General features: G+C 37.4%; 2 protein-coding genes across 4 annotated transcripts; one reads left to right on the top strand and one right to left on the bottom strand.

Moving 5' to 3' along the window:
- Window positions 1-13,185: 13,185 nt before the first annotated feature.
- gabra6b (gamma-aminobutyric acid type A receptor subunit alpha6b) lies at window positions 13,186-31,796 on the bottom strand. Of its 2 annotated transcripts, XM_043222029.1 has the most exons (10): window positions 31,532-31,787; window positions 31,310-31,428; window positions 31,033-31,100; window positions 30,345-30,565; window positions 29,418-29,500; window positions 29,189-29,332; window positions 28,886-29,038; window positions 23,244-23,479; window positions 20,275-20,525; window positions 13,186-13,961 (listed from the first exon to the last, which is right to left on the bottom strand). In XM_043222029.1, exons 1-10 carry the CDS (start codon window positions 31,564-31,566, stop codon window positions 13,952-13,954), a joined length of 1,320 nt encoding a protein of 439 aa, XP_043077964.1. In that variant the 5' UTR covers window positions 31,567-31,787; the 3' UTR covers window positions 13,186-13,951. The 2 variants fall into 2 exon arrangements, with proteins under 2 accessions (XP_043077964.1, XP_043077965.1); XM_043222030.1 differs by lacking the exons at window positions 31,033-31,100; window positions 31,310-31,428 and having other exon boundaries at window positions 31,532-31,796.
- Window positions 31,797-45,353: 13,557 nt separating this feature from the next.
- Window positions 45,354-114,614, top strand: LOC122326768 (gamma-aminobutyric acid receptor subunit beta-2). Of its 2 annotated transcripts, XM_043221908.1 has the most exons (10): window positions 45,354-45,804; window positions 45,906-45,997; window positions 46,435-46,502; window positions 76,101-76,321; window positions 84,902-84,984; window positions 97,979-98,116; window positions 99,978-100,130; window positions 104,243-104,487; window positions 107,358-107,498; window positions 109,142-114,614. In XM_043221908.1, the coding sequence occupies exons 1-10, from the start codon at window positions 45,614-45,616 to the stop codon at window positions 109,487-109,489; spliced, it is 1,680 nt and encodes a 559-aa protein (XP_043077843.1). In that variant the 5' UTR covers window positions 45,354-45,613; the 3' UTR covers window positions 109,490-114,614. The 2 variants fall into 2 exon arrangements, with proteins under 2 accessions (XP_043077843.1, XP_043077844.1); XM_043221909.1 differs by lacking the exon at window positions 107,358-107,498 and having other exon boundaries at window positions 45,356-45,804.
- Window positions 114,615-141,427: the final 26,813 nt, after the last annotated feature.

The raw sequence follows: 141,427 nt of genomic DNA, 5'->3' as shown, positions 1-141,427 counted from the left end.
TATGTTACATAATCAATCATTGTTTGGATGCAATTAATTGTTTGACAGCACTAATATTTATATATGACATAATTTATATGAATATATAAATACATGTAAATATTTTCAAAATATATACACGCGTGTGCGTTTCTTTATATATACATAGTAAATATACACAGCACATGCACATATATTATGTAAACAAAATCGTTTATTTTGTACATGAATAATCGCAGTTAATCGTTTGGCAGCACTACAGATTAGATCCCATCTCAGGTAGCAAAAGATATACTGGATGCTGAATTCATCTCCACCGTTGTATTCGTCGCGCGTTCAGACACTGCACTCAAGTTAAGTCATCGTTGAGTTATTGAACTGTCACTAACCTGATCGTAGACTTGTGTTCGTACCATCTGGGCTTTTCATGGCTATTTGTAATTTTCAAGTAAAATTTGTTGAACTGAAATAAGTCCTCCATTGATTTTTCCTTTTGTGCAAATCGGATGAGTATGTAATAAATAAACTTTATGATAGACAGACAGTGGCTTCCCGCCTGGCTGCTTATCAGTCAACATCAAGCTTGACTGGACTCTCCTTGAACTTCGACCACTTGCCTCCATGCCTTTTTTTTCTGCCACACTGTGTCTGCCCGTGTATGTTATCTCTTTCTTATTCCCGCCTCTTTCCACTTTTTTCTTTAAAGCGAGAGCACTTGACATCGCTCATCCCAAATATAATCAGTTCAACATGGGAACGCAGAATAATTGCATTTTCTTCCGGTGAGGCAGTTCCTTTTCTAATTTTCTTGTTGTGTTTTCTTCACACTTAAATGGCACAGGGTGAAATGCCCCCTAGTGTGCATTAAGTACCAGCCTGTCAGAGATAAGAGCTCAGTTTGGCGCAAGCTATGGTCAGAACCATTTACATAGCCGGTCGTTTTTAACATTAAATCGTTTTGACAATATATGGAAAAAAAAGCAATATATTTAAAGCTAGACTTGAACTTGTTTAATTTACTGGATGTTTTAGCACAAGTCATTTTTAGATACATAATACTGATTTATAAATACAAAGAGACGCCATTGGTAAAGATAATACAAAACAGCATTAATATAAGAACAACACAATGAAGGAAGGGAAAAAGAAATCTATCTTCCTGCTTTCAAGTGGAAAAGATGCTTTAAAGACAGTAATTACTACCCTCTCACACAAGCACTGTAATCACGTTTAAGCCTCCTCTGCCGCGATGAGTGAGGAAACTGATGAAGGTCAAGAGTTTAGGGGGTTAGACAAAGACCGCGTTACTTGTGAGGAGCCCAAAGTCATCATCCAAAGAGACTGTTCGAGCGGTCGAGCATAATTCCCTAAACCTATAATCACTAATTGACCAAGCTCTGCTGCGAGATGATATTCACAGGGCCCTGAAAACTACTGTATGAGTGGTTCACCCAAAAATGAACACCCAGGTCATCCAAGTTCAAGATGAATTTGCTTCTTCATCAGGTCATTAGATGCTCTGCTGTGAATGGGTGCCGTCGGAATGAGATTCATACTCCAGTCCATCGGTGAAGACAAAAGCTGTGTTTGTAAGCATTCGTTATTAAGACATTTTAAACCGCAAAGCATTGCTTCAAACCAAAATACTAAATACTAAAAGTCTAAAGCACAAGACAAAACAGCTCTAAACAAATATGTGGGAAGATTTTAATATGAGAGGAAAACAGGAGATGGACTTTCTCACTGGAGGAAGCGTTATAGATTATCAGCTTCAGAAGTGACAAACACCGCCTTAATGATGGATTTGTTTCTTACAAGCATGCAGCATTTTAGTTCACAAGACATTAATTGATGGATTGGAGTGTATTTCCACAAATGAAAGAAAACATTTGTTTGCTCAGTCCTTTTTTTAACAGCTTAATGCTTGAATAATACAGTCAGCTCTTCAATCTGCGAGAAGATGGAACGGGAATATTTCATTATTCGTCCCGTCATGGCGTTGAAAATTGGTTACTTCTTGGGTGTCACAGAAATAAGAAACGTTTTTACTATTTTTGCACTATAGTAATGTATTCCGCCAATTGGCAATCATCTACGGGATTATTTATCTGGGTCATTAGCATCTTCAGCATTACAGCAAACGACTGGAGGCTGTGTCGAGACACGGATTTTGCGTAATAAGCATTCCACATTGCACGTTGTGTGCAATAATGCTTGAATTAATTAAACAAGAGCAATACACTAATAAACATTTGACCATACCTGGTTTTCCCTGTGGCTCATGGAAAGATAACAGCTGCTGACAGGCGCTAGAAGTTTTACAGAAAGTTAGCTGGAGCAGATGGAACCAGCTCGACACCACTGTGTTTCCATGGTAATGAGAAGTTAACCTTATTTTCGTGTAGCATTTCTCATTTCCTTCGCAACACAGACAAATTGCACTCGCGCTCACACACTTGAGCTAAATGTGTCCTTGTGTCACACTTACACAAATAACCCAAGGGTATTTTCATCTGCATTAGCATAGCTTCTGTCCAGCGTACTCAAGGTGCCTTCAATCATGGCTCAGAAATATGCAAGCGGTTGCGTCGGGGGGAAAATAAGGAACATCACAGGCACGGGCTGCCTTTGATCTATGGCTAGTCCTAGATAGATAAATATTGTAATGCTCATCCAGATTATAACAGCAAAGTGTTTGCTATCGGTGTTAAATCTTAAACACTTTGGCACAGTCAGAAAGTGCAATTCTTTATTACGTCCATTTCATCCATCACTTTAGACAGATATGCAGAGATAAGAGATAATTGAGATTTGCAATCGCTTACATCGAGATGTGAACTGTTGTGCTTGTGGTATAAGATCCATCTTTCCTTGCGGTTTTGGCACAGGAGGAAATCAAGGTATTATTCAAGGATTTATTCAATTTAATGCATATGACTTTTCTTGTTTAATCTAAAAGTATTGGTTGTATTTTATTTTGATAGCCCGTTCTCATTCATTAGAAGTCCCATGTCTACTAACTCTCACTGTAGACTGTTAGATAGGTTTAGGGTTAGTAGAATAAGTCGGTATAAGTTTCTGATAGATCCACTAATACTCTAATGACTGTGTGAGTATTAGTAGTAGAATAAAGCATTAGAAGTGGACTATCAGTATAAAGTGTTACAAAAGATTAAATATGAAAATGTGTGTCCACAAAGACCCCATTAACAAACACACACACTCTGATATTCAACATGATACAATGCCACAAATCACTCTGACTAATTAAATCTTACAAAAGCTGTTAATCAGAAGATAATAGCCATTCGTCAGATGTGCATTCAAATCATTAAAATAAATCCACTACATAAGTGTACATAAGTTAAATCCAAAAAGAATGTTCAATACTGTGGAAGTCAGTGGTGTTGTAACTGTTTTCACATTTGTTCTTTTTGTGTGTGTGTTCAGCAGAACAAAGAAATACATACAGATTTGGAACAACTGTTATATTTTTTTGTGATGAGCTGTCCCTTTAAAGTGCAAAGCCCCTACAAAAGTCAGAAACTATAAGTACAATGTTAAGTTGTTAAGGTTTTGTGATGCAATTCTTGCAAAAAGGTTTATGATGCAACGTTGGTTAGTTGAACAGCGCTGGCTGTTTTCAAACATCTGTCGGATAAAGGTCACATTCTTCTTCTTCTTCTTCTTCTTCTTCTTCTTCTTTAGGCTTCTGTAGAACACACGTGTACTGTGACCAACCAACCTCAAAACCATTTCATTTTAGTCTTGATACAAAACAACTAAGCGAATATTGTAGTTGTTTTGATTGAGCAGAATTTGCCTTGAATAAGACGGTTCTGGAAATTAAATTTGAATGAGTGCGGAAGCATTTCTATGGCAGCAACCTGTTATGACCCAAACATTAATCCAACAAAGAATGCTTTGTTTATTTCCACTTCAATTCCATGAATGCCTCTAAATAAACGATTTGTTTTTTTGCGAAGCTTTTGAGTTTAAAGAGTCTCTTTCAGGTCCTACACATTCAAGAGTAATACATGGCTTCCTGCCAATACAACCTTGTCTGAAGGTCAGAGAATTGAGGATTCTGATCCCAGAAGCCCATGTGCCAAACCCATTATCTTCCTCTTTAGCCCATTAGCAGTAACTACTCCAGCTGAATGAGTTGTGTTTGTCAGGATGGTAGGATACCCACACATTTCTCTGCCGGAAACCCAAGGATAGCCAGGCAGGAAGGACATTCAGCGCTCCCTCCCCAGTCGAGACCAGCAGAATAAGCAGGTAATCATTACTGTGCAGACATCCTGGCATGATTATTGGAAAGTTCTCCTACTGTGTATTTACAGTCACCTCCCACGCTCAGGCACGAGGTGTCGATGCTAACTGCTGTCACTCCAGCGATCAGCAGCTCGTCCAGACCGGCTCCAGTCTCTGTAGACACTGACCCAGCTGCTAAACAAGGCTCTTTCCTTCACACCCACAGATCATTAGAATGTCCTTGCTACTTTAATTGCTCAGTTATTAGGGAGTCCCTATACTGTCAGTGTTCCTGACAAAATGATAAATGCATAAATGCATGAAGAAATACATAAATGCATAAATAAATAAACATATATATGTGCTGTCAAACAATGAATAATTATGAATCACACACAAAATCAAAGTTTTGCATAAATAAAAGAATGCATAAATAAATATGTATATAAAAATGCGCACACATGCAGTATATATTTTGAAAATATTTACATCTATGTTATATTATGAAGAAATAGATTCTGTATATAAACATATTTTTTAAATATATACATGCATGTGTGTATTTATATATGCATAATAAATATATACAGCACACAACTTTAATCACAATTAATCATTTGACAGCACTACAATAAATACAATATGCTTGGCCTTTAGTTTCGAATGTATAAACACTAGTTGCTTGTTAGCATGAATATTACTAGGATATTAGCAATTTATTAATTATGCCTCAGTCTGCATCCCTATTTGTACACAATACCTAATCTTAACAACTAACTATTAATAAGCAGAAAATTTGTGAATAAGTGTTCCCTATTCTGAAGTGTTACCAGGTTGTCATATATATCAGTATCATATTATATCAATATATGATCAGCATTTGGCCACATATTGTTGTCCACATCATATCTGTCGTCTCTTTCTCTATAACCTTGCAGAGAAACACTTAGCACGCCTCATCCTCCTCTTTAGAAGAGATTCTCTGCGGCTGCCATCCACTGCATCCAGGAGGGACAATTGGTCAGTGATCAAACACTTTCCACCTTCAGACAGAACAGGATTCCTCAATGGGGCTAAGGATTGGGGAAAAACAAAAGAAAACTGTACAAGGGAGAGGAAATGAAGCTTTTACTGCAGCAATTCTGTCACTCATTGTTTTTCTACACTGTAAAAAATAAATCTGTAAAATGAAAGAAACTGGGCTTGCACACAACGTTATCCGTTCATTTTAAAGACATTTCTGTTAACTCTAAAACACAATGCAATGAAGTGTAAAATTTGAAATACTTGTAAAACACCTGTAAAAAATAAATATAGTATATCGTGCCCTCTTTTTACAGATTTATTTCGAGTCTCAAGAAACAAGATACAGCACACATAAGAAAATAAAAAATATATAAAATTGAGTAGTTTGTAGGCTGGTTTATAGTAAAGAAATAAACTAATCTTTGGGTGGTAAATAATGATGCAAATACAAGTGAATTGACAGCAAACCTTAATACATCTAGTAGTGCTGTTCAATTAAATACTCTTCAAATGCATATGCAATAAAGTCAGCTGCAAAAAAGATTGAGACAATGCCTTTCTACAGACAGCTGTTCACTGCATGTCTTCAACAAAGCCAAAATAAGGTTTGTGCAAAATGTTGGTAAACCCGGTCCTTAGGGTCTACTGAGAGGCCAGGCGACCAGAAGGGAGTCATCTAATCTACTATGATCAGTGCAATCCCCAGTGCTCATAATCGTGACCAGACTGACTAAATGGACAGCATCACTAAACGAAGGACTGGCGTAAGGATTTTGAAGGGTACAGTTGATGCACACTTCACTCCCATGAATCTTTCGCACCTACTTCCTAAGTTTGGCAAGATGATGCAGAAGTGCATTGCCAGGAAACTGTTTTCCAGGTAGCCACTAAGATCTCAGCAGGGAAGGACCTAAGACTGCAAACCATCTTTTGCTGCTGCTGCTTCTGTGAAGGCATCCAACAAACTAGGCTTGTCAGTCAACTCTGCTGAGACTGGACCGGTATATCAATGGAGGTCCATTCTCATTTCCAGCAGGAAATTCATCACTTGCATTAATTCTTTTTTATTAAAAACCGTCCTAAGACTGCAATATCGTTCATGAAATCCACGACCAGATAATACCTATGGCCTTTGAAGTCTCTGAAGTAAACTCCAAATAATGCTTTCATATAAGATGCCTGCAGTGAAATCCCTGGGATCACACGGTATGATCATGTACCCCATTCCCAAGTGCTCTCTAGGACAAACTGTAAGAGCATGGAGGCCGCATTTAATAAACGACAACTGTGGACGCTTGGGCTTGTTATCAGGATACCTCAAGATCACCTGCCTTTTCCAAGATTCTCCAGTAACATACACGGCAGCAGGTACTTCATTATTTATTTTTTGTCATTTTGCTTTATTCATCATGGGTTCCCTCTTACATCATACTCCTGATTTCCCTTTATGCATTTATGCACATGGGCACTAATGCTGTAAAAAATGGCATTTACTAAGGCCATGCTAAAATATATTGATTGAAATGGAAGCTATAGGATATACTGCTTGATTATTGTGCATAAAGGCATAGTTTACTGAAGACTTAACCACAGGTCAGGAGCTCCAGCTGCGTAGGTCTGTGATCCTGTTTGTTTAAAGTATGTTCTCAGGAAACATAATCATTAATAACTATGTTTGGAATTACCATAATCAATGACGCATCCATGTTTTCTTCCCTAAGTAGAAAGCATCTTATTCTCTCTCTCTTTTTCAGATGAGCATGCAAACAGCAGAATCAATGGATTTGGTGAAGAGTGACAGATCAAACAGACCTTTAACCATTAGACATCTCAGAGCTTCAGAAAAGCCTCAGCAAAGTCTGTTACAAGGCATTATTTATATAGGAAGGTATGTGTTATTCAGGTTTACAGATAAGACCTCTCCGATTGACGGACTTGAGCTCAGATCTATTCTTTTTTTGTCATCCTCAAAGCTTTAAAGGAAATAAAGACCCATACATTTGAGGATTTAAAGGCATAAGTGAGCTTCCAATATCTGACTGGTTTTGGGATTGAAAAACACCCTGGTGGAGGGAAATGTTTGGAGCATGGGCATGATGACGATCACGCCAATCTCACAGCCTGATCAATTCACTGGAGAAAGTGTGCACGTATAAACCAATCTTTTGTGAATGAACAGCCGTTCACAGCTGAATCTGAATGGATGATGCCATACTTTCACTCATATAGACCCGGCTGTGTCTCTCACACTGCATTGCATCATCCGCCTGCGAACTGACTTGATTTTGTGGGGAGTTCCCATCACATTATCTACTGATGCATTGAACTTCCTGAACTCAAAGGGATTCATTTGTTGGTAATGATCATACTTTTGTACACGCCTGACGTCTATGTGCCACAATTCTAATCAGAGGCCGATAGATTTCTCTACAGTTTAAAACAGCGAAGCTAAAATGAGAACACAAATCAAACAAGGTCATTTTTAAGTGATCTTAGTAATATTTTTAGCCGGAACTCAAGAGGATTTTAACTAGAACATGGCTTTCCATCTGGAATGAATCAAATGAGAATGTACAGACATAGAGGCGGGTTATTACGTTATATTAGAAAGTATAAAAATACAAAATAAATGCATTAAAAATACAGAAAAAGAAACCATAACCACAAACATTATTTGCAGTAAAATATTGCTAGCCTAGACTTTTAGGGTTTTTTTTACCTACAGGGGTATTCTGTCAATGTTTTTATGTTCCCTCAGTTTCATTTACAGATAATACAAGTTTTCTCCTTTAAGATTTATTAAAATGATTGAAATCAAACTAAACTGTAATAAAAAAACACATTTATGATGTATGGCCCTCCTGTCAAGGTATCTTCCGCCCGTGGCCGGGGACGCCAGATAGAGGGGTTTTTGAAAACGTGTGGATGGATGGTGCACGGCCATTGTGTGGACATTTATACGGTGCTGACTACGACAGCTCAGTCATGCGTCTTCAATATAGGTCAGCAGGACACATGAGGCTGCTCGCAGCTCGGGATCAGATCGAGCGTTTCTCCTTTGATGCCTAGGAATGGAAGACTGTCATAAGAAGCTTAAGGCCGATTGGAAAGAGTTTTATCCACGGCCATTCACATATCGAACTGATTCTGCATATCATCCTCAAAATCAATATGCAGAACGGCACGTCGGATGTAAACAGCTCAACGGGAAAATATTTTCTCAAGAGCGTCCTAGATTTGGCGAGTGCCACTTTAATCAACAATGTTCCTTTAACATCACATTATAATGTATATACATTATTGACGGGGCTATTATTACAGTGATGCATAGCTGATACTGTGGATGAAAAATAAATCTCTCTTTAATGAGACACCTGAGATTTTGCAGACTTGCGGTTTCAACAAACAATTGAAATACTTCCCTCTGGAATAGGACTAAATAGGGCTAAATACCCTCTTGAGGTGCATATAGCCCCAGTCCGGTTAATATTTCAATGCACTTGCTATAATTTCCCATAGACGCACATATGTCCACATGGATGCCCACACATGCTTGCACATTGAGATAGAACAGCGGCAGATTGTTGGAGGCTAATGGATGAGCACGTTTAGCTGTAGTCTAGCGCGGATCTGGACTGAGCTGGATCGCACTGACATGTTTATCGAATGACAGCTTGGCATTTGAGGCACAAGACTCTGCCGTGATTCTGCATGTGTGATTTTCTATTTATTCACCCCTCGCTCTCTCTCTTTTTCCCTCTGGTCTCTGCTTTTGCGACGTCAGAACGCAGAGTGAATCACATGGCATGTGACAGTCTGCTGTTGGAGCAGGGCTGAGCTAATTTTGGCATGGTTTTGAAAAAAGAAAAGGAAAAAAGAAAAAAATCCCGGTTGTCGTCCCACGAAGAAGAAAAAAGGCTACATCCCGAAATCATAAAACATATGCGAGGAGTCATCAATTGATGCGGTAGCTGACAGTTGATTAGGTTGATTACGAAAGCCTCAATAGGGGTTCTTGAAAAACAGAACACAATGTTCTGTTTTTATGGTAATGCAAGGTTTTATGCGCAGAAGCTTCTGAATCAAACCACGATGCAGCTCTTCAACCAAACACACTGATTGCCAGCCCAAAGCGAGCATGGGATAAAAGTTAGTTGTGTGCGTGATTGTGAGCATGTATTGGTGAACCTGGCCCTAGACAGGTGGAGGTGCAAGAGAGGACTAAGTGCACAGGGCAGGTTACTAACCGAGTACCAATAGGTGGCACTCTACCCTTTTTGACTAGAAAGGGCAACCTTGAGCATTTGGGCATCGGGAGGGTGCCGGGACTGGATGGATTCTGGCACACTTGTGCTGTTTATCCATACAGACAAGCCTTGAAAAAAATCCAGCGTGGGTTCTGTGTGGAGCTGTAATTGGACGGTTGATGTTTATGGACATAATCTCATGCCATTTGACTGTAAGAGAGACCCAGACTTACTCCATGACGCACCCTTTCTGGATTAAGAGCATAATTAAAGTTTTTTGATGATTTTTTTCATTTTGTTAAGTGGTCATTTGAAGCTTTCCATAGAAATATTTATCATGAGTTTCAGTTCGTTTTTGTAAAGCGCTCCTGTTCAAGACGAGAAGGCAGAAAGCGCATCATGTTTGTTTTCTTTATTTTATAAAATCACTCATTTTCGTTGATGTTGTCAGTGTAGAGCTGGAGCAGAGCGTGCTTTAAATTCTCTGCACTAATATACCATCATTATCATACATCCATTATTAATGTTTAAACATTGTCATATTATGCTTGAGCTGTTATAAGTATAATAAGTATAATTAGTGCTCTAGAAGTACGAAATGTAAGCAGGTCCAGAATGAATTCTCTCTGGATACATGCTTTGTATGAATACCAAAAAGGCTTTAATATAATTAACATTTGACAACATATTACATAGACATAATAATGTGTATTTTTTGTGATCCCATGAAAAAACAAAAAAAAATAAAACAATAATATATATATACACATATATATATATATATATATATATATATATATATATATATATATATATATATATATATATTATTGTGTTATTTATTAAATGACAAATGAGACACTGAGGTAAAAAAAAACTCTTGGCACAAAGGGGGATGAAAACAATAAATGACATAAAATTCAAACATTATATGGAAACATTAGTTTTATAGAGATATTAGTGTACATATGATATTGTGCTTTTAACATGTTATTTCATCTCTGTATTTGCTTTATGGTATTTGACTGCTTTAGCAATTCAATATCTCTCTCTCACAAGCGCACACACACACACACACACACACACACACACACACACACACACACACACAAAACCTCTGCTTAATGTCAAAGATGAGCAGGTCAGAGACCTTTCAATCAGTGTACAGTATGTGTACAGGTCATGTAATGCAAAAAACAAAACAGAAACAATCAAACGGTATGCTTACACAGATTATAAATAACTCATATTAACACGTGTGTGTACTGTACAGCACAAAAAAATTGCATGCATTTGGCCAGGGACAGTTTTCATGATTCGATCCCATCATCGCAGGACCCAGTAACCCCGGATGATTCGTATATCACTGACTTGACTGTGACTGTGAACAAAATTAATCGGCTGTTATTAAGAACTTTATTATTAAGTGAGTATTAAAATGCAAAGAAGGCAGTCATTATACCTGATAATTAGCTGAGAACTGAACATCACTTGAATCAAAATGACATGAACTTGTTTCCCAGCAGGTGGACTGTTGCCAGGAAGGTTTCTGCCAAAGGAGGCTTGGATGGCGAAATATTTAAATATAAATTTTATAATATGCTTTGATGGAGCCCAACAAATAAATCATCCAATTATAATAGCACCTTATATAAGAAGAGCAATTTATCAATGGCAAAAAGCACAGTAGCACTGAATCTGCTGATGCACTCTTGAAAAAGGGCAGATCTGTAGGAATGTGTCTGCGTGTAAATACGTCGATGCATACTGTACATACTCAAAGTTTTCCCCAGGAGGGATGCCTTTGTCCAAAACGGGAGAGAGTTCGAAAATAACTCTCTCCTGAAAGAACCCAACCAGTTCAATGAAGCGAAAAGAGCGGGACAAAATGATTCAAGAAAACAGCTACTGTCTGAAGATAGCACGCATTCTTTGCCCCGGGTGGACTCCAGTGTCTGGAAAGACTAGAACTGTTTGCAGTTGTGTAGAGGAAGTGGACCAAATAATGGAAACGCCACAATAAATAAAGCATCTTAAGTCTGAAAATAAATTGCAAATATAAATGTCTGCGTGCAAAGAGAAGTCACATCAGGTTGACTGTTAATTAGCAGGATTTGGAAACGTTTGAGATACCCGTAAAAAGGCTAAACAAACTGCAGGTGCAAAATTATTCAGTGTGCCAAGACGAAAATCCAGTCATGCATGTACACATACTATTATAAAAACAATAAATTATGCATAATTAAAACCATATAGTAAGCACATGTAGTTAATTAACATTACTCAGTACTTTAACATAAGATTAGACTATAACAAGAATACCTTAAACTAAGGTTTAACCCAGTTGTCCTAATAATTGCGGTAACTATGTAATACCTAGGTACTGTAAACTAACCTAAACTTGTTACCTTAGTTTATTCAGTACTTTGTTGTGTAAGTAAATTGCACACTACGTGCATGTACTTTAAAATATAGTGCAAAAGAAAATTCCCCTAGGCACAGATGGACAAAATGGACACCTGCTAATTTCCAAAAAGTACCAAACGTTACGCTTAATGATTGCCTGCGGAGTCACGAGGGCCAAAGAACATGAGTCATTTACAAAAGCAAGTGTAGTCTATGAAAAATGTAAATAATAGTAATTAAAAATAATGCATCAATTCAAACAACTGTCAGTGAGTTCTTAACCTTTTTTTTCTTGTAGAATGTTACAGTGTTCTTGTTACACACCTGTATGATAGTCTTCAAAAATCAGAAAGGAAAGACTGGCCTTGATTCAGTTTTGCATTGCTTGTTGCTTCATTTAGAGTAACACGAGGGGCTTTCGCACCACGTAATTCTGCGAATGATAGCATATTTCCTATTTTTTTTGCAGAGCGCGAACTTCGAAGAGGCAGACGCCGACGTCTTTTAATGCGTTGCCTTTACAAACATCGACAACTGTGAACAGAGGATGCCTGATCGGAGCCGTTTTTGTTGCGTGTCATGGCTTTCATTATAATGGAGATTTATGTGATTGAAAGACATTTAAAATCTTACTAAATCTAACTAAAAATGCCAGGTAGCCTGTGTTTTGTAAGCGTTTGGCCAATCAGTGTGCACTTAGGTCACCGATAGCAGTTACACTTTATTTTGATAGTTCACTTTAGACATTACTTGTAAACTACATGTCAGCTAATTCTCATTCATTAGTAACTACATATCTACTCACTCTCAGAGTAGACTGTTAGGTAGGTTTATGGTTAGTAGAATAAGTTAACTCATACAGTACTTGCAAATTTTCTGACAGTAGTATGTAGTAATACTTTCCAGTGATACCGCTGACTTGACTGCACAGACGATAAACTGAACCTAGCCGGACCATGACATCACTGAATTCAGTAATAAAATGCCTTTAACTGAACTTTGAGTGTTTAATCTTACTTAATCTTGCTTAATTTTACATTATTGACACACAATTTTCCTATTTAATACTGTAAAGTGCTTTGAAACAATGTATTGTTAAAAGAGCTATATAAATAAAGGTGACTTGACTATGTTGTGGACCCATCAAAATAAAGTGTTTAAAGTGAATATATTAAGCAGACAGTCTGTACTCTGTATTAGGGGCACCTTAAAATTAAGTGTTACCAAAAAAGTAGACTATTGAAATAAATTGTTACCCTGATAGCTCCTATAAAACTGTTGGAGCTAATTTAGCTCATTCAAATGGAATTTTATTCCTTCAAATGTGGTGCAAACATGCCAAAAAAAATCTGGTACTTGCTCCTAGTGTTGTCAAAAGTACTGACATTGGTACTATTCAGTACTTAAATTTTAGAATAGTCCAGATTCTTAAACAGCACTGATTGGTCACTGTGTTCAAGCACTCAACAGATATTACTGTGATTGGCTACAACAATTGTCACGTCGTTTATTAATATGCTCAACAGCTCTCAGATTTCAGCAGGAAATGGACGCTTCTAAAATATAAGTACCGGATGGTATCGTGGTAACAGTACTTCCACCAGGTTCCTCCAGTGCGAAAGCCCCTGTGGCTACTGTAATTCTTTTCCAGAAAGTCTTACCTGCACATTATTGTGAGTGTCTGCAGAGTTGTTTGTGTGAAGAGAGGATGTTGAGTGTTTAATTGCGTGACAGTGTTAAACAAGAGTGCCATTGCACCTCGACTGTCTTTAGGGAGGAGGAAAATCATTCTGCAGTCGGAGAGTTTCATGCCAGAGCGACGAGAGGTCAATACATGCTATCGGGCTGAAAGAGAGGAAGGGGGCAAAGGGGAAGGAGAGTCGACAGTGTCCCCTCTCAGAACAATCACAGTTACATCTTCAGCAGCAGACCCTGAATGTGTCTCTCATCCATCCATCCTTCCTTCCACCCGTCCATCTATGCATACGCCAGTTTATTAAAAGGCCATGTCTTCAGCCCTCTTTTTCTGACAGGGTTCACACTTCCCTGAAAGAGAGAGACAAAAAAAAGGAAATGAGCAAAAAAGTGGAAGAGGTAGGGACTTGGTGCACCAAGTGTATATAAAAAGATTCACATGCACGAAGCTATGGGTCGACAAATATGACTGTCTAACACATCACAGATACACAGATAACAGGTTAACAGTTTAAAACACGTTTGTAAACCACATTTAATGCTTAATTTGACTTGAAAACGACTTTGTTGACAACTATTAGCAAATATAACTGAATGTCAGCTTTTGGTATCCACATAACATTGATTTTCCATCACACTGTCTTATCAACAAAGCAAAAGGCCTATCCCGTGTATGGCTGAGAAGGTTTATGTTCTGAATACAGCCATAGATTTGCTTATTTGTGTTGATAGGCTTCGGATAAAGACTCTATTTGCAGCCTGTCTGGTTTTTGCAGTTATAGCAAAGTGACAATTGGAGAACCATCTAGATAGATAGATAGATAGACAGATCCTCTCCTGAAGAAAAAATATGATTTAGTTCTAGCATTGATCCTGCAAGACGGTCCTAGAGGATAAGAAAGCCGCTGAGAAATCTGATGAAACACTGGATTTCTATGAAAATGAAAATGTCTTCCACTGCTTATCTCTAGATATCTCTAGATACCATTTATACTATTGTAGTGCCAATGAAACACGAACAGAGCAATTAAACACTACAATTACTTAAGTTATATGTCTTTACCACACCCTATATCCACAGGGATGGTGATCTGTGAACTTCCACTGATAGGAGAACAACGGTGTAAGTGACAATGCTATTACATATTCTGCCCTCAAACAAATATTTATGGTAATTCTTTACAAGTCATACTCCTAGATCTCATTTTCAGTAGCTAATTATTATGTTTTCACATCTGTTTCTTGGTTATCCCGATTAAACAGCTGCACTTATAATTAAATATCTTATAGATCCTTGAGTTTAAATATAAAAAACAGACCCAAAATCAAACCCTGAGGGACACCAGCATGGACAGACTCAATATTTTTGTCTATTCAATACTTTTTAGCAAACTCCATTTGCCAGAAACGCAGCTCTTAAGTTTTTTTCCTGTAATGCCTGATGAGGTTGGAGCACACCTGTAAGGAGACAAAACCATTCCAGTTTATCCTAATTCTGAGGTACATGTTGGTGCTTCTCCACTTCAGTTCACTCATTTTCAAGGTTTCAGGCCAGGGGATGGACTGGAATTGAGACGACAGAACCTTCATTTTGTGCTCAGTGACCCATTTTTGTGTTGATTTTGATGTTTGTTTTGTATCATTGTCCTAATGGAAGATCCAGCCACGGTCCATTATACGTATTTTAACAGGCAGTCATGTTTAGATGTTTTTTAGTATATATGTTGGTATGTGAATCTATGAAGCTATGATTTCCAACACGATTTCCAGGACCTCCGACAGATAATTGGCCCACAACATCCAAGATCCAGCAGTATGTTGAATTGAGATCTTAGGGAACTCTTTGTCATATACATAAAATTTACCCTGACAATTTTATTTTGCAACGTTCATTATCCTGCTGAAAGAGACCACTGAAATATCATTGCCATGCGACAATCTTTAAGCATTTTCGATACGTCAAAATGACATCTCTATAAATCCCGTTGCCCAGAGTATAACCCTGCCTCCACCGACTTGCCTTCCTCCCTAAATGCATCTGCCGCGATCTGATCCCAAGGCAAATAACATGTTCCTGTCCATCCACTGGGTCACTCTTTTCACTTCCTCATTTCTCCTGTATCCAACACATGAGAAGAAGTCAAGAACTGTCTGCTCACTTGCTGCCAAATCTATCCCAGCCACTGACAGGTGCCATTGTAAGAATATAATGAATGTTATTCTCTTCAGCTGTCAGTGGTTTTTATCTTGTAGCCGATCAGTGTATATTTTTTGCCTTAGCAAATACAGCACATAGTTTTAATTTAATGCTTGTGTGTTTCTGATGTCTGTGGGCTCTTTACTAACATGTTTAACCTATAATCAAATGTTTGGTCCCACTTTATATTAGGTAGCCTTAACGACTATGTACTTACATTTAACACACAATGAAACTCTTTGACCATGTTTAATGAAAACCCTGGCCAGCTCAAGGATCTTAAATGTTTTTAAGCAACAAGTTCAGGCACCCAAAAGGCAAAAGAGAAAGGTGTTTTATATTTAATAAAGATGATGCAATCTGAGTCTGCTTACTGGATATGGCTTTAAGATTTTAGTTTTTGTATGTTCAGACAATGTTTACAGAAAGTTGATCTAAATAATGTTTATTAATGATGGTGTGATAAACTTTATTGTTTGTAATGCTAATGAATGCTGTCAGATTGCAAAAAGATTGAGATAACACCCCCAATAAATTTCTTATACATAGAATTGGCAGAGAGCCTACAAACATAGCACACCAATTAATTAATCAATTAAGATGGCTCATATTTTGCTCTAAGGTTCACAGTATTGCAAAATAAATTCTTCATTACAGAAATCATGTTAGTGTGATGCTCACAATGAATGAATGAATGAATGTCAGAAACACAAGCGTAAGTACCCTAAGCACTTAAAAGATACCAATACATCCAATCAATTAATCAATCAATTAATTGGAGGCCCTAGAAACATAGGCATCAATTGCATTCAGAAATACACACAAACATCTACCCCAGACTGTATTATGTGAGCGTGAAGCCATAAAGATATGATAAATCTGGTTCTCTGGTTCTCACATCCAACATTTCATGACATATCGTAGATGGGCAGTAATTGAATGATCATTACACCAAAGTTATGGCAGTGGCCTGCGTGAAGATGGGAAAATGGGGGATTTTGGGCTCCGCTGACATTTATTGCCTTTGATTTATGAGGAAAGCTCTTGCTCTCGCGTCAGGCACTCCAGTGGGCAATAAAGAGAAGAGCTTATCACCTGCAGGTAGCTTCTGTGAAGCGGCTGCATACAGGACGAGAGCGTACATCGCTCCTGAATGAACTATTCATTAAACAGCCACCGGCAGCCTGGCAGTGCCCACCACCACGTCTGTGACAGACCTACTGAGAGAGAGGAGATAGCTCATACTTTCCCTTTGTCCCGTGGCAGCGCTTTCACGGAGGCTTTGAGACCATTTCTTTCATTCCTTTTTTCCTCTGGATTCGAGAAGAGAAAGGTGACACGAGGACAGGGAAAATCTGACCCACGCTCGGTTGAATGTAGATGAACTTGTTGGAACAAAAGTCTTTCACATTTTAGACACGGCCAAATTAGACTATCATAATAATATGAACGAAATGACCCAGTTTTCATTTCAGCGCAGCAACTTTCAAACATTTCAATTCATTAGCTCGTTTGAAATATTCAAACGGTCACACTTTATTTGAAGTATTAATCACACTCCTAATCCGCTGCTCTTTAGTAGTTAGTAAGGTCGTTTTTACATTTTGGTATTGGGTAGGATTAGTATATAGTCAAGCAGAATATGCTTTAAAAGTAATAATAAACAGCCATTATGGTAATGATATACATGGCCATAAGCAACAGTTAGTTAGTAATAGTGATAACTGGTCCCTGTGCTAGTAGGTGTTGCCAATCTTTCATGTAGAATAATGAAGAAAGTACGGTATTCAAATCGTTATGATCTTTTGTAAAGCTGCTTTGAAACACACAGTATGAGTTTCCCTAAAAGTGTTTAATGGCGTCTAAATGCACTGTTTTCGTTTAAGTAAAAACTGCGTGGACCCATGCATACATCAGAGTTCCTCACGAGTGCTGGATCTAATTGCAGGCTTTATCAGAAGGAGGAGATAATCCAGCGGAATCAAAACAGAGGAAAACAAGCGAGGAAGGTTTAAGCCCGTGACACGCCAAACCCACATCAAAGAACCAGCAGCGTCGGAAGCGGATTGAGAAGTCGCCCGATGACGCCCGCATCCGGGCATAAAAGTTGACAAAGACTACAGCCAACGGCCAAGCAGCGCATACTGTACGTTATAACACCTGCGTGCACCAGCAGGGGCAGGCGTCTGTACGCATCAGTCAAGAATAGAAATCTGTAGATATACAAGCCGCTAACTAAGCCACTTTTGCTTGCGACATATTTCATGAATACATTTCAACTTCATAAACTCTTGATTTTCTGCCTCTTAATAGTGCAGTAGTTGTTAAGTTTAGGTATTGTGTTTATTGGTATATGTGCTTAATTGCTATTAATAAATGGCTAATATTGTAGTAATATGCATGCTATTAGGCAACTAGTTAAGAGACCCTAAAATAAAAAGTGTTACCAATATTTTCATAGCATTTTATAGTCAGCGCGCTTACTATGAACTGTCACATCTGCGTGTTTTATAGGAAAAATAACAACAAAGAGTTTTGGCCGATGGCTGAGTATTTAAATCTTGATTTTCCGATCTTGCTCAGAAACAGCACTCTTATTATCAGATGATAAGTGATCATGGCTTTAGGAGAAAATATGAGGGATAATAGAGAGTAGGGAGTGGAGAAGAAAATGAAAGGGAACAAATGCGCTCCGTGAAACCCTAAATTAGTCTCATCATTGGCTAGGAATTAAGTCTCTATTAAATATACACGAAAATTCACACATTTTCCATTTTAAAATTCTATTCAGTCATGGACACGCGTGATTCATACCGTCTGAGGATTTGTGAAGGACTGCCACAACTGTGCTGAAAAGCCAAGCATGTAGCAGTGGATTATTCTTCTGTCTCTTTATAGCAGTACAACAATATCATCACACAAAAATACTGTGCTTATACTGAGTTTAATTACACACTGCCCCGCTCTGACACTAAATCAAGGCTGGACTTCCTTCAGACGTTATGCAACAGCAAGAGCAAAAGATGGACTGTTTCCATCACCTCTTTCTGACCTTTAGAAATGAAAAGACGCATTTCATAGATTCATTTATTGCTGCTGTGATTCTGTGTAATTACTTTCTTTGCATGGGAAACGAGAGGTGACATTTGCAATGTATTTATTTATTAATCACATCTAATATATATGTATTTGTATCTATAACCAAGTATTTACATATAAACATAAACATATTTTTGTTTCATATACGATGCATGTGTTTATATTTAATATATACATAATAAATATACACAGCACACATAAATATACTATGTAAACACTGGAGGTCATGGCCTTTAGCCTCCTTGTTAGAGCTCTTGCCCCGAATACTGTCCGAAAAGTAGTTTAGTTACTCAGTAAGTAACGTAATTATTAATTATTATATTTGTGCGTAGACGACTGCATATAAGATAGGCCTAAGACAGCAGGCCTACTTCCCTTTAGTTTCATATGGATCACATAATCAGATAATATTCGCTTTTATTGAATTTGTTCATTTAAATGTTTTTCTGTTTTTATTTCTTCATTAAAAAGTAGACACTAAGCTTTCAGATACGTGTGCATCGCTTTCATACGGATTATACATAATCAGATAACGTTCGGCTGATCTTAGTCTCATCTGTATGGTTTCTCTGTGAATCAGGAAACACTGAGCACAGAGGGTTAAAGACGCTGCATTCACTTTTAACGTTGTAAAACTATATATTATAAGTTTAGATTGAAAATTTAATGTTGATTTTAGCACTACTGAAATTATGGACAGTATGTAACGCAAGTACTTTATATATGTATCTGTAAAGTCTAAAATGGGAAAAATGTAAAGAGATGGATTGCATTGAGTTTTAACTAGTTTTGTGTAATTTAAAGTCAATAAATTTATATATAAATATATATATATATATATATATATATATATATATATATATATATATATATATATATATATATATATTATTTTTAGCTATATGATAGAACTGTAGAGAAAAGTCATCACCAATAAGCTGAAAATGGACAGTCCTCCGTGAATGTGCTTTGAATGACTTTGAGTGAGTGAATGAGATTATTTGCAGCTTAGTTTTTACTGAATGCTTTTTTTAGACTTTGAGAAGCTCAATGTAACAATGTTTTCTCCAGTTCTTTTTCTGTCTGAGCCATTTCTGTTCAGTACATGCTTAGTGCTTTTCTCCAGTCAGTAGCAAACACTGGTAGAGACGACATTCACCTCCGCTACAGACACACACACACACACACACACACACACACACACACACACTAAACACAGCTGAATGAGTCTCCTGATACACACCAGCTGCAGCTTTACTTTGACTAACAAAGTTGCATAGGTAAATAAAAGCCATATTTGTGATCTGCATTGTCTTTTAAAAGAACAAAAAGACAAGCTCTCCCAAAAAAAAAAGAGCAGATTCCTACCTGGACTCCATGGTGTCTTTGGTGAGATAGACAATCCAGTAGACCAGGTTGAAGGCTCCAAAAGAGAGAGGGAAAAGGATGCGCGAGTACTTGTCAATAATACTAGTCCCTGTCAGCATGTTGTTGATGGAGACTGTGGAGCCTTGCTGGTGAAGATCAGGCTGTGCTGCTCTGGAGAACCGCTCAGGAGCTTCTCTCTGAGAGAGAGAGTTCAGCCTTTTCTTCAGCACACCTCCAGGGTCCAGAGGATTCTACACACACACACACACACACACACACACACGAGGACAAGCAAACAGTTATCAGTTGAGTGTTTGACTGGTGACACTTTTCACAGCTGATGTAGAACAGAGCACAGGAAATATTATTACAGTGATGCTTTTCACTCAGACAAACAAATACAACACGGAAAGAATATTCAAAATTCTCCCTCGTAGTGTTTCTACGCTTGTTTAGTGATGTTAGGAGTATCAGTCAGAGTTGAAGAGCTGGTACGTTACAGCTGACTTGATGAAAAGAGATCCATTAAATATACACACTTTGCAATTTTACGTACATTTATATTTAGTCATTTAGTAGATGCTTTTATCCAAAGCAAAGTTTTATGTACATTGTAAATTGATGCATTTTGCTTTTCTTTGGCCCTATATTTATTTGTTTCATGGATCCGATGTATCTTCTGAATCTAAAACCTATTTTATTAAGCTTTATTATTTAATTTTTTATTTTGTTTATCCTAATCCCGGATGCTATCTCAACATATTCAAACAGTTATTGTCTCTGTGCAGAATTTTCAGTCCAATTTATGGTCCAATTCTCACTATTAATAACTTTGCTGCTTATCATTACTTAGTAAGGCTGTTGTTAATTTTAGGTATGTAATAATCTCATGCAGAATAAGGCATAAATGTGTGCTTTATAAACACTGGTCAACAGCCATCATGTTAGACATATGCATGCCAACTAGCAACTCGTTAATAGTGAGAATCTGTCCCTAAACTAAAGTGTCGTATGAGGCTAGAACCGCTAGATATGATATTAAGAACAGGTGGGTAACAGTAACATCTGTAAAACGAACTTTACTGGAGCGAACAGGGTTATTTATGGCTGTTCTCCGCAGCGCCTCAGCTCTTTTCCGGCTGGGGAAAGTTTTGGCATGGAGCAGCAGCTTTGACTCGGATCCATCACTGAGCAGGTTTCCAAGCTGTGAGTGTCAGCTGCAGATCACTGTGTCGCTCGGGGAGCACCTGCTCACGCTGCCATCAGACCGCAGCTATTTTTGACACCGCGACAGGCAGCACCTAACTCAGGCTAAATACCCGAGGCGCTGGGACGTTCACACACTTGTGTCCCGTCTCTGGCTCGCACGTCCTTCATGGATGTGCACTGTTGCACTGCTCTCCAAAAGAGCCATCAAATATGCTTATTTCAGCTTTTTAGCTTCAGATTTGCTTGTTGCTGCCGCTGGTTGAGCAAGAAGAGGACATGTTGAATTGAGTGTTTCTACTCTTATTTTATGTATTAATTTTATTTCTTTTTATTTTATTTACTTTTGCTTCTATAACATCTAATTTCAAACCAGTGTATTTTTATTTTTATTACACTTTATTCTATATATTTCAATTATATCCAATTCATACTCTATATTTCTCTGTACCTCTGTATATCTCTATATTTCGATGACAATACAATATAGTTTTCTCAACAATCCAATAATCCAGAAATATCTACTTTAATCTCTGTATTTCTCTATAACGCTATCCACTTTAATAGCTTGAAATTTTTCTGGCTATTGCCATTATTTTAGATTTATGGATTGACAAAAAATATATATATATATTTCCACAGTCCTTAAAACCCTTAAATATGTAAACAAAATGAAACAAGAAATTTTTACTGGGTTTAAGTCAGCATTTAGATTTCTGTTCTGGAAATATTGTGCAAATCAGTGCATATTAAATTAAACCATGCCTCATTTCCATATTTAAACACTCCATTTCAGAAAACCTCTACAGAGAAACAATCTAAACGTACTGTGATTAATCCACTGGGTAAATGTTGATATTTACGAGTTATCCTAACCCTGTCCAAGAATTAGAAACTTGGATATTTAAATATCAAAATCAGGTGGAACCAATTCTATTAATATGCATTTTACTATGTCAGCTGTTTATTAGTACTTACAAAGCATGTACTTATATGTCTCAGTATGCATGATCATATTTTAGATCGCTTAACTACATATTAATAAGCAGTAAATTAGGAGCTTTTTAAAGCAAAAGCTGGGGTTAGCAGTTAGTTAATCTCGAGAATTGATACCCAAACTAACGGCAGACACCAAATGAATGTAAAATGCCATTTGTAGGTTAATTCAAACTGAAAACGATTAAGCATCCCAGCCAGGACAACATATAGACACTGGCTCAATGGGCCTATTGGCTTCTTCTATTAATAAGGGAGTATTCAGCAAATCTGCAAGAAAAGGCATCACCTGGCAATAGTGCAAAAAACACTACGCGACGATCGTGTCATGGGCCTGTTCTTTACGTAGAAGCCAATAGAAGTCTTAATGAAGTCAATGTAGAGCCGAGTAAACCTTTCAAACTCCTACAGTCCTCCAAAACAAACCCCGGCTACATTCTCTGTCATTACGCCTGCGACTTTACATGCAACGGAGCTCAGACTGTGACTTCACACATTAATTTACTGGCTCCGGGCAAGAGTACGATGGCATTGCGTCTAACGCCTCCAGCAATCATGCGAGACACAGAGGATAGATCCCCTCGCTTTGAGCCTGGCATGCTTTCGCTTGGATGTTTTGCTACATTGAACTGATTATATAATCTGCAGCGGTAAAGTAACTAGGGAGGCCACTGGCTGTCTCCTTTCGTCTACTGTGCCTTTTATCAGCTGAAACGAGAGCGAAGCATGAAAGGGTGAGGGAAGAGAATGGAGAAGCAAATAATTACCGTAACAACTTCTCCATCACTTCTGGCCGCCGCGCAGGTCATGTTGGCCCGCCGAAGCTCCTTATTGGCCTGCAAGGTGGAGAAATAGTTGACAGCGGCGAACTCGATGAGGGCGGAGAAGACGAAGGCGAAGCAGACGGCGATGAACCAGTCCATGGCCGTGGCGTAGGAGACCTTGGGTAACGAGTGACGAGCGCTAATGCTCAGCGTGGTCATGGTTAGTACTGTGGTGATGCCTGTCGGGAACACATTGACAATTAATCCATTTATCTGATACAAGACTTTAACATGATACCAGTAACAGTAAGGTCACCACTAAAGTATGCATTCATTTACTGGTTTTCCTAACCCACCCCAAACCTAGAATAAACACAATATAGAAACAATAGTTGGTTGCGCTTTATATTATGTGGCCTTAACTACTATGCACTTACATCAATAAATAAGTACAATGTGCTCGTAACACTTTATTTTAAGGTGTCATAATAAAGAGTGTCATAATACAAAGGAATTGCCTAATTAGGTACTTAGTAGTAGTTGTTGAACTTGCATGAAATAAAATGTACTCATGTACCTAAGTTATGGAACAGCCTGTAATTATGTAGATGTAACAGTCAGCTACTGTTACACATATGTTACAGATTGAGTCTGTTACACAGATACTTACAATTAAGTACAATCTTGATACACTTTGTGTAATATTATGCAATATTAATGTAATTAGAAAGGTATTTAAGTAAATATGTGACAATCTTTTGGTTACTTAAGTAGCGGTGTAACAGACTCAGTTTGTAACACGTGTAACAGTAGCTGACGGTAACATCTACATAATTACAAACTGTAATTACAGGCCAATCCAGAACTTACATGATACATAAGTTGCATGATACAAGTACATTTTATTTCACGTAAGTACAACGACTACTACTCAGTACTCTGTATTATGACACCTTAGAATAAAGTGTTACCAGCACATTTTAATAAAATACAAATAATTGAATAAATAGAAATATTTTCTGTACTCTTGGATGCAGTTGGATGTTTTTTCCCATGGTTCTGAGCACCAGCATAAAAGGGCTGATGGAAAAATGAAGGTTGGGGGGCAGCGTATAGTTATTTTATAATAGATGGTAAAGACCAATGGGGCGCTGGTGATTGTTGGCTCTACTGAATAGGTCTTTTACTCAAAGCTCTGCATGAACACCATGGAATAGCTCCAGGATAAATAATAGACATTAGTTCAGTAAGGGCTGAAAAGCCTATGAGGTTCAAACCGATTTGCCATAAAGATAACGGATAACATTATTTAATAAGGTTTGTTATATTTCATTTTACATCTAAAGCGGTGCATCTGTTTGACAAGTGTTGCTTCATTTAATAAAATATATTCATAGAATAATTTATTTCATTTATTTATTTCACAAGAAAAGAATGGCCTTTTTATATTTCATTCAGTTCAGTGTTTTCATAACAATATTGGGTTTTCCCAAATATTTTTTGTATTTTTTCCTCCCCCATGTAAATATTTTTAATATAAAGCAATTTCACATTTCATCCTCATAGCTGTCTACATTACTGAATGGCTCAGAGCCGCATTAAATTCATGACAATGTAAAACAATGCTGTGAGGAACTTAGTTGTTTTAAAAATACTGCATTCATGTGTTTTATAGTTCCTTGTAAACTTGACTCACAGAAACGGACTGTTTTATTAAGATTGGATTCGCCATAATTATTCAATACAACGTTGTAGCTGTAGTTCAAGATATTTATCTATTGTACAAATAAAGTGAGGCATTAAGAATTATGCAAGAATTTGCATGATGAACAAAAGTTGTTTACTTCAACATAGTAAGGTTACAAATGTACAGTATGTGCAAAATTGGATTATTGCACGAAGCCTTTGGGAATAAAGCATCGTGAGTTGAAGTGAGTCACTATCTGATTAACTTAAATATCATGAAGAAAAAATGTATTTGCTACAGTAGGAGAAGGCACTGTATACAATAAACTACATGCTTCAAAGCATGGTCCTGTTATCTTTTTTTCAGTTCTGTTTGGGAATGCAGTTCTATGATTTAATTATAACGAAGCACTTTGAAGAGACGCTTTAGAATGACAAAACTAGCATTTCAGATGCTGTGCATGAGATCGGTGCATTAGTGTGGTTTTGAATGCACTATAAGGAATTTCATAAGGAAATTCAGTAACAGTGTTTTCGCCATAATTTATGCACGTTTTCTTAGTTGAGCGTGTAGGTTTTTTCTGTGCCTTTAATGTGTTTCTATTCAGAGTTTTTAATGCAATATCGCAACATGCACATAAAACGCCTGTTCGTGCCTGTTCATTATACATGAGATAAAACATACATTCCCTAGAATATCCATTTTTCCATTTATGAATTAATTTATGAACTGAAAGCATTGCTGCCAGAAAAGCAATCCAATATCCAATCAATATCCAATGGGCAAAATAAGACTGCACTTCTGCTGTTTACTCCTGAAAACTACACGATATTAGGGTCAGATCTTTTCATAACAGACTGAGATAAATGGTAGAGGCCTGGGTTGCAACTTACATTTTTTCTTTTGAGAGCAAACTCTATGTCATACAAAGTCATATGCTGTCAGTTAACTTTATACACACACACACACACACACACACACATCTCACATAAGTAAAACGAATCTGGTCTTTCTGCGTTTTTTTTCACCTCACTATGCGTCACCTTCTCAAAACCTGTTACTTTAAGGGCAAAGGTGTTGCTGATCCAATCTGCAGATCTCTCTACATCAGGAATGGCCTGCTGTGTGTTTGTTGGCCTGCCGTGGGTGATCTATAGGGCAGCTCATGGTCAATGGGTCGAGCAGATAGATATTAGATATGTTTTTCACCCAAGGAGAGACTACATTCAAGAGAGGGAGTACCTGCTATGAGGAAAGTAATGATGAAACATAGCCAGGCCTTAATAGAGACATCCACATTTTATGGCAGGCACAAAGCTTGATTCTAGATGACTGAGCCCTACAGAGACAAAACTAAATGGACCTTATGTAAAGCTCAGGTTAGCTTGTAGCACCCAACGATAAAATCCCAATGGACAGAGCAGAATAAACCCTATATATAAACACAGAGGCCTTAAAATCCAAAACCCGTGTGATTGTCTGAATGGTAAACAAGCTCAATGACGAAAGGAATCATGAAAGAATAATAAAATTGTTGTTTTATATAATATGAATATGACCGTATCTACATTGCACGCAGGCCTAACGTCACCTAATGCATATCTAAAATATATATTTTTTAATTATTTGATTTATTTACTGAAAGTGGACCAGATACCCGTTTTCATACAAGATACCTATCATAGTATTACAAGCTAGCTTTTTCAAACAGCTCTTTTCTCAGGTGTTCAATAGAATTCGACAGATGTCCAATACACAGAGCAGCGTTTCCCAAAAGCATCATTAGCCTATAAGCAGATCGCAGACACCACGTGCACAATGATCTCCACAATCATGCAATGCTTTCGGGAAATGCAGGCAATGATAATTCCTTACAGATGGGACATGAACATATTTTAATGTCTCAAAGCGATGCTCTTGAACAGGTCAGTGGGCTAACTCAGATCTCATATATGATCCGCTTAGCTCATTCACTCTTTTCAACCTCTTTCACAGATAAATCTAACTTGAGCTCTAGTCTCCACAGTCTAATTAAACAAAGAGAAAAAGTCACTGAATATTCAACTCCTAGACAGATCCTGTTTACAAGGGAACACGTTTAATGGATCCTGAGCATGAATGGAAATGCATAAAGCAAAAGGCACAAACACAGCTCCTAGGGGCAAAAGCATGCTTTTAAGGGCGAAAAGTTGGTCCAAATTAACCTCAGTCAATTACATCTCTGAACCCGATGCTCTGGGTTATTTCAGCTTTTAGTGGAAGAAGATTGTGATGTAGAGCAACTACAATGGATATGGACAGAGAGTGCCTCTGCCTATTCATCTCTACTCTCTAAAGCGAGTCATTTGTTAGAACTCTCACTGCCTTTCTTTTTTACACCGTATTAAGTTTTCTTTCACATCTCTTTTCACGGGAATAACACTTTCACCTCAGAACCGAGACAGAACTGAGAAACACGCTGTAGGTTGCTCACCTCTTCACATGAGCGCTGTTTGCTCTCAGAAACAACTACTCTGACATGGTGTATCTCACACCTCGCTTACAGCGAAGCCATTTTTATACTAAAGTTGTGACTTCATCAGCAAAACACGAACGAATGCCAATTAACCCATTTAAAGAGACAGTTTGCCCAAAAAATTTAAAGTCTGACGTCATTTAATCAACTCAAGAATATCTTCTTCAGTGTTCAAAAAAGGAAATGGCAGCACGTTCACTTTTGGGCGTCTTTGCGTATAGTGCTCCAAACAAGACACACTTCCTCTGAAAATTCAAATATGTTTCCAAAAACGTTTTACCATCTTATACAAATTGCCTATGACAGCTTGCACGCGCTTTAATTGCTTCGTGCTAATGTGTTTTTCATAAAGAGAAAAACTTTAGCTGTAGGTTATAGACTGATACACTCCTAATTGCCCAATGAGCTCATTCTAATGGTCCCATTCAAACACAAGCGGGAGACCACAAAGACAGATGCTTTATTTGTGCATATAAATTAATCAGCTGAGGAAGCAATGAGGGCAGAGTAAAAGTTAAGAGCCTGAACAGTCTGGTTCATTCAAAGTTTTAGATATACATTTATATATATATATATGTATATTTGCATCCACTGAAACATGTATTGTTTTTCTCAGGTTTCTGTTTTGAATTGAGGGCAAACAGATGAAGGCGAGGAAGAGGATCTCAGTATGTTTGCTTTTATCCTACACCACCACAGAACAAGGGCCAAGGCACTTTAAGTGATTTAGGACCATTGCCAACAGCTGCCAAGAAGAGTGCATTAAGATAATGAAGCAATGGAGATCTACATAGAAAAAAGCAACAGAAAATGTGCATCATCTCATCAAGTTATAAAAGGCTGCTTAGCGAATTCATCTGGCTTCTATTCTGTTTATAAAGAAAGACATTGATGTATATTTACGACGGCACCATTTTTATGAGAACTTTCAGTATAGGCCACGCAATTCACAACTGCACTGTATACCATTCTTGTGTTTGAAATCTGGTGTGTTTAAAGTGCGAACACCTGCTTGCTGTGACTCAACTGCTTCACACTCTACAGCCTACATAGACAGCATCCTAACTTAAAAGGTACCTCATAAGGAACTGATTTGGGACATTCAGCTTCAGAGGCGTCTCACAGTGTTCCGCGTTCGTTCGTTGCCTGCATTGTTTTCACTGAGTTGGTTGCTGTGCATGCTAGGATCGCGTTCTGCGTGAGGAATACATTGGAACTTGGCCAAAAGAAGGTCATAATGATCTTAGAAGACATATTGTTGCCGCCCACATTTTAGAACAGCCTTAACGTCAGGAAACTATGATCTATTGCAGCTGACAAGGTCATTTGAAATCTGATTTTGTATGCACAAAACACCATGCACTTTATTATTAGCATATTGGTGCGTGCACAACGAGGCCCACAGATGAACAGTTAAAAAGGAAATAAAATACAGTGGCTTACCAAACACGGTTCTGGCCGGTACTGACTCCTTGTCGATCCAGAAGGAGACCTGTGCTAGGATCACAGTCATAATGCACGGGATGTACGTCTGGATCAAGAAGAAACCCATTTTCCTCTGCAAGTGGAAGTACACCGTCATCACTATGTATTCACCTGTGAGAGATGGATACGGGACGTTAGTGGAACAGGCGGTCCTAAACTAACCGTAGATTGAGTAGAAAATCCATTCTGCCCATATGGTCAAGATTTAAGAGGTTTGCATTAAGAATCGCAAAGCAGAATACATCTGTCACTAAATCATACCTGTGTTTGACTTCAGCCTCTCGCTAGACACCGTCTGTCCAATGAGATCGTACTGAAGCAGACTGGAACTCTCCTGAGGAACCTCCACTGAAAACAAGGGACCTTTCTTCCATGTGTAGACAATCTCACTCATTGGGTAGGCATCTAAATTAGGCACACATTCAAATGGAAGTCAGTCATACCAGTAAACCCGTTCAATGGGAACATATGCCATTTCAGACACACTTACAGCTGCCAAATTTCAAGGGACACGAATGTCCATCCATTGGAAAATTTATCAGCCGCATGGGACACTCAGCATTGATGGTTAACCTGAGGACCATAAAGGCATCACTTTTTTTATGTAAAACAACAGATGAAGCACAAAAGCAACCATCAGCAGCACACCTATATGTAGCAATAGTATGGGGTATTATTTTTATGGAGTATCATTAGGGTATTAAGAAAGACAAGACATTTTATGAATTTCTTAACGTAAATATATCAAAATGTAATATTGGATTAATAAGATGCATTGTTAAGAACCTCAATAAAGGAGATTTTCTCAATATTTAGATTTTCTTGCACTCTAAGATTCCAGATTTTCAAATAGATGTATCTCAGCCAAATATAATAATATCCTAACAAATCAATGGAAAGATTATTTATTCGGCTTTCAGGTGATTTATAAATCTCAATTTGGAAAAGACTGACCCTTAAGATGTTTTAGCATTAAAGAGAAAAATGCACTCTTGTGTCGTTCCTAACCTGTACGTGTTCTTTCTCCTGTTGAACACAATTAAAGATAACTGAAGAATGTTGGTAAAAAACCATTAACGTCCAAAGTATGGATTCAAAATACCACGGAAGTCAACGGCTACCAGACACCGCAAGATCCTTCAAAAGATCATCTTTTGTGTTTCACAGGATTCCCAAAACACAGGTTTGGAACAACATGAAAGTGAACAAACAATGCCAGGGTTTTTGTTTTTGGTCTTTTTAACGTTGCACTGCATTAAAAACGTTAAGCATGCATTGCATCTTTACAGTTAAGCAGCGCGTGGCATATAACAGAATCCATTGCTTTTTTCTGCGTGTTTCATTTCTAGGCGTTTTAGAGAGCAAGTGTGCAGCGCATCTTTGACTTGGAGAGCAAATGTTTTGGCACGCAGCGTACCTCATGGTGTACAGAATAGTTCCGTTCTGCATGATGCGGAACAGCTTGTTGGGAGTGGTCATGTTGTGCGAAATAGAACGTTTGCCATTTCGGAAGAAAGTGTCCGGTGTCCAGATCTTGCTGACCATTAGGTTGTTGAGACGCAGGATCTCGATGGGGCCCTCGAATTTCAGCCGGTCGTCTATCCACGTTTGCCGAAAGAACACATCCATTGTGTATTCCTGAGAAACGGTTTTTAGAAGATGTGGTTTTTCTCACACACGTGCAAAAACAGACATATAAACAGCGACCCACGATTTGTGAGTGAACCCATCAGCAAAGTGCCATTCCAGATTTCACTCGGCAATGTATTTTTATCCTTTTCCCCCCACTAATCTTGGCAGAGACTTATCTATACTGTCTTTCGGATTGTCAGAGCGGATCACATGGCAAGCGAGGTGGCTTTGGACATTGTAGAAAAATAGTGTAGTGTGTAACAGAGGAAAGAAAGCCGAGCCGGGACCCTCACTGTCAGGGATTGTCAACCAGATTAAAATCCCTAAGCTGCTATAATGACATCCTGCCCAAATGTCAGAATAATGAAGCCAGGGCCGGCATGACTAGAGGCAGTGGGCATAGAAAACATGCAATTACGGTGGATTTATGTTTGCATGTATCATACATCTATATAACTGCTTTACTCACGTACCATTTCCACATCAGAAACAGGACCAAAGCTGGTGACGAAGATGTCTGTTTTAACCTCTGTGACAGGACCTTCGTTTAAATACAGCAGCAAAACTCAATTAGTTCCAAAGAAAGCAAGAAAACAAATCGGCAGGTTATTTGTTTAAACAGAACAAGCGCGCAAAGCGACAAGGCACTTTCTGGCCAAAAACTTGATAATCGTGCCATTTATGTGAAAATCGGATTCAACTCCCTAAAGTGAGACTTTAACATGCAAAGCGATTCCAGCACTCGCCTACCTCCAAATCCAGGTCGGAGCCTGTTGTCATATCCATCTAATAATCTGTCCAAAATGCGCGTAATGTTATCCAAATATATCCTCGTCTCGGTTGGCGGATTTGCCAACACCTGTCCAACGCTGTAAACAGACCCCAAACTTTATTTCCATTTCCACACACGAACAAGCAAAGCAGAAGAACAAACACGCGCGCAAAGTCCGATAAAAGCACTTCGCTACTTACCAGGACAGGAGAAAACATGTGCGTACCCAAGCCATGCTTTGCGCGCGCTCTCTGTCCAAGTGTCCCCTTGTCAACTAGTGTTAGTTGCACGTCCCATAATTTATGTGTGCGGAAGGAGCTGGTGCGGGCGCGAGGCTCGTGTGCGTAAATCCTGAAGCTTTTATGCGTGAAGTCTTGCTGGAGTTCCTCAGTGGGGTTGCGCTTCTTCTGACTCACTCTGATGGAAAACTAAAGTGCTTTCAAAGAGGCGGAGTAGATGCAACCAAAGGACTTTGACAATGATCGAATAAAGCATTATGAGAGATTAGAGGAGAGCGATAGTTGTCGGGGAATTATCCAAAGATTTGAGGAAAAAGCGCACATGTTCGCGTTGTGGTCCGTGTGCTATTTCATCCGTTTAAACTCTCAAACTTTGATCATTAGTTAATGTGCTGAGCATTTTATGAAACTTTAACCAAGATGTCTTTATACGCATAATTAAACGCGCGACTACTGATCTTTTCAGGCGTTACATAACACGTGCCATTTAATTTTAAAACTTATAAGAAAACAAAATCGTCCATCGGAGAGCTCATCTTACGTAATATCAAAACATTAAAATGGCTTCTAGGTTATCTTTTGTGACTTTATATTTTATGGCTGTTGTTTACACTTCTATAATGAGGTTTGCAGATATAAAGACTCTATAATATTAAGATAACGTCATTTTTAGGAATTATATAACATTTGCAGATTATTTATTGAGGTTTGGTTTTAAAGCATGTTGTTTGTCGACTCAAGCATATAGCCAACATACGAAATAATCCATTTTAGAGTTTTTTTATGTAATATCAAAACATTATAAATAGCTTCTGGTTTAGATTTCATCTGTGTTTGCTCATATTTCATGACTGTCTCGCTTCGGACGAGCGTTTCATCATTAGTTATCGTTGTCTCAAACAATGAATTCGTTCGGGGCACTTACGAGTGAAAAGATGTTCATCAAGAGCTGTGTATGAGATAAAAGTTAATGCACTGGCAAAAAAAATGCACAATAGTTTGGGATGAAATATGGTTATTTTTATGAAGCACGCTTGTTTATTTTTGTTTCATGATTGTTTGATACGAAATCACTGATGCAATAAAATTTCACGACCGGTATGTATAGCAATTTAATGCAATGGTGATAAAATGTCTTCCTCTATGCTGATACGCTCACAACGGATGGGATCACATCTTTCCACAGGAGCTTATTGAAATGATGCTGTTTGAATCTTCTTGGCATCCCCTGGACCACTCTCACTGAAACAACACCGGGCCATTATCCTAATCCACAGTCATAAGGTTTTAATGCATCAAGCCATCATACATCATTTGATTCATCTCAAATTTGATGGGCCCTTCAGAGCGCATTGTCAGGGACCGACAATTACGTGGGATCAGCGGGATTTAAAACACTGCCCGTTTAAAGAGAAGTCGCCCACCGGGTCACTTCTTCCAGCTAACGTCCACTCCGCCAAATAAGGTCGGTTCTGTGCGGTTCTACGCGGTGATCGTGGAGCTTTTCGAAAACGTAATGATGGCAGGGGAGGCTTGTGATACGAATGCTGAACAATGAGATTGCTGGGATGTGAAATACCAGCAGAGGCAGGCCCGCCGAGCACTGAAGCAGAGAGAGAACTGGGAGGCAAAAAGCGAGCGAGCGGGTCACTGGAGCATGAACGGGGGTAAAGGTGTGCCAACAGACACGGATACTGTGCTTCTGGTCACAATAACACTACACACAAGCAAATGTTCTCTGTTTGGTCAGTATGGCACTCTGTAAACAACTGTGTAGAAGCTGGCCTTAACAGAGGTGGACAAAAAACAGCACGAGCATCACACTGACCGCGTGTGTGAAATCAACTTAAACGTGAGTGTATAAATCTGTGAATGCAGTATTTCTGTTCTCCATGTTTAATTAGGGCTTTAGTGAAGCTTTGTTGGCCGTTCACTGCGAGCTTAGCAACGAAGTATCAGATTGATGCATCCTTTCCAAATCAAATCGAGCCCAAGCAGAAACAATGTTTCAGATTTCCAAAAAATACCTTTTTTTTACGTTAAGCATTTTCTATTGACAGGAAAATACCCCACATGCAAGAAAAGGGGGTGAAAAGGGCCCCCGTGCAAAATAAATCTATGATGTGAAATCACAGTTAACCCCTTCAAAGCTGACATTTCACATTTCCCCATGAGGAAAACAGCTTAGAAATCATACAAAAGTTTCCTTTTTTGTTGTTTTGTAAACTGTATGTAACAGATGGAGTTAGGTTAAGAGGCCAAAAAAAAAAAAATAAATTATATATACACATATATATATATATATATATATATATATATATATATATATATATATATATATATATATATATATACACTTTAAAAAAAAAAAAAAACATTGTCAAATGTCCCCATAAAACATGCAAAACAACTTTTGTGTGTGTGCGCTCGCGTGTGTGTATTTTTCTTAGTATTATCTTCTCATCATAAACTTTAACTCATAAATAGATGCAAGCTAAATAAGTTCCGTGAATACAAATTAGGATATAAAGCAGTGACAATCTGTGACTTTCTTACGTTCCAAGCGCACTACATAATTAAATACAACGTAAATAAGTAATATGACAAATAAAGCCCAAGGCAGGGGTTGCTTTAAAAGTAGGGATGTTGCCAGGAATAGGTGGCAGTGCCACATCCTTACACGAGGTTTTTATAGGCTACATAATAAAACAAAATCTTCACTTTTAGTAATTAAAAATGATCATTTTTCGTCTTGGCAAAGCGTTCCTTGTGCATTAGTGATATTATTTAGCCAATCTGATAAGTCATTTCACTCGAGTATGCAGAGCATTCACAGCTTAAATGAACTGAACGGCCCTAAAAGCTCCTCCTCCTTGTCCTCCTGTCCAGTATAGTCATGTCTGCCGTATGCTTCTAAGTTAAGATGCATGAGTTAGAAATGTGAAAATGAGACACGTCACTTTATGATTTGCTCACCTTGCATCAGTTCTCTTTTTTTTAGTTTACACATAGTTTGCAGCTTTGAGAGCTATATGCATGCAAACGTCCAATCAGAACGCTGCAGCTGTTTAGTGTGCACGCTCACTCACTCGCTCACTCGCTCAATAATACAACGTGAGAACCAGATCAAAATAGTCATGGAACGCTATAGTGTTGTTTGCTCGCTTTCTTTGTATACACACACCAGTGTTATTTTCTCTGTTTGAATAAACGTTTTATTATATATTATATATATATACATTGTTAAACAACATTCATGACTGGGATGTGAACAGCAACAAAACCCTCCACATATACATTTAAAAAGCAGCAATTATAAAAATGTTCAAAACAAAGCTAAAATAATTCCTGGGGAAAATATTGCTTCTTACTAGAAAATATAATTTTGTAGTTTTTAGTAGTTTAGCTTCTTTATCTTTCTAAATGAAGGCTACTTTAGAAATAGGTTATTTTAGACATATATTTCTTAAAACACTTGATAAATGAATCATAATAAAATGATAATAATAATAATAAGAATTAAATTACATAATAATAATGGTAATAATAATCATCATATTTGTTATTATTGTTAGTTTATTTCCATGAAACGTTTTGTTATTTGTTATTAAAGAGACTACTGTGATAAATCACTATTAATTTAAGTGTACTGCATCATTCAGCATGGCTGGAAATAGCAGGGTATTTCTGTCTCGTTCTTTGCTGGATGTGTCAGTGATCACAGATTCCAGCGTGAACCAGAAACGTGTAAGTAGTTGCTCAAAAAGCTGCTTGCATGAAAAACAAAATCTTTACTAGAATGTCAGGCGTGCCATTTCCTTATTAGTACTTGAAATTGTGATGTCGGTTTGTGGGTTTTACAAATATTTAACCAATGAAAAGCATTTAAAAGAGCTTGTGACTAAACCTTGTAATGCCATTGGATTTTCAAACTGTCAATCAAACCTCATAACTCCGGTTTGAAGACTGACGCCTCAACTAGAACTGATGTTCAATGTTTCCATAAAGGCTAATGTTTTGTGCGTGAAAAGAGCAGAGAAGAGTCCAAGCATTTGCTTTTCCGTTTTAAATATCTTTCATATTGTGAGATTTTAGCCAGATGTGTTAAACAACCGAGCACCCACATGCTGGCCGTACAGCTACAATAAACATTACAAGCTGCAAACTGATGAAAATGTTCAAAAACTTGTTTACTCTTTTTGAGAATGATTTCCAGAAATTAAGCGCAATTATCAAACCATAATACGAGTCAAAATACCAACTCTTACGACGAAATGTTTAATGTTTTTCTCAGGCTTAGTGGTGTGCTGAAGGGTTTTTTTACATCTTAAACTGTCAACACTTGCTTAAACAGTACCCTTTATACTCACTTGCAAAGCTGTCATTCATTCTTTGAGATCTCACAGACTCGGATGCAAGAGACCAGAATACTGGAAGTACAGAATAATGGCTTTCTGTGCTTATTGTACATGTTAAAATATTTGGCTTTGAATTCTGCATTATGCTAGAACCGCTGCGGGACACAGCTGGCCAGAGCAGAAATCAATATGCAGTATATAAAATGAAGACCAGGAGCCATGCATTAAAAAGTTTACTGGAGACAAACTGTTCTCAGTATTGAATGAGTTTATTTTATCTTTCGTTGTAATGTGCAATATTGTCTGGTGATTGTTGCCACAATTATGATCTAAATGAAATGACTTGAACAGGAATGTTTGGATTTTAATTGTAATCTTGTCTGTTATTGTTTTTATTATTTCATCATGTTTATTGCGAGTATTTCTGTACACAGTATAATGCTGTTTGATCATTACGCTCAAATTAAACACTTTCACTTTTTTAAATAACCAGCTTTAGGATGTAAGTATTCCTAAACTATAGTTTGTTCTAGTACTTTAATATCAGTGTATAAAATGTATAAAATATTTTTTTGTGCTTGTCGTTTTCACTCCATTACGGTTGCTCACGTCACAATCACGTTATGGGCATCGATTTTGATCAAACTTAAGTAAAGTCAACATGACCTTGAGAAACACACCAGGTGGCCGGGGACACTGAAGCTGGCTGATAGTTGTCAAGGTTGAAGACCTCAATGGTATTGGCATGGACACATGCAATTCTCATCCAGAATTAGAGAAGATCAAAGCACAGAGAGAACACATGGCCAGCAGGCAGAAGTTGGAAGTTAACTGTGTGAAAGCGGTGTGTGACTGACGGGATTTCAGAAAGCTCAAGGTGGGGTCAACAAACCTGAAAGAGAGCTTCGCTTTAATAATGTACAGAATTTCACACGCTGAAATATTGATACGCTATCAAACAACCTTCCGTGAAAAATGAACAATACTCAAATGTCTCAAGTTTCTCACTGTCTTCTCTCTAGTGCACACTTCACATCATTGATCTTTTCTGGGGGGAAATGCAACTTTATGTAAACGTCTCAGAGGACATTTTAACTTTTGGTAAGATTAAAGGAATAGTTCACCCAAAAAATAAAAATTTTGTCATAATTTTCTCACCCTCAAGTAGTTTCAAATCTGTATTAACCTCTTTGTTCTGCTGAACACAAAATGAAAATGTTTTTTCCTACTATGGAAGCCAGTGGTCACCCAAAACAGCCCGGTTGCAAACTTTGTAATATTTTATTTTTAATAATACAGAGTAATTGCCTAATTATGTACTTAGTAGTAGTCGTTGTACCTACATGCAATAAAATGTACTATTATTATCATGTAACTAAATTATGGAACAGCCTATAATTACAGTTTGTAATTATGTAGACGTAACGGATATGTTACAGATTAAGTTTGTTACACAGATACTTACACTTAAGTCCAATCTTATTTTAAGTAGCCTATGCCTGTGTTATATTCTGTAGTTTGAATGTATTTTAAGTGGTGTACCAATGGTTTACATACAACTAAGGTGCAGCTAGATATGGTGTGTATGAAGTACACTTAAGTACAATCTTAATATACATCATTTTAAGTAGCTTATTCCCATGTAATATTCTGTCATTTTAATGTAACACGAAAGGTATTTTAAGCACGTCAAAATCTTTGGTATATGTATAACAGTAACAACCTACTATATCTACATCTATATCTATATCTAGTAAGAACAAACTGTTCCATAACTTACTTTCAAGTACATTTTGTTTTATGTAAGTACATCGGCTACTACTAAGTACTTACTAGGTAATTACTCCATAATAACAAAAGCTTAAAAAAACTTTTTTTAAAAATATCTTTCTTTGTGGTTTAGCAGACCAAAGAAATTCATACAGGTTTGGATCTACTTGAGGGCGAGTAAATTAATTTGTAATTGGATTTTAGAGGAACTGTAACAGTACATCCGTCTAGATGTAAATTGTAATCCACAATATTATGTGCACTGTTTTTCGTATCTGAATTTAATATTACAGGTAAAAATTACACTCTGTTAGCTTAGATCATTTACAAATTTTATGTGATCATGTTGAAATATATAGCTGAGTATCATCAGGATAACACTGAGGGCCTAGGACAGATCCTTGAGGCACACCAGACTTTACTATATTTAATTGAGATGATACACCCTTTAAATATGCAAATGAGCACCACAGGGATAATGGATGGGCTGTGTGTGCTCCCTCTGATACCAACAGTTTGTCACAGCAATGTAATGGAGATCTGCTGAATTGCAATCTCCACTTCATCAGAAAGGGGTGAAAGTACCTTTTCAAGAGCTACTTCTGTTCTAATCCTCCAGTCTGTCTAGTGACACAGTGACAGATGCACTGTGTGTTTTCAGAGTCTCCTGCCTGTGAAGTGGGAGACAGCTTCAGCTTGTGAGGGATCATCAGATTTGATCACGATTTGAGTAATCACTGATTTGATCTCATAGAAACAAATGTGGAATGACCAAGTTTCTGGCCGAGAGATTCAAAAGAATATATATACATTAATGAGAAGGTTAACCTCAGACAAGCAAATCTTCACTTAAAGGTACTGTCATCTGCATGTTCCTCATTTCTACGACCTGCTTGATGCTCAACGAAATCAGCATTCTGGCTTCTTTTGCGCTGGACTATAATCATGTTAAGAGAGGTTATAGGAGAAAATGAGGATTTTGTCAGTATAAATGAAGATTGAAAGTATGATTATGCTTCTGAAAGATCTCATTCACAATGCCATGAAGCGATATCAGAGAGTGCTGATGGTCTAGATGGAGAGTGGGATTCTAGCTGTGAAGAAGAATGCATTGTTCTTGGAGCAGGAGCATGTTCTTGGACATTCCCTTTCGGTATAAATCGTGTTTCCACCTCGGGCCCATAGAATTGTCCTAAACCCATCCTTTCCACATCCTTAAGTGCCTCAGGTCCACCGTGAGAAAATCCACCATACTTTAAAAGAACAGCGCAAGCAGCACTACACACTCACATAACAATAGCAGCGCAACCAGTGTTTATCACAGCAAAGGCAACATGTCATACAGTATGCATTATGTGAGTGGAGGATGAGAGAGCCAGGGTGTATGCAGTCAGAAATCTCAAGCATTAATTCTTATCATGGCCTGTCTTGAAAAACAAAGACATTTTGGCATTTGTCGTCGGAGATGTGTGCGCCAAATGTTCTGACACTGCCAGAATTCGTTGGAGGTGAAATGTTATCACAATGGCCCTTAATCACCGGTGAACATGTGAAACCAGCGATCAAAGACTTTTACCTAGGACTATGAATCGTTTAGGATTTTCGAACTTTGTCTCAGATGACCAAATCTGTGTGAGCTAGGCTTGACACATTTGATTAATTCATTAGCAGACGCTGCAATATTTGGATGTGTCCAACGAGCAGACAAAATGTGTAGTGATGGTGGGTTCTCCAAGGGAGGGTCTGAGGAGCACTGCCCTACAATAAGCTGTTGACTACAATATGCCATTCTTAATTAGATGTTTATGCTTAATTGTGTGTGGGTGCGGCTGATTAGAATTCTGGGTCGAGTCATAATCGAGTGTGAATGGATGTGACCGTAACAGTGCATTTCTCCTCAAAAAAGTTTAATTTGCGATTCATGCCTTAGTATGGGTGCTGTCCAATACTACAATGAGCTCCAACTAACTTCCATTCTCGGACAGCTGAGCTTAGAGTCTGATATTTATGGTTTGATGATGTGTTTGTTTCTGACCAATTTTGTCCACTTTTGAGGTTGTTTTTCACAGGAAATTGCGAAGAAATTAAATATTTGCTTGGTTATCACCAAAGCTAACTCCGTTTTGTTGTAGATCATTAGACTGTTATGCTGCCCCAGAAGCCGGTCTGAAATCAGTTTTGTGATGTGTCTCAGTCTCAGTCTGATAAGGTAAGTCAGCAGCGGACACAGCCTTTGAGTCTGAAAACCCTGATTAGCTGCTTCAGGTGTGTTTAATTAGGGTTGGAGATAAACTCTGCAGAACATTGGCCCCTCAGGAGCAGGTTGGGTTCCTTTAGCACAAACAGTGTGGGGCCAGTTAACCTAAGTTTGAGATTGACTCGATAAGTTTTGACATGAACAACAATAACAACAAAAACTTTAAAATTAAAAGACAATAAGAAGTAAACATGTTCAATATCAAACCACTTTTAAGCTTAAAAACTGCAGCACAGTTTTTAAGAGACTGAAAACAGACATTTTCCTTGCTGCTGCATTCATAAAAAAAATCACATGTAGAATAATGCGATTTAAAACATCTAGGTAACACCAGTATGTACAGAGTAAATATATATTTTGATGAAAAGTATATGACAGGCTTTGGGAGCTGTTCAATGCAGAACAAATGAAAGAAGGTAGCTAAGAATAGTCAATAGTTCAACCCAATTCACTCTCTTGTGATTATCATCCTAGAACTCATATTGAACTCATAAAATATTTAATAGCTTCGCAATACATACAATTCTCCCCATGTAGTGCGGAGCAGTTAGTTTTGATTAATCATCATGGTCTCTGAATGAATCTATAGATTACTTTTGCAAATATAACACTGATATGAAATCCTCAAGAACTTATACACATTATACACGTATTTCACACACACACACACACACACACACACACACACACACACACACACACACACACACACACACATATATATATATATATATTACACTTACTGTTAATGTTATCCATCACTGTAAGTAAAGTAAAGGTGATACTTTCTATAAAATTATACTATTTATGTTTTCGAGCTTAAAGACAGTTGACCTAAAAGAAATAATAAAATAACTAAAATAATAATAAAAGTAATAATGATAACAGTAAAAATAATAAATAAATAAATAAATTATATATATATATATATATATATATATATATATATATATATATATATATATATATATATATATATATATATATATATATATATATATATATAAAAAAGAATAAAACTTACATCAGGGTCATTCTTACAAGTCTCAGTGGTTGAAATACTTTTAATCCATTGCTGTAGTTTTCTGCTGTCTCTGTGTCTTCATATAGATAGCATTTTCTACGGTAATATTCCTACCATAATAACAGAACAGTGTGCATATGATGCAGTTTTTTTCACATTACATACCTCTCAGCACATAGCAGACATCAAAACTGTTGTGAATGTCTGGATAATTAGCTCTCATAATCTTCCATATTGATTTATTTTAATGCCCTTATCCTGAATTCTGTTTACTGCTCTCTTGAAACCAACTGGCTCCGTTGAATCAAAGCTCAACGTCTCTGTAACCTACTAAACAGACAGTGAGGTATAACAAATACTTTACAAAGAATGCTGAATAACATCACTTTTGTCTTAGGAATTACAAAAATAAGTTTCTCGGTCAGTTTAGCTGTGCTTTATTATCAATACCATGGAGAAAAATATGTACATACAACATTGTGAGTGATTGTTTTTCCTTGATAGAGGACTAATCATTTTATAAACATATATAAAATCAAGTAGCGTTGTGCTTCTCTCTTCATCTCTTTGCTCACGTTCCTGCTACTACCTTTTTCTTTTCTGTGATCTGTGCACCGCATTCAGGACATCTTCTAAATAGGTTAATCAATGGTGACTCATTACCAATCCATTTCATTTCTTTGCATGTCAGTTGTTGTTGTTCCTCTTCTTCTGTTGCAGTAGTTGTACTCGAGGCAGATGTGGAAGTAGGCGGAACAAAACATGCTTATTTTCTGATGGTGGATCTAGTGAAAGCATGCTGACATCTAGGTCAGTGCTTCCATCAGGCTTCTCACAATGTGCTGGTTGTAAGCTGAAGACAAGAACGGGTAGGGAACATTCTGACGAACAATAAAATACATGCATCCTCACTCTCCATTGTAAACAAACAGCGTCAGCTTATGTGTGAGTATGTGCCTGAGCGTATATCATTACTCTACATTCGTGAACGCGCTGAGAACCATTGACTCAGGCTGCGCTTTAAAGGTAATAATGGTGCAAATAAGTTGCATTTTCCAACCGTTTCACTTCGTAAGACCTCAGTATATAGTCAGGAGCCGTGTGTATTAATTTGGTCTAGCCTGTACGTTTCTTTGAATCTCAAAAACCGGCATCCACAGACATGCAGTGTATGAATCTCCAAAGTCAACGGTTTCACCTAAAAATCTTCTTTACTCTTCTATTGACAAAAAATGGCCTTTCAGCACACCGAAAAATTTCCCGTTTTTTTTTTCCATTCATCATTTTCCTCTATCTCATAAATGCTCACAGCTTCATACATGCATACATTTATTGCACACTCGCTTAGACACAAGCATTTCTTTAGTTAAAAAGGTTGCGCTTCCTTTATTGAAAACTTATCTCCAGGAATACCAGTCAATTTTATAATGGTTATTTTCAGAAGTGAGTTGATACTATGACATCTGGAAGGTGCAGCATTTTAAAATAAAACAGGTATTGCCATTATTTATTGCCATACACCCTTCCTGGTGAGCACATCAACAATGATAACATACATAAATACATAACACATACATAAATCCAACCATACGTACGTACATGTCTTATCAATTATAAAGAGTGAAATGCTGATTAATAGATAACAGGAATTAAGAGAATGAACTAAAATAAGTGCTTTTCAGAAAACATGTAGAGATGTTTCATTGCTCTGAGGCGTTTGCCTGAAGGAAGAGGTGTCTGGTTGGATGCACGGGGTCTTTCAGTATCATTAAACCTTTAGGAGACATAGATCTCTTCAATAGTGGAAAGATCACAACCAACAATTTTTGAAGAAGCCTACTGCCCCAACCAGCTACAAATCACACCTGCTTTACTAGTCATCATAGATCAGGTGCGTCTGGTTGATGTTGGAGCTAAACTGTGAAGAGCTGGGACCCTACAGGAATTGAGTTTGAAGCCAATGGTCTAAGACCTTCTTCAAGGACTCCAGAACTATTTTTCCAAGGCTCCTCCATCTGCATAATCCTGATTGCCAGAACATTCACCTCCAAGGAACCTGCATCGGAGTCTTCGAGACTACAAGGACCATGATGGTGCTCTATGTGTTCAGCATTCAGCAATCAGAACCCTTTTCCACTCCAACGTAGCCCAGCATAACCCACGAGAGACCCCCATCAGATCTACCTGACCAAGTAGAACATAAATATCACTTTACCAAACCTCTCTCCAGAGAGTGTGCACTGTCAGAGTTTTTCTGAGGCTTCCTCATCACCCATGTGTTTTGGAGTTGATCCCGAAGCGAAACGGAGGAGATATTTCATTTGTCACTCTGTATCTGACAGTAAGATGACACTTAAACGTTTATTTTTGTTATCAATCTCTTTTTATAATGCAGAAAACAGAATGCAGTGCCATAAACACTCCTCAAAAGCCTTGTGTATAATATATGTGACCCAGTCATGAACATCACTGCAAGGAGTGATTCTGAAGGGAACGGCAGAAATTAAAAGAATGTGAAAAATGGCCGGTTCAGAATTATTGGAGAGAATGAACCCAGAACGAACCGAAGTTCAAATGAAAATGAAGGCAGCATGGATCAAAACATTTATTTCTAATCCAAGATCAATAAGGATTTGCACAATTCTGATCTGAATAATAAGAGAATTAAAATAACAGCATAACATTAAACTGAATTTTTTATCATGATCTCTACTTGTAATGATTTTAGGGCATAAAATAAAAATTACTGTATTGTTGGCTACAAATATGCCCTTTTTTGTGCTTCAGGGTCAGATATGACACTCACATTTTAACATGATTTTTGTAGCTGATTCAGTCCATCAAGTGTTAATCTTGAAGTATTCTAATCATATTAAGGTCATTCTTATGTAATCAAACAAAAAAGGATGTGGCAGATTGTGTACAACTTCTTGATACAAGTTAAGGGTTCAATATCTTACTAAAAGTACAAAGGAAAAAAAAAGGAATGTGGAGTTAAAGTGAAATACCCTTAATGGATTCTGTTCTGAAGGCAACCCTTTTAATATCTTCATTCATATGACATTTAAAGGAATATATCACCTAAAAATGAAAATTACCCCATATTTGACTCACCTTCAAGCCATTGTGTATGACTTTCTTCCTTCAGATGAACAAGTTTTTTTTAAGTATCCTGGTTCTCCCAGGCTTGGTAATGATGATGGATAGTGGCCATTATTTTGAATCTCCATAAATCGATATATCCATCATGAAACGAACCTATACGTCTCCGGGGGGTTAACACATGTCTTTTGAAGCAGACTGATGGGTTTTTGTAACGAGTCCTGGCCTCTGACTTCATGTATGACGTAAGCTGCATCCGTTCTTATAGGAAGGATGATCCTGGAGGACCGGTGTCCTGCAGAGTTTAGCTCCAACCCTAATCAAACACACCTGAACCAGCTAATCAAGGTCTTCGGGATGCGTTTAGGTTTTTTTCCAGGATTTGTCAGGGTTGGAGCTAAACTCCAGGATCAAAGTTGCCCAGCCCTGATAGAGTGAAATCCATTTCACATTTCCTTTTTTTAAATTCCCATTTTCAACTTTTTAATTCAGCGTTTAATATTGCTCCATCCTCATTCTATACTCTTCTGAGGTTATGCATGTAAATGATATACTCTCAGCTGAAAAAAAATAATCTGATATATACGATTTATGGAGCTTGAAAATAATGGCCACTATCCACAAGCATTGCTAAGCTTAGAAGAGACATGCTTAAACAACAACAAAAACAACAACTCTGCCTTTGAAAGTCGTATACACCTATATGGCTTGGGGGTGAGCAAAATATGGGCTAATTTTCATTTTTGGGTGAACTATTTCTTTAATGTTTGCGTTTACTTACCTCCCTTCCAAATAAACAGTGATGTAATCATAAAATTATATATAATGATGAAACTGTATAGCAAAATGAATGGCACTATTAAGTCTAATTTGTTTTTTTTTTGCTTTTGTTTGAGCCAGGTCTCCTGAAATTCGAAACAGTACGCCCAAATAAAAACCAAAACTTGCCTATTGACACGCAAAAATAGACTGGCGTATATATGACACGCAGGGGCTTGGCGTGCATATGAGACGTATTTTTCGCGTGCACACAAACTTCCCAATTAAAGCAGTTCTTGTGCATTTAATTATTAATTAATTCTTTCTTTATTTCTCCAAATGGAACAAAGTTTGACCAGCTCTTATGCCTATGCAAATCAACATACAGCCCTTTTTTTCCTCTCTTACTTTCAGCTCATTCACTTTAATGCAGGGGTTTGCCTCGGATTCCCCCTCGTCGTGTAGATCCACGTATGACATATATTCCCCAAATGAGGGACAAAACAAAAGTCAGCTATAAAGTCCGTTTTAAACGCTACCCCTCCACTTTGCGTAAGACAAATTACTTTCGCGCTTCACGTCACATTTAGAGACAGAGACTTTAAAGGGATACTAGCTACCGAAGTGGCTACTTGTCAAGAAAGGGCTGCTTTTTTCCACGATGCACGGAGGCTGCGGTTGTTTTCGGCGTTTTCGTAGTTTTCCCTTTACTATCTCGCCGTCTCTGGTCTGGAAGCGCTCCTCCAGCTCCATCAGCACCACAGCGCTCCTGGATGCTGCGCTGGAGAATGTACGCATGCGCACCACAGTGGAATTACTGCACAGCGCACTCTAAGTTGGACCTTCTCTGTCTTCACGGAAACCAGAAAACATATAAAAGTATGGCGATCTTTAGAATAAGACAAAGGAGCTTCTTGCGCGTCTGGACGTTTCCCGTGATCGTGGCCGTGGTGTGCGCGCAAAGGTAAGTGCTCACTTCATACGGCTGTCTGTGCTCCACACACACAACTAAACGATCTTTAAGCACGCATCTGAATCTAACCGTGCGTTTTTCCCTCTTTGCAGCGTCAACGATCCAAGCAATATGTCTCTCGTAAAAGAAACTGTTGATAGACTATTGAAAGGATACGACATTCGCTTGAGGCCAGATTTCGGAGGTAACGCACGTTTTTAATTAGGTCCACCATGTCAGCCTTTTAACATCACCTCTTAACTTTCATGTAGTGAAACCGTACGCGCGCGATCGCGGGGAGTTTCGCGCGAACGCATCCCGATTATCTCAGCTTCGGAGGCGCACTTGCTTTCACTTGAAATCTTAGCACGGTCGCTTGATCTGCCGCACGCGACGTCTGAGCAGAAACGCTTCGCAAAGTTGACGAGCGGTAGCTGCTTTCTGTGATTCGCGACGAACGGTCGGTGAACAGCGATGCTCGTCGGTGAACGTATCGCGTTTAGCTGTCTTTGATTGACTTTTCACCTCACCCTGGATGCTATCAGGCTGATGTTGAGTTAATAACACGTCCGTTCATCTGAGTGTACAAAACAAAATCAATTAGCTGTAACGTCACTGGTGTGATTTGCTTTGGTTTTTTAGGTCCTCCGGTGGGAGTGGGGATGAATATAGACATAGCCAGCATAGACATGGTCTCAGAAGTGAACATGGTAAGTCTGGCATCATGCTGTCCAGTTGGAGACAAAGTATGTGAGCTCTTTTTTTCCTCTTAGCTCTCTGTCCCAGGTCATTTATGCGTCATTTGAAGAGTTATGGTCTGTCTGCTTCTGGCAAATTAGCCGAATGAAGAGTTTGTCACACATCTGTAGGAGAGCACTTCATCTCAGCGGTGCTCGTATGGTATTAAACATTGCAGTAAGCACACTGTAGTGTTCATGAGAGACGGTGTATAACTAAACTTTTGACAGCATGCACTGCTCAGTATTCACATATGAACAGGAGCAATGGTCAGGAGCTGCTGATGCGGTTTCTATGGCAACACGTTTTCTTCCGCATGTGGACTGAGTGTTTTTTTGTGGGTTTTTTTTTATAACAATCACGAAACAAACGCATAACAGGAATTTCTCCATTTTGGATTTTTCTACTCTTTCCACCCTTTTGATTATCCGGTAGGCTTTTTTTTTTCTTTTTCCTTTAGATACAAGAGCATCCCCTAGTGATGGTTTTGAAGCACAACATGAAGTTTTGCGTTCGAGCTCTGGTCAAGTGAGGTGATATTCATAACAATAACCCAGAACTGCTAGAGTGTTTGGGTAGCTGTTTTGAGTCACTTGCACTTTTGGGTCTGTTTCTGTTCCTACTGCTCTCAAAATAGCCTAGCGATGTTTTATACGTGTTACATGTATTGATTTTTTCTTCTTCACCACAGACAGAGAACACAAGTGTTGAGATGAGCGTGTGTGCAAGTGGCTCATGTACTCGCTTATACTCCCATCTCCCAGTAATTATTAATGTTTTAAGCAACAGTGCACGCATGCATTAGTACTGTCAAGATGTCTTTAGGACACAGCAATGATTGCGATTTATGCCGTTTCTGACTGAGCGCCTCTGTGTTTGTCCGCGAGCTTAAATGATGTCACTGTTAGGCCAAGGAAGCGCAAATACACAGATCACTGCTCTGAACCCTTTCACATTTTCTTGGCTGGGATCTTGCACGCATTCATCTGGATTAAACATTATTTTGCACTGGATAAATAGCTGGAGCCAGTGTCCAAATCACCATGAACCTCGATGTCATGCGGCTCCCCGTGGCAATGGGGAATATTTGGTTTTGGCACTTGAAGCAATGCATCAGCCCATCGTTATAATGGGAGGAGAGAAATTGGCCAGCGTTTTCTCTATGGAAAAAAACCCCCTTCATTCCGCACATCTGCCCAGAATGAGAGACAACAACCGTTTGCGTTTGCGTTAGTTATGGAAAGTATCTCTCCTGGTGGCGGTAGTATAGCATCAACCGTTTTTGACTCTCTTAGGTTAGATCGTAAAACAAGACATTAATGTTTATTAAATCTCAGACACATTTCCGAAAGGAATAACCAGTGCCACTGTTATAACGTTCTTCCCTGTTGTTCGTGTATCTCCGTTACAGGAGGATATTAGCGATGTGATTCCTTGGAAGAGGCTTTTATGTTATACACAGATCATTCGTGCAACTCTTTATATGCTTTAAGACGGTACAGTACTCCGAAGTGCTGAACATCACTGTATTATTTACAGGTTGTGTCTCAGAGGCGCTCGCTGCTTCACTATTTACTGAACGGAGCATGCAAATTCAGACAACGCCATGCACAAGAAGTCAGACTGCTAAATGTAATCTGACAGTTCAGACTGAAATGCAGTGCAAAGAACTGAATTAGCTTTTCCAGTCGGATTTTAAACCACATGTTTATGGTTATCAGATGTCAGCTACACGGGCCTGAGAAAAACAAATCGCACATCCATGCATCAGCATATTTTTACCTCTGCGTCCTAATCTTTTCCCCTTTGGTTTATTCATCGAGAGCGAATGACTCGACTCTCTGAAGTTCGAAGCAGAGTTTTGAAATGTACCCCTTCCATCTTGTAGATTTTGTTAGCAGAGCAAACATTTTCTCGAAATAGAGTTACCCTGTTCCCACGGAGCTCTCAGGACCGGGGCTCCATTGCATTATTAAATTATATATGAACTTATATTAAGGCTTGCTCGGAATTACCCCGCTGGAACTGCGCCGAAGCAAAAAGGCTATGTGCTTTCAACTTATAGCCCTATATTGCTTCTGACTCATTCAATTCTGTCCACGTACGAACATGGTCACATGTCTCCATCATCAAAAGTCCTCCGCATCGCCCACAGTAGGTGTTAGATGGTGTAGTGGGTCTGCCCAGAGAGAGGAGCAAAGGTCAGACCTGACCGTAGGGCGATATGACTCGCCGACATAGACTTGCAAAAGCTTCGTGACATTAACAACCTGCCATTTTCTTGGAGGCGGTCCGGGGTGCGGTTGTAGGGAAGGTCGCGCTCCTCGCAGCGCCCCGGGTGTGCGTGATTCACCGGAGGACAGATGAATGCAAACAAAGGGGTGAAAGTGAAACCGAGTGCTAATGAACGGTCTCGCAGCTTCGAGGCTCGACTGAAGCCTGATGCTTTTTGATCTTAGGTGCAGACGGATGTTTTTTTCCGTCTTCGCTGCCATCTTTGTTCTTACCATGACCTTGACTCTTGATCTTTTTACGTCGATTATTTCAGCAGTGTGTAGACATCTTAATCTCAAAACAGGGTCCTTAAAGAGCTCAGGCATTTCTAATCAAATTTTTCAGTAACACTTATTAACTTATTCACTATTAACTACGACTTTTCTCTCAACAAACTCCAAATGTGCTGCTTATTAATAGCTAGTGTGGTAGTTGTTAGTTTAGGTATTGTGTAGGATTAGGGATGTAGAATAAGGCATTAATATGTGCTTAATTACTATATTAATAAATGGCTAATATTCTAGTAGTATGCAACTAGTTAAGAGACCCTGAAGTACAGTGTTCACATTCAGTTTATAGATCTTGCTGTATGTTGCTCAATGTAATGCATCGTATATGTGTTCCTCTGGAGAATGCTCTGTTATTTCAGCGATGCTCTACAGATTCATGACTCCATAAACAGAGAGAGAATGGATGCAATCAGTTTGCAGTTGGTTTTAAGTTGGTTTTAAACACGTCAAAATTCAAGAAACCAAGAGGCTGAGAGTGTTGAGTGTTGGAGGATTTTTGGAATCCATCCCAATCTTTTTAATAATAAAAAATATATATATGTATACACACACACACACACACACACACACACACACAACACACACACGTTAATCCTCTGATTTTAAAATGTTCATCTTGTGTGTGTGTGTGTGTGTGTGTAGGAATGCTGATAATAATGTGCTAGCTCAATGGCATATTGTGCCACAAATCCTGTGATATGCCGTTTTGGTGACCTCTGGCTGCTCTGATTGAAATCCTGAAAGCGGTTGATGTTTTAGGATGAGCGGTCGTCTGTGCAGCTGAAGCACTGGTTTCTGTGTGTTCTGTTGACCCAGCTGTTTCAATACACTTGAGATAAGGAGCATGTTTGCCTCTCTAACACACAAACTGAGGGCACTCCATATGTTTATTTAATTTTTCTGCATTTTTGTAGATTAGTAGCTATTTACTATAAAAATGATGATAGGAGCTGCTTTGTCCCGTGTGACACTGAAAATAAGCAGCGATAGAACAAGCTCTCAGGTCTCCTTGCTCTCTCTCGCCGACCACCTCATGGTCAAACACTAAATTACTCAAATCTTGACATTTACAGTAACTGTGGTCAGTGATTTCCAATACGCACACGACAGGATGCCGTTTAATGGGCTTGAGATCGCCAAGCATCACGGCAGTCTTTCTTCAAATATTTTTTGATGTGGTTTGTCCTGAACTTCTAACCCCCCGATTATAAGCATCTTTACTTCGTTTGGTCTTATTATTGTGGGAAAAACTGCAGAATGCTAATGACTACCAACAAACTAATAGGTGTATCCTTTTCAAAATTCACATTTTGTGTGCAGTTTTTGCTCTTTTACTGTAAAAGCACATTAGGTATTCTAAAAGAAATCTGTGAGCAGAGGAACTCATATTTCACTAATCTCTCTCGCTATTACTGATATAAGAGTGGATATTTAGCTGCAACTGTACGTATACTGAATGAGCCATCCTCTATTGAATTCCATTCCATGCTTGGCCTTTGTAATTGTGTTAAGCTTGGCGCGCATTTTGCGGGTTTCAAATTTTAGCGCGTTTCTTGTTTTGTGGACGTTTGTGTGCATGTGTCGGTTGGCTCAACTAACGAGAGGCACATAAGATTACATAAATGCAGCGGAGAATATAAAACAAGACAAGCACCGTACAAAACAAAGTGCATACATTATGATAGCACTTATGGCGTTTGATGCTCTTGATTCTAGATTGAATGCCTGTACTCAAGAAAATCTATGATCCATTTCAGGTGTCGTCTACTTAGAAACGTAATACCTGATGAAACCGCGCGTTATGTTATTCGAGTGAACACTTTTTAAAAGACCCAAAGAGGTTTGCTGGCATCGCGTGCCGGTTTCAGGTGTACCGGTCCCGGCCTCTCAGACGTGTCTTGCAATTATACAAGCTTTAGACGTTTATTGATGAATGCACGGCTCGCTGCTGTCAGGTTGCTGTAAGTTCAGCATCAGTTTTAAAGATAAACACCTCTGTTCCAATCAGCTAAATGGCCGTATCTGAAATGATAGGCTTTAAAAAGCAAAAGAGAGCCAAATCGACTTTGAGGACACGTGAACTAAGACGTATTGGGTTTTTGCGCATCCCTGGATTATACAATAGCTTTCATAATGGCTCCCATCTCTATCCTAATGTATTTTTAATATGAAAAATAAGAGCGGTGCTGGATTGTGTGATGGGCTGCTGGAGTTTGTGTTGGTGAGTAGGCGTTCCAGAGAGAGAGGAAGGCTGGGGTGGACTGCTGAAGAACAAAATCTCAAGAACAGTGGTGAGCGAAGAAATTCAATTCCCAGAGAAGAAAGAGAAACCTGAGAAACTTGAGCACTTTTATAACAGCTACACAGCTCGCTATCTAATGACTCCGGTGTACTTGTGTAGTAGATTACCGTGGCATTGAATGCTATACTTTGATCTTATATGGCATTACGGTCTTTCGGTTGGTTGGAAAAAAAAAAAAAAAGAAAAAAGTAAGTTACAGCGGCGCCCGGGGGAAAATACGGCTTTGATAATATTTCCATCTAAACCACTAGATGGCACGAAAATGTTGCGTGGCACTTTTCAAAACGTTCACTTTTCAAGATGCACGTGTATATTTGTCTGAACACATAGGATCGCAGACGGCAGATTTACATAATTGAGAAAAAGGTCTTCTTTATGATTTTCAGTTTTGTTTAAGATCAGTAAAGCAGATTTCAAATGACGAAACAATTTACGGTAAAAAGCGTCCTGCTGTTGGGGCTAAAGGCACACAGTAATTAACATGATCATTAATGGATGACTGATTTTTACATTTGTTGACAAGACATGGTTAGATTCACATGATAAATATCAGATATCATGTTGGGTGTCCATATTAGAAATAATCACCATGTTTAGGGTCAAACCCCCATATATAAATCATGTAAACCATGTAATAAAATATATATTTTTCATACTATTGTACTTTCAGAATCAATGCTAAATAAATTAGTTTTTCTGTATTTGAAAAAAAAAAAAAAAAAAAAAATATATATATATATATATATAGTTTTTAGAAATTTTAATACAAATTTTTTTTTTTTTTGTAATTTTACTAGTATATTTACAAAAACAACAAAAAACCACCATTATTTTAGCTGAAGTATTTTTATTAAAACTTCTTGCCAGCTCATACATTGTACATTGTACCCTATATATATATATATATAGTAGATTTCAGAGTGAGTTTGGTTTGCACATATCATCTGCATAAGCACCAGTTGCAAGAGAGAAAAGACAGCAAAAGAGCATCTGCATTGTCAACTCGTCAAGTACTTGAATTCAGAACCTCAGTGCTCTTGATTTAACATCCATTTCATTACAAAAATACATGAAAATGAATGTCTGTGGTGTCTAGCTGAGATGAACACTAGACGCAGCGAAACTCTGACACCTTTTATACCTTTTTACACGAGGTATGATTTACATGGCCAGAATTTTCACAAGCTTCGTAATATCGGCGCTGCAGAAACGTCGCCACAAACACATATCTTAGTGTGAGGAACAGACTCATGTTTAAGTCATTATTACATCTTCGCAGGTTGTCTATTAAATAATTTTGATCCGACACGACTATATCCATTATACTAATGAGTACAAGGCCTATAAACGCTGTGCTTTTCTTTCCACAGCTGCATTTGTGCTTTGATATCAGTGTTTTATTTCAGCAGCTTTGATCATTAGTTGTATCTGCAATAACGCTTTCCAACATTTCCAGCTCTGAACCCCTTTCATTAGTACAGCTAATGAAACAACTGTGGGTTTTGTTTCATTTAAGAAGCAATGACAGCCCGAGATATGGGAAAAGTAATACGTGTCCTAATTAATAAACCATGGACCAGCCATGTTTACAAAACTGTATGTTGCTTATTCTTGTAAAAAAACTCTCTATAGAGGTCTTTGAAGTTATATAATTATTCTGATGCCCGTACAACAAAAGTTGCTGACTTTAAAAAAAGCATATGTTTTCTCGCTTGTATGCGTTCTAACAGTCATCTTGACATATTAAATTAATATTTCTGTTCACTTTATTGTAATACTGAAAACTATGTGCATATTTGCATTTGAAATACTATATTTTGAAGTAATGTACATACAAACGTACTACATATAAGTGCACTGATACTACAGATATTGTACAGATATTGTATTGCTTGGTATACCAGCTAGTATAAATCACTAATTATTAACTACAACTTTTGCATTTGTAAACCTAATTTGCTGCTTACTAATATTGAGTAACATAGTTGTTCAGTTTGTTGTAAAATATGGACATTTATATGTGCTTCATAAGTACTAGTAACCAGCAAATATGCTAGTTATGTTCTTGGTAATGAGCTACTAGTTAATAGATCCACAAACTAACGTTTTACTAACGTGTTAAAGCTTTTATTTGTTAGTAATAACCGTTGTTCTGTATTATTATTAATAGTCACCCGGTCTTTAACCAGTGGTGAGCTGTACTGGTAAAACGAGTCCTGAGTTTTTTGAGTTTTGAGTTCTCTATTTGAACTTTTTCCGGAAGAGCATGATCCTGATAACCATACACGTATACATAAAGTAATAAGTAACTGTTTGGGAACAACTTGGATGTGTAGCTTTATATTAGTTCCATGGAGTACAGTATCTTTATGTAACATAGACCATATGTCTCACTGCTCTTTTTACATTTGACTATTTTTTTCTTGCTTGAATGCTTTTGCTTAAATGTAAAAAGTAATGCATCATTTTTCTATATAGTAATTATCTTTTTCATATAGTAATTTTATTCAACAGTTGGCTGTCTAACAATGTTGTCTGATTGGTCTGACTTAAGACCTTTTCAAGTCATTTTAGGTTCATTTCAGTTTGGAAGACATGCTGTCAGAATGAATCTGTTAATTACTATAGTGTGCATTTAGTCCTTTTTCACCGGGTTGACCAATTCAGGCTGATTTGCAGATCCTGCCGTTTCCTTTAGAAACTTGATACAATGTCATGTTTTTCATCCAAATAAAGGCATTGAGGCGAGTTTTCTTTCCCACCTCACAGAAGGAACCTGGTAAAACCATAGTAACCACTGATCGTGCTGCAGTGAATGTTAGTGATCTGAGCTCCTCCTGAAATGGTCTCACTTTGGCTCATCTTACAGGGTGCTGGGTTTTTTTTGCGCTGCTTCTATTTTTTCCCTATCTTTGATATCTTTGATCTGTTTTTCGTCATTGCTCAACATGAGCCACTGTGTCAAAACAGTTAAAAATGTTACCTAAAAAACATCTTGGTACCCCTGTGTTTTGTTTCTTCATCCTTTGTCTTCTAAGGCAAGAACATGTCCTGTATGAATGACTCCTCAGAGAGGTCTGGGTTTGTTTGTAATGCTCATCAGTTTTGGAAAAAAATAAAAAGAATACCTCTGAGACCTCAAGCATTCAGCGTAAACCCTTTCTCCAAATTGTTTTATCTTATCTTTTCTTTCTTTCTTGTTTTCTTTAATAATAATAATAATAATAATAATAAAAATGTAATGGCAGAAGGGCTTTATCATTCAACCCCAGAATGAGTGATAAAATGTCTCATTATTTTTTACAATAAAACACAATCGCTGTGCCACTGGTGTAATCTGCCACACAAAACATCAGATTGCTCTAATTCTAACTTTGTGCTCTATTATGTGCTCTATGAATGAATACTAGCTTGTAAAGGATGTTTTATTATCAATATGCAAAATGTAATAATATGAGCATTAAAAAAACATCCTTTACAAACTAGTATTCAGTCATTCATTCATTCATTCATTCATTCATTCATGTGTGCCAGTGAACAACATCATATAGTTTGCCCTAAGGACTTGATCAATTTTTATTTTTTCTCCATTGAATACAAGTCCAGATGAAAGTATTGATCACACTCAAGGGCTCTTAAGTGCTTTTTAATTCTTGTGCACGCACAATTTAACAGTGCCATTGTTTGATGGATTAGAGAAAGCTACCAGAAAATTCTACTCATTTAAGACTACAATTATCAAGTTGGCTCACAACTGTAATGTATGTTTGGTATCTACTTGGCATCTATTTCTAGGAGTCCCCTATACTGCAAATGCTGCACATCGTATGACAAGTGTGTAATTTAATTTGTTGGGAGATTTGAGCAGTTACATAAGGTGTGCGAGTTTCATTTGATTACTCATAACATATGAGCTGTCATTGCATTACTTCACAGTTCTGGCAGTGAAATGTCAGCTGGTGCATGAGTTTATGACTAGGGCCGGATCAGACTTCTTGCGCTTGTGAGGTTTATGGTTGCTTGGAAACAAGGTTGATAGAAACAAGTGTCAGAGAGATTAAAAATTCTGTCACATCTTCAGTCGCCATCCACTCAAAGAGTGGAATGATTTGTTAGAGAAGCATTGTTGTAGCATGCTGGGAGATTCTCCCATAATAAGAAGTACGCTTTTGTCTCTTTTGTGTGAACAGACACATTAGTGGACCTCCATTCTTTTTCTATTCTAACTATTTTGAATCGGTCCTATATTGGAAAAGTGGGTAGCTAGTGATGATTGTTTTTTGAATTTTTGCACATAATGATGTTGGTTCAGCAATGCATAGCTGTCGTTAACGATGCATTTACATGCTGGTTCATTTACATTTTCACCTTTGCATGCAGTTTCTCGAAGTAATTTCTCTGTCATGCTGCTGTAAATAACGGACATCAAATTAAGTTTACTCTGTTATTTTTGGTCTCCATCAAATCTACTTTATTTCTAGATGTTTGATTCCATCACAGGTTCCCTGTTTATCAAACTCTGTGGTACACTAGGGGGAGAAAGCATAGTTACTGTACATGCACATTATTAAAAAAGGGCTTTCATGCTCTTGACATGAAAAGATGTAGACATTTGGAAAGATATGAAATATACAGATTTTACTGCTTATCGGCTTGCTCAAGAGCATGCTCTTTGGAAGTCCACTTAATCACACTATAGTTTAAAATTGACAGTGCTGTTCATGAATGCTGGTGTGAATTATACATTTGTGTTGAACCAAATTTGTGGTGATAGTGAAGGTCCATCTGCAAATGCATTTAATAAATTCCTAGAAATTCCTGATGGTTGCATGAATCTTTAAAATTGTCACATTTTTATAATGACAGAAGCTACATACAAAAAGCTTTCAGCATTTTATTATGTAAAATGGCAAAAGACTATGTTGTTGGTATAGTGAAATAAATAATCACAAGAGCAGGATATCCAGGTAAGTGCACAGTGAGAAGCCTTGTTGCAGGTGCTTATCTGGGAGTTTTCTATTCAATAGGTGATTGAGGATCCCTGGGAGTATAGAGACGGTGTAGATCACAAGGGAATCTAGAAGGTAAGTCACAGGTAAGTATGAGTGCAGAGTAGTCAGACATCAACTAGGTTTAGGTTGAGACCAGAACATGAGGGCACCTAAGGAGTGCTGTGATATATTAGAGTTGATTGCAGTGACCAGGTGAGGGTGATCAGAATTCGGGTGATTGAGATCTGGTGAACATGGAGGTGGGTGACTGTGACGCCCTGACTGTACCCCCTTCCCCAGGTGACGGGGTTGGCCTTGAGCCCTGGGAGCTGGCTGATTAGGGTGGCTGAGGTGGAATTCCTGGAGGAGTGACGGATCCAGCACATCATTCTGGGTCACCCAGGATCTTTCTTCGGACCAGAATCCCTCCCGAGTCAATCAGATATTTGTGCCAACCGCCCCATTGCCAGGAGTCGATGATGTCACAGACGAGGCAGATCTGGACATCCTTAACGACATTGGGAGGAGGAGGTACTGCTGGTTCTTCAGGATCTGTGACAGGGAGAGAGAAGGGCTTTAGTAGGGACACATGGAATGATGGGTGATTACGGTAGCCGTATGGGAGTCAAAGTCACATCATTGATTATGAATGGACCTACAGTATGCAACAGGGACTCAGCTAACCGGAGGAGAGGTTTACTGAAACACAGAGGAGCTTGAAGAATGCCTTCTAGACTGAAATGAACTGGGACCCCTGATCAGAGATGCCATCCTCCAGGAAGCCATAGCAGCAGAAGACCTGGTGGAAGAGGGCTTTTGCCATGGCCCAGGCAGTTGCTAAAGCCTGCAGGGGAATTAGCTGGCCACCGTCGACTGCTACAAGGATACAGGTGTTGCCATCAGAGCTTGGGAGATCTGTGACAAGTCGACTTTGATGTGGGACCAGGGACGATAAGGAATGGGTAATGGAGTGAGTTTTCCAGCAGGTAGGCAACAGGGGGTTTTTGACATGGAGCAGACTGAGCATTGACAAACAAACTGGGAGACATCTCGGGCCACTTGGGGGCACCGGTACTGAGCTTGGAGGAGGGAGAGGCTTATAGACAATAGAGGATTGGCAGATTTGCTCATCTATGGCCCAATGCATGGGGCTTACCAGGATGGCTGAAGGGAGGATAGGTTCCGGTTCGGACAGTTCTTTTGGTGTATGAAGTCAGGACAGAGAGTCTGCTTTGTTCATCACCCATTCCAATTCACCATAAACTTTAAATAAACATTACCAGAGATAATAACATCAGTATCCACCGGGCTTGTCTGGGGTTGAGTCATTTAAAATGGCAAAGGTATTCAAGGTTCTTACGGTCTGTAATGATGGTGAAGAGATGACGAGCTCCCTTCATCCAATGTCGCCATTGCTCCAGAGCCAGTTTGATAGCGAGACGTTCTCGGTTACCTATGTCATAATTCAATTCTGCTGAGAATACCTTCTTGGAGTAGAATACACAAGGATGGAGCCCGACGCTGGTGGCGTCGAACAGGATGTCAAGATCCAGGTGCTTGAGGATGGAAGCAGTGCAAAAGGCTCTCTGGAGCTTCTGGAAGGTGGCTCGGGCTTCATGATTCCAGACTTGTGACTTGAACTTTTGACAGAGCAAGGACTTGAGGGATTTGGCGAGGAGATGAAACAGTGGTAAAAGTTCCACTCGTCACCCTTCTGGACTCTAACAAGGTTGTAGGCACTATCCAGGTCCAGCTTCGAGCAGATGCAAGCCCCATGGAGTTTCGGGATCAGGGGAAGCAGTTACGGCAGTTTCACTGTGTGTTCATTAAGGGTTCAGTAATCTATGCAGAGCTGTATGCCACCGTACTTCTTACCAACAAAGAAGCTTGAGGCTGCTTGAGAGGTAGAGGGATGGATGAACTCCTGTTGGAGAGCCTCCTGGATGTAATTCTCCATGGTCTTGTGCTCTGGGAAGGACAATGCATAGACTCGACCCTTGGAGAGAACAGCTCCAGGCAGCAGGTCAATCGCACAGTCCCAAGGCCAATGAGGGGGTAACTTGCTGGCTGCCTGTTTACTGAAGATGTCCTGCAATGCCAGGTAGACAGATGATAGGTGAATAGGTAACAGTGATTGGGATCTAGTGAATGTGGAGGTGGGTGACTGGGGCTCTGATTGTAATACTTACATTTATAATACGGCAATTTAGATTAAACTCTTTTAAAAATTGCATTACTATCTTTTTAAATGAATGCAATATTAACCTTAAACAGTTGAGCAATTCAAGGATACACTGACAAAAAAAAGACATGAAACTGCTCTTCTAATTGTTTTAGGTCAATAATATAAAATTGCAAAAAATATTTAAAAGGAAAAGGTAACATTAGAAACATTGTTTGGACACACTTCATTTTAAAGTCCAATTCTTGCTATTAACTAACCATTTACTACAGATTTTGCCTCACTAAACTCCTATTTGCTGCTTATTAATATTTAGCAAGCTATAGTTGTTGAGGTATTAGGTAGGATAAGGGATGTAGAACATGGTCATGCAGGACATGTGCTTTATAAGTACAAATAAACAGCAAGTATGGTAATAATATGCATAATAATAAACACCTAGTTATTAGTGAGAATTGGTCCCTGTACTAAAGTGTTACCCATTGTTTTATATAGTGCTCTATAGTCTGAACAGTATAATGAGTACAATTACATTTGTAATGAATTTGTAATTGCAGTTGAGTTACATAATGATTAAGATTAATCCCCTACTTTTTCAAGTAAAGTAATTCAGTTAAAGCAATTGCTTAGCATTGCATTAAACTCAACACAACACATTATATACACTGATAACCAACATTAACAATAACAGAGGCATTAGCAGCGGTTCTTTTAATTTCTGCAAGCTGCGAAGTCATTTGATTTGTTGATCCAGCACGTCCCAGATTGAGATTGGAAAAATGTGGAGGACAAAACCATACCTTGAACCTCTCGTCATGTTCCTCATGCTGTGCAGTATGGCAGGTGCATTATTCTGCTTAAAGATGCAATAAATTTGACAGCCTCCATCACCATTAACTTCTCCACCCTATGGAAAAACCCAGACCAAATTCAAAACATCTTAAAGAAATAAATGTCATACAGGTTTGATGTAACAACACGAGGGAGTAAATAATGACAGCATTTTCATCTAATAATTCAAACACTCAGGGGAATGTAAAACCGTGACATACATTGATAAATGAAATATGTAGCAGACTTTTGTATATCAAATATTCCACACGTTTTTCCTCTCCCCATATATGTTTGTCTTCCCTGTGTTTTAGTCAAATGTTTGAATTTAGACAGCCGTTCTCAGAGAACAGAAGCCAGGGGAATGGAGACCCTGTGTTTGCAGAGACAGCAGAATGGAGACATATGGGACGCTGTCCAGAATTAAACATGCTCCTCTGCTGGAAGACAGAAGGAATGATCTAATACAGACAGATCTGCTGAAATGTTACCTCTTTCCTTTCACTGGAGTCTTAAAAAGACTTGTTCTGTCACAAAGGGAAGGCAGCATGTTGAATAGTCTCAGATGGGCGACTAGTTTTCCATTCACACAACACAAACTAACAAAAGTTGCACTCTATTTGCTCTTGACAAGTTATTTTGGTTGTAGATATAATTCTTGTTGGTGAGACTGAAATGCATTAACACAATCATTTTAAGCTCTGAAAGGGAACTGACAACTGTATTTTGCTGCTGTGCGAAAGTTGTCCGGGTGATTTCTGTCCTCTGGCCCATCGCTGATTTCTTCACTGAACTCTCTATCTATAGCGTTCCTGTCTTCCTCTGCCTGTTTACCACACCCTGCTGTTTCTCTCATCACTTCCTCTGCTTCTGTCTTCATCATTCCTCCAGTGCCGCTCTCAAGAGCTCTTTGATCAGCAGCATCTGAAAGCACTCATGGATTTTCAGCTGTGAAATTAAGCCGCCTTCCAAAGCATGTCCAGGGTTTTTAATTAAAGATTTAAAATGACATTTTTTTTTCTTTCTTTCTTGCTTTCTTTCTTTTTTTTTTTTTTTACTCCACGTCATTTGGAGGAATCATTAAAATATCTGTAACACTTTAAAAAACTTTAACTTAAGTTTACAGAGTAGAGTCAAATAATTTTTTTCATTATATATTAAAGAACCAAGATGCAAGGGAAGCATCAAATTGTCTTATTTATAATGTGTCAAGAATCATCAATACACTGTAATTTAGTTTTGACGGCTGTCAAGCAAGCCTATTATTTGCATAAAATTATTACAATTTCTTTCTTTCTTTTCTTATCAGATTAAATAACTGCATTGGAAGAGTTGCCACACTTAAAATCTAGTTTTAGATGGTAACTGTGTTTTCTAATATGGCACGGTAGAAAATGTCTAGCTGGTTGACCAAAAAAACTTGAACACCTTGACTGAATACCAAATACCAGCTAATGACCTTTTCTAGACCAACTGATAAGTTTGGACCAGCTAGAAATTGGCCAGTTTAGTCCTAATATTTCAGCAGGAAATACAATATAAAGTGTCTGACAGATTGGATAATGTGGTGTTGTCTTCAAAAAACACCTGGCTGTGGGTTTCTCTTTACCCTCTCCAGTGGACCAGTATATTGTAAACATAAATTGCTCTAACAATTTACTTAATATTTAATGGGGAAACATAATTGCACGATAATGATAGTTTATTTGCAGCAATTGTCCCTGATTAAGATGTTACTTACAAGCTAAGAAATACAAAATCATTAAACAATCTAAAATATGTTGAAATTGTACTCCCTTGCTTGGAAATGATGACTGGCCAAAAGGCTGTTTCGAGTCTTGCTAGTCAACAATTATGACTTCTTGCATTTCTCTTGTAATTGCCCAAGATGTCCCCTAAAATTCCCTTAACTCTGGGAACTAGGGCTGTCGTGATAACTGCAGTCTCGCTATATAACAGCTCTCGGTCAATATCTAGCTAATTGAGGCATAATGGTATTGGAATGTAACAGCACCCAAGGGGTAGGCTAAGGTAAATAATGTTAAGCTGTTATCGGTTTCAGAAAAATATGCTTATATAACAAAAAACATTGTTTTACGCAGAAGACAAACTTTAATCAAGTAAAATGTTATATTATATTAAAATGTCTATTTGATGATGTTTTGATGTTCAAACACAAACTTTGCTAAAACAAAAAGATACTCTACCTAGGTTATGCTAATTAAGGTCTGAGATGATCAGGGGTGGGTCTCTGCTGAAAACAACAACAGCTAAAACCAGCCTAGGCCGGTTGGTTGGTCTTAGCTGGTTTAAGCTGGAAGTAGCTGGTTTCAGCTGGTCTCCCAGCCTGACTTGTGGCCAAAACCCTTTTAAATCCAGACTGCTCACCAGCTTAAACCAGCTAAGACCAGGCTGGTTTTATCTGGTTTTAAAAGCAACTATGGTCGCAAGTTCTGTCACTTCCATTAGAGTTTAATGGAAATAATGAGAACCACTATAGTTAGGTAATGATGGTTTTAAAAAACAAAACCCCCCATGTTGAATTAGTCCTCTCTCCACCCCAAACACGATCAATTTATTCCATTGGAACAATGTGGAAATAATAAAATGATATGTACAGATTATTTACTTATTTAATATTGCGCTTTCCAATTACCAGTGTGCATTGACAAATGAGTTAAATATAATAAAATGTAATTGTATGATTTGAAACACTGTTACATCTCTCTTTGAATGAATCAGCGTTTTTAATGTGTGGTTGATTGAACGACTTAAAATCTCACTCAAAGAACGTCTTTTGCTGTCGTCTGGTCAGTGTTCTGTTATGTGGATTCTCCTCTATTAAGTTCACTTCCTGTTTCGATTTAGCTCAGATTTTATCGGTTTCATTGATTTCTGAATATGACCTCGTTTATGTATATATGCACGGTAATACAGTGTACTAAACATAACAACATTATATGCCATTACCATTTGAAGGGACATAATTTGCTTTGTTTGCCGCCATCTTCATGCTCTTGAAAGGTTCAGTGCTAGTTCTCTAGCATATACAGTCTGGGCATACAGTGCTTGTCATTTTCATGATGACTCCTCTCTCTTGGCCTCACGGGACAGTGAAGTGACCAGACTCTCAGCAGAAACAGACCATCTAAGTATTTTGCTTCTGCAGTTTGCTTGCTGTATAGGGTGGTAGTAAGCATATTCCACCTCTGGGTTAGAGTTGAGCAATAGGCCTCCCTGCTGAAAAAAAAAAACACAGCTAAAACTGGTCTCCCAGCCTGGTCTTAGCTGGGTTAAGCTGGTCGGCAGGCTGGTTTTAAAGGGGTTTTGGCCACTTTCCAGCTTACCAGGCTGGGAGACCAGCTTAAACCAGTCAAGACCAGCCAACCAGCCTAGGTTAGTGTTTGCATTTTTTGTTCAGCATGGTTAAGATTAGAAGTAAAAATTCACATTTAATAAAAGAATGTCCAAGAATATCATGCGACTTCAAAACTGATGCTTTTTACCGTTAGCATCACGCACATCCAGCTTCGTATCTATGTGTTTTGATGGACGGTAGGTTTGTTCGATAACTTGAGGAGCTCCAGTTCGACCAAAATCGTTCAAATCTATGTAAAAGGAACAGGTGTGTTTTTATATCAGTTTTACATCGTTAACACCATCGGGTAGGTTTAGGGTTGGATTTGGTGTAGGGCATATTTCCAACTTTTAGCAACAGTCCACAGATAATGTAATAAAAACAGCAACACATACCTATATCAATGTAACAAAAAGTGGCAGGGCTCATGTATTGAACCTGTGTTTTAGCATCAAAGTGAAGCGAAGCGTGCAGGAAGTATTTTATGAATGTTTTTGAAAAGAATCAGGTAATGATTCGACGACTCATTCATAAAGAGAGTCATTTACTACTTCATTCCTGAATTGAAACAAATCAAAACTTACTCTTTAAGACATATACCACCACCTACTAGCAGTTTTAGTTTCTTATTGATGCTTTTTTCGTTTAACACAGATGCATTCTGCGTGTGATTAATTAGCGATTTATGTCATGTAATTAATTCATTTACAATTCTTTGACAGCCTTAGTAAAAACATATAAACATTCGAGCACACGTATGTGTGTGTGCGCTTCACAGATTTAGTAAACACGATTTTGGTTACAATTTTTAACCAATATTGCTTGGCAGCTACAACACCACCGTCTGCAGCGGTGTATACAATATGCTTTTCTTCTCTGTATTGAATTTTTTATATAGCCTGTGAGAAGGTGTAGCAGAATCATTTTCTGTCACATCATTTCTACCGCCTGGCTCTAGGATGCAGATTGTATTCAGGGCATGTTAGACGGCTCCATTAGAGAGCACATTAGTATTCAGCCGCATGTGGAGAGAGAAGGTTTTTTGATTTTGCTTTTGGAATGCAAGGTGGTGCTATGGAGACTCGAAGTCGAGGGCCTTGCTTTCGTCCCTCTGGGACATCGGTAATAAGCACATCCTGAATCATAGCGTCTTAGCTGTTGCACATGTGCTACCGACTGGAGGCAGATGCCTCAGTCACTTAATGACAAAACACTAACACCCTAACAAGAGTTTATGAGGCCTTATTACCAAATGATTCAGCCGCTGCTTGTCAGTCAATTAGCTCTAAGCGCTTCCACCATCCAGCGGAGGGGTGCAGAAATAAGCTCCAGAAACGGCGTGTCATTTGGCAGTGTGCTGCCTGCGTTTTGCTGACAGTGAAAGATGAGTACAATGTGCAGCCATCAGCAGCTCGTAGGCTTGTTTGTTTGTCACGAGGGCAACTGCCGGGATTGACAGCATATTGTGGCGCGCGGCTCGTTATGCTATGCTAATCTCCCACCTGTCTGCTGGATCGCTCGCGCTAATGGCACAGTGTGCTGCAGCATCAGAGCTGATGGATTCCTTACTGATTACAGAAGACCAGTCAGTAACGGGATGCAGGTCATGTCATCTGGCTACTTTCTAGATTACTTTTTCTAAACGTACATTTGTTTTTCAACTGCTTACGCACCAAATGCGTACGGTTTCTGAAAGCTAACTCTCAAACAGCAGAAGCACACGCCAAATCTGTAAAACCATACACTAATTTTCAGCTTTTTCAATTTCATAAACACTTTTTGCAAAGCACAACACACAGTTCTCTCTGTAACACACACACACACACACACACACACAGGAATTAATAAGATGGGAAAGGCAAATAATATGTCAAAACTTGCTTTTGAGATGTGTTTTTGATATTTTGCAGTGCTTCATTTTGCAAGAGATGAGAGGCGTTTTGCATTTTGTTTATGCCATTATTGTATTTTTGTGTAAAGTTTTGAAAAAAAGCAACATTTAGAAAATAAAAAAAAACATTATCATGTATATCATATGGAATATTTAATCAAAGGATGACATGCATCTACAGAAATCTGGGTTTTGCTCTGAATATGTACTAATTTTAAAATGTAATTTTTGTTTCTGCCATGCACACATTCACTTAAATCTGTGTAGATTGGAGCATTGACTGTATCTAAAATGCAAATCATTTACGACATTACAAGATATGAATGTTAATGAATACTTGTTTAATCTTTCATTCAGTTATGTGTGTTTGCTGGTGCCAAGATTTTCAACTTTTATTCAACAAAAATATTGTATATCGCCAGAGAAAAGAAAAAAAGGTTGTTGTTTAAAAAGCCTGATTTAAAAACTAAATATTTATATATGCTAAGGATTATTAGATGCAGAGTATTTTATTTAGGCTCGTATAAATCAAGTGTTAGTGTGACTTTACATTTTACACTTCGAATTAGAGGATTTTGAGTGCACTACAAACATCTCCAGATGCTTTGATGATCACAGATAACTCATATATCCTTTGCAAGCATAATGAATTAATTATGGTAATTATCAAATACTTTCCTGCATAATAAGCCAGTTTCTGGCATATGCATTACCATGGATGTAAACTGGATTAATTTCTTTCTTGCCAGGATTAAAGTTATATTAGATAAAATAATAAAATGAAATAAAATAAAACAAAGCTGCCAGGGCATTTATTTAAGACTGATTATATATATATTTTTTAAATGGTGATCTGATGCAATGAAGAGAGATGGTTAAAGAATGATGCTTGGCTAGCTTGTAGCTTGATAGGCTCATTTCACAGCTGATATTTTTAGTAACGAATGTGATAAAATTGTAATGACACAAACAATTGAGAACAGCCTTTTGCTTACTGCAAGCAGTGCCTCTTAATGGGATATGGAGGAGTGATTAAACATTAGTTTTGATCCAGTTGCCACCTGACTAATGGTGAACTGCCCTAAATCCTCATCCATAGTCTACTAATTTAACACCCGGATATGATTGCTTTTAGGAAACGGTGATGATTCCACGTCCTCATAAATCTGTACCTCCTCAATCCTCTCGTGTGATATAAAACTGCTTCACACGGTTACTGTGATGAGAAAATGAGACCATGCGGTTTTTAGCTTGGTTTAAGTTGGGAATTGCACCCATGCCTCTGTTTATTTATAGCAGATTGATAGTATTAGTGTGTGATCCCCACACCGACGACGCATGCATTCACCCAAAAAAAGATTGTTTTCAGATTCTAATTGTGTCTTTGATTGGTGCGAGTTACACAGGTGAGAATTACAGTGTCATGGAGTGAGAATGTGGTGTTTTCATCATTCTGCTTGTCTTAACTCATTAAATCCTTACTGAATAGTGACACTGGTGTTGCCACACTGCCTAGGCTGCCATCTGCTATAGAGCTCTATTCTTCAGGGCTTTCATAACTAGTTACTACTGTGTTATAACCTCTGTGAGCTGAAGAAGCTCTTTATTACTTGAACACACGTGTGTTTATTCTAAACCACAGTTACGACCAGAACACTAAAAGTACACAGGACCACCTGAAGTACTGCACAGCATGGCTTTGCTGTCTGATTTTTTCATATACCCTAATTTACACATTAAATAAGCTACATTGTTCACTACAAAATGAACCACGGCCACATGTGGCGTCAGGCGACCTGTCTTGACTAGAAATCTCATTGCTTAGACACAGTTGCATGCATATCTGATTATATTTTGAAGAGCAGACAGAAGAAAATCCGTTGGCGGCTGTCTGATTTGTTCAGAAACAGGCACGAGTGCTCCTTTACTCATCGCATGCACATGTGAAGAGTTTGCACTTGTCTTTTGAGCACCGCAGATATTCTCAGCATAGCATCGTTCTTATCTCAAGTTATTATGAACTTCTACTCGCATTATTTTTACGAGAACTTGTACTCTGACTCGAGTACATTATTTGATTAGTCTGTCCAGTATGTTATTTCAATTATGTAAAAATATATTAGCAATAACTGGGGGAAATTTGCATTTGGCGAGAGATGTAATATCCCCCCTACTTTTAGTCAAAGTTGATTTTGCCACAGAAAGTTATGAAAGCCATTTAAACAAAAACAAAAAAGAAATTGCACAACGCAGTTCTGTTGGGCTCAACAGCAAATACAAAGTGGTGACTGTGTCACTCTGAAATAAGTATTTAGCTTCAGGTGCTGGCCTACAGCTTATAAACCTCAATCAATCTCAATAAAGTGACAATGAAATGTACTCCTAAAATGGCTAGTGCCTCTACTTAAAAAGACAGTACGTTTAATATAGCCTCAGTGAGAAGACAGAAAAAAAACATGCTGTTTCTTATTTATTGCTTTAGCACCCCATTTAATGTGAACAATTTTAGCATTATATTTCTGTAAACCATTGGCGGTTGGCAACCTCCACGCTATGCTCTCCATGACTGAAATCAACAAGTCGCCTACTCGTAGAAAAGAAGTGAGGAATAGCACTAGCACCATGCAAGGTTTGAACAAGTGGTTATGTTAAAGCCAAAAAACAAACCAAAAAACCTAGGGACTTAATTATTTGGTCAGTTAGAGGAACTAGACTTACAGCTAATGCTTTTGTCACAATCTGTCAGCTGAGACTCACACGGGCTCTTTTTATTCTCGCTCAATAACTCAATAACTCACTCAATCATTTACCCAATCCCTCAATCTTCATTCAATTGATCAAAATGATCGCTTACTCGCTAATTTACTCAACTATTCACTTAATCACTCAATGAATCATTTAATCTCTCATTCACTCAATCACTCAATAACTCACTTAATCACTAAATGAATCAATCTCTCAATCACTAAAACACTCATTCATTCACGCTCACTCATTCACTCGATCCCTTAAACATTCACTCACTCACTCACTCACTAAATTACTCAATCGCTTGAAATCTCAGGTGATGAAATAAAAAGGTTCTGCTGACAAAAAAATGTTTGGGAATGACTGCTTTAGATGCTTTAAATAAGAAATAATAGTGAATTATTAAGAAATGTTCATTTGAATGTTTTTGATAGACAAAGACAAATACTTATGTGAATAATATTTTTCTAATAATAATAATAATAATTATAATAATAATAATAATAGGATTATAAGTATTTTAATGTACTTATAAAATACAGTATTGATTATGTAATTCAGATTAAATGTAGTCAGCAGAACGGGGTTATTCAAACTAAGACAAGTGGTATTATAACTGTATAATTATAATAAAAATAAAATTTTTTTGTTCTGGCAATGAGACTATAATGTCATGTTATAGACCTCAGCACACGTAGTAAAACAGTACTCAGTGCACACTAACACACTTTACCAAGTTATTTTATACAAATCTTTTGTTATTATTTACATCAGTTAATGCATATAATGAAAAATTTGCATATTTAACCTTTTTGTAAATTGTTAGCTATTTATATATGTTTCTTCACTCACCCGAGTCTGTCAAGGCTTCATCATCAGCATCTCACGCAGACCCCGCCGGAGCAGGTCACTCCTATAGAGATGGGATATTGCCTCCTTGGGGGTGTCCTTGTCCAAGGGTGTTTTGTGTATGTGTGTGTGTGTGTGTGTGTGTGTGTGTGTGTGTGTGTGTGTGTGTGTGTGTGTGTGTGTGTGTGTGCATGTGCGTGCACGCCAGCATTCGCAAACATACACCAACCTCAAACATGTTCCGGTGCCACCGAGGCAATGAGCCCTGAACAAATGTTCTTTCATCAAAAACAACACACATACACAGACGAAACTCGCATCCATTATTTTCCTCAATTCTGTTATCCCTTTTTTTCCCCATCAAAACGGATCAATATCGATCCAAGGACGTGAAGAGGGTTATGTTATATCTCATTTTCATCAATAGATGAGGCTAGGGGAGAGGTGGGCAGCATAATAATGGCTCCGGTGGACGACAGCTCGTCCCAGGCAACAGCAGGACCCAGAAACCACAGAACGCCCGCTGCTCTCAGAGCATGGTCATGAATACATCAGCGCACATATTCTCTCATACCTGACACCCACTACATATAATAATAGACTGCACAGAGCGTGCATGCAGAAACACATTAGTGGATGCTTCACACGGGCACAGAATGTTAGAGGAAGAGACGTCGTTTACCTTCATTTAACTTTAGTCGCTCATAGGGCGAACCGTCATAAATCACAACACGATGCTCAATGCTTTTGTTCTCTCTTTTACAGCTCGGAAAAATCTCGCCTTTCTGTTAAAAAACATCGAAATGGGTCAGTATTTAAAGCAGCGGCCTTTGCAGACTTTAGCGTTTTGTCAAATCTGAAACATTGTTGAAATGTTTTCCCAAGCGTCATGATTTTATTTACACGGGGTATACAAATGATATATTATTAACACTGGGTTCAGTTGTCTATGAGCTATTGAGTTTATAAAACTACATGTCTATAACTCTCAGTCTAGACTGTTAGGGTAGGTTTAGGGTTAGTAGAATAAGTTTCTGATAGTATGTAGTATTTTGTGGAGTTAGAAGATATTAAACAGAGAGTCTACTAATATTTTAATGACTGATACTTGACATGTAGTTGAAGACTGACTTACTGTAGACTGACTAAATCTACTTGTTTTCTTTTAGTTAGCACAGGTTATGTATTACATTTTGGAACCGACTGATTGAATACAAAACCTGTGATGATTAAAAAACAAATACATAAACACCAAGTTAGGTTAAATATTCTCATAAAATACATCTATGTGACCAAAAGCAGGCCGTGCCGGCATCACAAACATCACACACCAAAGCGGTTTTGTCAATCGAATTATCTCACTGCCTATACGTTATAAACAAAAATGCTCACTTTATTGACAATCATGTCAGTGGTCCGCGGCGTAAAAAAGAGAGAGGAAAGCTGATAAGCACTGCGATGGCCTTGTCTGTCTTTTTTCCCCATTTTAGAGACGTAACAGTTGTGAGATGCACAGGGGAAACATATGGCATTTCATTATAGAGCCAAAGCATAGTGTGTGCAATCTGCTCGAAGACTGTCTAAATCCTGTGGCGGCCCGCTACATCTTCATCTCTGAGAATAGAGGTCTAGCTTGTATGGCTTCCCGCTCCTAGCGCGGATACGGCTCTGGTTGTGTGTGTTTTGAGTGTGAGGCTTCATTCGACTGTCCTGCTGTGACTTCAGAAACATCTAGGGTAAATCTCAGCTGGTGTGTGAACAGCTGCTCTTTTTCCATGAGCTGGAGCTAAGGGGACAGAAAATATAATAATAATAATAATAATAAAGTAGTCATCAAGTACTTTATGATAGGTTGATTAACTAAAATGAATAGCATGTATAAATATTTGTTACGAAATCCCTCCAAAAGGTCAACTGTTGCGTCAAACAAAAGCACTAGAAAGGACGTTCAGAATTTTATGTGTTCATATATTTTATTCACAAGATTTATTGTGGTTATTTGATTTGTTTATCTTCTGAACACACGTTAAAGGGGTGGTTGATTGTGCTTTCTTTCTTTTTTATGTTAGTAAGTATGTCCGACGACTCAAAACAAAAATGTAGTTTTTTTAAATTATGGCAGTTTAATGAATACAAAAATGGCTGGTTACTACAAGTTACTTAAAACGGTGTTGGATACGTTTCTTACAAAAAGTAATTGATTACAATTTCTAATTACATCATCAGTACTGCATTTAAATTATTTTACTAATTACTTAAAAAAGTAACGTAATTATTCAAATTGGTATATATATATTGTCAAATTGGCTTATATTAGGATTATAAGGGGAAGGGGCAGAGCACTGTAAAATAAAAGTTAATTATGTGATTATTATTATTATTATTATTACGAAGGATTAACACATTAGACTGCAACACAAACACAATCAAGCCTAGAAAAAAACCCAAACACCCATAAGGTATAAGCTCTCTGAGCCTCGATCAAGTCAACAACACGTCTCTTAGGCAGCACCCTATAGTGTGCATCACATCACTTCACATAGCACAGTGTCTCATTCATAAACCATGTGCGCAGGAAGTATCATCAAAAATATCTTCACTTGTGTTCTGAAGATGAAAGAAGGTCTTACAGGTCTGGAATGACTCGAGAGTAATTAATGACTAATTAATTGATTGTCGACAGAAAGTTGGTCTCTGTACATACTTTATGTTTGGGGCATAATTTATTGCATTAATCTCCTTATAATTAATCACACAAATTAAAAATTACATTGGTTGTTAAATTAAAATCCATTAATAACATAATTTTTGATGGGCTGACAACACAAACACGAGTGACTGCTCATAAAATATTTATCCTTCTTTTCTTTCTTTCTTTTCACACCATTGCTACCTTTTTTGTCATCGTGTTATTAATCAAGCTAGTACACTTCTGTATAGTAGGCCACTTCCATGAATTGCAAAATACTGTAGGCTTATCCGTTCTTACAGAGCTGAAACAGCATTGCACTTCAGCAGCGCATAATACATCTCATTATTCACATACTTGTCTGTTAAAAGGAATCGGAACGGTTATTGTTTATTTTGCGTTACTCGGCGGTTTATACACGAAATATAAGAAAGCAGACGTCCCAGTTTTACATTTAGCAAACAGATTCCGCTGCTGCTGATGTTTAATAAATAGAAAGCCCTTTTTTAAACTTAGCAGAGAACAGTAGATGCTTCACACTTTTCTCAATAGTCATCAAGGGACTGTCATTTCTTCCCAGTGGCCAGTGCACACAAATCAACAAAACAAGCTCCCTCGGAGAAAAGACACGGTGAGACAGAAGCGCGAATAACAGTCATTTACATCACAGCTGCTCTGAGTTTCCACTGCCTTTCACTTTCTGCTCGTCCAATCCACCGAGCACCGCCATGAAACAGAAGCGGCTTCACATGTAGATGAGAGAAGAGGATAAAAAAAGCCACTCCTGGCTTTGCCCTGACGTCTGCACTGCTTCCTTCACCCGACAACTTCATATAAAACTATTTATTGCCAACACTGGGTAGAAGAAAGTCAGCCGAGGCAAACCGTCCTTGGAACGAACAGGACCAGTAATTTAGGTTACAAAGGGTTTATGAAGCCATTGACTGTGACCAGTCCTATTTGAATACCTCCGTTCTGGTCTCTTGAGTTGCAAAAAAGTCACATCGAAACATCGAGAAGATTGCATACCATTTATATTTTTAGCACCTCATTGGTGCTGCGTGAAAAAAGGCTGATTTAAACAATACACCTATTGGAATTGGATATGGTTTCAGACTATTTTTTGCAACAAAAGACCTTACTGGACGAAAGGGAGATATCGGAGCTACTTTAAATAATATGTAAAAGTTGACACTAATTTGTTTCAGAAAATATCAGGGCATGTTCTGAAATATCTGCTGAAATTAAACTCAACAACTTAATGAGAGCAAACTTCAGACAGCTGTAATTGTGTCTAGTAATTGTTGCACTCAGAAGTGGCGATCCTCTTCATTTAATTAGCTCTTAAGCCGTGGTCACTCATTACTGTAAAGCCAGATGACATCTGAAGATGATGCCAGCTCTCTGATGAGCCTGAGTAGCAGACGAAGTCCCGTTAGCCGATTCTTAAGAAGACACTTCTTACAAACCTCTGTCCAGGGAATGTTTGCTTTAATGTTTCTGTAATGTTCAAACAGCAGCCAAATTAAATGAACGGTTCATGCAAAAATAGAGAAAATACGCGTTTAATAACAATGCACTTGTTGATATATGTTATTACATTGTACTTACATATTACTTACAGTTATACTGGTGACCTGGAACCTAGCATTAAAACTACACACAGTCTCTCCACCAGCCCTGCTGTAACTGTAAGCTATCAATCACAAATCATGTTTAAAAAGAGCAACCTGTAAATACAAAGTGAGCGTTTCTTTCTTTTTTTCTTTCTGTGAACCAGAAAAGCCTTGTATCATAGATTACTTCCAAATTGTAGTCCATTACTGATTACATGATGAAAACTGCAGTTATAAGATTCTGGATAATTTTAGATAACTTTTTAAAAGTAAGTAACTGCTTAAAAACACTTTTTAATTTAAGTACATCTAAAAAAAAAAAAAAAAAATTTTTTTTTTCATTTTATTTCAGTTTTGCTCATTTTAAATTGATTGACTGCAACCGCTTACCTTTAATAAATTTAGTACATTCAAAATGGGTTTTTTTGATAGAATGTTGTCAACATTACTGTTGACTTGGTTTTTCCCAAACTGGGCTTCATTTAAGAGCTGCTGTGAGTTTGAAGTTGATAAAAAGCTACTGATTTAATCATTAAAATGTTATACCAGAACAGTAAAAAGTTTTACTTGCATGTCCGTGTGAAAATGAACTGTAACAGAATATTAACATACAAATGCCTCATTTATTCATCCATTCAAATATTTCATATCAAAGAGCGTTCACTGATAAAAATGTTTGGGAATCCATGAACAAATCTTAATAAAATCACAATGGCATCACACACAACAAATCTTTCAGGGTTTCATTTGTTCTCCAGACTTCCAGAATCAAGAGTTAGCAGAATTGAGTTTCCATGAAATCAGCTTCTCTCCGGGCTCTGTTTGTTGGTTTAATTAATTATAGGTCAGTTTTCGAAACAGCTCCTTAAACAAATAAAAGCAGATTCATATGCGGTTGCCTACTGGTGTCAGAACCATCAGCCCTCCTCACCCACACCAGCTTACTGTACACCATGATGCTCATTATCTCCAAGCGTTTGACAGCCACCTCCACTGAGAAAATGTGGGATAGCAATGGTGACGGCTATTTTTACGTTGTTTGCTGCCTCACTGCAATGTTTCTGATGTATAGAGCGTTCTCGTGCGGGCTGCGAGACAGTAAATGGATTGCAGGTTGCCTGATCGGAGACGGCTCCCTCCAGTATCCCAATACCTGCCCTGATAAAAGAATTACGAGGAGAAGCTTGGAACCTTAAGAAGCCTTGCTGATCACACAAAACCAACTCACTAAATCTCAGAGGCTCGATATCTTTCTAAACTTTCCAGAACTTCCTTTAAGGACAGTAAGAGAAAGCTATGAAAGCCTGCCTGGTGTTGCATGGCATTTCATAATGATGTTTACAGCAAGAGAGCAGCTCTGAGATCGGGTTTCTCAGCGTGTAAACAGAAACATTTCATCATCACCTCTGAGGTGCTTCGGACCGGCACCGAACAACCTTTTCATGATCTCTTTTAAAGATTTAAAGGGTTAAGTCACTTTTAGTAAGCTTTACTTGAGCTTACACTATTTATATCTAAGTTTAGTGAATGGGGACAACATTTCTGAAATGGGTGACGAATGCACATCTACAGCTATTTACTGTAATTTTGACGAGGAACTGTGAATTCCTCTCGTTTAGCGGTGAACTTTGGTTTATGAATCCTATACTCAAACTTAATAGGATCTGAAACATGATCGTGTGTAAGGCTGACTTTATTGTTCACCGAAGCAGAGCATGAGTTCCAGCAAAGGTTCATTTTTAATGCTGAAAATATAAACAATGTATACACACCGTAAATATCTGAGTTAATGTGAGGCAAACTCTTGAGTTCAGTTTACTTGTCAAGAAGAAAATCCATCGAAATCCCAAAAATTCCACCAAATTCCTTAATCTTGTAAAATCACTGTCATTGTTTACCGTTTATTTACCGTGTATTTTGGCGAGTCTGAATTTCTTGCTACTGTTTGAGCTGCAATTAGATTGACAAAATGTTTTGAGGAGGCCTCTAAGACATTTGGGAATAATAAGGATAGCATCGATTTTGCTGTGTTTTGTATGCATTTATTTATTTTATTTGAGTAGCTCGTCTTGGAACTAACACGTGCCATGAAGACTTTTACAATTTCTCTTCCTTGGTATATATTCCCTCTCTTTTCTTTATCAAAGAAGTGCCGGATATAATTCCAATCCTAACGTTTCTATCAAGCTTGAAAGTGAAAGTATTGTGAGGGAACAGGAAAGAGAGTAGAGTTTTTACAAAGATGCTGAAGAGTTTGCTGTTTTACAATATTATTTTTACCTTTGAAATCATTTTTAACATGAAAGTGGAAAATGAGGGAGCTCGATGAGGGTTGGTTATTTAAAAAACAACAAGGTTGTTTATTTCACAAAATACATGCAAATATAATATTTCCCTCGACTACTGTCACAACTGTGATACGCATTTGATACAAAGTGGCCACATTGTATTAAAGTTTGAAATAAATAGCCCCGAAACACTGAGTTACAAGCGTTAGAAGAAAAAAGATGCACGTCTCCCCGGTCACCTGCCTGGAGTTGTGTTTTGAAACGCTTGTGCAAAAAGTGTCATTGCCGTTTTGAAGGTTAATGAGTTATTCGACAGTCCCTAATTAGCAGCATGCAGGTTTATAATGACATGAGGGCATTTCTTGAGTGAACTCTGTCTCTAAAGAGTGATTGAAAAGGTTCATTTCAATGCTGTTTTGTTCTCTGTGGTCATTACTCTTGCACTCATCTCCTGGGTTTTCTTATAGGTCTGACCTCATGTGAACTGTTGAGCTTTTAAAGTTATACATCAAATTTTAAATCCAGTCATGTAATATTAAACCCCAAAAGATTTGAAAATATACCCCCCAAATGCCTCCTTTCTTCTGTCTATCTTTCCTCATTCTTTGACATGCACTGTAAAAAATAAGTGTAATTTTAACGGTAAAATCTTGTAAAAACAAAACGGTTAATAGGTTAAGAGTAAATTCACGTACTACATCCATGGAAAAACTGTAAAACATCTAACCAAAATTTAATGTAAAATTAATGTTCATTTTACGGTAAAATATTGTTAAATGCACAGTTTTTAGAAGTAATAAGAACAAATCATTGTAGAATTTACAGATAAAAATATTCCCAGAATTCCCAGTGTGACACTTAATCATGTTTTGTAATAGTTGTCATGTTGCATGTGGGCTTTATGTTACATTTCTAATGTTTAATAAATGTTGCGTGTTACAATGATGGTGTTTTGTGTTCGTGCATAAATGACTCCTTCTATATATTAGTATATACTTCTGCTTGTGTCTGAGCTACTTTGATTCTTCACATGTCTTTCTCGTCATTATGGTAGCTGTCAGTATGTTAAGGGTACAAAACAGATTTTAATAGCAGTGTGCATTGTTGAATTTACTGGTTTACATTCAAAACCTTCTTGTAGTTTTATACTGTAAAATGTAAAATTTTTTTTTACAAAATTATTCTGGCAACCACAGTGTGTTTTTACAGTGTGGTTATATTTCTAACCCATTGATCTTTCTTTGTGTGCTTTATTTCTCAGGACTACACATTGACCATGTATTTCCAGCAAGCCTGGCGAGACAAGCGTCTGTCGTATTCTGAGATTCCTCTGAACCTGACGCTGGATAACCGGGTAGCTGATCAGCTGTGGGTGCCGGACACGTACTTCCTAAACGACAAGAAGTCTTTTGTACATGGTGTAACAGTGAAGAACAGAATGATCCGTCTCCATCCAGATGGCACTGTGCTTTATGGGCTCAGGTAACAAAAGCATCCTCATAATAATAATAATAATAATAATAGAGATCATACTATTTTTTATCCATGCTATTTTTTATCTAGTACTGCCCTGACTAAGATATGTTGCATAAAATATGTTTACATTCAGTCCACAAGACAAAAATAAATACAAATAAATAAAAAATAAAACAAAAACACCTTTCAAAAGTTTGTGAACCTGCAGATTCTTCCGTTTTCAAGCATATGCGATGTTGCATATTGAACCCTTTACAGCAATGACTGAATGATTTTGAGATCCATCTTTTCACACCAAGGACAATTGAGGGACTCAAGCACAACAAATAAGAAAAGGTTCAAACCTTCACTGATGCTCTAGAAGGAAATAGGATGCATTAAGCGCAGGGGGTGAAAACTTTTGAATCTGAAGGTAAAGCTTACTCCATTTGTCTTCTGGGAAACATGAAAGCATCTTCTGTTGCTTCTGAAGTGAAGTTTTTATTTGGTTATTTATTTTTTTACAAAGCATGCAAAAATTGGACATTGTCATCTTGTTCAAAAGTTTTCACTCCCTGCACTTAATGCATCATATTTCCTTCTGGAGCATCAATAAACATTTTAACGTTTTTACTTTACTTTACTTTACAATACAATTAGGAACAGCCATGTACAAAACACCAAACTAATTGAAATTGACAAGACCTTTCTAAGTGATGATATAATGTATATAATTAAAAGAACAAATTAATTACGACGAGGACTGCATCTGACACGGCTACTTCAGTGACTTTTCTGTACAGTCTACGATGAGAAGCTTCTTACTGATTTAATTCTCTTTAAGTTAAGATAGGAAGCCAGTAGCACTTAAAAGTTGGCGTAGATGTCCATATGAACCAAAAAATGTGAGGTGAAAGTTAGCTTTAATTAAGTGAAGGGTTGTGAAAAAAATAGTACCGTCATCACAAAAATTCCTATCCTAATATGTTTCATGTTCTCAGAGAATCCCTACAGTTAACGAGGTTTGATAGCATTATTAATTAAATAAAAAAATACAACTGCTGAGTTATTAAAGAAGTGAAATTGACCCAGCTGAGCCACAGATTTACTTTTGACATGAAAATGTTACCGTTAATGAGAAACTAATTAGCATTTATCGAAGTGCTGTCTTCCTCCAAACTATTACCTATACTCCAGTAAAGATCCAGCCTGCGGAAAGAAGCGCCGCTCTCTCGCTCATCTCTCAGCTGGACTTCAGGATCTTTTAGCACATGGTTAGTTGGCTGTGCACTGGTAGTTGGCGTTACATAACCTCTCATCTCCTTTCTCTGAAGCAAAGAGCAATTAGCCAATTGTTTAAGAGCATGATTCATTGGTTATTAAAATTATTGCCGGGGCCATTTAGCTCCTCGTTTATTAGAGAGCTGCTGTCCAGAGCAATCTCATCTGTCACTAAACTGTGCAGTCCGATCAAAGGAGTCCAGCTCATTCTTCTCTTTGTTTTTCTTAGATTTACATATTTGAAGAATACCCTGTCAGGTTTGGTGCAACCTGTAACATTTTCTCTCGTACTGCTTTACTTGAGATGCGATTCACTCTAAACCATGTCATTAGCACATAAGAGTGTTAAGAATCAACAGGTATTGTACAAAATGTGCATTGCGAGAGAACACTTTTATGATAACTATTATTCACACACCTGTGCATAAACAGTGAGGAATGCATTGGAGGATGAAAGATGGACGCAGTATTCAGAAGAGTACACTGTTATATTAAGAACATTTTGGCTTTTATAATCTTCTCGTGTCATTTCGATTGCACTTTTATGTTCATTAACACAAATACTTACATTTCAGGGATGAATTCAGGGTTTGAAGTTTGAAGAAATGCACTTACTGGTTTGCAAATACTAAAGATGATTTTAGTGCATTTATTCTGTATTGGAATATTATGGAGATATTTGCAAGTGCTAATATAACCTGTGCAATCAAAAGCATATAAGAACATAGAGGTTGTTAATGACGTACTGTATTGAAGAAGAAGTATCGCCAGCTCTCAATAGCACAAAGATGTCTCTGAATGTGCGACGATAGCATTTTTACAGTTCAAAGGAAAATAAATATATTCAATTAGCGACTGCTGTCTTTGTGCATGAGAGCTCATGTGCAACCTGAGTATTTTAGTCTTTGAATATTCTCTCTCGACTCATTTATCGCCAGTTTCCTGTAGTATGTGCCAGGCAGTGTTTGTAAATCGTCCCTCAGTAAGTTTTCCCGGCGTCTCAAGGTGATGGATACTCGTGCAGGCCGCTCTCATCCGTCTTACTCAGAGGCTCCCTGCGTAACAAAAGAACAAAGAATATCAAAATGGACATTTAAATGAGAGGCTAAATAAATCAGCAATAATGCAGCTACGTACAAGGAAGCACTTGTGATCATATTTCGTGTATGCATACATAGCTATAAATCATTCATTTATTAATTTATTGACATGTTGAAGTGGAGAAATATATAGCTGAATCGGGTTTTAACCAGAGGCTGATGAATGTATTCTCATTATCGTCGTAAAATAACAGCATGAATAATATATTAGATACACACTGTTGTGTTTATACTCAATCATGCATATTGAAGGAGAAGTAACTTCTGCATTATCATCACTGTATCATCATAACTCCACCGAACGAGAGCGTATGGGCAGCATAACTGGATCTGACCAGTGCACAAAAAACTGGTCAAGTCTTTTCTTAATATCTCCCTACACTTCACCTGCATCCCAGAGACACGAACACGTACGATAGGTGGAGGTGTATTCATTCATTCTGCTTCAGGAATTAACTAGATGCTCTTTTTTGCCCTTTTGTAATGCTTTCAAATGAATGCAGTCATTCTTATGGCAATAAAGCATTTATTTTTTTCTAAAACAATCATGTATCATGATATTTTACTTTTGAGGGTTTTTTTTCTAGATGCTGTGAAATAATAATAAATTAACACCAATTAGGGCAGTACAAAAAGCACAATTAAACATAAACTAGTGATATTTACTAAATGGCCGTGTCCGTGCGGGACGGAGAGGCAGATGTCCGAAAGATGCTCTGATTTCAGCCCTGAAGCTACAAGCACAGAAGTATATCCCAGCACACCTTCTCCGAGTCAAACCATCTAACAGTGCTTGCGGGGGTTTGCCCCTGTTCCTCAACACCACCTTCATCTCCAAAGAGAAGTCAGACGTCAGCAGAAAAAAAAAAAATACGGCAATTTGCTGCGTGGCATTTGGTCAGAAGCTCCATCACCTCGGGCTTCAGAGAATGCAGTTCCTACAGTTAGCAGGAAGACAGTGTAACCAAACGGTGGGACGCAAACATTTATTATTATTTGGGATTGGTAGGTTCATCTCAGTAGTGCTCATTAGTGTAGTGACAAAATTCATTAGGATATCAACCCTGGGGTCTGGGAGTGTTTAGGTAAAGATGTGATGAAGTGCAGGGTTAGGTAAAGATCATGTTTCCTACCTTTAGGGTTTGGTTAGGGTTACCTGGGGTATTAAAACGTCATTTTTGATCAGTAATATGCATTGCTAAGGACTTTATTTGGACAAATGAATGTTTTTTGAACCCTCAGATTCCCAATTTGTATTAAATAGTTGTATATCAGCTGAATATTGTTTTATCCTAACAAGCCATATGTAATGGTGATGCATAAAACTCAATTTTAAAACAGTCACGTATGTACATTTAAGGCACTTATGCGCCAAGGTTTATAAGCAGAATGAGTTCTTTTAGATTTGTTCCAGAATTTTGATTTGACATGGAATCGTGTTAAAATGTTAAATCACCGCTGAAATGAGTAGAGTAACACTGATATGAGCGCTGTCCCTTCATAAAGCCTTTGACTTCATGTGAGATCTCCAGCTATTATATGCACTCATGCTTGATTATATGAATATGCATGAGAGCATCTCCTAATTAGATTGAGATATGCTCTTTATGTATAACTAATTATACTATAATTAGCCCTACATTAGTTGAACTATCTCGCTGAAGTAAAGAAATGCATCATTAAAATTATATGATCAGTTACCAAGTGCCTCATAAATCTGCATTAACAGTACTGAAAGTTTCTGTTTAAGTTCATAGAGTTGCTGCTGCTCAATTATTTGAGGTCAAATGCATCATTTGTGACAAAATCTATAGCACTACTACTACGGCTTATGATATTAAGCTCGGGCACACCAGTAAGAAGTCTTAATAAATGTCTTGTTTACCAGACAGTATGGCGTTATATATAATCTGCACCGTTAATTAAAGATTGTTTGACTTTGGCGTTGTTGTGGCCCTGCAGTAAAACAGATGGCTTTGTTGTCTGAGGGGGTTTTCATAAAAAAAAGAAAACATCAGTGTTTTTATCAGAACGATGCAGTGACAATTAAAGTCTCATTAAAGACGGCATTATTTCAGTAGCGTAGAAAGTGTCCATGTTCTATATAAAGCTAAATCTAATTCTAAACCTAATGCTCATTTTGTTCCACGTTTGAAACCTGCCATTAAACACAGTTCTTGAAAAAACCTTGGGATGATTTAGGACTGGATGCTTAAAATCAACACGTAGACCTGGCTTGGTGACACTCGTCCCACTCTTCTCACACTCGCCATAATTATCAAACATCAGCTGAAATGATGTTTCCTCTGGCGTATAGAATGGATTGGGTGGTTTGGAAACCATCTGCTGCTGCAAGCCGTGTCGTTCGCGGTGTTTATGTCACATTACAGGTCATTTATGTTCTGCAGTGCGGCGCTCTCCTGCAGTGAACCCATTTACTGACTTTGTAGGTAACACTATAGAACACAGAACACGTATCGCTGTCAACTATGACGTTTCCCTCAATGCATTTCTAATGTGCTGCCTATTAATAGTTAGCAGTAGTTAAGTTTAGGATTAGGGATGTAGAATAAGGCATTGAAATTGACTTAATTACTACTAAATAATGGCTAATATTCTAGTAATGTGCAAAGCTAATTAAGAGACCCTAAAATAACACTTTTTTATGATAGTCTACTTTTGAGATGTCATCTAGCAGTCAGCAGTTTTAATATACTGTCTGTTTAATATTAAATGTACGTTTATTTACAGGTTTAATTTAATTACATTTTAATTATTTTTAACTTGATTCATTGGTTGATTTTATTTGATTTTTGCTGGACGCCGTCATCTTGTTAACTCCTCTACTTTAAACGTGGCTAATATCTGTTCTTTATCTCTGATCTTCTGCGCTTACACCTCAATCTTGTTCTCTTCTGAACTTTCTCATCCATATATGAGCGATATCAGACGAGCGGGAGTGTGATATAGCTCTATATCCGCGCGGCCACATGATTTTTTTTTTTTTAAACACCCCAAAAAGTCTCTTGCGTGACTACTTGCCTCCACCGCTCCACGGTTGATTTCTTACACCCAGCATTAACTTTTTTAAACCGCAGTTCCACATTTTCTGTTCGCTGCAGTTTTCGATTTCTATTCACTATGTTGTTAAAGAGTCATTTTATTCTTGTTTTCCCGCATGTCTGGACCATTCAGCAAACATATGCTGTGTTGATAAATGACCGAATTAACATAGTTTCATCAACTACGCTTCATCATTGAATTGTGTGGCAAATGTTTCTGGAATACAATTCCACTTCAGCTCCTGGCAACGACCACAGTTTCAACTGCATCTGAAATAAAACACTAGGTATTTTTTGAAAAAGTAAGAGATTTGTCAAAACACATTATGCATAAAATGAATGTGTGTAGTATGAAGGTAATCTGGATGTCCAATGTGTCTCACTTTTATAATACCATTATAATGAGATTTGGGAATATTGCAATTCACCTTTCTTAGTAAACTTGAATCAATCTTACTTTAAACTACACTTTTCAATACAATCATTAATCGGATTAACCATACGTGCTTGATTAACATGTGGCTTTCACTGATTTTAATCGTAATAAACAAACATGTAAAAACTAGAATTCTTATCTCCAATGCAGAGGCAACTCTACGCATAGAAATGTACTTTGCATTTGACATAAACACATTAAAACAACAGCCAGTGAGTTCATCATGTGTGCAGCGCATCGGACGGTGTAAAGAAACAGTGGTGAAAATAACCACAAGTCTTGGCTGATATCTTAAATAATGAAAATGCAGACCAATAGCATCCCAAGAAATCCAACCAGCCAAACCACAGCGGACCATATGTGTCTTTATTATTACTGTAATCAGTGCATCCTCTCACCGCTTACCGACTAAATTGGTGCCTTTACAAGCTTCTTAATTTGGACTGAAATGGTCGTCCAGGTAAACAGCACCGAGTCCGCTCTGTATGTTTTGAGGCTCTTTATTTTAGGAGAAACACTTACTCTACTGATGGAGAAAAGTCTTCACTTATATGTCAAGTTGTCTAAGTAGTCTCTCTCGCACTCTTACCTTGAAACTCTTTCTCCAACACCATTTGCTACCTTAACAACAGCTGCCAGCCCTGCTAGCAAATTTAGCAATCCGAACAAGCTCTCCCCGAGGAGTTCATATCATTCTTTTTCCTCTTTGTTCTCGCGGAGGCTTGCCAGTCGACTAACACACCCAGGGCCCTTATTCTGCTTGAGCGCTTTTGGCAGGTTATAACTTTGAAAGGTGAAAGAGTGCAGCCCTAGTCAAGGCCAGCTGTCTCTCATTGCCGTTTCTCTTCCAAAATGAATGTAATGTTAATTATCTCACCAACCAAAGCCAGCACAGGCTTTATTAAAAAAAAAAGAGTAGCTTTTCAATATTAATAAGCAGACCCCAGGAGCCCTTGTAACTCAGAAGAAAGGTGTTTTGAACACTCTCTTTCTTCCTGTGGTCACTTTGAATGATATAAAGCGGTGGCCAAAATTATTATTTCAGCAGCTGAAAAAATGGTTTTATATCAGTTATTTCTATCTTCTGCTGTAGTGTGTCTGAGAGATATGGCCATTGATTGTAATAATCCAGTGAGAAGAAGCAGAACCAAATGAGACCAAAAGAAATCCAGAAGAAACTCAAGAAAGAATGCTTTTAAAAGTTCAAATTAAACAGTTACCGTTAAATGAGGATGCTGTCTAAAATTGATTTTCCTGATCGTGAACTAAATGAAATCAATATTTGCTGGGAGCATCCTTTGCGTTTAAAGCAGATTTTTGTCGTCGGTTTATTATTTTGCTTGGAAAGCCTCGTGCCATGATCGTGTCCATTCTCCTCTCTTTTCTCAGATTCATCAGCATTTTTTTAACGAAACCTTGTTATTAAAGGAAACGCTGCAGTAGAAGCTGAGACTCTGCTAGGAGCACCTGCACTATTACCAATGCGATATACCGTAACATATACATCAAAGCTGATATTAATACCCATTTGGCTTGCCCTCTTTTCTCTGGTATTCCCACTTGCTCTGGGAACCACAGCTACGACACCGAGGTGATTCTGGTACGACTTGAAACTAGGACACAGGTTTTCGCTCATCTATCAATCCCCGCAGAAGGGTTTCTCTCGCACCGACCGCTGCAGTGAACGTCTGCAGCACCCCGAGCTCCTTCTCTGAGTTCAAACACTCTTCACTGCTCATTTCACATGATTTCTGTTTTGAAGAGGAAAACGGGGACTATTCAATTCACTAAAAGCTTTTCAGACTTGACTTTGCAGTCATAGATTCAAAAGGAAGCGTAGCGAGATGCTTATATTAACTTTCATTCTTTACATAGCTATAAATAAAGCACATCTTAGTACTCTAAAAACGGCAGTCTCTGTTTTGTAGCAGCAGCAGCAAGTGCCAGTGAACCATACATTTTGGAGATACAGCAATGTTTCCCTCGTAAAATATCACGTTTACTCGGGAATCTGTGACATATGGTTAATTGTATCCACCAGTAACGAACTGGATCTGTAAAGCTGTTCGTCAAGAGTTAATATTTACATGTGATTGTTGATTTTAAAGGAAGCTGGAGATATTTTATTTATCTCTGGGTTTTTAAAATCCTTAGTAGCGCTAATGCACCTAACACATTTTATATATATAAGCACTAATCTGATCCATTAAGCTGCGTTAAATCTTCAATGCTTTGGACCATTTTAAGCTCCAGTTCTTGCTATTAACAAGTCATAACACTTTTGTCTCAGTAAACTAAATTTTCTGTTTATTAATATACAGTAAGGTAATTGTTAAGTCTATAGGTATTAGGGATGCAGAATATGTGCTTTATAAAGACTAATAGGTATGCTCATAAGCAACTAGTTCATAGTGAGAATTGGTACCTATACCGAAGTGATTCTATATATTGCGTTTATGTATTATTCATATACATTGGTGAGAGATTAGGCCAAGGCCTTTTTGTGGGGCGATGGGGAAAGTGTTCAGGAAAGCAGTTTTAAAAATCCTTTTATACACTTTACCTTGAAAATACATTACATGAATAAAATATGATGAAAAAAAGAATGTGAAAGGGTATTGTATGTTGGAAATGCGTGACTCTGGCATGGACGAATCTGTAATGAACAGAACGCTAGAGGAACAGTTGTTTATAGTGAGTGACAGGTCAACTCTTTGTGTGTGTTCAGGATCACGACCACAGCCGCCTGCATGATGGACTTACGCAGATACCCTCTCGATGAGCAGAACTGCACGCTGGAGATCGAGAGCTGTGAGTGTCCCACCAGACTTTTCTCTTTCTCTGCGTCCATTTTTTATATTCATCTGACATAAATGCATTTAATAAACAGTGTTTTTAGTTGTTATATTCCATTCCTTGTGCTACAACGATTCAAATTATTCTCCCACCGTATTCTGCGCTCCACAGCCAAAAACAAAACAGTATAAAAGATACACTGTAAAAGAACTGTGTAAAATTTACTGTATTTTTACCGTAATTTTAGGTTTAAGGATTTACCGTTAAATTTACAGTTAAAAATGTGTTTTTGCTTTTTGTCATTTAATGAACCAAAGCTCACCACAAGCAGATTTCTGCAAGCTGAGAAGGACAATGATATAGAAGGTGCACTATATCATTGACATGTAGGGTTAGATAAGTGTAACCCGGTATTTTACCGTAAAATAATAAGTTTAAGTTTAACCTTATATAATAGGGGGAAACCATTAACCATTTAGCATGCTTCACTGTAGCATTTTCATAGTTTTTTACCATTAAATTGCAATAATGTTCTACATTGTAAGTTTTGGGGACAGAAATATCACATTGCATAAGTATTCAGACCTTTAACTCGGTACTTAGCTCAAATATCTTCAGCAGCGATTACAGTCTTTGCGTGTGTATTAAGACAAGCTTCGCACACCTGGATTAGGAGGGTTTCTGCCATTATTCCCTGCAGATCCTCTCAAGCTCTGTCAAGTTGAGTGGGGTCCTTTGGTGGACAGAATTTTTCAGATCTCGGCAAAGATGTTTGATTGGGTTCAAGCTTGGCTTTTAGCCATTCAAGAACACTTAGAGTCGACGCTAAGCCACATGCATTATCTTGACTGTGAGTTTAGTTTGAGATCCAGTGCTCTGGACAGTGTTTCATTTATTTATATATATTTATTATTATTATTATTATTTATTTATTTATTTATTTTTTTCCTGTGTATTTCGCTGTGTTTATCAATTTCTTCTACTATGCCCAGGGACTGGTTTCAAGTCAGGCCAGGCACTTGAGTGACCTTTGGGCGTTCTTGATTGTTTTAAAACTCTTGCATTTAAAAGAAGGCCAGTCTGCTCTTGAAACTCTTTAATGCGGTAGGTTTTCGTGCCCTTCCCTAGATCTGTGCCTCTGTCTCTGAGCTCTGCAGGGCAGATCCTTAGACTTGGTTTGTGCTCTGATCTGAATTTTCAGCCGTTAGACCTTGTGTGTGCCCTTTATGTCTAATCGTCTGAATTTGTGGCAAATGAATTCGGGTCAAAGTGTGGAAACATCTCAGAATTGCTCCATGGGATGCAACCTTATTTCTTAAAAAGAAATATCTGGTTTTTGCTTGATCATTATGGATTGTGAGATGCAGATTGCTATGAAAAAGTTAGCATTTTAGCATGAGTGCAACACTCTGAAATATGAAAAAAGGGGGTTTGGATGCCACATGTTGGGTCATGTTATGCACGTGTTGTAAAGGACAGTTTTTCCCTCAGCTTGTGGGTAAGTAGAAACTGAAATCTTTTCTTTCTTTTAGTGATCTAGAGAGAGTCATTCATGCCTTGATTTCAACAAGGCTTGATTATTGTGATGGCATCAACCAATCTTTCCTTTTTGCTTTTACAACTGGTTCAGAACGCTGCATTGTTAATGGGGAAGAAAAAGAGTAAGCACATCACTCCAGTTTTATCTCATGTACATTGGCTGCCAGTGAAATTCAGAACTGATTACAAGGTTTTGACTTTTGTATTTAAAAAGACTTGCACGCTCTGGCTCCAGTTTACATCTCAGACCTTATTTATAAATGCTCCCCCTGAAGATCTTTCAGATCATCCTCAAACTATTAACTGACAGAGCCCTTTCTGTATTAGTAGTGATCCTACTACTTAAACTAAAACTTTGAAAACACATCTCTTTTGTTTTCATAATTTTAGATATGTTTTTCATAAAAAGTTTTTTCAGACTAGTCGAAAGAAAACATCCGAAAGACACTTAAGTTTCTGTCATAGCACTCAATCTGTTTGTCAGAATGAGTTTTGTCTCCTACACTGAGCCATAAATTTCAGTAGCAAGCACACACACACACACACACACACACCAAACTTTAAATGTTTATTCCTGTGTCTATATTCTAAAAGCTTTTTACAGAGGGATTTGTTTATATATAATTTGCTTGATTATATACAACATATGTAGTGACATAAATGAGAGAATTTTCTCTGTAAAACTGTTCGACTCCAAAAAATCTCCGATGTCCAAAAGATTAAACAAGAATTTTGAAACTAGCCTCATCCAGATTTTTGTACTAGAAATGTATGCAAATTAGCGCATATTTCATAAAATAGTGACTCGTTTTCTTTCAACCTAACATTTAAGAAAGCTTGTAATTTAAAATGTTTGGTTTCACTTCATTTTGATGGTCTTTAGGAACATTCTGTGGACTTTAAGTCCATCTCCTGACTCTCATTAGAGTGATAGTAGAGTATTAGTAGACTGGTTTAGGGTTAGGGTTAGAATAAGTTATCTATAGATAGTCAGTAGAATGTCTGTTTCTGTTGGTAGATCATCACAATAAAGAGTTATCAGATAATAATCACACAGTACTCTAATGAGAGTTAGTTGACATGTAGGTGCAAAGTTACTTCAGGTCAACACGTTCATAAAGGACCATCAAAATAAACTGTTACCAAATTATTTTACAAATATCAGTTTAATAAATCAGCTGGGCAAGTAAGGCAACAACTATTATTATTATTATTATTATTTATTTTTTTTTTTTTTTGGCTTGTTTAGTTTTTTACCCTGTTCAGTGACTTGCATTAAATTTGTATGGTCGAGTTGTTTTTTTAGTATCGTTTCTGTCTTTTTATTGCGTTATTGTGAAGCATCTTTGTCAGCATTTATGCCGTTTTAAAGTGCTATATAAATACAAATGTCCTTGACTTTGACCTTCAGAGTTTCAAGCAGATATTTCAAACTCGACTACGGTCATCAGTTTAATTTGGAATCACAACCAATTCAGACTGAATTCTAGGGGTTTTTGAACCCGAGAGAGGTCTCTGAGAGCATAGAGAGTGTGTGTGTGTGTGTGTAGAGAAAACCAACCGAACTCCACCATTACCTTAATTAGAATGACCTTCATCTCCGTAAAGCCAGGAGATAAAGAGAGCCAGTCAGCATTTGTCCCGCACAGCGCCACGAGCAGAGAAGGCCTAATCAAATCTAATTGTGACCGTATATGTGGTGTGTGCTGAGAGAGAGCAGGAATCCTCCAGCGTCCGGCGTTACGTACGGCTCGCTACCCGCTGCCATTAAAGCAGAGAGACGGAGAGCTAAGAGCTGCAGGAGATCAGGACAAGACGCTTGATAATTGTGCTCTTGTGAACTCCAACACGCCGCATGCCTTGTAGAGAACAGCTAATGCTCAGTGCTAAGACGTAGCGGAAACACACGAATCCCTCCTTGTTTCAATGTAATGTCCAAGGCGGTGGTTTCTCAGCTAAGAAACACCATTATTTATAATGCATTACAAGGGTATTCTTAAAGCATGATAATAAATGCATAATGCATTATAATATCCAGAAAAAAGCAAAGATTGACGGAAAGTCAAAACACTGATGGAGCATAATGCATGCCACTTTAACCTGGAGAACTGTTCAGAAAGAGTCTGATTCAGCTAGCTCAGTCCGTCTTGTGAGCGTTTATGCATGAATAGACTGCTGGAGTCCCTTCAGAGGACGACCTGAACATCTGACCCCACTAACCATTTTTGCAAAGTGCATTCAGTATACATTCATCAATATGTGCTCGCTGGGAAAGGACCCCGCGACCTCGGCTTGGCTGTAGGTGATGCTGGAGTACGGCCGGCGGTGTTCTCGCAACTCTCTGCAGAGTCAACTCGAAAGAAAGTGAAACTTGGGAGAAACTTGGGAAAGAAAACGGCTAAACCAATCAGGTAAAAGTTCACGGGATTCTCCGAGGATTTGAGGTTATAGACACATTACGCTCGCTGACAGGATGTCAATACAGAGTGCCATTTCACAATTAAAAGAAAGAAAGAAAGTACAAATGATTAGTAACAGTTTCTATGAAGCCTGTATTTATAATATATTATAAGGCCATTCTTAAGGCATTATAATGATTGCATAATGCATTATAAAAAAAACTGTTAAGAACAGTTTTATATATTTGTATGTATTATAATATTTACTTATTTGTGGTTAAAGCTTTTAAGAGTATTTATAACACACGGAATGAACACGTGGCATCCACTTGAGTTACAATGGATTATATTTCTCATAGTTATAATGCATCATAGGTATTATATCTTGCCATCTTTCTTATGCTACTTCAGTTAAGCAGATTCTGAATTAACAATCTCAAGAGATATAGCCCATTATAAATGTAAAAGTAGTGTTTGTTGTGTGTTATAAATAGCCATAAAATCACAAAGCAATATAATGTATAATAATTGTTGTTATGGTTATTTATAAAATTGCATTTAACTAGTGAAATAGGGATATTGTAGATTGTTCAGTGAATATAAATTGAGAAATATAAAAATGCATCATGTTAAATAATACCGCACCAAATATTAATAAAAGGCAGACATACAATCACAAACAATAAATAAGGACATTTATGAAACATGCATATAAGTGCAACTGCAATAAAAAAAAAGTCCACCTAATATTTGTTGAAGAATGTAGTGGCAAAATATTTTCTCTTTGCATGAAATAATGTCATATTGCTTCCTGAGAAGCCGACCAGTTTTTCATGCCTAGTGGATATCTAAAATCATTTTGAAAATGTAATCCAAGTTACACATTTTTACTCATAAAAACCTACCACATATAAATACAGAGAGTCACTAACATAACTTTCTAATGCAATTCTTTTTCTCATGCTTACTACTTTTGCAAGAACAGGAATCATGATCATGACGTTTGCCGCTCTGTGATCTTGTTCCAAATCACCGCTTCTTCGCTGCATACAGAAGACGACAGACTGTGACTGATAGCTTTGTGTTTTGGTGAACCGGTCTGTACTTGTGTAAGGTACAGTGCAGCAGATTTCATGCTGATAGCGAGGCTGTGGAAGTGGATTGATAACGGCTCATGCGTTACAGACAGCTAGTGCATTCAAAATAAAAGAAATACAATCCGATGCTAAATGTGTGACAGCTGTGAGGAGGTTAAGATCAGGTCTGTCTGTCAGTGGTCTGGGCTCAGACCTGGGTGACGCTGATTTGATGGGATTCTCCGCTTCTGATAAACTGTGTATACATATACATATATACACATACATATATATATATAAGTAGCAGTACTTTCTGGCTTCTGTGTGTAGGCTTCTATGTAAGTACTGGTACTTCTGAGGTTGAGATTTAGTGCATTTGAAGTGAAAGTACTTGATGAACATGTAGTATGTGTAGAGAGCGTTCACTCAGCATCGTTATTTCATTTGTGATCAAGGTGGCTTTTAGAGGCTTTCACAACTGATATAAAATAAAGTGTTACCAAATAAACTAAATAATAAGAAAAAAAAGCAAATACATAAATACAATTATAAACAGGTCAGTATATGAGTAGTAAACGAAAAGCATAACCTGCTCAATTATGTGTGAATGCATATGTACATCATTTAAGTAACTGAACTTAAATACTTTAAGATGGAAAAGGTCGATCAGCCTTTTTATTCTTGGCTGTTAAATGTGTCCACAGGCTTGCTTATATGGACAGCGCATCTCTGTGTGTGTTCGTTCATGAGCAGGATGCTGGGAAGTCGTACAGACGCTAAGCCTGAATGAGACTCTTTAAGCTTGGGATGGTAATTGTGATTCCTTATCGTGATGAACGTTGATGTGAAACAGCTTCTCAAACATCTAGGGCAGGACTTGATTGTGTCCACGTGGAATTGATTGGATCGTTGTGGTTTGCTAATTGCTGTGATCCTGTGAGTGACAGGCTGCTGGAGGAGGGAAGAGAAGTCAGTGTTTACTGTTAAAGATTAGGAGAAAAACATTTTAAAAGAGTCAATTTTGTCTTCATTGCTTATTTATGAGGTTAATGACACCGAACAAGGACGAGTACAGCATGCAATAAGCGTGCAACCAATTTAATAACTGCTTGTACTCTCTCTCTCTCTCTCTCTAAAACACAAAAACAAAACAGGAGTATAGCATGTAGCTGCATTAAATCTGTCATTTGCTGAAGAAAAACAAATATATATATACAAACAGCACCTGAAACTGCTGACTTGAATCTCTCATGAATATTTAATAAGGCAGGCGTTGGGACAATTTATGGTTGGCTGTCTGTCACTAAGCAGTTCTTGAGAACATTTTACGCACTTTACTCAACTATAAAACAGCAGATGCTGAATCTTCAGCATCATTTCCCTGCCTTTACAGTGATCGAGAATGATTAGATTACTCAACGTATTATCAACGCTCTGCTCTTTTCAGTGTACAGGGAAACCACCTCAAAAAGCCACGATCTGCATCATAATTAGAGTAAACAGAAACCCCAAAATTGCAGCATACACATTTTTCCTTCAACCCTAATTGGACGTGCTTGTTTGCAAAAAGAATTTGTAGGTCACGATATATAGATGGCCGTGATTACGCTTTCTGTGTTTCCAGGAATCTCATCCCAGCCCCTTACTCTCCCACACTTTTCACCCGGTTGCCAGATAGCTGTTGGCTGCTCTGTCTATGTCTTGAGAAAATGTCATGCATTGAGAAATGAACTGCGACTTGGCCCTAAGGAGAGCTGCAAAACGAATATCTGCCATGACGTATAACCAGACTAAATGTGACTCTAATAAAGGTGCAATAACAAAGATGCAGCGGCGCGAACCCATTCATCTCTTCCCCGGGTCACAGCAGAGAGATGCAGGAACTACTGCAGACAGCAACAAACACACCATGAGGGCTGGGAGTCTTTCAGTACCTTGCAATTCAGTTCAATTCAATGCTTTAGGTCCGGATTGGATTCAAAATCAATTCCTAATCCATTCTGATTCACGCATAGATTTGTTTTAAGTTTTCCTGTTTGAGAGCAGGAGACAAAAAAAGTGTCTAAATCAAATGTAAACCTTGAAATGTTTATATTTTTTTCTTCCTATGTTCGTCATCCCAGTATTACAAAGCAAATCTAGTTTACACAAGGAAATAAAACTACAGTACATGAATAAAACTCACTGATGCAACAAAAACTGTATAGTCTTCTCTGTATGAATTGATACATATGAATTGATATATATATATATATATATATATATATATATATATATATATATATATATATATATATATATATATATATACACACATACACACACACTAAATAAATAAAAGCAATCAAACTTGCATTGCAGGCTAACTTGAAATGCAACATAATCTGCAGGCGCGCCGTGGCCTTTATACTGTAGATGTTAAAGAGTTTGTGTCGAGGGATCGATATGAAGTGTGTGAAGTGTCATTCTGCCAGGCGCTGATCGTTACTCAGACTGATGGCGGAGCAGACGAGACACAGACAGGTTAAGCTCCTCTTTGAGAACTGCTGCCTCTCTGTTCATTGGCCTTGTCTGCAGAGATCAGCTTAATTGGAGACAATGTTGGTAAAGAGTGTCCCGGCAAACTCATCTCATTACAGGCCTTTTTGTCGTTGAGTTTGATATAAATATATCAAGCACCAGAGACGGTGACGACGTGACGGCTGTGTGCTCACCTGCTAGCATTAGCAATGGAGGAAGCGTCATTATGTATTAAGTAGTGGTATTTTAGTTAGAAATAGTGGTTTGAGTGTGTGTGTGTGTGTTTTCACTTCCTGATGCATACGTTTCTCAGTTCACACTACATTTTCAGGATTGTTTTTTAATTGCGTTAAGTATTGTAGAAGTGTTTGCTTTTAAGGACCGATTCTCACGTTCATCTAGCTGTTTATTAGCATGCATATCATTAGCATAATAGCTCTTTATTGGTACTTAGAAAACACATTTAGGTAACACTTTGTTTAACTAGTTGCTTATTAGCGTGCATATTAGTTGAATATTAGCCATTTTTGTAGCAATTATATTAACACCTCGTTCTACATCCATATTCCTATCCAGTAGCCAAACTTAATTATTATTAATAAGATGCAAATTAGGAGTTTCTTGAGAGAAAACTCCAGAGTCAATAGTGAGTGTGCGCTCATATTTGAAATCGGGCCTCAAATGAAATATTTTTATACGGTACAAACAGTGTCATTTGTCCACATCTTTTTGATGCCATGCTTATTGCATAAAATGAATTGAACATGAAATAGTTTGAGTTCTAAGAAGAAAGCGGCTGCGGAGTGATGAGGCTGATCTTAAAGTAATACTTTTGTTATACAAAATATACTTTACATATAAGAAGGAAAGCGTGTCTTTTCCACAGAGGTGACTTAACATAGTGTTTGACTTTTATTTTACTTTTGATGGCCTAATCTCGTCTTACCAGGCCTCTGAATATTACTCAAATTTTCTGCACTGCCGAAGCACAGCGCACGGAGCCGGCAGCCGTCACAAGCAATCCTGGAAACGCATATCTCCTCTGCGGTATGAAGAGGTTTGCTTGTATAGGTGTCTTGTTTCAGATTCTCTCTCGCTGTGTTTGTGCAAAGTTAAGGAGATGATATACCTCGTGTGAATTAAGGGGCACTTTTAATTGCACGCTAGAAACGGGATTAAAGAAGCTTTGAAGCATCTGGATCGAGTCTTTCTGTAGAGGCGCACATGCACTGCTGGAGACGTTCCCCATCAAGACGTGCTAGCAGGCGATTCCATATCATGCATATGAAGAAGAATCGGAAGATATTTAACTAGAGGGTCTTTAGCCCCTCCGGTCCCACCTCGACACTCGGGGTGAATGCTTTATCTCCATTTCTTTCTATTTTTATGCAGACCAGCCCTTATTAAGAGCTGCCATGCAGTTCAGACACGATTGAAGTGCATCCTAACTGCAGGTTATTTATTTTTTAATCCTTATTAATTTCCATAATGCTTTCATGGGAGGCAATTTTCACAGCATTTGTCCTCATGCAAGCATAAGAAATTTAAGCAAATTTCACAGTATGACTCTTTTATGCGTTTACAAGTCATGAAATAAGTTAAGTTTTCAAACTTTTTTTTTGAGCTGCCTAACAAGACGGCATTGTCAGGCATTACACTCCGTTTCAAAGCCATGTCATTATTATTACACTTCTGCTTATTTTCATGTAAATATTTAGGTCAAGTCGATTTAAAACCTCGTTTTTTTTGCCTTTTGCACAGTTGAGAACATTCTAGATGTTCTATATATATATATACACATATATACACCCATACATATACATATATATATATATATATATATATATATATATATATATATATATATATATATATATATATATATATACACACACACACACATACACACACCATTAGCACATAAATGTTTTTTGCCCCTTTCTATCTTTGTTCCAGAATTGCACAAATTGCATTGCACTCAAAGAAAATCCTCAATATTGAATTAGGAGTGGGTGGTTTATGTGAATACTGGCTGTCTTTTTAGAGTCTATTTCCTTAAATCACATATTGAAGTAGTGTTTACAAGCGTAGTGCTGTTTTGTTTACAGTAGTAGTGAGGAAATGCCGTATCACTGCTGTTTCGTGAGCGCCACCTGCTGCAAGAGAGTTGATCTGCGTCTCATGAAGCCTGTCTGCTGTTTGAGTTTAGTGCTTTTATATTATATTTTGCATCATTTCACAAAGATATAGGCGGCCCATTCTGTTTTTGCTTCCGATTTTGACAAAGAAAACTAATTGCAAAAAAAAAGTTACGTGTGTATCATCTTAGTTTGTATCATTAAGGTGGAGGTTAATGTTGTTATTCTTTATTGTCCCAGTCTTAGGCTCAGAAATGCAACCGTCACATCACATTAAAAAACAGTAACGTTATTTTAAACCTTAATTGCAGAAGGAATTGAACTAATTTACTTTAATCTACACCGTGATTCACACGCCATGGGTGCTTCTAATTTTATTTGGTCTGTAATAGAACTAATGAACATCTCGTTCGTGCAGGCTACTTATATTTTCATTATTTCTTGTCTCTTGCTGTATCCAAAAAAAAAATAAATAAATAAAATCGAATGTGAAAACAAAAAAATATTGAATAATATATATAGCTGTCATGCTGTGGTTGAGGGAGAATTAGGACTCGACGACGGAAATCTTAATTAAAGAACATACATGCAGGCCGGAAGATCAACAAAAACCAAACACATCTAAGGATAAAGACCGGACAAACTGAGCTCAAACAGACAGGGCTTTTTGAGCACAAGGAAATTGACAAATTAACAAGACACACCTGACGACGATAGAACTAATTAACAGAAAGTGGGTCACGACGAGCACATGGACCTCGACGACACAAACAAGAGAGTCCAACGCTGTGACAATAGCACAAAGTACACTGGGAATATGTGCAAGTGGGATTTTATTTAGCTTTTAAACAAAATAAAGCAATGCAATAAACATTTCTTCTTCTCTTTAATCTCTTTCTGTTCCTGTCACCTAAGCGTAGGATGATTGTAAATGTTCTGACGCGTCGAGCCCTCAGAACCCGACCGAACCGCAGACCGAGGTGTGCCAGAAAATCCACAGAACTTTAGAGCTGAGGCTTCGTTTCCTATTAAAAGCAACCAAGCTCGAAAGACGACCTTCCAAATAAGTCATTTAAGAGGCTGCGTTTCAGTTAAGAAGCTGTCTACTGCACAAAACCAAGTTGACTCGTTTTTGTAGGAGATGGCTATAGAATTAGCCGAGCTCCTCATGCTGGAGCTCCTGCGCACGTGTTACAGCTAGCGGAGCGGTTCACATGCAGTGATGTAAGAGCTCTGACAGGAATGTTAGCAAAGCTAATTTGCTAAGTCAGGCTCAATGACATAGAAACAATGGAGTTAAGTGGCTTTGAATGGCCCAACCATCCACACAAATGCCATTATTCCCTGCAAAACAATACGATGTCATGTTTGTGTGATGTAATGATCGCTGAACGCTGGAGAGTGATGCGCTGAACGCTAAATCTGCAGCTTCAGGTAATTACTGTAAATAATGACTGGACTCAATTCATTCGGGGATCACCAGAACACCAGATTCTTGACTCAGTTTATTTAAGTGCTGTCAAACTATCAATCTCGATTAACTGTATCCAAAAAGGTTTTGTTGATTATGTATTGATTATAAAACACACACACACACATATGTTGGTATTTGTTGGGACTCCATAGGCTTAATGGTTTTTATACTGTATTTACAACTAAACCCACCCCTCACAGGAAACTCTATGCATTTTTATATTTCCAAAAAACACATTTTAGTACGTTTTGAATTACTGGGGCATAGGTAGTGTCCTCATAAACCACTTTCAATTTTAATACCTCCGTCATACCCACTTCATTAAACAAATTTGTGTCCCTGTAAACCACAAACACACACACATCCTCCGACTGAAAGGAATCAAAGTCTGAAGCTAAAAAACAGAGTCTGTGACCATCATACACTACCTGATTTTATGTAGACTCTGTCTCTGACTTTCTTCAACTAGCGACAACTTGTTCAGAGGAGAACCGATGGGAAGTCGGGCCAAAGATTCCAGGCTTTATTCATGTACTCGCGAGCTCTTGGAGAACAACGCTGTTCTGTTCTATGCTTTTATGTCACGCATATGTAGAGTAAGTGGTTCACTCACTTGTCACGGCTACGTTCTTGTGTGCTGGGTAAAATACAATTGCTTTCTCGAAATGTTGCTCTTCTGATAATACAACTTGCTCTTTGGTACTGTTTTGTAGCTCGGGCCGTTTGCTCCTGCTGTGGCTCTTTCTCTCTGATCTGCTCTTCTCTCGCGTTCGGGCCGTCAGTCTGATAACTGGAGGATCGTCCGCGAGCGGATTACGCAAGGGCCAAGAGAGTCCTCCGGTCTGACGCAGAGCGCTGTTTGCCGCGATACAATACGATGTTTCTCAATCATTGATGGGCTGCCGTTCGTGTTTCTGTCAGCTTTGGCGCAGAGAGCACTGAAGCAAACAAAATATCTCATGTTGCGCTTGAATATTTATGAAGGCTTTTTTCTGCAGCTGAGGTCAGAAACGGACTGCTGTGTGATTTGACTTGACAATGAGTTTGACCCACGGCGTGCACGCTCTTATCCTCCGCTCTCTAATAGCACAGGTTCAGCTTGACCTCAAGCCCACAAAAAAAAAAAATGAAATAAACGAAAAGATGTGGAACAAAGACGCTCCTCTGTTGTTATTATACCGTATCGGTGCGGGTCCGTTTCAGAGCTCTTCTCAGGAAATGTTCAGAGCTCAACTCCAACGCACTCTTCATCATTAGGAATTCTTCACATCTTAGCACGCTCTGAAAAATTGAACATTTTAAATAATAAATATGCAAGGTTTATAATGAATAAAGACACTGTAGCTGCTGTAGCTTTTTTGTAGTTTGCTTTAGCCGACTGTTTACCTGACCAAGTTTTCTTTTTTTTTTCCCCAATCGTTTCTCACCATTCTAGTATTCGTTTGCGTTTGCATCTGTCCAGACCAGCTGCGAGATGAGCTTCAAACGCATCTTGTTTTTTGGGTCACTAACTAATCAACTCGAGTTTGCTGCGCAAGTTGTTTAATGGGCTGCAAATGACAAGATTATGCAGATTGTCATAAGCTGAGGCAGTACGCTGTATTATTTCTTTATTAATTATGCAATTCCCGTGATGTCAGGATATGGCCAATGCGTGACCTTTGATTTGATAAATTAAGGGGTTTGACAGCATTTATGCATGCTTTATGCATGTGACTCATATACATATATACAGATGATAATAGGCATTTTTATTGATCTATGCAATTTCAGTTTTAATTCGAAATGGTCACGCCAAGACATCACACAATAGCATGATATCCATCCATACATGTTTTAATATCTGTGTGTTTTTCCCTTCAGACGGCTACACCACGGATGATATTGAGTTTTACTGGCGAGGTGGTGACCACGCAGTGACCGGAGTGGAAAGGATAGAGCTTCCTCAGTTCTCCATAGTGGACTACAAGCTCATCTCTAAAAATGTGGTGTTTTCCACAGGTAATAAAACCAAACTGCACAGCACTTCAAGGATGAGAAGCTGAAATGATCGTGCGTCTCTGGAGAACAGCTGTATTTGTAGCGAGACCTTTCTTTTATGCCAAAAATCATTAGGATATTACGTAACGATTTCCTTCCAAGAAGACCTACCATAAATGTATACGAAAAATCATTTTCATTAGTGATATGCAGGGTTTGACCACGGTGGCTAGTGGTTTTCCAAATTCACCGGCCGCGGTTTTCTATTTAATATGACATAACACTGCACACAAATGTTTCCGAGTCCTTTGACCTATTTAAAGGGCATTTCCCCTATAAATGCATGCATAATCTTTCATAACAAATTCGTGCATTTTATTAATAACATAGGGCTGTTACCAATCATGTCAAATCGACATACACAACATCCATCTTTCGCCTGCAGCAGAAACAGAAGTGACTGGAGCAGCATTCAGATGTATTTCTGATGAAAGCTCAGTGCAAATTGAACATTTTTTATTTTCTGTCTGCAGTTGCATTTATTTGTTTTGATTTCTCCACGAGATTCTCTCACGTAGACATTAACCATTATTATATTACACAGCTGATTGTGGTTACCATGGTTTAACTATAGTAACAACACGGCCTCAAAAAATACAAACAAATTCGTTGAAACTTGTACGACCTCACTCGCAGGTTTCGGGTTGGGGTTAAGTGTAGGTCACTCGTATAAAGTCAAATAAATCTGCAACTCGCAAAATACATACGATTTGCCAAAAACTGTATTTTTTTGTACTAAAACCATTATTTTCATGACGGATTACTGGATGGATAACAAGCTTAAGTGTGGTCTTTACCTTACTGAAAAACTTCTCCACTTACTAGGGCACTCGAGAACGATTGCCATTCAGACACATATACTGGGAATATCATAACTAGCAGAACATCTGTCTCTAGTGGGCAGATACTAATGTCCAGGTTGTTTTGGCATGGTTGGTGTTTTCACCAGCCTCCAGCAGCTTTACCATACATCCCTGACCTGAGAATGAGACACACACACTAAAAACAAGGAACAGGGTGTTCTTATAACTTATTTAACAAAGTGTTGTGTGACCACTTGATTTATTCATTGACTGCATTTTCATATTCAGGAATTTGTCATGCAAGTCAGGAGGGTAGCTGTAGACGCGGTCTTTGGAAGTAATGTCTGGTTCGGAATGACTAAGAGGATGAAGACAGTGTGCTAATGTTAAACGTTAACCACGACGACGTCATTCGGTCTAGATGAGGTCAGGATTGACATTCTAGAAAATAGCAGAAAAAAATGTCCAGGGTTAATAGTTTTAGTTACAGTGCATCATTAAGTCCCCTAGAACTAAACCTAACCCTAACAATTTCTTAAATATCATAGTGCAAGACTAACTTCACAAATAGAAAGTATAATTCTAATGATCTAATGCAATGGTGGTGTATTTTAGGCCATATTTTGTTCCAAAGCATAAGCAAAAATTCATGTCACTACATCACATTGGCAGGATGATGGTAATTATCTGATTTATTAGTAATATTAAGTTTTTTTTACATAATATATGAGTGTGTACTGTGTATATTTATTATGCATATATATACACATACATGCATGTGCATATTTAAGAAAAATGATGCTGTTTATAGATTAAATATATATGCATGTAGACATTTTCTAAATATATACTGAATGCGTGTTTTTATCAAAAATAAACAAACACAGCACACACATATATGTATATATTATGCAAACAAAAACTTGGATGCGGTTAATCACAATGAATCGCTTTAAAGCACTAATTAAAAAATTACGAAAATGATTTCATAAATCTGGCTAATTGCTGTTTTCGTGTAGGTTCGTATCCTCGCCTCTCCCTGAGCTTCAAGCTTAAGAGAAACATTGGCTACTTCATTCTGCAGACCTACATGCCTTCCATCCTAATCACCATCCTGTCCTGGGTATCCTTCTGGATCAACTACGATGCCTCGGCTGCCAGGGTTGCTTTAGGTAGGTGCTAATCTAACCAGACTCTCTCACAGCTGGTGACTTTCATTATGTATATATATACACATTCGCTTCTAATATATGAGTTAAGACCTCAGTGAACATGATTGGTGAAGCTATTTCAGAATTATTCTGATGAAAACATTCAAATGTTTATACCTATCTTTTCATCCGTCACGTTGGGATCGGATGCCTAGAGTGGCGCTGTCTGTTCTCTTGAGTTGTTCTCCATACACAGCTGTCAGACACACTATACTCAGCTCTCTCTGTCCACCTACAGCACCTTCAGCTGAGTCTTCAGCCCTGCTTAGACAAAACCCTCATCCGTACATATATATATGCAATTTTAAACGAACTAAAAAAATTAACTATTGAAATAAAATACTGGCAACACTTTATTTGGATAACAGTCCACTTAATAACAGTAAGTCTTCAACTTCATGTCAACTAGCAGTCATTAGAGAACTCCACAACATACTACACACCGACTATCAGAAACTTATTCTACTAACCCTAAACCTTCTTTTTGACGCATTTAGTCAACCCAAATGGGTCTGATTGTTTTGTTTGGTAAAGTTTTACTTGACTAGAGGTCTGGGAATTTTAGTCTTTTGTGACGCAGTTAAAAGTTCATCCCATGCGTACTGTATACGCAGCGTTTATTGGGGTGGTCGTACAAGCAGGGTCAGAATGATGAATACTATGGGAAAACGCTCAGAATTAATCACCGTGGCAAATCAAGACTTCGCACAGGTTGAACTGACTAGTCCAGCTAAATAAAGTGACTAATGAGCAGCGGGCACGCTCAGACCCGGGTAAGAGGCTGTTTCTAAAGGTTAATAAAAGAAGTTCATACTCCGGCGAGACCTCCCTCTGGTGGAGCGGAGGAGATGACCCGGAAGCATGCATGCTAACAACATGCCGCATAATGGTTCATTTCACAATCAAATGAATTGGCTTAAAATTTTAATCACGATTTCCGATCTGTCATTTGTAAAATTCAGTCCAAAACATTTAAGATTTTTGCAATTTCACCTACAGTATACGAGCACAGACAGAGAGAACGTTAACTCATACACAGGGTTTATTTGACCTCATCTATCTTCCCAGTTTATTAAAAGGCCATATACATTACCACAATCTCCTGGTTATGAACACTGGTAAAACTTAAAAGCTCTCTCAAATTAATTCCAGCAATTGCAAATTGTATTCAGGACAATCCATGTAAGTGTTTGCTCAGGAACCTCGATCGCAAAGAATAAAGTCAAGATTTATAGTACAAAATATGATATAATATATAATAATACTAATCATATTTGCGTATGCGATATTAATTCTATCAATGATCGTAAGCTTTTAAATCAAAGATGGACATGTTTCACGAGATTCACCCCAAATACCCTGTGAGATTTTTTATTTTTATTTTTTGAAAGTCATTAATCAAGCACAGTAACAGACGTTTGTACTGATTTGATTGTCTTTTTTTTTTTAACACACGTTCTCTCCCTCTCTCTCTCTCTTTCTCTCTGTGTTTTGTAAGCCTCCGCTTTTTCCCCGTCACCACTGATTATGTAAGGCTGATGTAGGCAGCATGCGTGCAGGCTTCTCAGCGTGAATAAAAGAGCACTCTTTGTGATTGCTGTCTGGCCTGGCCTCATTCATCCACACAAGTGCAGAACCGCTGCAGCGTTGAACAGAAGGCAGAGTGAGCGTGGACGTATAGGACGAGCAGATATTACACTTTAAAGCTTGTTCCTGATTAGAATCATTAGGCGTTTGATTGCAAATGTACATGGATGGAGCTAGAGAACGTCCTGTTTTCGATCTGCTGTGCTATTGGTCAAGTTTAATCATGTCTAAACTGCTTCCATATGCAAATGACTCTCGCAGTGCTTAGCAGCCAAGAGAGGTGATGATGGGGAACACGTTTCAGTGGCATCACCCTTAGCTATACCGCTAGTAATAATGATAAAAACACGATGGTTTATGGAGAATAATAACTCCGCACCTCATAAGCTCTGCAATACCTGTCACAGGATCCGTAGTTAATGTCATGCAAACTGTCAGAATGACACCGAATGGATATTTCAAGGCATAAAAAGACAAGTATTTGTTAATCAGAGGTTAGCTGGAGGCAGGCTTTGTGTTTCACTGATTAAGGTGCATCACTCCCACTCCGCCAGCTGAAAGCATGAAAAATCATACAAATTTAAGATTCTGACTCATCAGCTGAAAGAAAAGAATAAAGCCCCCTCACGGACGCACAGATGTTTACCCAACTTTCTAAATGAGACGCACTCAGGGTGATCTGTTTCGATGTTCATGTGGTGGCAGCAAACTAGCAGTGTACTCATGTTTATTGTTAGGATAAAAATACATTATCAATGCATGGGCAACTTCACTTTACGTTATGCCTTTTATGTGTGTATAACTCGAGAGATGGTTATGCATAAACGCTTGAACACATTTTCCCCAAGACCGTTTACCATGAAATCACTTTTCAACTCTCTGCAAAGAGTTTACGGGAAAGAGTTTATTTTGTTTTTTTACGAAGAATTTATTTTGATAGTCCACTTCAGACACCAAAGTCTTATATCAGTGGTGTCCCTTAAAACTGATGGCATAAACTTACCTGGGTGACCTTTTTAGGGAGACAAGAAATATGTACCAACAAGTACATATCACTGCAGTCTCCAAAAGAAATGAACACTAGAGGAAGTAAAACTCAGACACATTTTATTCCTTTTCAATTAATAAAGTGTAATTTTCACACAATTACTTGAAGAATATCATGGTATGACTTCAAAACAATATTGATATCAATATTTTGGTATACAGGAATTTCAAGGACAAAATACTCAGCAATGCTGTTTGTTACATTTTATTACGCACATTAAAAATACCACATATATGGTAACACTTTAGTTTGAAGATCAATTCTCACTGTTAACTAGTTGCTATTTATTTGCTAGTTATTAGCATGCATATTGCCTACTGATTAATCACATCAAACACTCGACTTTCACCAAATGGTGGCTTTAAGTAACTTTGCAACCTCATGGGCACTAACTTTCATTAATTTACAACGGCAGGTCAACTCATTGATTGTCATTCTCTAATTGTATTAGCAGACTCTTTGATTAGGATTAGCAGAATATGTTAACATGCATTTGTGAAGTTACTTGTTTTGTGGGACCATCGAAATGAAGTCAGACAGTCTACTAATACTACCCCAAGTCACTTATATTTTAACACATTCTGTAGGCTATAAATAACATTAGCACATATCTACTAACTCTCATTAGTGTATTAGTAGACTGGTAGGGTTATCAATCAATCAATCAATTATTTTTATTTATATAGCGCTTTTAACAACAGAGGTTGCATCAAAGCACTGTACAGTATAAGGTAGAAGAATACAATGACAGGGATGTATAAGGACGAGAAAGAACAATTTGTTATTAAATGCAGAGACGGTCTCTAATCAATTCGATGATAACCACTAGAAGTTAAGTTTCCCAGACAAAAGCAAGCCAGAGGAACCAAAACCCCATGCATACAGAATGGAGAAAAAAAGACCTTGGGAGAAGTTGGGGTCAGTTCTCCTCTGACCGGACGCCCAGCACTTAACTTCCAGTTCAATTTTAAACGCAGCTGTGTCAGGTAGTGTAAATGACTTAGTGTGTGTGTGTGTGTGTGTGTGTGTGTGTGCATCAGGATCTGGTGATTGGTCCTCGGGGCGCATCTAGGTTTTCTGGTCTCTGATGAACATAATCTCTGGGTGCTGATCCACCATCTAGTCTGGATACAAACTGTGAAAACAGATTGAGAAAGAGACAGGACTAATATTAGCGTAGATGCCATTCTTTTTAAGATGTCACAAGTACATCGTATTTTAGGAGTAGTGTTGTAACAATAAAGAGTTAACAGATATTAATCAGGCAGTGTATTTTAATGAGAGATAGTTGCATGGTTACTTGTTGTCAAAAGACTGTTCAAAAGGTCCCATCAAAACAAAGTGTAAAGTCAGCAGTCAGTATTTATAAATCCTTGTTTGTAAGAATTATGGTACTCCACCGAATCTTCACACTTCTTGATCGGCCGCCTTAATGCAGGTATCACCACTGTGCTGACCATGACCACCATCAACACACATCTGCGGGAGACGCTTCCAAAGATCCCGTACGTCAAAGCCATCGACATGTACCTGATGGGCTGTTTCGTCTTCGTCTTCCTGGCTCTGCTGGAGTATGCTCTGGTCAACTACATCTTCTTCGGCAGAGGACCGCAGCGGCAGAAGAAAGCCGCAGAGAAAGCCTCCGCAGCCAACAATGAAAAGATGAGAATGGACCCCAACAAAGTACGTCTGAAATGCACACACTTCCAGTGTTTGTTACTTAAACTGCGATTACACAGAAATAACGAGGCAAACTGTAAAAATAGTGGTAACACTTTGAATCGGTGTTACCAGGAGAAAAAGCTCTGTGGTAATACAAAAATAAACGGATAAAAAGGGTAACACTTTATTTTAAGGTGTCAATGTTACACAAGTTACATGTATTAATTATGCATAATTACATGCAAGTCTAATCCTAACCCTAATCATATAGTAAGTACATGCAATGTTACTCCATAATTAAATGTAGCAAGGACACATTAAAATAAAGCCTAACTAAACAAAGTTACTTTAAGGTTGTGTAATTGTACATTTAAGTAATATTCATTAACTTTACTTATTATATGGTTAGAGCTAGGACTAGGGTTTATCTAAGGGCGACTTGCATGTAATCATGCGTCATTTATTGTTATAAAACTGTGTAACAGTGACACCTTAAAATAAAGTGCTTCCAAAAGAAATTGAAAATAAATAATTTTACATGTACTACTATAGTTTTAATAATACAACGCTGAAAATCTCTTTAAATACATTACTTAATATGAAGTAACAATGAAAAATGTAATTTAATTTACAGAAGATTTACAGCATCTGCGCTGACCTAAATGGCCTATTATTAAGTAATGTTAGCAAAAAATCCTAAAAAAAAATACGAGTTGTCCATTATTAATGGTAATGCATTCACTTATAATGATTAACAGGACCTTGTTTCGTTACCAAAATAATATATTAATTTTCTGAAGTAGTTCTTCAGTTCTTCTCAGAATATTTTTGCAAACTATTTTGCTTCTTGTTAAAGAGTGTTTACAAATACACAGATTTAATCACATGTCATCACTACTCAATTCTATAAAATCGCTCGTGTCACTGGAAATCGTCATCTCTGATTTGAAATAAATGACTTCAGGTGATTTTGTCGCAACTAATCGATGTCAGCGTCAACGCCTTTTACTTGTGAATGGTTGTTTTGATTGTTCTGTCTAGTCTGTATTCATATCTTCACCGCAATTTCAATGTCTACTTTATTGTTACTAACATAAACCTGCCTTATAAAATCTGTACAATCAGAGCAGTTTGCTTGTTGGACAGTGAAAGCTGTGGCTCTTCTTAAACACGGTCATTATTTTATGATTTGGGTTTGCAGTCATAACTGGCAGTCGGTTGGCCGTTGCAGACATCAGATCTGGGTTTATGTAAGTGTTGAGGCTTTCATTAGTAGTAGTATTATTACTATTACTACTGCTAACGGCATATAAATCTAGTCATTATTACATCAGTAATGTGTTTACTCTCTTTTATGATATAGATATATAAATATATTTGGTTATTTGGCAATATACATCAAATCATGTTAAAACAAGATAAATATAAAGTGGTAAGAATAAGTTTGTGAACCCTAAAAACTGTAATAATTGGACTTCTCCACTGAGTACAATAAATACATAAATATACATATAAATAAATAATATATTGTATATAAAATGTGATAATGGTAATTTATCATAATATTTTTGTTCCATAATTTTAGTGAAGTAGTGATGATCTATTTAATACCGCTTAAGCACACAAAGCCTGGTTATTGAAAAATCTGTTCTCTGGAAAGAGTTGCTTTGACAGGTCCATTAAACAGATTACAGAGATACATAAAGCTGCCGGAAAAGGCTACAAAAGCACTGCTAAAAACCCGAATCCTTGTGAATCCACAGAAAGACTTCATCCCTCTGTGAAAGACATCACCCAAGGCGCATTTAGTGCTACTTTGTTGAATGAGGAAACTTTATAATCATTAAAGGAATAATACATTTAAAAGTGCATGAAGACATTGACCTTACCTTAAAGAAGACTTTCTTCATGGTTTCTACATAGACGGCTATTCTAAATAAGCCATATACGGATATATTCATGTGGTTTGAGTCGACATGAGGTGAGCAGAGCTCATTACCATTTAAAGAGACACGCAACAAAATGGCTCGCTGTGAACAGAGCTAAAAAAGGTGTTGTTTTACACGAGTGTTGAGGAAGTTTAACTGAAGTTCACCCGAATGAATCACTAGCTTGTCAATTGATGTTGTGGCGTAACCTAAAGAGAAAGACAACCCAGAAATATAAGACAATTGAGAAACTGGTGCAGATTTGGGAGGGATGGTCCTAAAATTGGTCAAAAGCATTTTAAGCAGCTACAGAAAATAAGTTACCAAACTCAAGAGTGGTCTACTCTTCCTTCTTAGTAGAGCAGGTTTAGCGAGTTTTGTCTGTATTAATGTAATCAGACATTTTAAAAATAACCAGTGCAGAAGTCCAAATCTTTGGGTTCACAAATATATTGTTTGCACTGTGGGATAAATGTGATGGATGACGCTGACTCATAGCGTTTTATAGTTAGAGGATAAACTAATGTTTAGTTGTTCACATATTTCGTGTAATTATAACACGAGACACACTGTAGATCAGTCATTCTCAGCCAGTTTTGCTTCAGGGTCCATATTTCTATTAGGCTTTTAGAATAGTTGTCCCCTGGATCATTTAAGCCCTTTTAGAACATATCTCGTTTGTTTATTAGTTTGTTTGGTATTTGAAAACCACTATATATATAATAGATGAAGCAATAACAGCACTCTTGGAACAGGTTAAGACTCTTGGCCTTTGGTTTGCTGAAATTGTGACGATGTTTCGCTGGGGCTCAGATGTTGTACATTGCAGTATTTAGGATTTTGGGATTTGGAGGCGTAATCCACAAAACGCCAGCATTGCCTCACACTCTTAAAGCCAACATGTAATACCACCAGCTCTCTTGAAGTGACTGCTTTGACGGTGCTGATTTTGTATGCTTTCAGTGGTTGGTGGGAAATGTAGTTCAGAGAGACGATGCTCTGTATGCCAGAATGAAACAGAGGGATATTGACGCACATGACTCCATGTGGGAACCCATCTTTGTGGATGATGCAGCATTAGGACTAGGCGATTCAAAAAATAAGGTACTGAAAAAAGTTCATCAAGAGAATAACGGCATCCAATGCGGCAAAGCCTTGTTTTCTCATAAAAGAATTGTGACCAAACAGAACAATTCTGTCATCCTTTTAATGCTTTCATGTTGTCTGTATGTATTAGTATGTATTCAGAATGATAAGTCATATGGGTTATTTTTATGGTACTTTTTTGTCCTATTGGAGCTTGTCAGGAAAAAAAAAAGACAGACATGAGGGTGAGGAAATCATGACAGAATGTCTATTCTTCTTTTTTATTTTTTGGTAAATTATTCCTTTAAGAGAACAACTTATTTTTTTCTCCATTGACATCATCTCTCCAAACCACTCAACCAAACAAATGTTTTGAAATTTTATGTAGTATTATATATATTTTAAAGTACATTTCAGAACGAAAAGGCAATATGTTTTTAATAGAGAACCACTTTTTTTATTTGTTTGTTAGATTTTGCAAAATTTCAGTTTAGCATATAATGGGATGCCCTATTATTTGTCATCAAAAGGATATTATTTTGTGGCAATATAAAGCATAAACACCATCCCGCATACCACCATGTCTTAACTTTGCTTTCCATCTTCATGTGTATCAATCCATTTCCGCTGTGTGTTACTGACACGCTGTAGATTTGTCTCAATGTGTGTTAAATACTGTGTTGAAAGTTTAAAGAATCATTCTTGAAAAGCAGTAGGTAAGTCAGCATTTGATTTATTGTTTTGACAAAAAAAGACACAATTCTGACTTTTTATAATAGAAACTCAAAATTAGGATATATAGTTTGCGGTTCTGAGAAATAAAAGTCAAAAATGTGCAATATACAATCTTGCAACTGTAAGTAAAAGAACCAAAATTGGACTTTTAGCTCACAATCGCAAAATTTATATATTGCACAATTGCAATTATCTTACTATTTTGTTATAAAGTCAGAATTGTGAGAAATAAACTTGATATTGTACTTGGACTTGGTCAGAATTGGACTTTATAACTCACATTTGAGAGTTTACAGTATCTCTCAGAATTATGAGAAACAGTGAATTCAGAAGTGTGACAAAAAAAAGTCAATTAATGTTCAATTAATGCATAAACATTGCATTTTGTTTTTTAATTCAGTGCAATTTGTGTAAAAGAAAACAACAACAAAGACAGGGCTCTACACTTTCTTTAAAATATTAAATAGTAAAAAAAAAATGCTTTAAAGCTAAAATGTATAGGTGATGAGAAGTCACTGATTTGATCACAGAATCATTTATTCAATTGAATCGTTTGAAAGCCTGATTCATTCAGAAAACTAAGCAACTGAATCATCATTGACTTTGACTCAATATTTAGATTTTTTTGCACTCTCAGATCCCAGATTTTGAAATAGTTGTATATTGGCCGAATATTAGCTCATCCTAGCAAACCATACATCAATGGAAAGCTAATTTGTTCATCTGTCAGATCTGCTGCTGATGATCAGTTTAGTGCTCCTAAATATTTCTTCACGTCACACGCAAATGCAACCGAAATGGTCCCAATGTAGAGCCACTGAAGGACAGACTTTTAGGAAAAACAAGAACATAAAAAACCTGACTAGCAGTACATAATAAGGAGCAAAAAATGTCATCGGTTCTAACCTGCTGTCTCTATGACTTAGATGGACCCCCATGAAAACATCCTCCTCAGTCCTCTGGAGATCAAGAACGAAATGGGCACATCGGAGTTGACCCTGGGTCTGGGTGACCCGCGTACGACCATGCTGGCTTACGACAGCACCTCGCTGCAATATCGCAAAGCCGGCTTGGCCAGACACAACTTTGGACGCAATGCGCTGGAACGCCACGTCGCTCAGAAGAAGAGCCGACTACGGCGGCGCACTTCACAGCTTAAAATCACCATCCCTGACTTAACTGACGTCAATTCAATCGACAAGTGGTCGAGAATGATCTTCCCCACCGTATTTTCCTTCTTCAATGTCGTCTACTGGCTTTATTATATCAACTAACTGGATTCTCGGCCGCCACGTATTTTTATGTCCGTATATCCTTCTCTCTGATTTTGCAATACAAGCAGGACTTATGTTGACAAATTCAAATCAGGACTAATTCCCTTCGACCTTGGGTTCACCTTAATTGCTGGCTGACACCGAAACCTAAAGAGGCTAAGAACAAATGGTGCCTGCTCCAAAAATCGATCTTTTCCAGTGCATTCGGTTTGATAGAGTTTTATTTTGTTTTATTTTTTAGGACTTTATCAAAATAGTTAGGATTATCAAAATAGCTACTGCTGCAAATTTATACTAACGACAAAACATGGACATCCACAATTCTTTCCCCTTTTAGCCATTTCTAAGCAGCGCTGGATAATTTAATATTTATATACCTTTATTTGTAATCTTTCTTGTTTTCACGGTCTATTGAGTGAATTATGAATAGTTTTAACATAAGGCTGTATTTTCTACTTCTCTACTCACAGATAGTTTATTTATTGAAGAGAATTTATTATACACTTTTACGTAACCTCATTTATTTTGATAAAACTTTTCACTCAAATACTGTACTCTAAATTTCGTCCACACCTTTATATTTCCACGATGCTTGCATTATGTTTAATTTTGTGCTATGGAAATTGAAGGCATTGCTACTAATAACACAATCCCAAATTTGATAGCACTCATAGATTTAATTTGTTATTCTGCTAATCTCTCCGTTAGCGTTCCCACTCATTCTCATGAGCACTCGGTTCACTTGAGCTGTAAAAAATGCATTTTAGTTACATCTACCGAGGATGAGCTTCCCAAAACCATTGTAAAATGAAAGGGATAATTCAGCCAATTAATGGATTACTCACCCTCATGTTGTTCCAAACCCATAAGACCTTCGGAAAACAAACTGCCATATTTCTGATGAAATCTGAGGGGTCTCTAACCTCCTAAACCATCAAGGCTCAGAAAACAGGGCATGTGAGCTAGACTTTATCTAGTGCATGCACAAATCCACCGAGAATTCGCCTGTGCCTTCGACAATTAACAAAACTCTTAGCCTACACTTCAAAACTCGGTCGTTGGGATATGGAATTCGTGAAATGTTTCCGAAAGCAAAGCGACAGATCATACAGGTGCACAATTCCTGTCAAAAAACGAGATAATGATGTGGAGCGCTAACAGGAACGTGGCAATGCGGCGTCAGTAATTAAGGATTATATTCAGATTCTTCGTAGAATTATGCTTTGACCAATAATGCCACCTGAATTATTTTAACGATCTCCTTGCTGCGTTTCTGGACCTTGATCCTGGTAATTACGTTGCTGTCTGTAGAGAGTCGGAGAACTCTCTGAATTCATAAATATGTTAATTTGTTCCAAAGATAAACAAAGGTTTGGAACGACACGAGAGTGAGTAATTAGTGATCATACCTCAGTTGCTTTCAGTAGGTCTACGATGCACTAAAACCTAAAATGCTTTTAGGAAACGTAGCTCATCATGGGTTAAACGGATGCTAACCAGCTAAACGTTGACATCTTGGGCCAGCTTTACGTCAGCATTTAGTAAAGACAGTTATTTTTGTTAGAGTATTAGAGTATTAAAATAATCACGCAACATGACTTACTACAAATATTGGGCTTTATTTAACGCCTCAAAAACGCACGTTTTCAACTACTTTGTGTTTGAAATGGCTGCTTCTGTTGTTGCTAGGAGATTTTTTTTCTCCATGTATTAATTTAGTAGGAATGCCAGAAAACCACATTAACATATCATTTGCAAAGCCATGTTACTTTTAATTTGCTTCAGGAAACAAAAAAGAACTTGGAGCCTTCAACTAAGAGTCACACAATACCAGGTCTATCAAAACTTCGTGCAACCCTTTATTTTTCGGCTTCCGGCTCTTTTTAATGTACTGTGACTTCTTTATTTCTTTATTCAAATATGCATCGGTCGATATTTAAATGAGATGTTGTGCCTGTGTTTCCCTACTATTGCGCAAGTTTGTCCTGTTTAGTAAATCTGGCCCGTTGCGTGTAGCCTCGATCTGTCCTCACTCCGAAGGCACCAAATACTGATGATTATCACCATTCATCCCTACTAAGAACCTTGGTATCGCCGTATACTACACGGTTGCTTTCACTGAGAAACCTTTGGTTTAAATATACAGGATTTTAGTGCATTTTTTCAGTAGTCTACTTTTTGCTTCTTTTTCGGCTTGCATTTACATTTGAGTCATTTTTTTTTAAAAGGAGGACGATGGAAGCAATCAAAACTGACAAAAGAGCAACAATAACAACAATCCTTAGGTTAGGATTAGGGATCAGCATCTATTTATTATAATAAGTATACGGTATATACGTGTGTAACAGGGCTGAAATGCATAATCCATTTTGGGTCCTACTTTTCTTTAAATAATTCCCTCCATGAAAAGGTCATTGTTATGTATAGTGTCATGTATGCTTGTGTTTGTGTTGTTTGGCAAATCATGTTTGCTGCCATTAAGCTGGTTAAGGTTAGAAACACACTACAATAAGTACATTATGCACAAGAACATCTGGCACCACTTTATTTTACAGTTAGCATGCATATTATTAGAATATAAGCCATTTATTAGTGATCATTAAGCACATTTAATGCCTAATCATACACAATACCTAAGATTAACAGCTACCACGCTAAGTATTAATACGCAGCACATTTTATTGAGAGAAAAGTTGCTAGGAAACAAGTGGTTGGCTTTGGTGTGAGAACGGGTTGGTATTCTGGCTACAAAAAGTCTGGTCCTTTTAGAAAGTTTCTTCTTCCCAATCATTGCATGTTTACCCCAAAATGGACGGATACTAGTCTGCTTGAACAGTTGCACAGAAACTTTAACAAAGATTACGTTAAACCTTCTGATCAGAACTTATAGCATTAGTGCATTCCCCCGGGTTCACAGACCAGGCTTAAGCCTAGCCCCTGACTAAAACGTAAGAAAGAAATACTGACTGATCTTAAAACATGTTTTGCCTCAAGTAATGCTTTTTAATCAATCGAACCTAATGCTGGTTTAGTCTTAGCCTTGTCTATGAAACTGGGCCATAATTTGACCCAAAGATCGAAGCAGACACTAGAGTTGAGCTGGAAGATGTCTGGTTTAGCTGCCGCTAACTGCCTCGGACAAAACGTTTCACTACGGTTCAGATTCAGCGATACAAACCTCTCAATCTTCGGTAAATCTTGTATAATCCGATGTCTTGTAAAGCTACTTCAAACGGCCCGATTCAGCTCCGTTCCTTTCTTCCTAATATGTTTACAGGCAACATTTAACATCTTGAAGCGCTCATCGCTCGTTTTGATACTGATTTTGTTCGAAAAAGCCAGCAGTTAAGGAATCTCTTGGCTTCCTCAATGAAAAAATGTTCACAAAAAATGGAGTCATTCCTTTGTGTTATGAACTGTAAATACATCTCTTGTATAGGATTGTTAAAACGCTCTTTGTATTCATAAGAAGAGAGTAGCTCTGTGTTTACATATGAAATGAACTGAAAACCGTGGAGGGGCTCGTGGTGCAGAACCAATATTGTAATTTTATCGAAATGCATCTAGAAGAGTCGGTCCGAGCCCAGCGTCCTCCGCCGGTGAGAAGGGCATATGAATATAATTCAGCTTTACAATGCTTGAAAAAATATAAAAGCACAATACCGACCAGATTTAGCTAAGAAGGTATATACACATCGTTCATTTACTTTTCTCTCTTTTTTTCATCATTTTCTTCTCGATACGGTATAGTGCATCTGTCATAATCATTTATAAATATACTGACCTGCATGTGAGACATTTTCCATCAAGGTCTGCAGTTTTAGTTTTATCAGCCGTCACAGAGATAAAAACAGCGTATCATGCTCACCGAGATTTCTTTATAGTCTGGCATCTCAGTGCGTAAAAAAAAAACAAAAAAAATCGATGTTTTCTGTATTTTTTACATTAACGAAAAGGCAGCAGGGTTTAAACAACAATAGGTTAAAAGCTCGAGTAAAAATGAAGATCGATTCAGTACGATTTTATCATCTTATCTCTCCACCCTAACTAAATATTGAATGATCTTACGAAACATTATTCATTACCAGGGAACTGCGGACTTGAAAGCATGCCAGAAATCAAGCAACGTATTTATTACTCATGTTTACTCATGCATCCCTCACATCTGTAACGCATGCAATACTGCTACCGTACAACCAAAAAAGTAACAATATTCTGCTATTCATATTACTAAATCGACTCAAGAAGGAACTTGACACCAATTAGCGGTATTTAACTATTTGAAGATCTCTCAAACATAATATGACAAGAAGAGTAGCTTCTGGGCTCAAGGATCAGCAACGTGTGAATGCATTTAATTACTAATTACTAATAGGTTATTAATAGTGATTGTATATTCATAACAATGGTGATTATGTAAAAATTAAGTGTAAGAGTGTGATATTTTCTGCTGTTCTTTTAGGGTCACAATTATTTGCACAAGATCGACGCTTACAACATCGAAACAATTCATATCATTTACATATATTCATATTGTGTGTGCAGAAATGATTTTCTTTGTCAATTCTTTACAAGTTGTTGCAAGGTTTTTCACCGGAGCTGTAGAAGACGTCTCGGTGGTGTACATTCTTAAAGGAGAACTTGGGCATTAGGGCTTATTTTAATATATTTCAAAAACTATTTCTAGGTGTAAATATCAATTCTGGTACTAAACATCCAATTGGAGCAGGGTGTTCATGTAAATACAAAATACTTTCTAACAACGTGTAATGTAATATTTCTAAACTTTCTGGTTTGTACTTTACTGGTTAATGCAAAGGTTACTACAAAGCAATGCTATGAAAAGTACTTGGTGACAAATCAATAATGTAAATAATTTGAAACTTGCCACTTGCTCTCCTTAGTAAACAGATGTTATTTTTTATTTATTTTCGTTTTCGTAACATACGTTGCATAAAGTGTATTAGGGACAGAATGTTCTCATAATAAGCCAATACTCACAAAGAGACGTTTATTATATAATGCATTAATTAATTTTTTTACATTTAATTTAATTTAATTTTTTTAATTTAATTTTATTATATTTAATTTAATTTTATTTAATTTAATTTTTATATTTAATTTTATTTTTACATTTAATTTAATTTTATTTAATTTAATTTTTAAAATTTAATTTTATTTAATTTTATTTTTACATATAATTTAATTTAATTTAATTTAATTTTTTTATTTAATTTTATTTTTCTTACATTTAATTTAATTTAATTTTATTTTATTTTATTTAATTTTATAGTCTCTTCTCTTTCTGATGTTCTTCATCTGAAACACTGCCATTCTAAAAAGCTGCAATGGTATCTATCTTTTTTTTCCCCTTTGTTTTATTTTGTCATTTTATTTTCCATCTCAGGTCCTAAAATGACTAGATGCCACAATTAGGCCTTTTTAGCAGAACATTCTGTGCGATTGTGTGTGAGACGATGGAAATGGTCTATGAATGTGTGTGAGCACTAGTTTCTGAGAGCTGGAGAAAATGCAAATGCTTGGTAACCGCTTTGCTTTTTGTTTGTGCCTCTCATTCTTTTGTTTTACTTTTTATTTGATTATTTTTTTTTAATAAATTTGTAATACTCATTTATGTAAAGATGGCGAACTGACGATGTGTGTTTGCACATGTTCACAGATTAAGCCTTAGCTTCCGTTCACAGAGGAGTCTAGTGATATCTCACAGCATCACAGAACAGATGCATACGGACTGACAGGAACAATTCTTGTTATAACCTTCGGAAATCTATGAACCCTCAATAAATACTGTATAAAACTCCAAAAAGCTGTGGGATTCTCAGTTTACCGTGTGTTTATTTTCTTGTGCGCATGTCCTCAAGCCAACCTCACACACGCAGCCACCCACATACACAGACCGTATCGGTCCTCTCAATCTGATCTTATTAAAAAAAAAAGCCTGTTTACCATCTGAGGCTGCTATAATCTGTGCTACACCGTAATTCCCACGACTGAAAATATCAATACACCAATAAAGAAACATTTGGGAATCTGAGAACTCAAAATGAAGGCAGGCAGTCAATCGTTATCTGTAGAGAAAAGTTGGGCAAAATTAGATTTATAGATTTATCATCATCATCATCATCATCATCATCATCATCGTCATGCACTTTAACTGAAATGGTTAGAGTTGAGATTTTAATGTAAGTGACAAGAACATAAATAAATAATAGAAGAATACAAACGTCATTTATTCTCTGTTGTACTATTCCATTTTCATTTTAGAATATCTATTAGATTTTAATTCTGGCAAAAAAAGTTACATTTCCTAACTAAAGAGTTAATTTGCAAAATTTGCAAACTGAATTCCAACAACCCATGTGCATTAGATATGAGTAGAATGTTTATTTGGAATGACAAGGTTATTATTATTATTATTATTATTATCATCATCATCATCAGCATCAATCATCATTAATAATAATAATAATAATAATAATATATATTGTTATTATTATTCAGTTCAGTCATTTTTATATTAGTAGAAAATTATATGATCATCAACATTATTATTATTATTATTATTATCATCATCATCATCATCATCATCATCATCATCATCAATAAAAATGCATTTAATGAAAACAAAAAAAAACAAAATGAATTTTCTGCTCATGCCCAGAGGTTCCTCACGAAAGTGAAAAGTATAAGATCGCTGTCCATGTTGATGTTTCCCTCCTGGATGCTGTGAATGTTTAATATGAATAATGCAAAGAAATTCTTCCTCAGGCATATAGTTTCCAGAAAGACACAGATCGTGATGTAGATGGCAATGTGTGGTTGACTGAAAAAAGCCAATGACTTGCTGATCTGTGCTTCCATATCGGAGCCAAGTGTGGAGATGTTGACAGGCAATATGTGGAATCAATTTAATAATAATAAAAGGCATGGTGAAACAAATATCGAAAGCAAAAATAATTGAATAATTGAAATTGATTGCACCGAACGATCAGACGCCAGGGGCCTCGTTTATGAAGTGTACATGCTCTCAGATTTGATCTTGATCTATAACCAAGTGCTCGTATTTGTGAGATCTATCATTGACTTAGACAAGTGCATAGCGTCAGGTCACACACACACACACACCACTTATCAGAGCACCGCAGGTTTTTTGAAAATGCAAGCTGTTCTTCTTAATTAAAGGATTTGGAAGATGACTGGTGATCTTTTAAATGTTAATGAGAATAATTAGGAGTTGTTCACAAGGCAGAGACCTGAAACCATTCATTCGCTTTCGAGCGTTCAAGATCATTTCTCCCACATCAACTAATGCAACTCTTCTTAATAGCATCATAATGATTCCACGGCTTTAAAAACCATAAATATCATACAGAAATGCACTATAACAGAGCCCTACATCACAGACAGATGTCTCATGTTACATTAATGTTGTTAAATAAAGCTAGAAACCCAGTAAATGCATTTCTGATCTGGTTTAAGGTACTGCTGATTCAGACGACCTTATCTGCCGATTTCTTTGACCCTGGCAAAACGATTGCTGAAATATGATTGGATAAAAGCTCTGCTATAAACATAATAACAATACTGGAAGCAGCGCAACCAAGAGAAAAGCTATGATGCTTATACTAGAGCTCATTTAATAAACATTCATGGGAAAATAAAGTCAAGTTAATTCAGGGATTCTGATAATGAAGTTGACGGCTCACTGGTGAATGGTGCAAAGTTATTAAAGTTTGAGTTAGATGAGCATATGAAAATGGTAAAGACCAACCAACAAATCAGTTGTATGAAAGTGTGCTGTGTATTCTGCTATATGCAGTGGACTTTCTGTAATGTGTGTGTGTGTGTGTGTGTGTGTGTGTGTGTGTGTGTGTGTGTGTGTGTGTGTGTGTGTGTGCGTGCGTGTGTGTGTGTGTGTGTGTGTGTGTGTGTGTGTGGCCTCATGCAGCGAGACGAACACCCCTCCAGGCGCCTTCATGTCCGATGACAAGAGGTGCAATCTGTACCGCTCCGAAAGAATGGAAAACTGATGTAGCCACTGAGCTCATTTATATTTAAAAAGAAGCTTGAAGGTACAGCGGGGCAGAATCCTGAAGGAAGTCCTCCTCAAGTATTTTGTTCACATAGAATGAGCTGATGATGCACACTGACAATGTGCACCGAAACTCACTCTTAAACCTCAGACGGAGCTGTGTTCTTTTAAATAGCCGTCAATCTGCAAAGATTACTACATGAAAGAGAGTTTTAAGACCGCTAACTTTAAGGTCATCACACAGCATGCTAGCGCTCCAGTATAAATTGCAGACGACAGATAAGGTTTTAGGCAGGTACTAGATAGGCAAGGTAGATACTGTATACGCGTAGGTCAAGATTAGATAAAGTAACAGATTATAGAAAACAAGCTTTCCTCGTTCATTCATCCCGAGGACAAGGATTTGCAAAAAGTCAATTTAATAAACCAAGCCAACCAGCTATGAAAATGATCACAACATTACAAAAGGTACTAGATTGTGGCTTTAGTGAAGGAATAGTCACTTGAAGTATTGCATTAATCAAATTAAAAACAATGAAATTATGAAATCATTCATTTAAACTGTATTTCAGGGTCTCTAAACTAGCATACATAATACTAGAATATTAGCCAGTTAGTAGTAATTAAGAGCATAATGTCTTATTCTAAATCCCTAATCCTACCCAATTATAACTATTAATAAGCAGCCAATTAGGAATTTATTGAGGGAAAAGTAACAGTTAATAGTGAATGTGTGTTGCCTATTCTAAAGAGTTACCAAAGCATTAAAATATGCATAGAAATACACATATTTCAATATTTTGCACATATGGATTAGAAGATCTCTGGGACTTTCTGATTGGTAGGATGGAATTTTTCTGTACAGCATCATGGGTAATGTAGTTTTTCCCGTTATGAATTCTGCCAATTGTAGACATGATGATTTTACAACTAAGCTGATTTGATGCAAATCGAGAGGTTTGAAATCAGTTTGGAGAAAATGAGTGCAAGGTTTACTCCTGGAACGTTCCTGTTGCGCTCTACGCAGGGTTAACATCTCAAACGTGCTGCAGACGTAATTAATGCAGAACGAACAGGGCTTCGTTCGAAGACGCATCACTTTCAGAGCATGATCGCACAAATAAGCAGAACCTGTGCTTGCGTAAACATTTATCTGCCCTGCTTTGATGTTCAAATATTTCGGTTCACCTGGTGCAGAAAGACAATTTTGCAGTGTGGTGAAAGTAAAGTGCCATGTATTATTCAACACCTGGGGTACACTAGCAAAAGAGCAGTGCCATCGAATGCCATTCACGTGCCAATTTTACATGCTCAAATATGCATGCGCTCGGAACCGGGGATATGCACGCGCTGCCACTCGATTTTAGTTTGCTTTGCTTTCCAATTAGTTCGGAGAGCGTTTCGCTTTTCGTGCTCACCCAAAAAAGTTTTCATGCTTGAGTAAATAAGTTGATACAGTTCTGCACAGGGGCACGAACACAAACGAGCGGGCCTTCGATGGGTCACGTATCTAAAGGAGACTTCAGGCATTCTAACTAAGTGACCGATTTGTAACACTTTGGATCTGCGGCAACATTGCATCAAATAATGTTCCTCGCACACAACTCGGCTGAGCAGCACGTAATGCGAGGCCATCTGAGAACGCTGAAAAATAGTGTGACACGAGCCTTACACCTGGGAGTGTGGCAGGACAGAGGTAATTTCATTAAATTGGATCCTTTTGTGGTTTATTAATGGCACTGTAGGTCAGGGTTCAGAAAGGTCGAATCCCTAATGCTTTGTTCAGACAGGAAACCTTTTTTTGTTTGTCCTCATCTAACTTAAATTAATTTTGTTGTTTGTAGTCAGAACAAAGAGCCTGACCCTGACCCTGAACCTGGCCTTGTGTGACCAGAAAACCACAAATGGCTTCAATAAAACTGAATGAACTCTAAAATCCTACAATATATGGAATTATACAAACCTGTACCAATATTTGGACATGGTTTGAAATCCAATTAAAATCTGAACAGGTTTTAAGCAGCTTCGTCACTTATGTGTCACTTTACTGTAGCTCAATTCACAAGGGGTTTCACAGGAAACTCAAGCATCATCACAACACGTCTGTAAACATAAAGAAGTTCAGTTAGTAGGCTTGACAAGTAGAGATTAGACTGTAGAGAAATCAAATCTACACACCAATACATAGTCACGCAATGCTGGTGTTGTTAACATTAATAATCATTTCAGAATAAAGAATATTTAGCATGGTTTTAACGTGATATGAGCAAGTAACCACAAAGATGGCTACAAAGAGGCAAAACGTATGGAGTATTTTGTTTTTCTTTATTTTTTACTTTACTTTGCACACTTTTTTATACATATTTTTATACATATTTTTAATATTTTATATTTATATATATTTAAATTCTGTTTTCTATTTTGATGCTGGACGGTTGTAAAGAACATTTCACTGCATGTCGTACCATGTATGTATGTGTATGTGACAAATAAAATTTGAATTTGATTTGATTTGCTGCACTGTAAAAAAAAAAAAAAAAGAAAAGAATTGTTCCAACATGAAAAAAACTTGTTACCCCCCTAAATATTTTTAGTTAAGTCAACTAAAATATTCAAGTTGTCACTTAAATTAACATTAAAACAACAATTTTTTACAGTGTGTATTTTGATCAAATAAATACAGCTTTTATGACCATAAGAGGCTTTTTTATTTATACCTTTAAAAAAAAAACTCATATTCCAAATATTTGGCCGCCAGTATACTGTGGTGAACAGATTGTAGAATCTTGACCGCATTAAAGAGTCTAAATGTAACCCATGACTTTCTGGATGCTATTTCGATTGCGGCTTCTTACCGTTTACCACTTTTAATTGTTCCATGGCGGCTGATAGTGACTTCAGCACTGGGTCAGTTTGTTCCGATTGGTTTCGATTCATCGTACAGCCCTGTCAGGCACGCTGTAGGAGTATTAATGGAATACTATGAAGGGAATCAATGAAGGCGAAAGCTCCCTGGCGCTCGGACTCCAGAGGAGTTTACCGGATAATCTCAGACAAAAAAAAAAAGTTTCCACCTCTCAAACACGTGGTTACGCACGTGCCAACTTCTCTGGCTGGCGAATGTTTGCGGAGGTCAGAGGAGGAGAGACAAAGAAGAAAATCCCAGGGAGAACAATGCAAGAGCAGCTCAGTTGTCTGTCCGTCGCTGTTGCCGTTCACAAGTCAGAAACATCTAGAACAGAAAACCTTTTGATTTCAGCTCCAGTGCCAGAAAAACGTGGTCTGCCTGCACATTGCATTCAGCGTTTGCCAATGTGACTCCCCCCGTGCCATGTGACTTAGGTAGGAGCACCGTATTAGACCACAGAGCCTTCCCACCGTCTCCAGTGTTCAATGAACTGCTTACATAACCCTGCATAGATTCATAGCGAGTCAAAATGCCACCCGCTCCACGAACCAAATAACCCGGCCTGTTGAATCAAAGCTTCCTGTGACGGAGCTGCAAATTATTTATCGGTGTTATCTGTTTCTGGAGCCGCCGTCTAATTTTCACTCAATTAACCTTTTACGAAAGAAAGAAAACATTTTTTTTTTAGAAACACAGTGACAGCAGGTTTTTTTTATCTCACCCTTCCGAGTAAATGTCTTCCTTGTCTAAATGCCAGTGCCTGTGTCCTCCACGAGGAGAAATAACCAATCGGCTTAATGATTCTAAATATTCTGCTGCGCAGTAAAAGACTTAATTATTCTTCTTGCAACATCTAATTAACAGGCGTTGGTTTTAATTGGTATTTGAACACATTTTTTTTTTTTGCATTTGTAGAAATAGAATAAACATTTTAAGAAGATTATCCCTGTAAAATAAGCCACATGATAATCACCTGCTGTGATTAAGTACACTCTTATGAACGTTTTGTATTTCAATCTGAGGGACGATTTTTTCAGAAAGATTAAGGATTCGGGGTTGCAATAAATGGCATCCTAAACTTTAACATTTGAAAAATTCCAGCAAACAAAATAATAAATAAATATACTACATTTCAAATACATTTCATTCATGCTTAGTTTACTACACATACATTTGCACATTTATGTACTGAAAAATACCATGAAATTGTAATATTATTGTACACTTCAAGTCAGCTAATTTTATACTTAATGCACTTAAACGTGCTAAAGTGGAACTATCGCATGCGTAATTCAGGTACACTTTAAATATCTCCTATTAAAGACCAATTAATCAAATATTACACAATCCTTGTTAACAGTGACATTAAAACACAGCTTAAAAGTAATATTAAGAAACATTGTGCACAAGTTGTACTCTAAATAAAGTTTAGAATTTCGGTTACACTTTATTTTAGGGTGTCCTTGTTACAATGCAATTACACGTAAATACTGTGTATTATTCATTAATTACATGCTAATTAGGGCTACTTGTACGTAATTATGCACAGTTATACATGCATGTAATACTTTTATATACACTAGAGTACATACAAGTCTGAATTGCAAGCAGTACATTATTTTCTTTTTAATTAATTGAATAGATTTTGATCTTTGCGACATTTGGCGCTGTTCAGGACAAACGAACAGGTCTCACCCAACTACTGTATTTCCTATTTCCCACAGGTGAAGACTAATCTGCGTTGGGCTTTGCAGAAATGACAAGCCATGTGATTTTTATTCACGTTTGGATGACTCATTCCACGCAAGTGTGTGTCAATGTTATCTGGGCCCACCAAGCTTTCTTCACATGTAATCTAAAATGGTTCCTTCATCCAAAAGAACAGGCTAAATGGGCACAAGTAGGCCACATCCTCATTCTTCTTTGTGGCCCTGCCAAGAGAACCCACGTCAGGTCTGCGTGACTCACCCAGTATCTCCTGCACAGATAAGCAGCATCGCATTTACTTTATTCTGAAAAAGCTGACGGTAAACATTTGTAAATTAAGATTTCCTGCTTTGAACTTTTGCAAGAAATACTTTGCATGACACTCAGTAAAAATGAAAAATCTGTCATTTAATCACCCTCATATCGGTCCAAAAATTCTATGTTTTCCTTTGGAAATCGTTTGCGTAGTACAGAAACTGCCCTATTGAGTTTTAAATATTTCCTAAATATCTTTCTCAGTTAAGATCACTTCCTCTTTAAGCTATTTAACCTGTGGGGTTCCTCAGGGGTCTGCTTTAGCACCTACTCTTTTTTCCTTCCTATCTACTTCCCTTGGGATCTATCTTTAGAAAACACATAAATTCTTTCCATAGTTATGCTGATGATATGCAAATACATCTGCCTGTGATCACAGAAAAATAATCGCGTTCTTAATAGTTTATCAGCGTGTCTAGACAAAGTCAAATCTTAGCAGATAAGCCAGAAGTTGTTTTTTTGCCCGAAAACACAAAACAAACTTAAATTTAGCCATTCTCAAATGTGGAATCTGGATTTAGAAATCAACAAATCAGCTCTAGTTTTTTCTATTTTCACTCTTTCTAAAAATAAAACCTTTCTTTCTAAAGCCTCCTTAGAGGTTGCTATCCACTCCTTCATTGCATCTCAGCTGGATTACTGCAACTCTTTATATTACGGTGTTTTGAAGACTTCAATTTCTTGTTCACAAGTAGTTCAAAATGCAGCAGATCCATGAAGGCATATAAAACATTTGATCATGTTATGCCCCTTCTGAAGTCTCTACATTGGCTGTCTGTTCATTATAAAACTGAATATAAAATCTTACCACCACCCGACAGACCTACTCATTGCTATATATATAAAACTTTACTGTAGTTATTATAGTGTAGTTTTTGTTTTGAAGATTACTTGTGAGTAAAGTCCTGCTCAAGCTTCAACACACCTGCCCAAGTGATCCTAAAGACCCTAATTAGCCATTTTAAGTGTTTTTAATTAGGGATGAAGTTAAACTTTGCTGGAAAATGGCTGCACAACAATTAGTTACAAATGTTAATGGTGCAAACTATAGACGTTTTTGAAGCGTTAATAGATTTTGGATGAAATTCTACTGAAATGTAAACATAACTTCTGAAAACAAATGTTCTCTATATACATTTTTTGTTTATAGTGTTTTTGCAATTTATTCATTTCTATATGCAAATGTTACTTTAACAACTCCCCCCTTATTATTTTATTATTATAATTTTTTAAGTGCAAAAAAAAAAAAAAAAAATCAATGAAATCGATTTTCAGATCATGCCTTGTGGTTCACAACAGAATAGACTACTGTATTCAAGTGAAGATTCTAGAATTTCACATTTAGTTAATGCACCAAATCATCTTAGATGCACTCGAACATTTTAAACAAATGGTTCTGCAAAACTCGCAATTACGCGACTAATTGAATTTTGCTAAGAGGTTTAATTTAATTCTAACGGAAGCCAAAGTTGACAAGCATTTAAAGAAGCACGTGCTGCATAATAATGAATCGTGCATATGTCTTGCATTTCCACCCTCTTGTCGTATATTTTAAATGCATGTGCTGTATAATGTGCATCATAGATGCAGGCATGCATGATTGTAACAGCATGTGACCTCACAACACATGCATCCGTTCACATCACTAGGCATCTGTCCAGCACACATGTCCCGCTTTTAATAGCGACGTACAGATCAAAGCTTCCTCAGAATATCATCTCTGAGCTGACGTGTTGGCTGAGGTCAGAGCATGAGGAGCTACATTTGGACATCCCTTCTCTTCATGTGTTTATCTCACACTGGCTTTAAGATCACTACTTGGCACCAGTGAAGAGCTTGCCATCTGCTAGAATACTTGCTGGGTCTCCACAGGACAACTTCATGCTTTTGCAAGCCAGTTTTAGTCGTCTTTGGCCCGAGCCCATGCCAGGTGCTCTGTCAAACCGGAGCTTGAGAGGAGACGGCAACCTCGGAGATAATTACACTGATCTTACACATCACAATGCAAGCGGAGCTAAAAAGGGCTCTAAGGGGACATCAGAAGGGGAATTGAAACTTTTGGCTGAGTAAAAATAGAAAGCCAACCACTGTATGAGAAATCCAATAAGGAAAGGTTAGAAACATTAACTTAAAAGGGAATATTTTATCTCGCTTTTACTTGATTATATTAGGATGACTATAAAAAGAGTTCAGTTCCGACTATCAACTATGACTCAAACTTAGAATTTGCTGCTTATTAGTAGTTAGAGGTAAGTATGGTGTTAAATTTAAATAAAAGATGTCCAGAATCTAAAATATGTCCATTCACGGTTTATAATTATTAATAAACAGCCAATATGATAATAATAATAATAATATGCATGCTAATAAGCAACTGGTTAATAGTCAGAATTGGTAAATGTTACCAATGAATATATTTTTGATGCGTTACTTAGAGTTTTTGTCCTAACCAAGTGGTTTAGTTTTAGGGCCCATTTACACTCTAGGGATGTACTAAAAACACAAAGCTTTTCCTTTGCATTTTTCCACATGGATCTGCAAAAATACAGATGTATTGTAATGTGTTTTTAATAATAGATCATTGAATATGAACTAGATTGTGTGCTTATCTGTTTCAGATACATCTTCTGGTTGGCTGTGATGTTTGATCATGTCGCGTCTCCTCTGGTGAACAGACATATTGTTGTTGCTGGAATCTTATTACATTGTGCCTGTATAGAACCCAGTGGCATAATCAAACTTTCTCATTGTAAATATGTGCTTGTGGTTATGTTTCTGCAGGATGGACGTAATGTACCTTACTGCAGGTTTCACAGCAGTTTTGAGAGTCAGTATATTGTGCAAGGAAACCTTATTCTTAATGGAAACTCTGGTCCTGTAAATCATAATTTTTGTGAAAAGGCACAAGCTGTTAGTTTCACTTCCTCTCGTGTTGATTCCAAATGCAACAAATCATACATATAGGTGAGATTTGCAGAAACGTAGGTTGAAGCATGTATTTTCAACGATCCTGGGTATTATAATGGTATATTCTACTGCCAAACATTATTAATTAATCAGTATACAATAATTCAATCCAAATGTTTAGTTGTTTACCCTAAGCTGATTTCTGATATTTCGCTACACACACAGCATTTTATTTCATAGCAAGCACCCGATGACTGATGGAATACCTGCAGTGAGAACAACTGTTCCTATCATAATATGTCACGACACATCTTAATACATGAGTGTAAAAGCCGTGTGCTAGCAGGGTGAAGTCATTGTTGGGTCTGTTCATGGGCATCATGTTGAGAGCATGTGCTAGAAATAAAAAAACGGCACATCTCCTCAGCGGATGACACACTGTCCGGCGCAAGCTACAGTGCTCTCTTGCTGCGTGCAAATGTTGTGTAATTATGTGATAATCTGCCATAATCTGGTCTCGTGCCAGTTTCACACATTTCACCTTTGATGACCTATTAGCCCAAGAAAGAGTTAGGGAACACATTAGCAAAAGTGCATGGTTTTATTTGGCTTTTTTGCATTGCCTGCCGACGATCGGAGAATCCCTACCCAACCCACACACACACACACACACACATAATCATCTTATGCACACATGTACTCACATTTGCCATTAAAGGATCAGTGACTCCTTGCGTAACTAATGCATATAACTCCCACTGATGTTTGTATAAATAGCAATTTCTTTTCTGGCAGAAAAAGAATAATAAATGGGAAATGTAAGAAGAAACCATAGGTTTTCACATGTGGGCAGGCATCTATATTCAGATTTATCTCTATACGCCACATTAAGTTATGTCGTGTTTAATATTACACAGGGCAAAATGTGGGTTTTGAAATACAAACGGCTTCAGAGAACATGATTTACATGCAACCTACATCCACGCTGTGTTGTGAACGTTACATGCTTTTTTCATTTATTTTAGCCTTCAAAAGGCTAGCATGACAGCAAAACTAAAATAAATGCATACATTTTTCTGTATAACCTCTACAGCAGTGAGCAGAATCTGGATCTCGACATGTATTTTCCTGCAGAGTTTAGCTCTAACCCTAATCAAACACACCTGAGCATGCTAATCAGTGTCTTCAGGATCATTAGAAAATCACAGTTACTGAGTTTTATCAGGGTTGGAGCTAAACTCTGCAGTGCATTGGACCTCCAGGGTAAGATTTGAGGAACCCTGCTCTACAGCATTACTATTATTATTATTATTTTGGTACATATCTGCAGGTACTGTATTTATTAAGTTAGACCTCTGCAAAATGCTCAACTAAAATAAGAGAATTATTGTAATTACACTAATTGCAAATGGATAGTTTTTAACAATAACTTATTTGTTAAGTATATATATATATATATATATATATATATATATATATATATATATATATATATATATATATATATATATATATATATGAGATTACATTGAAGTTTTGAAAATAAGTATCGATCACTACATTTTTTATAGGTTATGTGTTATATAATATGGTATAAATATTTTTGCTCAAAACAAGCCAAAATGAAAAACAATTTCACTTTATTTTTGATGGCTTCGTTTAACACATTCTATTGTTTATACAAAGCTGTACAAATTTTATTATTGTCACTTTTTCTCTTTTAGTTCATTAGTCTAGTAGTCTTTTAGTTTAGAAAATAAAATCTGTTATATAATTACATTAGCAGTAAAATTGCCAAATACTCTATAAGTGCTTATATTTCTGCTCTATTTTATTTTCTATTAATTTGTGTAATGTACTCTGGTCCCTTCCTTACTAAACGAGGGTGACGAGATACGAGATACACAGTGACGAGATACACAGCAGACTGCTGTCTCTCAATGTCTGGATGTCTAAGTGGTGCCCGCAGAATAATAGTTTCGTAGACAATTGGTTTTGAGTTTTTGGGGAAGACCTGACCTGTTGAAAAGAGATGGTCTTCATCCCTCCTGGCACCACACAGACTTTAACTGAATTAGTACTGGCTGAAAAAGATGCATTAGGATCCATATTCCTAGACATTTTGAACTCTATTGGCGTTAGACAAGATGTCAGGACCTACTCGTTGAAATCATACTGGATTTAATACTGTCATATAGAATTGATGTAAGTGGTGTTGAAATTCTGCAGCAAAGTGATGATATTTCAGATCACTCTCTAGTCCCGTGTAAACTAAAACTTTAAACTCTGCACCTTGTTACAAGTATGGTAGAACCATCACCTATAAAGACTGCCTTGTAAGTAATCTTCTTGTTTACTTGACATCCAGTTGTGCAGCAAAATGTGATGATGTAACAGAAACTATGTACTCTTTCTAGGTACTGTTGCTCCTTTACGCTTAAAGATAAAAAAAAACAATCTGACTGACAGGAACGGGTTATAATACAGAAAAGCATTAAAAACTGCTAGATTTGATTATTTTAAAAATAAAGCATTAGCAGGTGCTGACATTTCCCAAGATTCACAGCAGTAATGACTTTATGAACTACTTTACCTCCAAGATCAATATTATCAGAGATAAAGTTGTAACCTTGCAGCCGTCAGCTATAGTATCACATCAGATAGTGCACTATAGATCCCCTGAGGAAGAATTCCACTCATTCTCTGTTATAAGAGAGGAAGTGTGTTAACTCATCTTAAACCAACAGACCCTATTCAATCTAAACTATTAGAAGAAATCATAGATCCTCTTTTGGCAATTATTATTACTTCATTGTTGTCATTAGGATATGTTCCCAAAACCTACAGATTAGCTGTTCTTAAGCCTCTCATAAAGAAAACCCCACATATTTACACCAAAGACAGACCGATTAAATTACAGACAGATCTTGAATCTCCATTTTCTGTCAAAGATACTAGAAAAGGTAGTGTCTTCACAACTGTATTCTTTCTTAGAGAGAAATTGTGAAAAATCTGGGAGGATTTCCAATCAGGATTAGTCCGTGCTATAATACTGAGACTGCTCTCATTAGAGTTACAAATAACCTGCTTCTATCATCTGATCGTGGTTATTTCTTTATTAGAGCTGTTGGATCTTAGCGGTGCATTCAACGCTATTGACTACAACATTCTCTTGAATAGACTAGAAAACTGTGTTGGCATTAGTGCCTTAGAATGGTTCAAATCATACTTACCCGGCTACCATGAGTTTGTAGCAGTAAATGAGTAGATATCATATCAATCAGAAGTGCAATATGGAGTACCTCAAGGCTCAGTACTAGGGCTGTTACTTTTCAGGCTTTATGTGTCACCTCAGGGAGATATTATCAGGAGACATGGTGTTGTCTTTCACTGTTATGCTGATGAAACAATTTTTTCACGGCCCGGTGAAACACACCAAATTGAGAAACTAACTGAATGCATAGTTCATATAAATTCTTTGCTAAAAACCCCCACATGTTTAACCTAGAACACTGTCTAACACCTGAGGGCTGCTCTGTTAAGTCTTATATATCAGTTAGGAACCTAGGTGTGCTGTTTGATAGCAATCATTCCTTTGAAAGCTATGCTTCTAGCATCTGTTTAGCAACCACACTCAACAATCTCCCTAACGCTGTTCGAGAGGCAGACACACTCTATCAGTGTATAACCTGGCATCACACATAACACATTAATACAGTTCTATTATTCAAATCCGTTAAAGAATTGTGCCTACTGTTGCCTCTGGCTTGCTTAGTTGGGTACACTTAATTTCTAGTGATTATTGTGGATTTGATTACACTGACCGTTTCTGCAATTAATAAAATTAAGTGTTTAATTTTGTCATTACACATTACTATCACTCTGTTCTTATATTTGATACTGTGCTGATCTGTATTTGTTAAACGCATTATATGAATAAAAGTGACTGATTGAAGCACTGTGGAAACTATCCTGTTGTTAGTTTATGAAACATCAGGAATAACCCAGCTGCTTGGAAAAATGATGAATTACTTTAACACCCTACACCGACACAGAGATATATTTTAATCAATGTAGGATCAATACACTCTTAATAAAGGCAAGTGATAGTTTTGTCCAAAATGGACAGGCTGTGTGCAAAAGAAGAGAAAACGCAACCCTTAAACATCTACATTTTTAAAGTGAATTAGTAATATATTGCATTCCAGTGTTTCCCTTAATGGCCATTTGTTTTCACTTTTGCAGGACAAACAACACTGGTGCTAAAGCAAAAGTCTGTTGAGAAGCTCTCTCTTATTGAAAGCAAAAATCATACATCACTTTCTAGTCTGATAGATTATTGCCATAACAACTAAGTGAACCACTTCTGCTTTTAGTACACACCATTTTCAAGACATTGTGGAGCTAAGCAGACCACATAAATCCCTGTCTACTCTGTTCACCCGTTCTTTGCTTATTCTGAGCCTCTGGGAATAGAAATATCTATGTCATTGGGTACAGTGAAGATGGTGGTCTGCTGCAAAGGTGGTCTCTGTAACCTAAAATGCATTAAGACATTTATTTTCATTGATTTAATTGTCTGTGTAGATTTCTCACAGTGGCATTTTCTCTTTAAAGCACCAACACATTAAGAATGGGCTTTTTAAACAATGATTTAAATATTAATTTAATTTAAATATTTAATTTTAATTTATAAATGAATACATATTATTATTATTATTATTATTATTAGCATCATCTCTCCACTAAAATGACTAAATCCATCAAGTTTAGTGGTTATAGTTACACCATTAGGTGACCCTTTTGTTTAATCTTGTGTTATTTCATTCAAAATTGACTGCCAAGTTCATTTAATGGGCTATGTAAAGCCAAACTGAGTGGGAAAAAAATGTCCTCAACATCCTGAAGGCTATGATTGATTGAGGAGAGAAGTGGTTTGCAAGCTTGAATTCAGATGAACTTGTTTGAAGTGGCGTCTTTGCTGATTCTTTCTGACTTCCACTAATGGAATGAAAATCAGCTCTGAACAGATCAGGCCTATCCTAATTTCCTATTGTCACAAGGCTTTATGAGACAAAGGTGACCTTCAGCAGCAGAAGAAGGACTCTTATTGTCCTTTTCATTCCTCTGGCAGCAGATAACCGATCCAGTGTCCCAAAACACACTATAGCAATACTGTTAATCTACTCATTATACAGGGTGTCAATTGGCAGGGAACAATCTATCAAAGCAAAATAGTTCACTCCAAAATTGACAGTGCATAATGTTTATTATTATAGGTACATGATAGGAAACGATGGGTACGGTTATACTGAGATCTGCTGTCTTTTTGAAGACCGGGCTACACTGCAAAAAAAAAAAAATGCTTTTCTAGCTTAGATTTTTTCGTCTTGTTTCCAGCCAAAATATCTAGTAATTCCTAAATAAAGAAGGGTTTTCTAGGCATGCAAAAATTGTCTTATTTTCATATAAAAAATAAATAAATAAAATGATAATAATAATAATAATAGGACAAGATTAGAATAAGCAAAATTATATTTCAATATCAGCAAAATAACCTTATTCCAAACTGAAAAAAATATTATTTTGCTTACCCCAGTGGCAGATTATTTTTCTTGCTTCAAGCAAAAATTACATAATTTTGATTATAAGACTATAATTATATTAAAAATAATATTGCTTGTCTGGAAAATCATTCTTGATTTAAACCTTTAGATACTTTGGCAGAAAAATATTTAAACTCAAATCAATATTTAGCATCCAATTGTTTACTTAAGTAGTAAGATTAAATAAAACACAATGGAATAATGAAATGCAATAAAAAGGAGGCACTGCCTTCCCTTATACAACTTTCGTATTTTATTGTTTTAGAGGAAGTGCTAAAGAGACACTGGTTCGGCTTCCGTCCGATAAAACCCTGATGAGAATGACTGCAAATACAGTTAGAGTGTCATTATCCTTCACAGGACTGTGCTATAATTGTGTTTAATAATCTCCTCTGAGACCACATTACTATGCAAGCAGAAGCTAAGTTCACAAGATGCAAAATAGCATATGAAACGGCAATTAGAGATCAGAAAATCATGTTAAGAGTCGCAGTACAAAACCATGTTAAAAGTAACGCATGTAGAATCTCGTTAATGAATCCAGAGGTGGCAAGCAACTCATAAATCATTAAAAACAGCTACCTTTGATTAATTATTAACAACAATGTTAACAGTAATTGGATCGTTCAGGGCCTGCAGGAATAAATCATACAACCGTGGAGGTATCCTGGGAATTTGTCATGCCCACACAAAGTTGTGTTGTCTGAGGATGATGGGAGATCATAGATCACCTTGATTAGTTCTATTCAAACACTCAGACTGGAACGATCGCCTTTGCATCAGAAAAGTGGGTCACTGGTCCTGTTACACGTACACATGTTTATTTATAAACAGGGAACAAAGGAGCATGTTTTTATATGTTGACTGGAGGAATATGAACACAGGACACCGACAAACCGATGGGGAGTATTATAAATTATACCAAAACTCCAAGGATGTGATGTGTGACAGTGTGAGATGGATAGGATGGATAGGATATGCCACGAGAACCAATGAACAAACAGACTACAAACTGACTACAAAATCCATAGGAAACAGGAAGTGGCGTAAAAGACAAGACAAAGAGAAATGTAAGCTGCAATGTTGTTTTTGATCCTTCGTTTTCTCACCAAGCAATCACTATAAAACCAGTCGTATTTATGCAATGAAACAAGCTCATTTCAGTAAAAGGTAACTTTAGTTTTATAGCACTGGATAAAAATGTGTAACAACTGATTTTATTAAGCAGAACTTAGACTTTATGTGAGGTACGTGAGCTCCACTTTATATGAGGTAGCATTAACTACATTTAAATTAATCATTTGGCACGATGCACAATTGTTTTTACATTGTACTTTGTTATCTCTGTAATTGTACCTGTCCCTAACCTTACTCATATCCTTCTTCAATAGCAGCAAATGTGTTTTGTAATACAGTATGATCACAATAAGTACATTGTCCTTTTCTCTTTCTTTATGCGAGTACATAGTGGTTAAGGCCACCTAATATAAAGAGATTTCTGATTTCCACAATGCTTCACTTAGAACTGTTGAAATGCAGCAAATGTTGAAAGGATTTACTGGATTTCTTATTAAAAGGGATTGTTAAAGTGAACATTTTTGTCATAATACCACATGCATTTGTGCTATTGCTAACTGCCATGTAGGGAGGGAAAAAACGGCATATGCTGGTTAGCAAGGTTTTGAAACATGGATGCTGGTTTGAGCTGGTTTAGCTGGTTCTTTTTGCTTAGGACCAGCAAAGTACCAGCTCAAACCAGCATCCATGCTTCAAAACCATGCATATGCCGTTTTTTTACAACATTGCAACAGTTTCGGTCATGGTTGAAGATTTAGGTGGAGGCTTAACCTAAATATTTGGATGTAAATGTCTCGATTATCATGTAAATTCGATTTAACGATGATCAAGTATGGCTCAGCCTAAATAAAGTAACCGGGAAATCTTTTTATTTTCTTTTTAATGCAGCAGAAACACTTTCAATGTGAAAGCTCAAAGCTGTTGCTCAGTGAATGCTCAACACGTCTGTCCTGTCACAATGCCTGTCTTTTAAATATCTTTCACACCGTCCTTCAGCCCAGTCTGAAAAGCGGACAGGCTCCAAAGGGGCCATTGTAGCGGCGTTGGTTTGTCCTCTCTTCTGTGTCCTCCAGGTCTCCACAGGTGGTCTAACAGCAGATGAGACCGTTACTCACACACCTGAGACGTGTTCTGGCGTGTCAGGTGCGCAGTGGGCACGTCATTTCAGTCTGATTAAGGGTGATAAGAAAGCTGGTGTCCTCTCCAATAACACAGAAGTTCCAGTGAGAAATACACTTTTAGACGCTGCCAAGAGACACACATATGCGCTAGACAAGCCGAGAACATTTTAAAGGCATGCTGGAACAAGCTCCAGAGGACTTGCTTCCATTTTCGGCCTGTGCTGCTGAATCTTAATGTGAGAACAAGCAAATGCTTTTTGTTTCTTTCAGTGCTTTCGAAAATCAATTGAGCCATGCTAGCACATCTATTACCAGCGTGCCGACCATCTCAGAGCAGACTTGGCTGCTTTTTACTTTAATAGATTTTCATGTTTATACGAAGCGGATGTACTTCAGAGAATTAGCGCTTCCGGGATTTAATGAGGCATTGTGCCTATCCGTTCTCAGAGTTACTAGGTGCTCCTAAACCTTGTTAGATAATAAACAACTTTATCTCTTTTATGGCATCCTAGTAGACCTTACACTCCTTAGCCATCCGAATGCTCCAATTTGTCTTGTATTTTTCACATCTGTCCACTTCATGGAACATAATGGAAAGTTGTACATCAAGTCCTGTTTAATTAGACACTTTAATCAATGCAGATTCACACATTTTAAAACAGAATGGTTTCAGTGGCCTTTAACCACTGCTTGTCACAATCATCCTGCATACTGAGCAAAGGGCAGGTCAGGCTAGCTCCAGTATATTGATATGAAATACAACCTCCTTGCTATCAATCTCGACTAAGACAGACATTCATCTTCATCTGTCTCCACTGACCAATCATTTAGGCCCAGTAATATGTGGCCGGATTGGCTTCTGCACTTCAGAAGCTTCCTGTGCATGTTCCGAGCAGAGCTGTAATATGAGCCTTGACTAATACTGTAATTGGTTAATGTAAGAATGAAGGCTCCTGGAAGACTTCTTAAAACCAAGTGGCTGGAAAATTTGATATATAAGAGAAAAAGGTCAAGCCTTTCAACAATAAAGTGCACAGTCTCGTATGGGTGAGCGTGATCTTCACAAGTACAAGATGTTCCTGGATCAACATTACAATCAACCAATCAGATTTAAGGCACAATGTTTTTGGAGAAGAGTTAGGTGCTTCTACACCCTTGATAATTGGTTATCATTTCCTGCTGATTTTAGCAATACATTTTGATTAAGTTTAGGGGTAGGGATTGGGATGAGTCAATATATATATATATATATATATATATATATATATTTTATTTTATTTTATTTTATTTTTTTTTAAACTTGCTATGTGTACTGTTTTAGTCTATGTTATAGCTTGTTCTAACACTTGCATATTATTGCTCTTTTGTCGATTTTGATTGCTTCCTTTATCCCCAGTCGCTTCGGATTAAATATCTATTAAATTATTAAATGTATTGTTGTGTTGTTACAGTGCTGGTTATACCATCAATCGCAGCAATAACTAGAACGAAGCATAGCCTTGCTGTGGAGTACTTTTGGTCCATTCAGTTCTGCAGAACTTCTTCAGCCCGAGCTTTTTGAGCATGAACTACACGAACATTCAGGTCCTGACTCAGCGTTTTAAACAGGGTTCAGGTCTGAGCTTTGACTGGGCCGTGCCAGAACTTTCATCTCCTTAAAATGTGCACCTGCTCGAACATTCCAGATCATTGTCTTTTTGTCCGAGTCAGATGGCTTAACATCCCTTTCTTTGATACGGAGCGGAATTCATGTTTCTTATATTTTTCTCTCTTCTTCACTATACAAATGAAACATTATTAGTAAAACTGATTAGTTGAACTGCAGTCAAAGCAGACAGTGCTTGCAAATAAATAAAATAAACACATAGGCCTGGAAATCTGTGCCTCTACCTACATTTCTGAACAACCAGAAAAGTGCCTTTACATACATTTGAACTGGAAAACACCAGTGGCAGGAAAACAATTATTTATCTTCACGCAAATTATGACTACATGGTTAGATAATTGCTTAATAAAAAACTTACCTTTAAAACTGTTTTACCACAATGTAAACCAATGTATTTTGACACGTTGATTACATAACCAGCTCCATGCGTATGACTATTGGTAAGCTATTGGTATGATGTGGTAAACTTGCTCGGTAGCACACCCGGTAAAGCACTGTCCTTGCAGTCCCATTCAGCAAATCAATTGTTATTGCACATTTGCATTTAAGCACTGATCATTGAAAGGTTTAGGGTAAAGGGGCCTTTTTTAAAGAGTAGAATTAGAATAGAGCGTGCATGATAGAGTTAGATAAAGATGGAAGAGATGTTAATGAATAATGAGTTTTCAAAGCGTTTTCTTCCAGTAACAAGAGACTATACTTTTGGGAAACCCACTAGTCTTTAAGCAGGCACCGCTGATAAAATGTAATCGTTTTCAGAGTATGTTTTGTGGCTATTCCTCAGTGGATTGGGTTTTAGACTACCTGCTACCAAATATGTGGACAAGAAAGTGACTTATAGGGAAACAAAAATAAAGAGAAAGAGAGAGAAAATAAATGGGCCTGTTGTCCCAACTTGACGTAAAAAGGATTGGAGTGGAGTTTTCTTCTAGGAAGCAGTGGTTTACGCGTCAGTGTTTATCGAGGTGGACACCTGATGGCCGAGCCACCGGGAAAAGAGCAAAGAGAGAACCGTTTGCTGGTGTCACAACCTCTTTAGCAACTGGAACCTTGAAGTCCTTTCCAGGCAATGCTAACTCCAACCAGTTACCATCAACACTGACCAACACCATTTTCCACAGTCTTTTAAATAAGTTCACTCATTCCTTTTATTCTCCTGTGGCAAAAAAACCCTTCATTAACTTAGATTGCAGTACATCTTGCTACTTTTCGCAAAGTTTTTAATGACTTTTATTTTCAATGTTTAACATCATGTTGCTTTTTGTGTGTCATTTACAGAGTTACAAACTATTTTACTAAAACTAAACATTACTAGTTACTAAACATTTTTATTTTAGCCTTGACAACAATTTTTTATTACTTATGCATAAATTTCTAATAAAATTTCTAATAAATTTAAGAAAAAAAAAAATATATATATATATAAATTAATTTTTATAATTTTTTTTTTTTTTTTTATTTAAATTTATTTATTTTCAGAATTTGTACAAAAACAATTCTAAACATTTGTTTCATACATGTTAACATTTTTTTTAAATTACTTCTACATGAATTGATCAGATTATTTGATGTCTACACTATCCTTTTCAATCCAAATGAAATTTCATTCGTATTGTTCTCAGTGGGATCAACTGAAGCGCTTGCAAAGAAATATATTTTAGTCTGGTTCAGTGGTCAGTTTAATTATCACTGGATTATTTTGATGCATGCACGTTCTTAATGACCATAAACATCATCCAGGAAGTGACATCATTATTGGAGAGAAAATACAAGTGTTTTGTCATTAAGTAGTACCTTCACTTTTGTTTAAAGAAAAAAAAAAGCTACCTTCAAACCGACACTCTTATGTAAAGAAACTCTTTCTTCCACTAGTAAATCAATCCAGTTAGCTGCCTGCTCCTGACCACAGTCTGTGCCTTTATAGAAATACTTACATTTCAAAAGAAGCGTAATCCGCTTTTCTAAAAGTTAGATGATTCAATAGGTGCTCTATAGCATGACACATCGCTAGGAATGACCCGCTATTGAACCGTCCGGTCTGCCAAACACCCGTACAAAATCATCAGCAGCAAAAAGATGAAATGCTAAAGTGTGGCGCCAACCCTTGAGCGAAATAAAAGAGGCAAGGTTCACAAAACATCAGACCGGATGCAGTGGGGCGAGGAATTATGAACCCAGCCTCTGTCAAGCAGCTCAATCCCATTACTAACGCTGCATGCTTCCCGCAGCCGCAGGACGTCAGCAGAGCCCACGGGCAGCGGCGGCCTGATGAATGCTTAGCATAGGTACAAACAGTAGTGCGCGTCTTCAAGCTGGTAATTATATCTGTGTAATGCGTCCCCAGAGAGCCTAGAAAATTACAGCTCGGGACACGGTGTCACAGACGCCGGCAGGGCCCATAGATCACTCCGGCTAAACCTGAGCCAGGAGCTGCCAGCTGATCTAACTTTAATGTTTTCAAAGTGAACCGGGACTCACAGATTCTTAATCAGCTGAAATAATGTGGACACAAGACTTTACGCCTCTGGTGCCGTAAAACCACGAACGAACAGAGCCCGAAGAGTTTGGAAAGCAGCAGTGGCTCAGCAAAAAGAGGCGTGCTTGAAACCGCGTCCCGTTCGGAAATCTTTCAGTCCTAGAATCGCACAATTTGTCAAAATGAAATTCAAGCATGTGATGGATTCGGGTTCATACAGTTTTCTAAACGCGCTGTTTACTTTATTTCTGTCTCGGACGTGTCCCTCCTTTTTTTTTTTGTCTTTTTTACATGTGCATTACTTGCACAAATATTTGCAAATATTGTATAAAAAAAAAAAAAAAAATATTATATATATATATATATATATATATATATATATATATATATATATATATATATATATATATATATATATAAACATTCGGTTTCCTTAAAATTACTGTTTTTGTTTACAGAAATTAAGAATTATCTTTGTTATGTTGACTTTCCAGATAGATAGAATTGTTTTTAAATTAGCTAATTCAATTCAGAATTTCCATAAACGCTGTGCACAAATAAATCTTGTATTAATTATAACATTTAATTATACGATAAACATTGGTTTCCTTAAAATTACTGTTTTTATTTACAGAAATGGCATGGACTTTCCAGGGAGATTTAAACTATTTAAAATAGTTTTTAATTAGCTAGTTTGATTCAGAACTTCCATAAATGCTGCTCACAAATTTTGTATGAATTATAATATATAATTATCCGATAAACACTGGTTTCCTTAACATTACTGTTTTTGTTTATGGAAATTATGTTGACTTTCTAGATAGATCGATAGATAGATAAAAAATGTCTAATTAGCTAGTTTGATTTATAATTTCCATAAATGCTGTGTCAATGTGATTCTCTCATCAATGTTATAAAATACCTTTAAAGCATAATATTATTTTTAGTAGCAGCATTCATTCATTTATTAAGTCATGATTTAAGTAAACCAAGTCACGCATCCTAGTTAAGTCAGTTTGATGCAATGCGGTGTTGGCTTTAAAATGGCTCTCGCTCAAGACTAGTCTTTAACACATTCAATCCCTCCAATATCATGCTCTTGTCATTTTTTCCCTTTCAAACGAGAGAGAACGTGTCAGAGGATTGTGAAGAAGCCCCACCCCCCGCGGAGCTCGTGGGCAGACGTTCAGATGTATTGTCAAAAGAGTTTGAGAGCATGGCACCCACTCGCTGTCATGTGCTGAGGTTTCTTCAGCTCTCGCTGTACGATGCGCTTCTCCTGAATGAGTCCACAAGCAGATGGTCTCCGCTGTTTATCTTCCAACTGGCATCGCTTCTGAAGGCTTATCACAACATTAGCAGGCCAGAGAAGTTTATATCCCACACACACAGGAGCGCTTCCAGACCGGGTCTGTGGGTCAGATCTGTGGGAAGAGCAGAGAAACACAGCTTCCAGTTCACTGCATTCAAAACGGTAAAACCTCTTCAATCTGCGGCCTGCACAAACCTATAGTTTTGTGTTTCTCCAGCTCATTTCTTCAAGAAGATAAGTATTCCTTTCCGAGCCTCAGACTCTCGCTGATCAATAACTTAATCCTCATTGAGAAATCCTGCTTTAATGCTTCGGATTTCGCTGCTTGAAGTCGAACCTACCTTTGGCTGCTGGACAGATTATTTCTTTTGACTTCAATAAGCGCTGAAATAAAACACAAGTGCATTTTTAAATTTTATTGTATAATGGGACAGTTGGAGAACACCTTCTAACCATTTCTAACCTAGAAGCACAAATGTTTCTCTTTAGGCTAAATGCATCTCTGATCAATAACCGTTTAAAGCGTGGCGGTGAAGTACCTGCTCGTCGTCTTCAGGCTTGCTCGCATCTCTTTGAATGCTTGCGCTGATTCTCCATTAGGAGCTTGATCGTTTCTGACCCTGTCTGTCGGGGTCAAACCGGACTGGTAGGGGTTGCGTTTAATTTGAGTGGCCATGATCCTCTGCGGTCGCACACTTGGTGGCAATAACAGAGCTTCTCGTAGGTTTGGTCACTAAGGCTTATCAATAGTGGACATTAGGCTGGTAAATTTTTTTTTTTATATATATATTTTATTTATTATTGTTTATTAAAAATGCAATAATATTAAACAAATATTGCACACAAAAACATTCACACGTTTGGTAATTTTTTTATTTTCATTTTATTTGCCCCCGTTTAGTCAAAAGAACAATATAACGAGGCGGCAAAAGCGGCAGTACCTTATCAAATAAATGAATGAATGCATGCACGCACACTCATTAGACAGTTTGTTGGGTTATTATCTATCAGAAGCTCTCCCTGAGGAAGAGCCTCCGACATTAGAAAACCAAACGTGACGCTCCAGTGCACTGACGACCCGGTGTTTTTGACCCGTTGTTACTCCCTCGGTGTCTGTACGGATGCACAGAGTGCACTTTAGTATGTTTATCGTGACATTTTTACCAACATCACTAGCCTTGAGAGTAAGAACTGGTGTCTTTTTCTGCGTTATAGTTTATAACAAAGAAATAGTGAAAATCACCCCATATTTTACTCACCCCGAAGCCGTCCTAGATGGATACGACTTTCTTCTTTCAGACAGACTTTTTAAAGTTTTTTAAAAATGTATCCTGGCTCGTTTGGTTTGGTAATATTGGCATATAGCTGAGCGACGAACCTATACGCCTCGGGGTCATCACAGGACCGATCGATAGTTTTTTGTAGCAAAAATGTGTCTAGTTTTAAATAACTGACTGAGCTTCTTGGCTGACTTTTGACTCGTGTACGGCATTTAACAAGTTAGATCAAACATCGAGTCACAGCCAAGAATTCATCGTTCTCACAGGAAATAACACGGGTCAGTCATTTAGAGTATAATGTTAATATTTGTTACAAAATGTATTGTTTTTTATAAATAGTTTTTTTTTTTCAAACAATGTTTTAATATTATGTAAAACTGAAAGTGAATAAATTATTCAGTATCAGATTTAGTATAGAATATAATTATTTTTTTCAAGATTAATTTAAAGTTAATTTCAAAACACACATACATACATACATACATACATATATATATATATATATTTTTATATGTATATATAAAAATAAATGATTTGTATTTTATATGTTTTATATTTCTACATATTTTAAATAATATGTATTTATTTACCGATTCACTCACAGACACCATTTATGGACCTTACTGGATTTTAAAAATGAAGCTGTTTATGCTTTCCTTTTTCCATGACTTTTGAACCGAGCATGCATTCATTGGATTTATCAAACACTGTGGAGCACACACTCCATTCAGTACATACTTGAGTCTTTCACTCATGAGACTCGTCATCTATAGCCTATAATAGTCGTGCCTTCCCTTCACCGGGCTATTACTTGACTCCAGAATCGCTGCTCGGAGACATTTGCCAAAGCTTCCTGGCAGACTTTTATAATGCAAAGGAAGTCTTGCATCTCGGGGGAACTTCTTGCATCTGTTTAGTTGCCTGGCCGCTGGTGAAATGGCATCCTGACAGCTGCGGTGACAAAGATACTGATGAATTACTGAGTCTCGCTCAGAAACAGCCATTCCAGTCTGACCCAACTGTCTCCTCGATTGGATGGGAATCATTACAGCCCTCCACAATTTCTCTTTGTAAAATGGCCTAAATGTCCTTTTTTTTGGGGGACGTAATGCAATAAAGAACATTTCAAAATTCTCTTCCATCCGAGAAAGGTCTGCGGATTTTGACAAGCAACATTTTCCCAGTCACATCCAATTTGTAAAAGGTCACTTCAGAGGGCTGCTCACCGAGGAGTTTTAACAAAAAATCAATTAAAAGAGAGTGAACGAGAGCTGTTAATAGCAGAAGATGGGGAAAATACTCTGAATAGACCAGCTTCTCAACAAAACACAATAGAAAACATTAAAACACAAAATAGCACGCAGTGTTGGAGAATGTTACTTTAATGCATTATATTCTATTATAATCCAGGATGAGGAAAATTCTGATTTGCATCACTGAAATAATTCTAAATCTATATAAAAATATACTTTTATATTACCTAAAGTAACTAGTAACTATTTGTTTGCTT

Source organism: Puntigrus tetrazona, chromosome 21 (assembly GCF_018831695.1).
Source record: "Puntigrus tetrazona isolate hp1 chromosome 21, ASM1883169v1, whole genome shotgun sequence".
In the NCBI taxonomy this organism is placed as follows: Eukaryota; Metazoa; Chordata; class Actinopteri; order Cypriniformes; family Cyprinidae; genus Puntigrus; species Puntigrus tetrazona.
This window is presented reverse-complemented; position numbering and strand designations above follow the sequence as displayed.

Excerpts from the sequence above, each read along its gene's own strand:
- gabra6b (XM_043222029.1), bottom strand. The coding sequence starts at position 31,566 with ATGGCTTGGGTACGCACATGTTTTCTCCTGTCCTG. Across the intron at positions 30,566-31,032 it reads CTGTTTCTGATGTGGAAATG|GAATACACAATGGATGTGTT; the intron begins GTACGTGAGTAA and ends ACCGTTTCTCAG. Across the intron at positions 29,039-29,188 it reads GAGGCTGAAGTCAAACACAG|GTGAATACATAGTGATGACG; the intron begins GTATGATTTAGT and ends CATCTCTCACAG.
- LOC122326768 (XM_043221908.1), top strand. The coding sequence starts at position 45,614 with ATGCTGCGCTGGAGAATGTACGCATGCGCACCACAGTGGAATTACTGC. Across the intron at positions 45,805-45,905 it reads GCCGTGGTGTGCGCGCAAAG|CGTCAACGATCCAAGCAATA; the intron begins GTAAGTGCTCAC and ends CCCTCTTTGCAG. Across the intron at positions 100,131-104,242 it reads GGCTGCCAGGGTTGCTTTAG|GTATCACCACTGTGCTGACC; the intron begins GTAGGTGCTAAT and ends GCCTTAATGCAG.